This window comes from Neoarius graeffei, chromosome 18 (assembly GCF_027579695.1).
Source record: "Neoarius graeffei isolate fNeoGra1 chromosome 18, fNeoGra1.pri, whole genome shotgun sequence".
NCBI classification, from domain to species: domain Eukaryota; kingdom Metazoa; phylum Chordata; class Actinopteri; order Siluriformes; family Ariidae; genus Neoarius; species Neoarius graeffei.
Window position 1 is genome coordinate 13774144 of NC_083586.1, and position 144179 is coordinate 13918322.

Consider the following 144179-nt stretch of genomic DNA (forward strand, 5'->3'; position numbering starts at 1 on the left):
CCTGTAGCAGTATGGAGTCGAAGATCCGCCGGGCTACTCCAATCATCCGCTCCCAGGAGCCTCCCATGTGCGATGAATAGGGGGGATTGAACTCCCAAGAGCAGCCTTGGTTACTGAGGTATCTCTGGATACTACGCCCTTGTTGCTGTTTCAGCAGTCCAAGTTCCTTGCTTGCAGCAATGAAATTCGTCCCGCAGTCGGACCTAAGTTGCTTTGCAGGTCCACGGATTGCAAAGAATCGCCTCAGGGCGTTGATGCAACTAGAGGTGTCCATGGACTCCACTACCTCAATATGCACTGCTCTAGTGCTCATGCAAGTAAACAGTATCGCCCATCGTTTACTTTCAGCAAGTCCTCCTCTGGTGCGCCTTGCGGTGACTTTCCATGGGCCAAACACATCCAGCCCAACATAACTGAAGGGTGGAGATGTGCTGAGGTGCTCAGGTGGCAGATCTGCCATGGTTTGCTCTCCCAACTTGCCTCGAAGCTTCCGACAGGTGATACACCCATGTATGATGGAGCTGACAAGCCTTTTGCATCCGATGATCCATAGGCCTGAAGATCTCACGGCACCTTCAGTGAAATGGCGCCCTTGATGTTTCATCTGCTTGTGGTGGTAGGACACTAACAGGGTGAAAACGTGGTTGCGCTTAGGTAGAACTAGGGGGTTCTTCTCAGAATATTCCAATGGGGCATGTTTGAGCCTGCCTCCAATTCTCACGAGGCCTTCTACCACTATTGGACTGAGCCTGAAGAGTGGGCTTTCTTTGGGCAGAGCCTTGTTGTCAGACAGAGCAGAGAACTCCACTGGGAAAGCTTCTCTTTGAACTGCTTGTATGATGACATTCATGGCTTGTGAGCGCTCATCGGGTGTACGAGGTTGTTCACACCAATGCCAGCCTTTACATCCCTTTGCATAGTCCTTAAACTTGTAGCATCGGACTATGTGGATTAGCAAGGCGACGGCTCTCACTAGCGAGTCCCAAGAAGAAAAGCGCTCGAACCGATGTGTCGTGAGGGATTGCACTTGGACCTGTGTGTTGAAGCTTGATACCTCAGGTCGCACCTCAACATCGAATTCAGGACTGATGAGTTCGTAGGACTCCAGTTCTTCTTGCAGGCCATCGTATGGTCTTTGAAGGAAAGCTGGTCCGCTGAACCAGGTAGTATTCGCTAGGTTTGATGCAGAGACAGCCCTGGATGCATGATCGGCCGGATTGTGCTCTGTTGGTATATAGAGCCACTGCTCTGGCTTGGTCGACTGACGTATCCTCTGCACTCTGTTATGTACATATACGTAGAAGCGCTTCACCTCATTGTATATGTACCCTAAGACCACTTTGCTATCGCAGTAAAACTTGACTGCATCCATCTTGAGATCCATCTCATCGAGAATGAGCTCTGCCATTTCCACTGCTAGCACAGCGCCGCAAAGTTCAAGCCGAGGGATGGTAGGCTTATCCTGAGGAGCTAGCTTGGATTTCCCTAGGACAAAGCCAACATTGCTGTTTCCATCTTCATCAATGGCTCTAAGGTAAGCAACTGCGCCGATAGCCTTGGTGGATGCATCGGAAAACACACAGAGTTCCAATCGTCGTGCCTTAGTAAGGGACTCTGGAGTGTAGGTACGTGGGATGTGCAGCTCTTTCAACTCTAGGAGTGAGTTTCTCCAGGCTACCCATTCACTTTGTTTCTCCTCTGGGAGTGGAGCGTCCCAATCAGAAGTGTCACAGGTAAGTTCCCGTAGTAGAGCTCTTCCTTGCACAGTGACCGGAGAAGCTAGGCCAAGAGGATCAAAGACACTGTTGATAGTGGATAGGACGCCGCGCCGGGTGAATGGCTTGTCATCGACGGACACTTGGAAGGTAAAGGTATCGCTAGCTATCTCCCAGCACAACCCTAGACTCCGCTGCAAGACCGTGCTGTCCTCAGTAAGATCCAGATCCTGTATGCCTACAGCATGATCTTCTGGTGGGAAAGCCTTCATCACAACTGGGCTGTTGGAAACGATCTTGTGCAGTCGAAGGTTTGATTCGGCTAGAGATGCTTGCGTCCTTTTTAGAAGGCTAATGGCCTCTGTGTCACTAGGCAAAGAGACGAGCCCGTCGTCCACATAGAAGTGTCTCTCTATGAACCTTCTTGTATCTGTGCCGTGTTCTCGTTCGCCCTCTTTGGCGGCAAGCCTCAGGCCGTAGATGGCAATGGAAGGAGAAGGGCTATTGCCAAAAACATGTACCTTCATCCGGTACTCAATGATGTCCTTCGTTGGGTCGTTATCCCTGTACCACAGGAATCTCAAGAAATTCCGGTGGTCCTCTCTGACCAGAAAGCAGTGGAACATTTTCTGGATGTCCGCCATAACTGCCACTTGCTCCTTGCGGAAGCGGATCAGGACCCCCAGCAGGCTATTATTGAGGTCTGGACCTGTCAACAGCACGTTGTTGAGGGAGACGCCACCTTCCTGTGCGCTGGAGTCGAAAACCACTCGAATTTGATCAGGCTTCCGGGGATGATAGACTCCAAATATCGGGAGGTACCAGCGCTCCTCTTCTTGCATCAGGGGAAGAGCTGGTTCGGCATGGTCGTTCTCGAAAACCTTTCCCATGAAGTCAAAGAACTGCTGTTTCATCACAGGTTTCCTGTTCAGGGTTTGACAAAGTGAGGAAAGACGATTGAGTGCCTGTTTTCGATTGTTTGGGAGTCGCCTTCGTGGGACCTTGAAGGGTAGTGGGGCGACCCAGTTGTTCTTGTCATCTCTGTACACTTCTGCGTCCATGATCTTTAGAAAGGCTACGTCTTCGATGGATTGAGCAACCTTATTGTCGTTTTCTGTTGTTTGGAACAGGTTCTGACCCAAGAGGTGCTCTGTAACTCTTTCTGAGCTGGATTTGCAGGTGTTGGTGAGACCACTTGGCTGCTCCCCGCCATGGCACACTTTCTCTTTCAGGTCGATGAAGTTGTCACAGGGTGACAAGAAAGAAGGGCGTCCTTTCTCCAAAACGTGGGTCTTGAAGGTACTCACCCTAGGCTTGTGGGCCTGTCCAAGGCACACTTCCCCTACCACTGTCCAGCCCAAGTCCAATCTCTGAGCGAAGAGGGAATCATGAGGGCCGTTAACTTGCTGGCGCACCTTATGTGCTCGAATGATATCCCTCCCTAGCAAGAGGAGGATTTGTGCGTTTGGATCAAGGTCAGGGATGTGCTTTGCCACGGACTTCAGGTGAGGGTGGCACAGAGCGACCTTAGGTGTCGGAATTTCTGACCTATTGGTGGGTACTTGATCGCACTCTATCAGAGGCGGCAAAGCAAGGGTAACTCCTCCATTCACTGACTCTACCTCGAAGCCTTCTGCCTTCCGGCCAGACATTTCAACAATGCCAGCGCAAGTTTTCAATGAATAGCGAAGGGAGCTGCTTTTGACATCAAATAGGTCAAAAAATTCAGGCCTTACCAAGGAGCGGTTGCTCTGGTCGTCATGTATGGCATACATATTGATTGCCCTATCCCGTTGCCCTTTGGGGAATACACGGACCAAGCATATTTTTGAACAGGACATTGCTGGCTGGCCTTCACCGCAAATCTCGGTACAATGTGATGTGACTGTAGGCACAGACGCAAGTGCTTCTCCCTCCTCCTTTTCCTCTGAAGTAGAAGTAGGAGCTGGAACTTTGGGTGTCTGCGGTGCCGGACCAGGGTGCATAGCTGTAATATGGCGGTCACTTTCACACTCACTGCATTTTGGGGTGACTTTACAGTCTTTGGCCAAATGGGAAGTTGATGCACAACATCTATAACATATCCCGTTTTCACGGAGGAACAACTTCCTTTCCTCGAGTGTTCTAGCTCTGAATCCATGGCATTTTTTCAATGGGTGTGGCTTATGATGGATCGGACAGTTTTTTCCTGGATCCTCTGCTTGCTTTGAGGAGATGTTAGACTCAGTCTCTGCTGCAACATCCGTTTTGTGGACTGATACTGGTACCTTTCCACTCCGATAGCCTGTCTTCTCTTTAATGGGAGGGTTGCTACTGTTGGGGATAAGGAAGCTTGGGTCGTTCCTGGCTTCTGCTTCACAGTAGATGAAATCCGCGAAGAAGGAGAATGGGGGAAAGAACCCGTCGTGTTCGTCTTTGAACTTAGAGCCTCGTGATATCCATTTTTCCTGTAGAGCATGGGGAAGTTTCTCTACTATAGGGCTGATGCCCCGAGAGGTATCTATAAAAGCCAACCCAGGTAGGTATCCATCCTCTTTTGCAGATAGAAACTCCATGAGGAGGTCTCCGAGCTCCCTCAGTTTGATATGATCCTTACTGGCGATCTTGGGAAACGTATCCAGTTTCTTGAAAAGAGCTTTTTCAAGTACCTCAGGCGCTGCATATAACTTAATCAGCCTCCTCCATGCATTGCTCAGTGCTGCATTGGGATCGTTGACGTGCACCTGACGAATTGTACGGACATGGCAGGATGATTCCTTGCCCAGCCACTTAGTCAAGAGGTCTAATTCTTCGCTGGCTGAAAGGCTAAGACCTCTGATGGCGTTGTCGAAGGAGGACTGCCATGCCCTAAAATTCTCTGGGCGGTCGTCGAACTGAATGAGACCTGTAGTTACTAGCTCCCGGCGTGCTAAATACTTAACAAAGTCTGTCATGGCAGGTGCCTTAGGCTGATCAGCAGGGTCAGTATGCTGATGGGGTATGTAGGGTTTAGCTGAAGGGTTCATCTTTTGATGGGCATGGTGATGAGAAGTGTACTGTTGTGCTGAAGTAGTTATATTGTGGCCAGTAAGGCGTTGCGAGGAGTAGAGTTGAGCTGCAGGGGTTATGTTGAGGTTGGTATGGCGAAGAGGGGTGTAGGCTTGAGGTGAATGGGCCACATTAAGGGCACGTGACTCATCTTCATTCTGATGATCAGTTCCTCTGACAGGATAAGGTGACACAAAAGGTCGGGGAGGTGCTTTATGTAAGATGGCAGCATTTCGGGCAGAGCGGTCAATATCAGGTTGACCAGTTGGAGTACCCCATGTCAAGAAACTTTCATCAAGTCCGCTGGATTGAGATCCATGGTCATCATGGCGTGTGGGTACATGTAACTCACTCTGCTCTCTTACATAAGCTCTCGCGCGATCCTCAGCCTCCTTCTTTAAAAACCTCACACTGCAGTGCTCAATGTCTGGAGCTCTAACCTGTTCTTCAGCTGCCTCCAAGACCTCTGCCTGCCTGCTGGCTGCTTCTGCTTCTCTCTGCCGTGCTAAAGTCTCTAGTTCAGCATCAGCTTTTGCTTTTTCGAGAACTGCCTTAGCCTCTCTCTCAGCCTGCTCCACTTTTAATTTAGCTTCTCTCTCTGCGAATGAAGCGCGCACACGTGCTGCTTCCGCCTTAGCTCGGGCCTTGGCTGCTGCACTGGCTGAAGACGCGGATGTGCGTACGCTGGATCTGCTGCTGACATGAGAAGTGTTGTCATTCTCCCTACTTGTTGCCATGATGTGTGTTTTTCCTGTCTTGATCTGTCACTGTTGCTGTTGAGCAGACTCTTCGCTGTCTTTTTACTGTACTGCCCTCGTAATGGTGTTCATAACCAAAATTAGACAGCCAGCCAAACTCCCTGAATGATCAACGCGAGAGTCAGGATGTAGCGTCTCAAGCTCCAAGTTTAATGAAGACTCTTGTTGTCAGACAAGGTGTAAAACTGAAATAATAACAGAAATATGTCCTATGAATTTCTTATACAATTATTAAACATGAATGTTAAACCAAAATTACAATAACAATACTAGAAGATAAAGTATAGGTGTATTAAATGTCCTAGTTGCATGGTACAATTAGTGTATGCTATGCTAGGTGATGCTAATTTACACATGTCTAGATAATAATCTAGCAACATAAAAAATGTCCATCAATATTCATCAAAATTAAATTATATCCTTGTACATAACATTTTTTGACTTACAGACAATGCTTCTTATGGCTCAAATTAAACAGATGGCAATGGATGAGAGAACAGCTCTATCTTCAGCTGACCTCTTCATTAACTGACAGCAGCATGTGTTACAACTACTTCCTGCTCACCTTTTTAACTAATTTCTAACTTCCTGCTGCAATACCACATTTGACCACATTACAGGGGGCGCTAAAATGCCAAAACTTCAAAACTGCCTGGGAGGCAGAACATGAAGGATTGACAGAACCCCCCCCCCCCCCCCCCCCCCCCCCAAAGAGCTCACTTTGGGAGCAAAAATCCATCCTACTTGGCTCTGGTGGGGGCTCAAGTTCAGGCTCAAGACAAAACTTGGACTCCTGACTTGCACTGTTTTCAGGCTCTGGAGATGGCTCAGGCTTGATCTCTGGAGATGACTTGGGTTCTGGACTGGACTGGGGCTCGAACTCTGTACTGGACTTAGGCTTGAGCTGTGAAGATGACTCAAACTCTGGCTTGGAGACACGCTCTGGAAATGACTTGGGCTCTGCAGGAAGCACACTCTGGACTTGGCTCAGATCCAGGACTTACAGTGGACTCGAGCTCTGGGCTGGATTCGAGCTCTGGAGATGACTTGAGCTTTGGGCTGGACTCTGGTTCCAGCTCAGGTGATGACTCAGGCTTGAGCTCTGGATTGGACTCAGGGCTGGTAGTGTGCTCAAGCTCAGGGCTGGACTTGAGCTCTCGGCTGGACTCTGGCTCAAGCTCAGGAGATGACTCAGGCTGGAGTTCTGGAACCTGCTCGGACACAGGGCTGGAAGTGTGCTCGAGCTCTGGACTTGACTTGGGCTTTGGAATGGACTCGAGCTCTGGGGATGACTTGGGCTCAAGGCAGGAAGCGAGCTTTGACTCGGGCTCCAGGCTGTACTCGGGCTCAGTAGAGGACTTGAGCCCTGGAGATGACTTGACTTGGACTCTGGACGTGACTTGGACTCGGAACAGGACTCAGGCATGGGCTTGAGCTCTGTCAGGGCATTGCTTCAGTCCTGGTTAAGACCTGGCAGCAGGATAACATCTTCATGGCTGTGCGGCGGCGGGATGATGATATCTTCATAGCCAGCTGAGGCAGAGGTCGCGCCGTCATCCTCCAGCACAGGTTCTGGAACAGGATCAGGTTCTGGCACTGGCCTTGACTCTGGCATAGGCACTGGAGCTGGCGCAGGTGCTGGTTCTGACTCTGGTGTTGGCTCTGATGCAATAGCTGACACAGGCACATCCAGTAGACAGGATGCTGGCTCTGGAGTTGACTGGGATGCTGGCTCTGGAGTTGACTGCGACACTGGCGCTGGCACGGGTTCTGGAGTAGACACTGGCGCAGGCTCTGACACTGGTGCTGGCATGGGTTCTGGAGTAGACAGTGGCACTGACTCTGACTCTGGCACTGGTTCTGGAGCAAACACTGGTGTTGACTCTGACTCTGGCTTGGACACTGGAACTGATGCTGACATTGGCTTGGACACTGGCACTGGAGCTGGCTCTGGCACTGACTCAGACTCTGATGCTGGAGCTGGCACCGGCTCTGACTCTGGAGCTGGCTCTGGTTCAGGCATGAGTGCCTATTTATTTATTTGTAATTGGCATTCATGGTGGAGAGCAAACTAAGAATGTCATTGTGCAAGTGGACATGTCCGAACTGTGCATATGATAATAAACACTTTGAACTTGAATTGATGTAAACTCTGGTTCAGGCATTGATTCAGGTGCTGGCTCTGGCTGAAAAAACAGCTCTAGAAAGACAGCCCCTAGGAGAGACTCTGGAACAACAGCCTCCTCTACTGTCTCTGCATCAGCCATGGAAGGGAGCTCTGGAGCAATGGCCTCCTCTGCTGCATTGGCCATCGGCATGATCCCCCCCCCCCCCCCCCAAAAAAAAAAAAAATTCATGGGATTCCTCCTTTTCCAAAGAGTCAAAAATAAACTGGAGCATGGCTAAGAAAGTCTGTGAACTCCGAAGGCATGGGTGCTCGACTTGGATCTGGATGCATCGGCAAGCTTGTCGACCTAGAAAAGTTAGCTTGAAGCTTACCCAGAGAGGTTCTGATGGCTTGGGCTCCATGAGGTCCTCAAAGAAGAGATTGCACTGTAAACTGAATCCCCAAGGATGATGTATTCCATAGTAGGGTGCCGGAGGACTCCAGTCAGAACTAAACCGGAAATACGAGGCGAGGGGCTGAGATAAGGGGAATGGCAAACCGAAATACTTCTGCTACATCCATTTTTTAGGTGAAGTATTCTGTCAGGTACAAGGTAGGCAGATGTATGTGCAGAAGTACAGTGGTGCTTGAAAGTTTGTGAACCCTTTAGAATTTTCTATATTTCTGCATAAACTTGACCTAAAACATCAGATTTTCACACAAGTCCTAAAAGTAGATAAAGAGAACCAAGTTAAACAAATGAGACAAAAATATCATATTTGGTCATTTTTTTTTTATTGAGGAAAATGACCAATATTGCATAACTGTGAGTGGCAAAAGTATGTGAACCTCAAGGATGAGCAGTTCATTTGAAGGTGAAATTGGAGGCAGGGGTTTTCAATCAATGGGATGACAATCAGGTGTGAGTGGGCACCCTGTTTTATTTAAAGAACGGATCGATCAAAGTCTGATCACAACATGTTTGTGGAAGTGTATCATGGCATGAGCAAAGGAGACTTCTGAGGACCTCAGAAAAAGCATTGTTGATGCTCATCAGGCTGGAAAAGGTAACAAAACCATCTCTAAAGAGTTTGGACTCGACCAATCAGACAGATTGTATACAAATGGAGGAAATTTAAGATCATTGTTACCCTCCCCAGGAGTGGTCGACCAACAAAGATCGCTCCAAGTGCAAGGCGTGTAACAGTCGGTGAGGTCCCAGAGGACCCCAGGGTAACTTTTAAGCAACTGAAGGCCTCTCTGACATCAGGAGAACACTGAACAACAATGGTGTGCATGGCAGGGTTGCAAGGAGAAAGCCACTGCTCTCCAAAAAGAACATTGCTGCTCATCTTCAGTTTGCTAAAGATCACATGGACAAGCCAGAAGGCTATTGGAAAAATGTTTTGTGGATGGATGAGACCAAAATATAACTTTTTGGTTTAAATGAGAAGCGTTATGTTTGGAGAAAGGAAAAACACTGCATTCCAGCATAAGAACCTTATCCCATCTGTGAAACATGGTGGTGGTAGTATCATGGTTTGGGCTTGTTTTGCTGCATCTGGGCCAGAACAGCTTGCCATCATTGATGGAACAGTGAGTTCTAAAGGAAAATGTCAGGACATCTGTCCATGAACTGCATCTCGAGAGAAGGTGGGTGCAGTGGCGGCTCCAGAAATTTTTCCTTAGGGTGGCAAAGGAGGGGCATAGGTTCCAGGAGGGGGGGCATAGGTTGTCGATGCAGCAGTTTATGCAAATTGTAGAAATCATTTTTACTTACACTCAAGAAAGATTCACAATCAAGTCATCTTGTCAAATACAACCCCAATTCCAAAAGAATTGGGACAAAGTACAAATTGTAAATAAAAATGGAATGCAATGATGTGGAAGTTTCAAAATTCCATATTTTATTCAGAATAGAACATAGATGACATATCAAATGTTTAAACTGAGAAAATCTATCATTTAAAGAGAAAAATTAGGTGATTTTTAAATTTCATGACAACACATCTCAAAAAAGTTGGGACAAGGCCATGTTTACCACTGTGAGACATCCCCTTTTCTCTTTATAACAGTCTGTAAATGTCTGGGGACTGAGGAGACAAGTTGCTCAAGTTTAGGGATAGGAATGTTAAACCAGTCTTGTCTAATATAGGATTCTAGTTGCTCAACTGTCTTGGGTCTTTTTTGTCGTATCTTTCATTTTATGATGTGCCAAATGTTTTCTATAGGTGAAAGATCTGGACTGCAGGCTGGCCAGTTCAGTACCCGGACCCTTCTTCTATGCAGCCATGATGCTGTAATTGATGCAGTATGTGGTTTGGCATTGCCATGTTGGAAAATGCAAGGTCTTTCCTGAAAGAGACGTCGTCTGGATGGGAGCATATGTTGCTCTAGAACCTGGATATACCTTTCAGCGTTGGTGTCTTTCCAGATGTGTAAGCTGCCCATGCCACACGCACTAATGCAACCCCATACCATCAGAGATGCAGGCTTCTGAACTGAGCGCTGAAAACAACTTGGGTCGTCCTTCTCCTCTTTAGTCCGAATGACACGGCGTCCCTGATTTCCATAAAGAACTTCACATTTTGATTCGTCTGACCACAGAACAGTTTTCCACTTTGCCACAGTCCATTTTAAATGAGCCTTGGCCCAGAGAAGATGTCTGCGCTTCTGGATAATGTTTAGATACAACTTCTTCTTTGAACTATAGAGTTTTAGCTGGCAACGGCGGATGGCACGGTGAATTGTGTTCACAGATAATGTTCTCTGGAAATATTCCTGAGCCCATTTTGTGATTTCCAATACAGAAGCATGCCTGTACGGTATGTGATGCAGTGCCGTCTAAGGGCCCGAAGATCATGGGCACCCAGTATGGTTTTCCGGCCTTGACACTTACGCACAGAGATTCTTCCAGATTCTCTGAATCTTTTGATGATGATATGCACTGTAGATGATATGTTCAAACTCTTTGCAATTTTACACTGTCGAACTCCTTTCTGATATTGCTCCACTATTTGTTGGTGCAGAATTAGGGGGATTGGTGATCCTTTTCCCATTTTTACTTCTGAGAGCCACTGCCACTCCAAGATGCTCTTTTTATACCCAGTCATGTTAATGACCTATTGCCAATTGACCTAATGAGTTGCAATTTGGTCCTCCAGCTGTTCCTTTTTTGTACCTTTAACTTTTCCAGCCTCTTATTGCCCCTGTCCCAACTTTTTTGAGATGTTGCTGTCATGAAATTTCAAATGAGCCAATATTTGGCATGAAATTTCAAAATGTCTCACTTTCAACATATGTTGTCTATGTTCTATTGTGAATACAATATCAGTTTTTGAGATTTGCAAATTATTGCATTCTGTTTTAATTTACAATTTGTACTTTGTCCCAACTTTTTTGGAATCGGGGTTGTATGTTTTGAGCTATTGTACCATCAAGGAAAACGGATTCGACCATCTAAACCATCTTTTCTGAAAGTATATTCCCAAGCAATGAATGGAACTATTCTGCCCTAGCGATGTATCAAAAAATAGACAGATAGCGAACGGTTTAGATTGTGGATCTTTCCTAAAGACTTCAAACTTATACAGATGCGTTCATTCTCGATTTCAGTAAAACTAAAAGAAACAAATGAAGTACAGTGCTGCTTGAAAGTTTGTGAACCCTTTAGAATTTTCTATATTTCTGCATAAATATGACCTAAAACATCATCAGATTTTCACACAAGTCCTAAAAGTAGATAAAGAGAACCCAGTTAAACAAATCAGACAAAAATATTATATTGGTCATTTATTTATTGAGGAAAATGATCCAATATTACATATCTGTGAGTGGCAAAAGTATGTGAACCTCTAGGATTAGCAGTTCATTTGAAGGTGAAATTAGAGTCAGGTCTTTTCAATCAATGGGATGACAATCAGGTGTGATTGGGCACCCTGTTATATTTAAAGAACAGGGATCTATCAAAGTCCAATCTTCACAACACATGTTTTTGGAAGTGTGTCATGGCATGAACAAAGGAGGTTTCTAAGGACCTCAGAAAAAGCATTGTTGATGCTCATCAGGCTGGAAAAGGTTACAAAACCATCTCTAAAGGGTTTGGACTCCACCAATCCACAGTCAGACAGACTGTGTACAAATGGAGGAAATTCAAGACCATTGTTACCCTCCCCAGGAGTGGTCAACCAACAAAGATCATTCCAAGAGCAAGGCGTGTAATAGCTGGTGAGGTCGCAAAGGACCCCAGGGGAACTTCTAAGCAACTGAAGGCTTCTCTCACATTGGCTAATGTTCATGTTCATGAGTCCACCATCAGGAGAACACCGAACAACAATGGTGTGCATAGCAGGGTTGCAAGGAGAAAGCCACTGCTTTCCAAAATAAGCATTGCTGCTCATCTGCAGTTTGCTAAAGATCACATGGACAAGCCAGGAGGCTATTGGAAAAATGTTTTGTGGATGGATGAGACCAAAATAGAACTTTTTGGTTTGAATGAGAAGCGTTATGTTTGGAGAAAGGAAAACACTGCATTCCAGCATAAGAACCTTATCCCATCTGTGAAACATGGTGGTGGTAGTATCATGGTTTGGGCCTGTTTTGCTGCATCTGGGCCAGGACGGCTTGCCATCATTGATGGAACAATGAATTCTGAATTATACCAGTGAATTCTTAAGGAAAATGTCAGGACATCTGTCCATGAACTGAATCTCAAGAGAAGGTGGGTCATGCAGCAAGACAATGACCCTAAGCAAACAAGTCGTTCTACCAAAGAATGATTAAAGGAGAATAAAGTTAATGTTTTGGAACGGCCAAGTCAAAGTCCTGACCTTAATCCAATGGAAATGTTGTGGAAGGACCTGAAGCGAGCAGTTCATGTGAGGAAACCCACCAACATCCCAGAGTTGAAGCTGTTCTGTATGGAGGAATGGGCTAAAATTCCTCCAAGCCGGTGTGCAGGACTGATCAACAGTTACCGGAAACGTTTAGTTGCAGTTATTGCTGCACAAGGGGGTCACACTCGATACTGAAAGCAAAGGTTCACATACTTTTGCCACTCACAGATATGTAATATTGGATCATTTTCCTCAATAAATAAATAAATGACCAAGTATAATATTTTTGCCTCATTTGTTGTACTGGGTTCTCTTTATCTACTTTTAGGACTTGTGTGAAAATCTGATGATGTTTTAGGTCATATTTATGCAGAAATCTAGAAAATTCTAAAGCACCACTGTATATCACTAAACTGAATAGCACACAGGCGAAAATGCGAGCTAGGCTGACCTGCTAGTAATGCTAACAACACACAAGTTGTTTACTTTCTAAAGCCTATCACTTGACAAAACTATTTGCTTTCATTTCATTGCCTAGCATACACAGAAAGTAAACCATAACTTACAGGTATGGAGCACTTGCATGTGACGTCACAGCCGATCCAGATTGTGACAGACGCCATCTTGTCGGTCAAATGCCATATTTTCGCCTTCTACTTCTACTTCTGCTTCTACCTTTTCTTCTGGAAAACCCTACTATATACAATTCTACTACAACGGCTGCGGCTACAAGCTCTCCCTACCTGTGCACGTTTTTTATGTTTTTTGTGTGTATTTTTGTGTGTTGTTCGTCTGTACCGGACTTCAATATCCACTACAACCGTATGGACTTACTGGACATTGGTTTCCAGCAGAAAATGACAGTTTGTAGCGATTTCCACCGCATGCACAACATTCTGGACGAGAGAAAAAAAAATATTCCAGACGAGATAGCGAGACCAGCGGGGTCTCCGTGGATTGTTATCGGAAGCAAAGCGAAGGAGGCAGCGTCGGGAGTGGAAGCAAAAGCGAGGCTGCAGAGCCGGCCTGTTGACTAAGCTCAGAAAACAGCTACTCAAACCTCCACTGCTAAGCCTTTACCTCTCCAACGTCAGATCCATGGTGAACAAAACGGACGATTTGGAATTACAGCTGGAATTACCTTATTCTCTTCTATTCTATTCTATTCGGCTGGTCAGTGCAGTACTAGTAATACTTAAGTGACTTACCCATCCAATGAGGATTGTTATTTTCTTCTTTACAAGATGCCACATCTTAGGGGGGCTGACAAATCCTGAATTTCTGTAAAGATAACTGTCCAGAGATTTATAAGCACGCAGTGCTTCACCACTGAACAGCAAGGGAAAGTTGATGAGGTAATTATACACGTCTGGGTATTCCACTGGCAGTTCAACATCCACTGACACGGTCGTGAAAACTCCATCCGGTAAGCCATAAGGGTCACTAATCTGTAGATCGTTTATTTTAGACATATATCTAGTTATCTGTTCATTAGAAAATTGATCCATTCTGTACACAAGTGCAGCAGTATTCAGCGGTGTTCTTTACCGACAAGATGGCGTCTGTGTACTTTCCGGTCACGTGACTGCAAGATTTCTATAGCTACTACCGGAACCTAGCGAGACAGCACTCCATACATCCAACTGTATAGCTGTATAGCTGGGCTAAAAGAATAATTGAGTACCAAAATGCATTTAACATAGAACACAGTCTTGTCCTTTCTATCAGGTGAAAACAATTTGACCAACCTCTTTGCTCCAGCACCTTGCCTCATCAGCAGTGTTGCCAGATACTGCTGACGTTTTCCAGCCCAAAATATGTTCAAAACCCGGCAAAATGCACTTAAAACCACCGAAAATGTAAAATGTACTTGATGCCTATCTTGTAAAGTAAAAATATGCAGCTAAAGACCAGTATACTATTTGTAAATCGAACAACAATGCAAACAACTTCTAAATGGCAACATGAGACCGTCAGTGCTAGAGGTTAAAAATCTGCTGTCTGGTACTAGGCTACATATGGTTGAACCTGATTATAACTTGGCAGTCATCTGCTGTGTTCTGAATCCTACATGCACCAGTAGGTGACGCACACGCATAATATTATGTAGGCTATGCTAGGCTACGATGCATATCTTAACATCTGCATTGCTGAGGTTATTATTTATTTATTTATCTTTTTATTTATCCTGTTTTATTAATTTTATAGGCCTAGTTATTCTGCTTGCTTTATTTTTGTCTACATCCATGTATTTTCATCTGTTGGCTCTCCTCACCGTGAAAGTTCTGACCGTTGGCTGGCACCTCATCTTGTGCTTTTAAGTTGCAGCGTGGTCTTTCAAGTCCTTGAGGTGAGCTCTTATGTCGGTGTTGCAAACTTTGCAGTGTGCCTTCTCTCCGTCATTCGATGAAACTATCCAAAACTTTAAATCTGGGTCGTTTTCCCACTCCTTTCTGTACATTTTTTTTTTTTTTTGTATTTTGCCCACTTTGGCATCTTGACTAGCCATTGTTCACTAACTGCACTCTGTGTCGTGTGATGGCCACGATCTCTGATTGGGTCACAGAAGTGTTTAATATGGATTGGATTAGATGTAGATTGGATGTAGACTAGTGGACGTAGATAGTACATAGAATGTGCTGCATCAAAGTCCTTCTAAGGCTTTACAGTAAGGTCCATAAATATTTGGACAGACATTTTTCTAATTTTGGTTCTGTACATTACCACAATGAATTTTGAACAAAACAATTCAGATGCAGTTGAAGTTCAGACTTTCAGCTTTAATTCAGTGGGTTGAACAAAATGATTGCATAAAAATGTGAGGAACTAAAGCATTTTTTAAACACAATCCCTTCATTTCAGGGGTTCAAAAGTAATTGGATAAATTAAATAATTGTAAATAAAATGTTCATTTCTAATACTTGGTTGAAAACTCTTTGTTGGCAATGACTGCCTGAAGTCTTGAACTCATGGACATCACCAGACGCTGTGTTTCCTCCTTTTTAATGCTCTGCCAGGCCTTTACTGCAGTGGTTTTCAGTTGCTGTTTGTTTGTGGGCCTTTCTGTCTGAAGTTTAGTCTTTAACAAGTGAAATGCATGCTCAATTGGGTTGAGATCAGGTGACTGACTTGGCCATTCAAGAATATTCCACTTCTTTGCTTTAATAAACTCCTGGGTTGCTTTGGCTTTATGTTTTGGGTCATTGTCCATCTGTATTATGAAACGCCGACCAATCAGTTTGGCTGGATTTGAGCACACAGTATGTCTTTGAATACCTCAGAATTCATCCGGCTGCTTCTGTCCTGTGTCACATCAATAAACACTAGTGACCCAGTGCCACTGGCAGCCATGCATGCCCAAGCCATCAAACTGCTTCCGCCGTGTTTTACAGATGATGTGGTCTGCTTTGGATCATGAGCTGTACCACGCCTTCGCCATACTTTTTTCTTGCCATCATTCTGGTAGAGGTTGATCTTGGTTTCGTCTGTCCAAAGAATGTTCTTCCAGAACTGTGCTTGCTTGTTTAAATGTTTTTTAGCAAAGTCCAATCTAGCCTTTTTATTCTTGAGGCTTATGAGTGGCTTGCACCGTGCAGTGAACCCTCTGTATTTACTTTCATGCAGTCTTCTCTTTATGGTAGATTTGGATATTGATATGCCTACCTCCTGGAGAGTGTTGTTCACTTGGTTGGCTGTTGTGAAGGGGTTTCTCTTCACCATGGAAATTATTCTGCGATCATCCACCACTGTTGTCTTCTGTGGGCGTCCAGGTCTTTTTGCATTGATGAGTTCACCAGTGCTTTCTTTCTTTCTCAGGATGTACCAAACTGTAGATTTTGCCACTCCTAATGTTGTAGCAATTTCTCGGATGTTTTTTTTTTTCTGTTTTCACAGCTTAAGGATGGCTTGTTTCACCTGCATGGAGAGCTCCTTTGACCGCATGTTTTCTTCACAGCAAAATCTTCCAAATGCAAGCACCACACCTCAAATCAACTCCAGGCCTTTTATCTGCTTAACTGAGAATGACATAACGAAGGAATTGCCCACACCTGCCCATGAAATAGCCTTTGAGTCAATTGTCCAATTACTTTTGGTCCCTTTAAAAACAGGGTGGCACATGTTAAGGAGCTGAAACTCCTAAGCCCTTCATCCAATTTTAATGTGGATACCCTCAAATGAAAGCTGAGTCTGGACTTTATGTCCATGTCCATTATATCACTATAACTTGAAATATGTTTCAGTAAACAGGTAAAAAAACAAAATTTGTGTCAGTGTCCAAATATATATGGACCTAACTGTATAAGTGTCTCTGGCTGCATTCTCACACAGAACGTTGGTGCGAAATATTTATAAACATCTGATAAAAACCCGCCGAACTAACGTCAAACCCGCCCAATTTTTGTCAACCAGCCCAAGCCATTTTTTGCCCACAAAGTAGAATTCAAAACTGCCCAATCTGGCCACACTGCAAGAAGTCGAGCATTCAGAAGAATCATAACAGAAGAATGTCTGTCTCTCTCTGGATGAAACCATTTCAAAATTCCGGGGGTGGGGTGTGAAATAACATAAATAACGGTAGGTAGAGATGAGATGAGGGCTTAGTATCTCTGTAGATAGATAATTGAATTTCAAAAATGTGTTTTAATAATTCTTTTTAAAATAGGGGGGCAACTGGGGTGGCAAGACATATTTTTACAGTGGCAACTGCCAGCTTTTGCCACCCCTTAAAACCACACCTGGGTGGGTGATGCAGCAAGACAACAACAACAACCCTAAGCACACAAGTCATTGTACCAAAGAATGATTTAAAGAAGAATAAAGTTAATGTTTTGGAATGGCCAAGTCAAAGTCCTGACCTTAATCCAATCGAAATGTTGTGGAAGGACCTGAAGCCAGCAGTTCATGTGAGGAAACCCATCAACATCCCAGAGCTGAAGCTGTTCTGTATGGAGGAATAGTCTAAAATTCCTCCAAGCTGGTTTGCAGGACTGATCAACAGTTACCGGAAACGTTTAGTTGCAGTTATTGCTGCACAAGGGGGTCACACCAGATACTGAAAGCAAAGTTTCACATACTTTGCCACTCACAGATATGTAATATTGGATAATTTTCCTGAATAAATTAATGACCAAGGATATTTTTGTCTCATTTGTTTAACTGGGTTCTCTTTATCTACTTTTAGGACTTGTGTGAAAATCTGATGATGTTTTAGGTCATATTTATGCAGAAATGTAGAAAATTCTAAAGGGTTCACAAACTTTCAAGCACCACTGTAAAACACAGAGCAAACAGAATTGGTAGGAGGCAGTGTATAAAATTAAACGGGGTAAAATTTTAATGTATATTTCAGGAAGAATTTCCTTGGTGGAGACTTTAAATGATCACTATTTTTGCTACTTGTAGGACATGAAGGAACATCTGCAACGGTTATTTATAATCTTTTGGTGGAGACGGTGGGGACCTCGACTGGCTATCGTAGCCTGCAGGGAATCGGCCGTCAGACATTCTGTCGCATGTCCCAGACCCGGTGAAATGTAACTGAATTGTCTTGGCCAGGCCTAAGGGTCCCATCTGCATCTCATCATTGCTGAGGAGTGTGCTCCCATCACCCAATCAAGCATCCAGCCAGAGCAGGTCATGATATATTTTTTACCATATTAACATGCCATTGTGCGTCATGCCTGATGTAAAGACTCTGGTCTCTGCGAGCCTACCACACAGATTTAATACTTGTCATTTTTAGGGCATACCTAACAACGTGTTTTCTTTCTCTCCCCCCCCCCCCATCTGTCCCTCTGAGTTACATGTTGATCCTGGGATTGAGATGCTGGCCTCTTCTGCCCCTCGGACCTGCTTGATCCATCCTGGTGCCCTGTGTCTGGTCGGAGTTTTATCGCCCCACTCCTGTGAAGGACGGCCCCATGAGGACAGTTGAGGGTTATACCTGTTAAAACTGTTAATATTATAGTCAGGCTGTCTGTTGTTGCCCAAATGAGGATGGGTTCCCTTTAGAGTCTGGTTCCTCTCGAGGTTTCTTCCTCATGTCGTCTGAGGGAGTTTTTCCTTGCCACCGTCGCCACAGGCTTGCTCATTGGGGATAGATTAGGGATAAAATTAGCTCATGTTTTAAGTCGTTCAAATTCTGTAAAGCTGCTTTGCGACAATGTTTATTGTTAAAAGCGCTGTACAAATAAACTTGATTTGATTTATTTTCAGCTTGTCTTGAAGGTACACAAACTTTTTGCACCTGACTGAAGCAAACAATTTTATCCTGTATGTATTGTGAGGAAGGGAAATCTGGGGTTTAACATACAACTGTGGCTTGTGGTTTGTCTTGTTCTTTTTGTCTGAGATGCAGAGAGACTTACTGCAGTATTAATCATGGACATTTTATCATCAGTAAACTGTGCAGGGCCTGTTGTTTCCTTCCTGCACTAATACCCCTGAGACAACTCATCAACCCATTAAAAGCTCACAAAAAGTTAAAACTGTCCACAGAAACATGGAACAGATGATGGCTTGGATGCCATGTGAGATATTCAGCTTCTAAATCTCTGCATTTCAGCTGATGTCTGAGGCTGTTTTGGGGGAGGCCCGACTCAGTATCAGTGTAGAGTTCCTAATAAAGTGCCCCTGAGTGTCCTGAATGTAAATGCATTAGTGTTGATGGGGACTTGACCATTCAACAAGATCGTTAGATGGTGTCTTACCTTGGAGGAATAGGAAACCTGTCTGAGGCATGTGTAATCTAATAAATCCTGCCATTAAAATAGCTGCAGTTGTGAGGTTAAATCTCAAGACGGAGTTAATGTTGGGCTTTTGACTGATTTTGTATTATAGAAATTAAAGTAAATTTTATGATGGTTGAGTTAGATTTTGAAATGGGGGAACAGAACCACAATTTGTTGCATTTGTCTTTATTAACATCACAGCCATTATATCTATAAAGTGCCCTCCACTATTATTGGCACCCCTGGAAATGACAGTGAACACAATGTAACTGAAGCATGTTTCCCATTTAAATTGTACATTTCAGAGTTGGAGTATGAAGGTTTACAATGATTCAGGATACAGTGGCTTTTTAAATAATTATTAGTAAGTAATGCTGATAGAGAAATTATAATTTAATTTTTGTACAATATTGAACTTTATCAAAATAGCTGCAGTTGTGAGGTTAAATCTCAGGCCCGAGTTAATGTTGGGCTTTTGACTGCTCCCGAGAAATGCACAGGCTTATTCTTCACCATTTACACACAGAGTAAAAAGTTAACAAGACAAAATGAAGAGAAATTCAACACGAATCAAAATATGACCAAAGCTACCATCTCTAAACCTGACCCTAACTTTAGTCCTTCATATGTGTGCATGTGTGTGAAGTGTGACACAGAGCACACACAGGGATGCACAGAAATGCACACTTGAAATTAATTTTATTTGATAGAAAACTTGGGCGGCATGGTGGTGTAGTGGTTAGCGCTGTCGCCTCACAGCAAGAAGGTCCGGGTTCGAGCCCCATGGCCGGTGAGGGCCTTTCTGTGTGGAGTTTGCATGTTCTCCCCGTGTCCGCGTGGGTTTCCTCCAGGTGCTCCGGTTTCCCCCACAGTCCAAAGACATGCAGGTTAGGTTAACTGGTGACTCTAAATTGAGCGTAGGTGTGAATGTGAGTGTGAATGGTTGTCTGTGTCTATGTGTCAGCCCTGTGATGACCTGGCGACTTGTCCAGGGTGTACCCCGCCTTTCGCCCGTAGTCAGCTGGGATAGGCTCCAGCTTGCCTGCGACCCTGTAGAAGGATAAAGCGGCTAGAGATAATGAGATGAGATGATAGAAAACTTAGGAACAGTCATTAACCTCCATGTTCTTACACATTAAGAAGCAAGTGCTCAGAAATTAGAGGGAGAGAAACCATCAACATGTGATGATGGAGACATCTTAAGAATAAACTCATTTGTTGAGATACAAAAAAAACAAAAACAAATGTATCACATGACACCTGTATACCCATCACCAAGAATGAACATTTTAAAATCACTGTTTGCAGGACCAGGTGTTCTAAACTTCCTGCATGGGTGTAAATGATCTGAATGTGGGATGTTTTCCAGATGAAAAACAAATAAAATGTACAGAACAAACACACTGAAGAATACAAATCCAAATAGATTTCACCTTACTTGCCCATAAACCCTCTATTCATAAGAAAAGCAAGAATATTATAGGTAATGTTCTCTGATAATATGAAAAGATCATGCAGTATGGAGACAGTGGAACTGACTGAATACGATATTAAAAAGAAATTGGTGAAACATCTGGATAAAGAGGATACATTTACATTAGTAATGTATAGAAGAGTATAAATGAGACAGTACTGTCGATCTGCTGATGTTGGATACAGATGGTGGACCACAGCTTCAGTCTTTATGTTCACTCAAAACATTTCTTCATCAATCATACAAAGAAAAGACAAAGATTTTAATTGTAATATAGAAAAAGCTTATGAGATCATATTCTCACAAAAACACTGACTAACCATCATAGGTAGAGCAGATGAAGTTGAGTTTGTAGCTCTGAGGCAGGTCGATCCACTGCTGATGTCCTCCAGACTGAACTGCTCCGCTTCTCTTCTCATGGCTGCAGTCTTCATTCCATGTCCCGGTCCCCGGGGCCCAGTCCTGATAGCAGACCATGGTTCCAAAAACCCAGAACCAGATCCGCTGGGCACAGTCGTGACACAGGCCAAGCCACACGTGTTCAGTGGAGGCATCTTGAACCACCTCCTTCACCCAGAGCTGCATCTCCTCAGTGCGCACTGAGACCAGGTCATAATGATGATTCCTGCAGTAATTCAGAGCTTCCCGCCAGGTCAGATTCTGTTTGATCAAGATCAGTCTGTCTGGAAAAAGCAAACATTCAATAAAAGATAAAGTGAATCTTTACAGCACAAGATAAAGTTTTGCTGTTTTTTTTTTTCCTCTGTGTTTAGCAGAAAAACATTAAACCATCAAAGATATCTGGATATAAGAGCTGAAACTAAGGTTAATGGTTTTTTTTTTCATATGTCTGTTTTTATACAAACATTTTCATTGTTTTGTTTCTTGCAAGTTTTATCCACAGATTTATTTGCTATTGTATTTATAAAACAGAGTATTGAACACAGTTAATAACAATCCAATACAGCATCAGCAATCATTAAAAAAAAAAAAACTCTTTGTTGAAACACCATTGTGTAACTCACTCTCATGGCAGATGAATGGGAGCTTTTCTGTGCAGTTCACATCACTCCAGTAGTGTGGCTCAGACACAGACACTGCAGCACAGTCCAAACCTCCACTGGGTTTGTTAGAGCTCCAGTATCTGAATGATGATTTACTCTGATCTGACCATTTCCAGGAGTTATGAAACAGACCAATCCAAACACGGTCATCTCCTGAACTTTGAATCTTTCCCCTGATCTCCTCATTCTCAGTTTGGTTCCTCACACTAACCAGGTCGGTGTGATTCTCTCGGCAGTAGATCTGAGCATCACTCCAGGTCTTTTTCTCATTAATCAATATGTATCTATCAGTGCTTGTGTTCCTTTCTGAAAGACATGTAATTGACATCATGAATAATTTGTTCATGACTCAATCAGATTTCTGTCTTTTCTGTCATCAGATGAAAAATATCAAGGACAGGAAATAATACACACAGATCATCCAGGTGATTTTTATTACTGTAAAGCCATAGACTGGAAACAAACAAAATAAAAGTATTCACATCTATTTGCAAGTTCTTACCTTCATAACACACAAAAGGGGATAACCGGTTACAGGGGGCGTCATTCCATCCACCACTAGATCTGTACATGACAACACAGAACTCAATTCCCCTCCTGTTGTCTGGTTGTCCACTTGCCCAGTTTCTGTAAGTGTCTCTGTCTCTGTAGAAAGTTTGGTCTGCCAGAGACCACTGCCATTTCCCAGTGCCCTTTCTCTGTAGACCGATCCAAGCTTGCTTTGCAGTTTCCTTCTTCAGTGTGTGATCCAGCTTCATCATCTCTTCCATGTTGTTGATGGAGGCCAAATCAGTGTATTTCTCTCTGCAGTAAGTCTGAGCTTCACTCCAGGTTTTATTCTCATTCACAAAGTGATAGCGGTGAGGAACATCTGCCCCGATACCACATACTACTGTGAGACACATGAGAGAGAGAGACATATGTGGCGCTGTGCTTTTGAGGAAATTAAATATTTACGTCTGAACAATGTAATATATAATGCAAAATAAATGAGTAAATAAATAAAAATGGTATTTGCTTTTTGATAAAATTTTACGGTATCTCTTTACTCATGATGAAAATATTTACAAATAAAACATTTTTATTTCTTTCAAAATGTGTGAAATTGTCAGTTTCAATTTGCAACATGATTTTCACTTTCTCAAATTTTATTTATTTATTTTTTTCTCCTAGAAGAAGGGCCCAACCTTCACTTTCTCTCTCGGCTCATGCTTTTGACGTTGGTAAATTTGCTCGGTAAAAATTCCACCACGAAACACTGTAAACTTGGCTATTGACATTTTTTTCCCCTTTGCTATTGAAACAAACTAGTTTTTAAAACCAAGATAATTTATTTGCACCTGCTCATTTTTATATTTTGAGGAACCAGAAACAGCATGTAATACAACATGACCTAACCAGTGAGCAACCTTTAAACGTCTTGAAGAACGACTGTTGTTCAACTCCATGCCACCATGCTAATTTAACCCATAAAACTGAATAAACACTTATGTGATTCTTTATGTTGTTGTGTAATTGAATAATTAAATGACCCTTTCCACCTGGTGCATTGTGCTGCCATATTAAAGAACACAACATAGCACTTGACCTGCTTATATTTCATGCAGCTTGGAATAAATCCTAAATGAGTTCATGAGAAATATTACAGTGTGTGTCATGTAAAGGTGGACGGCAGACGGATGTAATCGTTGGAAATGTGTTCATTATAAAAACAACAAGCAGGCATGTAAGTCGAAAATGTAAAGCAGAATCAAAAACCAGAAGGCAGGCAAAGGTCATGCGAGGCACAAACAGACTAGACGAGGCAGAGACAAAAGGCAGAATCCAAAATACAAATGCGAGCCGGAAACCAGAATAACAATGGAAAAGAAAGGCTTGGTAAGGTCAGACAAAAGAGTACTGAGTGCATTACTTCACAAAGTCTGTGAGAGTTTAGTGTCATTAGGCCTATTTATAAAAAGAGTTTCCTGCATTGCAAATGATGGAAAACTTTTACCACTGCTAAGAAATGATCGCGGCTACGTGGCAGCCATATTTTATGTACCACGTGACTACAGCGATAACATGCAGGACTTCAACATGATTCTCGCAGAAATCCAACTTGGTAAAATGGCAGCAAACGTAACAAAAACACATGCAATATTTAACCTCTACTACTTCACCTGCATGAAAAGTTGTCAGTCAAAGCCAATATAAAAATCCCTCAAAAAAAAAAAAATCAGAATTGTCCCACACTCATCTCTCCATACAAAACCCCTCTCAAAAATCACACATCAGCAGACATCCCAATCTGTAAAACGTCATTTCAGGGAGGGAGCCCCAAGCCCTCCATACAAAAGGATGAACAGGACACGTCACAATAGAAAATTATTTAAATTAGATACTGAAATAAACATGAATAGAACAAAATGCTTTTTTTTCAAGAGACTATTTGTATGAACAATAACACATCAAAAAGCTTTTCTGAAACTAGTATTACAAACACAATTACTAGCTTTTCTATTTCTTTTGCAAACATTCCTTGTATTGTGATGTGGCTTGCTTTACAGATTTGAGCAATCTGCCAGAAACCTGAACCCTGTGACAGTCTGTCTCAATGAACTCGTTCATGTTGCAAGACATCAGATTTACAAGGTGTTTGGTGAGACAGCAGACTCCTAAATTCATGTGATGCACCATGCTGAATGCCCTTTCTACATCACAGTTAGAAATGGGCAGCACCAAGTTAGACAGGCCTATGTGTAGAAAATGTGACAAAATATGTAGACTACCTCTATTATTTATGTAAACTACTTATTATTGTTATTATTAATATATTTTTTTAATATTCTATTGAAACTTTAAGCAAATCTTCAAGGAGTTTGTGTTTATCATGTAGCCTGGGCACCTTGCCAGCTAGTATAATCAATCTACACATTCGCCCCTTTACCATATCCCACAATCCACTGTGCAGTTGGGAACGTCTGGGGGCCAGGCCCAGGCTGCTGATAACGGTACAAAAACCAATATTGAGCTATATAATCAGTTTCAATGTTCAAATATTATGATGTTAAAATATGTTCAAATATCAGATGCTCAAATATTATTACAGGTCTCACAGATTTTTTTTTTTAAGATTAATACTGCTCAAAATGATTGTCCATTTGCAATTTGTCATCAGTGTACACTGTTAATGTTGTTGGCCAGAGTTATATTCCTGAGTAGTTGGAACATGTATTTCGTGTAAACAATGCATAGAGGGAAAGTGAAAGGGCTGTATGGGCGATAATATAAGGATGATCACTTAAAAGCTTCTATGCTGACAAAAAAATACCATGGAACCAGTAACCAGACATGTAAAAGCAATCTAATAACATCACAGTTCAGCTTACATCCAATATTTGAACATCCAAACTGATGACAAATTTACATTGATGACAAATTGTAAATATGCACTCATTTTGAGCAGTATTAATCTTGAAAGACCACATAAATCTGTAATAATGCTCCTGGATACACTGAACCGATGGACTGTCGGTCCGGGAGAGAGAGACGTAAAGTCCCGTCCACACAGAACACCGATTGGTCTCGTGAACAAGACAGAACAATCAGAATGCAATCGGGAGAGTTGGGATGTCTACATCAGCACCACTGATCTCTACATAAAATATTTGGAGAGCTCATTGTCCAATCCACACTGTAGAGACGAGTGAAGCCATCTGGCCACCATATTACTACACCCATCGTGTGTATTTGGTTTGTGTTAAACCGTCATATCAGATCAAATTTGCCCCAAGAAAAGTATCTCCTGACTTTTTTCCTTCCATTAGACTTAGACAACCTTTGTCATTCAGTATACAACAAGTGTGCACAGAACGAAATTTTGTTGCAATTTGGCTCAGCACAGAATTAAATATGAAGTGTATTAAATTTAATTATGCAGCAACAAAAATATTATAAAAGTGCAATAGTATAAAGTGACCTGTGGAATTAGGAAATGTTCAAGTTATAAATAGAAGTTTAGAGTTTGGATTTGAGCAGTCTGGTGACCTGGGGGAAAAAGCTGTTACAGAACCTGGTGGTCCTGCACCGAATGCTGCAAAACCTCTTTCCAGAGGCCAGAGGGGAGAACAGTCCATCGTGAGGGTGTGAGGGGTCACTGACGATGTTTCTGGCTCGAGACATGCAGCGCCTTGGTGCAATGTCCTGAATGTGGGGGGGGGGGGGGGGGGGGGGGGGGGGAGTCCCAATGATTTTCTCTGCTGTCCTCACCATTCTTCCAGTCAGAGGCACTGCAGCCTCCACACCACACAGAGATGCAGCTGGTTAGAACGCTCTCTATGGTGCTTCTGTAGAATGTAGTGAGGATGGGCAGGAGAAGGTGGGCTCTCCTCATCCTATGCAGGAAGTGCAGACGCTGCTGTGCCTTCTTGACCAGTGATGCGGTGTTCACAGACCAGGTGAAGTTGTCTGTGATGTGTACCCCCAGGAATTTGGTGCTATTGACCACCTCCACAGCCATGTTGTTGATGAGAAGTGGAACATGGCTGGGCTGGTTTTTCCTGAAGTTAACAATGATCTCTTTAGTTTTGTCCACATTCAGGATCAGATTGTTTTCCCTGCACCAGCCCACTAGCTGCTCCACCTCCTCTCTATAGGCCAGGTCATTGTCATCCCTGATGAGGCCCACCACTGTTGTGTCATGCACAAACTTCACAATGTGGTTGCTGGCAGCCCTGGGGACGCAGTCGTGTGTCAGAGTGAACAGCAGCGGGCTCAGGACACAGCCCTGAGGGGAGCCTGTGCTAAGGGTGATGACACTGGAGGTGTTCTATCCGACCCGCACTGACTGTGATCTTTCAGTGAGGAAGTCTAGCAGCCAGTTGCACGGAGGGGTGCTGAAGCCCAGGGGACCCAGTTTGTTCACCAGATGCTGTGGAATGATAGTATTAAATGCTGAACTGAAGTCCAGAAACAGCATCCGCACATGAGTGTTCTTCTCCTCCAGGTGTGTAAGGCTCAGGTGAAGAGCGGAGGAGATGGCGTCTTCAGTGGAGCGGTCTGGCCGGTAGGCAAACTGGAAGGGGTCGAATGTGGGAGGGAGCCTGGAGGTGAGGCACTCCTTTACCAGCCTCTCAAAGCACTTCATCATAATAGGAGTGAGTGCAATGGGCCGGTAGTCATTGAGTGATGTGATTTGAGGTTTTTTTGGCACTGGGATGATGGTGGCAGTCTTGAAACATGATGGGACTTTGGCTTGATCCAGTGAGGTGTTGAAAATGTCCATTAGAACATGAGCCAGTTGGTCTGCACATTCCTTGAGCACCTGACCAGGAATATTATCGGGGCCTGGGGCCTTCTGTGTGTTGACTCTCCTCAGAGTCTTCCGCACCTTAGCTGTATCAAGACAGAGTGCCTTTTCATCCTGATGGGGAACAGCTTTCACTGCAGGAGTGTTATTTAGTGCCTCAAACCTCCCAAAGAAGTTATGGAGTTCATTGAGGAAGTCCGTGTCATCATCACACTCGGGAGGGGCTATCCTGTAGTTTGTGATAGCCCATATGCCTTTCCACATATCCCTGGTGTTGGTGGTGTCGTGGAAAAAGTCCTGGATTTTTTGACTGTGAGCACGCTTTGCTAATCTGATGGCACGGTTCTTATTTTCTCAACTTTACCCCACATTCCTTATATATTTTTAAAGTGCTCCCATTCATTACCTTGCCCAGGATGGAGTTCATCAAGGGGCAAGGTATTGTTTGTGGGTTTTTTTTTTGTAAACCATGTTACGGGAAAATGGCTGGATAAATCTTCATGAAACTTTCAGGATAGATGGGCATTGGTCTCAAATAGAACCTCCAACATTTTGGGGATCATCTGGTTAAGGTCAAGGTTTTTGTAGCTACCGCTTCATATAGAGGTGGCAGCCACTATGTCATCATGCTGTAAGAATGTAAGAGTGTAACAATCCCGCAGTATGGTGTGAGAGCAGTATGGTGTGTTCTGATTGGCTGAGAGCAGCAGAGAATCAGAACCATGTTTATTGGCCAAGTATGTTCACACACAAGGTCAAAGTCACCAAAAAGGTCAAAATTGTTTTTTCGCAATATCTTCTTTCATATTCATCATAAGTGCTATGAGGTGCATTTTGCCTGGCAACACTTGTTATTGTTTTTCCCTTTTCCAGTTCAGTCTCTGATAATTTTTAATGGCTCTTTTACTACTATAATTATTTTTATGGAGATTATTTGAGTTTCTCTCTTATACAGTGTATATCTTTCTCTTTCGTATATTTCTTCTTCCTTTCTACTTAGGACAGTTGTTGAAACAGGATTATTTTCTCATGTTATTTGCTATTTTCACTTCATTAATCAGTCATGTCTGAACAGTATTTATTGGTCACATAATTTACATCACACATGAATCAATCCTGATAGAGTTCAATAACTTACAGATTATTCCTCAGTGCTCACACTAATCTCTCACATCTCATTTTCTTTAACACACATTGGCTTTTTGATACAACTGAATCGATATATTGATTTTATTTTTGTTTGATATAGTTATAAATAGATATTACCTGATGGTATTTTGGTTTTCTTGAAGTTTATGTTAAAACTTTTTAATGTTTGGGAAATATTAATTTGTATGGAAGCATTTTCCAATAAATGGAGGATTAGAATAATTTATTATTGTCTTATAATTATGCAGTAAATTGTAATTTAGGACTTGGTTAATTTTATTATTCTTAGATGGTTGATTAAACATAATTTGTAACTATAGCTATGGATGGTTTATTCAGCTTTAGATATTAATTTGTAATACTGTATCTACATGTAACTCTCTGTTCCGGCCATTATTCATATGATTAGTTTCATTTTGTTTTTCATTCTGTGCAATGTAAGGTTATTTATTTATTTTTAAACTGCTGATCTGGAACAGCATATGAGGGTTCACATGCCTCCGGGCAACAGGAAATGATGTTACTTTTGTGGATGCTGACACACGTCTCCATCTCTGTGGAAACCAGAATTGTTCTGGCATGCTGTAATGTACACTTTGTTTTCTTCCTGTAATGCATGTATTGTCTACATGTTTTCTATTTGGTCAAATTAATAATACTAATAATAAAATATGCAGTAATGTTCCTGAATGTATCCATGATGGTAAAATGTATTGAATACAGTAAATTATGATTAAAACACAAACACCCCCACAAAAATCAACCATTCACACACTGACACACACATGCACGCGTGTACAAATAATCTGTCCAATTTGTGTTTTTTTCCTCAACAATTAGATGAATAACATCTCCAGTTTTGTGTAGTTTCCTAGGCAGAGATATAACCATACCGATCCAATGTGCATGGTAATATGGTGGCCAGATCGCTTCACTCTGACTGGCCAATGATCTCTCCAGATAATTTATTTAGAGATCAGTGAGATGTCTGCATCAGCACTTGTGTCTGCCTGCAGTTACAAACCCAGTTACTGTTTGTCACAATAAAACAATAATTTGCATCTTTAAAGTGGTAGGCATGTTGTAGAAATCAAATGGTGCCAACCCTCCAAAAATCGATTTTAATTTCATCTTGTGATGCGACAAAATAGGACAAACATCAAGGGGGAGGAATACTTTTGCAAGACACTGTATACTGCAACTAAAAAAGGCACTCAAGTCAGTGTAGACACCTGACCTGAAGATCTGCTGGAAAGGTTTGTACATTGATTCAATTAAACTGTCATGTAAGTGGCAGTAGATGGATGTAATCGTTGGAAGAGTGTGTTTATTATAAAAACAATAAGCAGGCATAAAAGTCCAAAACATGAGGCAGACTCAAACTTGGAAGACAAGCAAGGGTCATGTGATGTACAGAGAGGTGAGCAGAGGGAGAGACAAAAGCCAGAATCCAACTGTTAGTCAAAACCCAGAGGAATAACACAAACAAAGGCTCGGTAAGGTCAGATGCGAGTGAACAGAGCGGTTACTTCACAAAGTCTCGTTGTGTTCAGCATCCTTATAAGCGTGCGCTGATTGCACTCTAATCCGGGACAGGTGCATGGAATTAGTCCTTGAGACACGTGCGTGGGCAGGGGAGATATTTCGAGGTGCATCAAGGGTGGAACGCGCACACGTGACAGTCTGATGTTTGTAGATTTATCTGAATTATTTATGAGGCCAGGGGAATATTAATTATATTATGGATGTAATGGAATATGAACAGGTACATTATTTGAAATGAACAGATTATATATTCTAAACAGATACAGACACCAACAGGAGGTGCACACACACACTTCTGGAAGTCAAGTAAAAATTATAGAGCAAGATGGGTTTGAAAACACTGCTGTATCAGTGGATTCTGAATTTTACACCCGATTTAAAGCGGATCAGTAGTTTTACAAAAATAGCAACAGATCACAAAGAGAAAAAAAAGATATTGTCCAAACTAGTTACATGTTAAAATGAAACAGTAAATTCATGCATTGCCATATAAAATAGAACACACACACACACACTGACCTGAGAAGAGCAGGGTCACTGATATAAGATGAAACATATCTGTAGGAGAAAAACAAATACTGAAAAATATTTCCAATATTATTTTTTATGAATTAACAATATGACTCTCTCTCTCTCTCTCTCTCTCTCAAAAAATACAACTTCACAATTTTACCAAGAAACTGGAAAGAGTAAACTCCTCTGCCTAAAGCACCATTAATAACACGTATTAATATGAACCTAGGCTATTGTCCAGGTTACAGCCAGAGCTACTGCCTGAGCTGTGCTGTTATACAGAAAAACATACACCTTTTGACCAAGAATATTCAAGAATTCAACCGTGCGGTGCTATAAATATGTCCATATACACATACATACAGAATAAGTAGACATCCCTACCTGATGTATGTCCTGTACTCCACACAGGGTGTGTGTTGCGAGTTTGTGGTAATGCGTTCACCTGTTCACCTTTGCACCTTATGCACCTGAACATAACAAACCTCTTATTATACAGTATCACTGTCCTCTTTTAACCCCTGCCATCCCTTTACTGTCAGCGTCAGAGCTGCTGGTTCTGATAAACAGGTAAATTTCAGTGGTTTGATTCTGAATGAGTTTCCAGGCACCAGTCACTGACAACATAAACAAAATACAACTTCACCCCCTTTTACTTTTTCACATGTTGCACTGTCACAACCTTGGATTTGAAGTGATTTGTGATTTTAGCATCTGATTTACTCAATGAATGTGACAAATGAAGACCACCGATGAACAGCAATTTTCAATTCTTGCCGCAAACCTGACGACTTTCCAACCCCTGCTGATGACAAGGATCCCCACAACCACAACATGACACTTGGCCTCTTGCTTGCTTCTCTGACTGACATCATCCTTATCCATCTTTTGGTATACAGCCTCCTCTCTCTATTCTTTCTTTGCATATTGCCCTAGAAACAGATGTTATCTCAGTATCTGCTGTTTATCAGTGTTTTGGTTTGGCAGTGATGTCATTATTCGGCGTGGCGATGTAGCTTACAGCAGGTTATGGTCGCTGAACTGCTGGCTGTCCAGGTGGTGCTCTGAAAACAGTGTGGGCTTTATAGATAATTGGGCTAATTTTGAGGGCACTGCTGGCCTGTTAGGGCGGGACGGTATCCATCCCACTCGGGAAGGTGCTGCTCTCATTTCCTGCAGCATAGGTCATAGTCTCAGAACAGGCCTAGTTAATTTCTGACAATCCAGAGCCAAGGCCAGGGAGCAAACAAACAGGCTAAACCGACTGTCTGCTAGCTGCACAGAGTCGTCACTCAGGGCCCACTACATCGAGACTGTGTCTGTTCCCCGAGCTCAACAAAAAGGTAGAAATTTTCAGAGAGTTTGTTCCAGTAACCTAATCAATATAAAATTAGATCAGACTGACTGTACAGCTGCTGCCAGCACCTTTGATCTAAAGGTGGGGCTATTAAATATTAGATCTCTTACATCTAAAGCGCTAATGGTTAATGAACTCATTACTGATCAGGAGTTTAATGTACTGTGTTTAACAGAAACATGGATTAAGCCAAATGAATATATAGCATTAAATGAAGCGAGTCCTCCTGGATACAGTTATATACACCAGCCTCGTCTAACTGGCAGAGGAGGAGGCGTCGCGGTTATTTATAACGATTATCTAGGTGTAACACACAAACCTGGTTATAAATTTAATACATTTGAAGTTCTTCATACTCATATAATGTATGTAGCCTCGAAAAATAAGTCTACCCAGTTAATTCCATTGCTTATTATTTACAGGCCCCCGGGGCCATATTCTGAGTTTCTTTCTGAATTTGCAGATTTTATCTCAGATTAGGTTATTTCCTTAGACAAAGCTTTAGTTGTCGGAGATTTTAATATTCACTTCGATAACCCAGAAGACCCTTTAAAAACAGCGTTTGTGTCCATCTTAGATTCAGTCGGGATTAAGCAGAATGTCATAGGACCAACCCATAATGGTGGTCACACCCTTGATCTAATACTAACATTCAGATTAAACGTAGACAATATAGTCATACTTCCACAGTCTGAAGTTATCTCAGATCATTGTCTCATCTCATTCAAAATATGTCTGAGTAATAATATATGCACCTCACCACGCTACTGTATTAAACGTACTTTCACGTCAACTACTGCACAGAGCTTTATAAATGATCTCCCAGAGCTGTCAACTTTGATTGGGTCACTGTCAGCCCCTGCAGAACTTGATCAGGCAACTGAATGCTTAGAGTCAACATTCCGCCATACTTTAGATAATGTAGCTCCTCTAAAAAGGAAAATGATCAGAGACAAAAAATTAGCACCCTGGTATAATGATGACACTCGCACATTAAAACAGACCACTCGAAAATTGGAACGTAAATGGCGTCAAACAAAATTGGTAGTGTTCAGATTAGCTTGGAAGGAGAGCTTCCTGAAGTATAGAAAAGCTCTTAGTGCTGCGAGATCAACATATTTCTCCTCCCTAATAGAAGATAACAAAAATAATCCTAGATTCCTATTTAATACTGTAGCAAAATTAACCAGGAATAAGTTCACTATCAACACATGCACACCTGCAGTATGTAGTAGCAACGACTTCATGAATTTTTTTAATGACAAAATTGAGAATATCCGACAAAAAATTCAAACTACTAATTTAAGGTTAGACAATGAAAGTGACCTTGTAGTTAACAATATAACTATCAGATCATCAGTTAGAATGTTTTACTCCCCTAAAAGAAACTGAATTACTTTCATTAATCTCTACATCAAAAGCCTCAACTTGCGTACTAGATCCCTTACCGACACATCTATTCAAACAGATAATGCCTGGAGTAATTGAACCGCTTCTAAAAATAATAAATTCTTCTCTTATGATTGGCTATGTACCCAAATCCTTTAAACTAGCAGTTATCAAACCCCTGATTAAAAAAACCTGACCTTGATCCCTGTCAGCTGTCCAATTATCGGCCAATATCAAACCTCCCCTTTATCTCCAAGATCCTTGAAAAAGCTGTGGCACAGCAGTTATGCTCCTATTTACATAGGAATAACATCCATGAAATGTATCAGTCAGGATTTAGACCTAATCATAGCACAGAGACAGCTCTGGTTAAAGTAGTAAACGACCTACTGTTGGCGTCTGATCAGGGCTGTGTCTCGCTACTTGTGTTGCTTGACCTTAGTGCAGCATTTGATACCATTGATCATTCCATTCTTCTGGATAGACTAGAAAATGTTGTGGGAGTTAAGGGAATGGCCCTCTCCTGGCTCAGGTCTTATCTAACTGATCGTTATCAGTATGTTGATATAAATGGTGATATTTCTAGACGTACCGAGGTAAAGTTTGGTGTTCCACAAGGTTCTGTCTTGGGTCCACTGCTTTTTTCTCTATATATGTTACCTCTGGGCGATATTATTCGTAAACATTGTATTAGTTTCCACTGTTATGCTGATGACACACAGTTGTATGTTTCTGCAAAACCTGATGAGACATCAGCTTAATAGAATTGAGGAATGTGTAAAGGACAGACACTGGATGCTTATTAACTTCCTTCTGCTTAACTCCGACAAGACTGAAGTACTTGTACTAGGACCACATGCAGCTAGAAGTAAGTTCTCTGATTACACAGTAACTCTGGATGGCCTTTCTGTTTCTTCACGTGCAGCAGTAAAAGACCTCGGAGTGATTATTGACCCCAGTCTTTCATTCGAAACTCACATTGATAACATCACCCGGATAGCTTTCTTTCATCTCAGAAATATTGCAAAGATAAGAAATTTAATGTCATTGCATGATGCAGAAAAACTAGTCCATGCTTTCGTTACCTCCAGGTTGGATTATTGTAATGCCTTACTGTCTGGATGTTCCAATAAGTGCATAAACAAGCTCCAGTTAGTTCAAAATGCCGCAGCAAGAGTCCTTACTAGAACTAGAAAATATGACCACATCACGCCTGTCTTATCCACGCTGCATTGGCTCCCAATCAAATTTCGTATTGATTATAAAATACTACTATTGACCTTTAAAGCACTAAATGGTCTCGCACCACAGTACCTGAGTGAACTTCTGCTCCTCTATGACCCGCCACGCCTACTTAAATCAAAAGGTGCAGGCTATCTGCTGGTACCTCGTATAGTGAAGGCTACATCAGGGGGCAGAGCCTTTTCTTACAAAGCCCCACTGTTATGGAACAGCCTTCTAAGTAATGTTCGGGAATCAGACACAGTCTCAGCATTTAAGTCTAGGCTGAAAACATATCTGTTTAGTCAAGCCTTTTGTTAATGGTGTTTATGAGGTAAAGGAGTAGATCTGGAGGGTCCTCAGACATAGAGTGTTTTGGTAAACTGGGATGTATGGATGCTGTCAGTCCCCACTCGCTTGCTCACTCGAGTTTGTTGACGGTGTAGTGGCTGGCTGCTTTATGTCCCGGGGCTCCCTCATGCCTGTGTTACCTTCTGGCTCTCTCCTTTTAGTTATGCTGTCATAGTTAGTTGCCGGAGTCCCTGCTTGTACTCGGTGCAATATGTATACTGTTCCTACTTATTCAGGTGACATTGGGCATACCTAACCACCTGTGTTTTCTTTCTCTCCCCCCCACCCCAAATCTGTCCCTCTGAGTTACATGGAGTCAACAGGAAATCTTTTGGTGGAGACGGTGGGGACCTCGACTGGCTATCGTAGCCTGCAGGGAATCGGCCGTCAGACATTCTGTCGCATGTCCCAGACCCGGTGAAATGTAACTGAATTGTCTTGGCCAGGCCTAAGGGTCCCATCTGCATCTCATCATTGCTGAGGAGTGTGCTCCCATCACCCAATCAAGCATCCAGCCAGAGCAGGTCATGATATATTTTTTACCATATTAACATGCCATTGTGTGTTATGCCTGATGTAAAGACTCTCGTCTCTGCGAGCCTACCACACAGATTTAATACTTGTCATTTTTAGGGCATACCTAACAACGTGTTTTCTTTCTCTCTCCCCCCCCCCCCCCCCCATCTCTCCCTCTGAGTTACATGTTGATCCTGGGATTGAGATGCTGGCCTCTTCTGCCCCTCGGACCTGCTTGATCCATCCTGGTGCCCTGTGTCTGGTCGGAGTTTTATCGCCCCACTCCTGTGAAGGACGGCCCCATGAGGACAGTTGAGGGTTATATCTGTTAAAACTGTTAATATTATAGTCAGGCTGTCTGTTGTTGCCCAAATGAGGATGGGTTCCCTTTTGAGTCTGGTTCCTCTCGAGGTTTCTTCCTCATGTCGTCTGAGGGAGTTTTTCCTTGCCACCGTCGCCACAGGCTTGCTCATTGGGGATAGATTAGGGATAAAATTAGCTCATGTTTTAAGTCATTCAAATTCTGTAAAGCTGCTTTGCGACAATGTTTATTGTTAAAAGCGCTGTACAAATAAACTTGATTTGATTTGATTATTCTTTCCAGGAAATAAAAGGTGACCGATTAAAAGGGGTGTTTTAAATATATGTTAACCTTGAACTTATTTGAATAAAGGACACGTGTGTGTGTGTGTGTGTGTGTGTGTGTGTGTGTGTGAGAGAGAGCTGTTTGTGTTTACAGACTAGAGACTGCATTTTTTCATGAATTTGCATAAACTAGAAACAGTTGAAGAGAAACAGTTATTGATGGCCTAGTTCAAGTTTTTGAGTATTTCCAGTGAAGCTTACATTCATCAGGAAAGCAATAGGAGACTATTCAAGGTAAATGCAGTTTTTCCCCCTTAAAGGTTACAGGTACAGCATTTAAACATGATCAATATCAATAGTACAAGCCCTGATTGTAATAATGCACACAAGTACAGCCACCTGATTAGTTATCATGAACTTAAAAGTCCAAAAGCACATCAAGTTTCATTGCACATGGGCAACTAATATGGTGTACAGGATGTGACGGCAAGCTGTTGATAGCCAGGGACTGGAAGTTAAGTGTAGCTGAAGTAAACATGCTTGTTAGCCTGGATTTAGTCAGATGAAAAAGAGTTATCTTCAAGTCAGTATGGACAGTAGAGAAACCAGATATCTGTATGAACCTCAGGAAAAGGACAATCTGCATCTGGGAAATGATTTGAGCAGCAAATCATCAGATGATTCTAATGATGAAATCAGTGGAGCTTTGCAAGTGCAAAGTCGGGAAGGTAGTTCAAAGGATTCAGCAGCTATCTGGTGTGCCATACTAGCTATAAAGCACATTTATTTATTTATACATGCAGTGTGCCACTATAGTGTATATGGTCTAAATATAAGCTAGCAACAGCTCAAACCAGAGTGTAAATTTATAGCAGAGCGGAGTGAAGCACAGAGCACTGGACAACGAAATTTGTATCTTTATTTGCATCAGATAGATGGGTTTTTATCCAACACTTATTTTTAATTTGCTTCTTAAAGAATGTGTGATTATTTAATAAAACACTTTAGACTCATCCGGAGCTCCGCTTTTAGGCAGTGCCTTGTATTGGTTTGCATGGCCTGAATCCTTTTTCCATGTAAGGTGTTGGAATGTTGTTGACACAACAAGTTTGAGTCTAATGTGACCTGCGTAGCCCAAGAGCTCAGCCTGTAGATTCCTTTCAAAGCAATCAAACTCAAAATGGTCCTCGCAAAGAACAGAATTTCTCCCAAAGGAGTGTGTTTCTAAAGTATGACCTGTTCCCAAGTTGTGTAGCCACTGTTTAGCAAGTCGTTTACATTGCTCGGTTGTCTGCAATGGAACACAGAAAAAATGCTGTCCCTTACCTCATCTCATTATCTCTAGCCGCTTTATCCTGTTCTACAGGGTCGCAGGCAAGCTGGAGTCTATCCCAGCTGACTACGGGTGAAAGGCGGGGTACACCCTGGACAAGTCACCAGGTCATCACAGGGCTGACACATAGACACAGACAACCATTCACACTCACATTCACACCTACGGTCAATTTAGAGTCACCAGTTAACCTAACCTGCATGTCTTTGGACTGTGGGGGAAACCGGAGCACCCGGAGGAAACCCACGCAGACAGAACATGCAAACTCCACACAGAAAGGCCCTTGCCGGCCACGGGGCTCGAACTCAGGACCTTCTTGCTGTGAGGCGACAGTGCTAACCACTACATCACTGTGCCGCCTGCTGTCCCTTATTATGAGGTTAATTATTTTTGCAATCACAGGCTTTGATCTCTGCTATTTTTCAATAATGTTTTGTACATCCAGCTACATCACAGTGTCAGGAGCAGCAAGCCAATCAAGATACAGGGAACCTGCCAATGATTCCACATCATGCTAACCTTTGGCACCAGCCACAAAATGGCAATATGGCTACACCCTTCAGTGAGCAAGAATACAAAAGAATTTTAAAGCACTAGGGTGGTTCTCCACTATAGTTGCAAATTGGGATATGGACCTTGAGCAAACTGATAAGTTCATAAGGCAGAATTCTGGTAGCCAATTTTGGAGTTTTATCAAAGTATCTTCTTATTGCTCGATATGGCAAAATTCAAGGTCAAAGGTCATTTCAAGGTCAAGGTTGCCCTTGTCTCTGTCAGTACACAAACAGGTCTCTGAAATGCCTAATAAATCCATAATCTCTGACCAAAATCAAAATGTAATTGACCCCAATTACAAATCTGGGCCTTATTATAAATAATTCTATTTGAAAATGTATATTTATCACAATAGAACAATAAATATATGTATTAAAAGGGTGCAGCGTTTGTGTACTGACAGCATGTTTGTGTACTGACATGTTCAAAAATAAGACAACGAAGTTGATTATTTGAGCAGAACAGTAAAGATCAATCATTCAACCAGGTAGTAAGTAGGGGAAGCTGGAAGTAAAATTAACAGTTTGTAAAAGGTGAGTACGGGGGGGAGGGGCAAATTCAAATTTTTAAGTCAGTACACAGACACTCTCAGAAATTGACTAGGCCTAATCAGAAAACCTTTAAAGATATCCTGGTAGGATACATGTACTAGGTATAGGCCTATATACTAGTAGGTTGACAAAAGGGATCGAGAGACATCAAACTGTCATCCTATCAAATTGGTCAATACACTAACACAATAGTCAGTACACAAACAGACCCCGGTGTTAGTGTATGGACTGTTAGTGTATGGACAAATAGTTCATCATCTGGTCACCAGGGTGCAGATGTGTATATGATGCCTGTGCATTGTAGTCTAGTTGAAAGGTCTTCTAACTCACATTCATGGCACAAACATGTTTTCATGACAAAGCTGGGCCTACATCATTCTAGAAGTGTTAGTGTATTGACTGCTATTAAAAATTCTGTTAAAAATTGCCATACAAACCTGAACAATGCTGGAAAACTACCACAATATGAAATTCAATGTTTCCCACCCTTGAACTTGTGGGATTCCCACAATGCACTGCAGTCATCTCATTAGAATAGTTCTGTCCATTTTCCCCAGGTGTCTCTAGTTAGTACTGTTAGTGTACTGACTTAATTACTTGGGACACCAAAAATCAATTTCTTGGCGGGAACATTTCTGACTAGTATTTGAAATGTTTTCAAAATGTGCTTTTCTTCATGCTGCATGGACAATATTGATCATATTTAAATGGGTGACACAAAATAATAACACCAATAAATATTTTTCAGCAAGGGTTTATTTTCCTTCTGGGATGTATGAGACACGCATTTTGGACCCCCTTGGGTACTTCCAATGAAAAATTCTACCAACACTATTATATTTGAGTGGATAAAATTTAATATCAATTAATTTTTATAATCAATAGGAAGGCATATGAACACAGACACCCTGATTTTATTTAAAGGCCTGGTCTCAGAATACTTGTTAAGTGAGGTGACACCAATTTGCAACTATAGTGGAGAACCAGCCACTAACACTTTCTTTAGGGGTGGTGGGACACTGAAGGTTGGGGACAGGTGGGTTAATTGCTTGGGGGCAATGTTTATTTCAGCTTTTCAAGTCAAGTCATTTTATTTGTATAGTGCTTTTAACAACAAACATTGTTGCAAAGCAGCTTCACAAAAAAAAAAGGCTTGAAACATATGAGCTAATTTTATCCCTAATAAATTTATTTATTTACTACTTCTCAGCTCACTTCACACACGATTCCGCAGAGAGCTCTCTCCCTCTGTGCTTCCTCCCTCATTATTAGCCCTCCACGGTCACTGCAAGACACACACACACACACACAGCATTAATTAGGCACAAATGTGATCATTTTGCCACTCACCTTCCCTGGCCTCACCCTCCATTCACAAATTAACACTCAATCATGCCCCCACTGCCACATACCCCCACCGCCCAACTCAGGCCAGGGAGCCGTCTAGCCTGCAGCTGACTCCCCCCAGTGGTAGAGGTAATCCTCCACCACCATCTACACCCCCGGCCTGTGGACCACCTCAAACTTAAAGGGTTGCAGAGACAGGTACCAACAGATGAGCCACACACTGGCATCCTTCGTGTGATGGAGCCACCAGAGCGGGACATGGTCCAAACAGAGGGTGAAAGAGCACCCCAGCAGGTAGTACCAGAGAGTGAGGACCACCCACTTGATGGCCAGACACTCTTTCTCAAATGGTACTGTGGTTAGTCTTGTCAATTTGGGGACACACCTGCCCATGACCCAAGTGGAAGCCCAGATACCATACTTCCACACACCCAATTGCACACTTCTTTGGGTTAGCCATGAGCCTCGCACACCAACAACCCCAGAACCATTCAAAGGTGTTTTACGTGCCACGGCCAATTGTTGCTATATATAATAATGTCATCAAGATACAGTGTCTTGCAAAAGTATTCATTCCCCTTCATGCTTGTTCTGTTTTGTCACATTACAAGATGGAATTAAAATGGATTTTTTGGGGGTTAGCACCATCTGATTTACACAATATGCCTACCACTTTAAAGGTGAAAATTGTTTTATTGGGACACAAACAATAAGATGAAAAAAAAGAAATCTGGAGTGTGCATAGGTATTCACCCCCCAAGTCAATACTTGGTAGAGCCACCTTTTGCTGCATGTCTCTATTAGCTTAGCACATCTAGCCACTGGGATTTTTGCCCATTCCTCAAGGCAAAACTGCTCTAAATCCTTCAAGTTAGATGGGTTGCATTGGTGTATGGCAATCTTCAAGTTATGCCACAGATTTTCAATTGGATTGAGGTCTGGGCTTTGATCAGGCCATTCCAAGACATTTAAATGTTTCCCTTTAAACCACTCCAGTTTAAACTGTTTAAACTCAAGTTTAAATGTTTCCCTTTAAACGGCTGCTGGAACGTGAACCTTCGTCCCAGTCTCAAACCTCTGGCTGACTCAAACAGGTTTTCCTCCAGAATTGCCCTGGATTTAGTGCCATTCATCTTTCCTTCAGTCTTGACCAACTTTTCTGTCCCTGCAGTTGAAAATATCCCCACAGCATGATGCTGCCACCACGATGGTTCACTGTAGGAATGATATTCTCAGGGTGTTGGGTTTGCGCCACACATGGCGTTTCCCATGATGGCCAAAAAGATCAATTTTGGTCTCATTTGACCAGAGAATCTTCTTCCATGTGTTTGGGGAGTCTGCCACATGCTGGTAGGCAAACTCCAAATGTATTTTCTTAAGCAATGACGTTTTTCCTGGTCATGCTTCCATAAAGTCCCACTCTGTGGAGTGTATGGCTTAAAATGGTCCTATGGACAGATACTCCCATCTCCACTGTGGATCCTTGAAGTTTCAGGTGGATCTTAAATCAACTAATTATGTGACTTATGATGTGAACTGGTTGTACCAGCTCTTATTTAGGGGTTTCATATGAAAGGGGGTGAATACCTTTGCACACTCCAGATTTCTCTTTTTTCATCTTAATTGTTTGTGTTGCAATAATCAACAAGTTTTATGTTTAAAGTGGTAGGCATGTTATGTAAATCAAATGGTGCTCACCCTCCAAAAATTAATTTTAATTCCAGCTTGTAATGCCCCAAACCAGAACAAACACCAAGGGGGATGAATACTTTTGCAACACCCTTTAGACACGCATACAAATAACATATCCAGTTTGTGGGTTTTTTTCAACAATTAGATGAATAACATGTCCAGTTTTGTGTAGCTTCCTAGGCAAAGGTATGACCATATCAATCTGATATGCGTGGTAATATGACGGCTAGACCCTTTCACTCTGACTGGCTAATGAGCTACCCATATATTTTATGGAGATATCAGTGCATCTGAGACACCACAAGGCTTGCACCCATACAATAATTAAAATGGGGAAAACTCCGTGGAGCCTCGTGGAACCTCTCATACTGTGAATAACGGGGGCTAGAGCCACTTATCCCAGTTACGTGTGTCTTCACACACAAACTGACGAATTAAGTTTTTAAGGGTTTAGTTAAATTGTTTGACCAAGCAGTCTGTCTGTGGGTGGTAAATACTTGCATGGATTGATTTAACCCCCAGTAACTCGTAAAGTTTGGGAAGGTTGCGTGACATAAATGTCATGCTCAGCTCAATCAGGATTTCTTTTGGAATCCCAACGTGAGACAATTTTAAATTGTGCCTCTGTGACGTTACGTGCAGAAATGTTACGCACATGGCCATAGCCAGCTATGAGGCCACCGGAGGTCCGGACCTCGGTCATTTTTAAGAGCTGAAAATACATTTGTACGCTAAATATTCAACTGGATAAAAAAATAAAGAATAACATTAAAACGTCTCTGTAAAAAGTGCATTGTTAATTATGTTAAACATTGATTCTGTTTTCTGTGTCTGTTTCGTGCGTGCAGCTCTGAGACCAAGAACACAAAAACAAATGAGTGCGTGACTTGGGGGAGTGAACGCAGTGCAGTAGACACGTTTTTTTCATGGTAACCATCAGCGCACTTTCATGAAGCTGTTAAATTTACATTTTCGAAGCAGCGCAGTTGTAGTCTACCTTGTTTCTGATTTTAAAAATAAATCATTCGATAAGCCAAAGCAATAGAGGGAAAAGTTTCAACTTATGTTTGCCTTGGATAACTTTGTCTAAAACATGGTGGTGTATACTGATTTTTTTTCCCAGATTTTTTTTTTTTTTTTGTGTAGGTGTAATGGATGCCAGATTGTTAATGTATCTTAGTTACATAGGCTACATGGTTAGGGTATCTTTTGTCCTCATTGCTTGGGCCAGATCAAACCATTAAACAAGCTTAAATTATTCTTACTCTTGCCACATACATGATTTTTTTTTCAAAACTGATGATATTCAGTTCAAACACCATTAAAAGTAATTTCAGGAATAGATCTCGTGTGACATGCAATTCACCCCTCTCATTTAAATATGTTGAAAATTTTTCAGCGCGCACTTTGCGCGCGCATCACGGACCTCAATGATTTTAAAATTAGAATTATCTGCCTAAGTGATGACTGGGTAAATTGCTCGCCTACTTGAGGAGGGAAAGTACGGGTGCGTGTTTCGACGGATTCACATTCAGCGATTTGTAGGAATTTAATCTTGCTCCCTTTGTTCTGTGTGAACAACTGGCCCATCGGGGAAACGGGATAGAGAGGTTCGATCGCGAAAATGCAAAGACACACCGGTGTGCACGCAAAATATTGATGAATTAACAGAATACTGTCCTCTTCCAAATTCTGAAACAGAGAAACAGATTTTGTACATGTGAGTTGTCTTTGAGGCTGTTGTGCTAAATGATACCTACTTTAGTTTAAGGCAAATGTCAGATAAATTGTTTACTAATAAGAACATACCTAAAGGATTATTGTGTCACATTTTTGGACATAGTCCAACTTGTTCTTCTTGTGATCCTAATAAAAAAAAAAAAAAAACTCAGCCACTGTTGTCATAACCTATTGATATAGAGAGCATGCACGTGACGTCACGAGGTCACGTGATATTTGTTTATCTGCCATTTTGGACGGCAAGGTCGTGCATAGAATTTAGACGAACCCGTTCTAATTATCAAGTGTGTGGGAGTAGATCTTTCGAGAATGGTTATATCTTGTTCAGCATTTGGTTGTACCAATAGACAGGGCCAAAAGGAGGGCCTGTCATTTTATAGATTCCCTGCAGACGAGGAGAGACGCGCAAAATGGGTGTCCACTGTGCGAAGAGAAAACTGGTACCCCAGTTCTACCAGCCGAATTTGTAGTGAACACTTCATATCAGGTAGGTGTAATCTTCTAATTCAATACTCCTAGTACGTCTGTAAAATTGATTTTCGGATTGAATGATAACTGCATACTTAGAAACTAGACAGTCTCTAATGTTTAAAATGGCTATGCCTAGCCCTACTACCCTGGCCTAGTCTATGACAATGTTTTATCTTTTTGGCTCATATATGCCTTTGAAAGGCCAATCCATAGTAGGGATGGCGAAAACTAAAAAAAATCTTGACCGACCACCGAGCCTCATTAGCCGGTTAAAGTCGGTTAACCTATGAGTTTAAACAGGGATGCAAAAGGTGGATGCGCCTTTTTCATGGCTGAATCGTGCAGATCCGATTTTTTTCTTTAGGGGGGGTGTTGGAGTGTCTGAATAATTTCATCAGAGAGTAAATTCTGTATTAAAATTACTAAATAAGCGATAAAACGTCCTGCATAGTCTCTTTATGATAAACGTCTTAATGCCACTTACCCGTGAGGTTATCAAGTAGACATTCTTCTTCGGGGCCTTCAAGAGGTATAGTTGAGACATCCATCCTGCAACAAAATATTTATAAGCTTCCAGGCTCTTGTAAGCTTTGAGGGCTTTGCCAGTGTAACACGATTCACGATTAACGAGAAAATTGTAAATGTCGTGGTAGGCCAGATCAGGCAAATCGCCGGCACCGCAGCTCCGAATTTCCCTGAACAAGGATTACAGCAAGTTGTACGGATCTGCAATCCCCAACCTGGAACACTTTTCCGCGCAACGCTGCCTCACGTCACCTTCAAGATGCTGAACAAACTTAGACAAGTAATCACGCGATGTAGATGGGGTATTTTCCAAATTTTCTTGGGGATTACTCCCTGGATCCATTACACTCGCGCAAGGTAAACAATCCTGAAGCCGTCCAATATGGCGGAGTAGGCGGAGTAAACACGGACGGGTCACGTGACTGCACATCCTCTATAACAGTGTGTAATGAGGAACAGAAACAGTAAGTTAGGGAAAGAAAAGAAAAAGCAAGTAAGTGTGAGGCTACATGTGCTATAATAAGAATTGGATGTTCCTATGACAGCCCAAACATCCAGTTTATGAAACCCTCGTATGGCGAGGATTGTTTGGCACAGTTTGACATATGGGTAAAGGACTTAGGATTCCCTGAGAAGGGCAGTTTTAGTCCCAGGCAGATAGGACAGTTAGAAGAAAAGTTGAAACAGAAGGAAAAAGAAGAGTCTGCAGATAACGTTAAGTTCTTAGGGGACTGGAGGGCGTTTTCTGCATGGAAAGAAGAAACACTTAAGAGAGAGTACAAAAGAGAGAAACAACAGGCAGGGCTCTCACCCTCTTCTCAGTGTTTGAAATTTCAGATGGCCCTGACCTGGAGTCTGCCCCACCACCCCGACACACACTGCCTCCTCAGCAAGGCGGAGCATCATTCCCACAAGCGCTTCACCCACAGAAAGGGGGAGAAGTTGAGACAAAGAAGAAAAAAAAAACTGAGCCTCTGGAATCTCTCCCAGCCTACCAGCCGCCTCCAGCATCAACGTTTCTCCTCGCTTCTCCATCACACATGAGATCCGGTCTTGCATATGGCGATGGAAAAGACACCCTCCTGGACCTGACCACATGCTCACCAGTGGGTCCACAAGGCCATAACCAAAAGTCTGAAGTCCTTCATCTTCCAGTGGTGGAAGTGGCTGGAGCTGACAGTGTGCTTCTAGTCCACAGACCCTGGACGACAGCCGATATCAAGGAAAGCATGACTTCCCTTCCCAACGTGAGAGAGGTAGGAGGAAAGAGATTTGGTAATGAAGTGTTGATATTTTGCAGAGAATTCTGGCCAACCACCCATGAACTTCGCCACCTAATCATGACCAAGATGGGTATAGATTGGAACAAGGTTTCCAAAGAGTGGCCAGAAGCTGATCAGCGAATGACTACAACAGAGTGGAGCACGGCTGGCAATGGTGAGTATAGACATACCATCACTGCTCTCTGTGCTCATCTGGACAGTGCTTTTCCCTTAAACATAGACATGACTAAGATCAGTATGTGTAAGCAAGAAGATGGAGAAGGTGTGTCAGCATTTCTTGCCCATCTCACCACCGCGCATGAGAAAGAAAGAAAGAAAGAAAGAAAGAAAGAAAGAAAGAAAGAAAGAAAGAAAGAGGGAAAAAAAAACCCACACAGTGGCCTGACCAGGCCCATGAACCTGGCTGCAGTGGAGGGCACTCCTGAGCCTCACCAAGATCGAACAGTACGCTATGCATGCAGAAAGTCTGATGAAAGAAAAGGAGAAGACAAACACAGAGACCAAGACCTACACACCGCCACTCTCACTCTTCTCCAGACTGCTCAGCCTGGACCTAGAGGAAGAGGTCGAGGTAGGGGCTGAGACAGGACGACCTGGGGTGACTCGTCCTGTATAAAAGGCACAACCTGCTACAACTGCAATCAGAAGGGACACATTGCTCAAGATTATCTCCACAGTAGCAGGCAGAAGCCCCGTGAGGATTACAGCAAAGCAGACTGACGGGCGGACTCCGGGAACGGGCCCCACACAGAGAACAGGGGAGGTAACACACACCTGATAATACACACACAGACAGGAACATTCACATAACGTTAAACACATTAGTAGCAGCACCTGCATGCAACAGCAAGACTACACAGAAACGCCCGATACACCAGTCCAGATAGATACACCTGAAGTTGCATTAAGTTTGTTAAAATACACAACTACTCCCTTCTCTAAACTCCCTTGTATGCCCCTCACTGTATGTGGGCATGTGTTAACCTTTTTAGTAGACTCTGGAGCAGGACACTCAGTGATACTACATGGGGTACTTCCAGTAGGCCCACCGCTCAGCTCAAATTCTATTCAGATGATGGGCATCTCAGAACGACCTGTAACTGAAACTCTGTCAACCTCCGATCTAAAAGCGAGGGAGGAATAGTTACGTCCCACTCATTCCTCATCTCTCATACATGTCCAGTAAATTTGTTAGCACGCGATTTAATGTGCAAATTAGGAGTAAATCTCACGTCCACTCCAGATGGACTAACTATTGAAGTAACTGAAATGTGCGGTGTGCAGTATGGGTTTGGAAGCCCCCTGTATGTGTATGTCTGGCGGCTCTGCTCAGATCAACTCGCACAAACTCCAAAACACCTTGTACAGCTCGCACATTTGAACACCTCATCAGTTGACACAGATTATATGAAAGAGGAAGATTTGCATTGTACAGCACATGTTCACCAAGGGCAAGATGTAGAGTTTGAAAAGACTTGGTTTGCAGACCCCCACACACGTGAAAGATTGACCCTCAAAACTACATATTGGTCTAAACATTATTGCGCTGTGCAGGTCCATTTTATTCGTTGTCCGAACAATTGCATCAGTGTTCATCGCAGTGTTCTCAAACATGTTATACGCGGCCTCGTGTCAGAGGACTCTGAGGTCGACTGCTGCCAGCATGATTTCTTTGACATCATTAATTCTATACCCCATGTCTCATTAGCAGGGCCACGATCTGCCCATTGGAAAGACGTGGGGAAGTGGGTCAAGAAGTGTGCAGTTGATGGCAATGAATGGTCCCAAACAGAGGACCCTAGTGTGTTGTTTTGCTAAAGGCTTAGGGTCTACAAACAAAGTCATGCTGTGTGTGTGGGCGCATGTTAAGTGCAGCATAATATTAGCCACTGATGACTGGGATCCTGGGGACCCCGGCCATAGTGGCCTGTTTGTCTCTGTTTCCACAGGCATAACTCTAGCAGAGGTGCACCCCAAATTGGCGGGAGTTCCAAATTCCATTTGGGCGAAGGGTAAACATGATGTGGGCCTAATAAAGAATGCTGAACCAGTGGTGATCACCCCCAAATCAAATTTCAGGCCTAAACAGACCCAGTACCCACTCAAACCAGAAGCAATCGCAGGTGTAAGACTGGTCTTTGATTCATTGCTGAAGGCAGATGTAATTGTCCCTTGCCAGGACTCTCCAGTGCACACTCCTATTTTTTCCAGTTAAGAAGGCAAGAAAACCGTCCCAGTCCGATGATTGGAGGTTTGTCCAAGATCTGCAAGCAGTCAATGACGCGGCTGTCCCGTGCGCACCTGACAACCCTAAAGAGCGCTCTGCAGACCACACCCACTCTGGGATTGCCTGACCCCAATAAGCCATTTTGTTCAAAGTGTAGATGAAAAGAAGGTTTTTTTATGACCTCTGTTCTTTTGCAGAAACACGGGGATAGATTGAGACCTGTAGCCTAGTTCTCCAGCAGGCTGGATCCAGTGGCGACTGGACTTCCTGTTTGCCTGCGTGCAGTTGCTGCAGCTGGAAAGGCGGTAACTGCCTCCAGAAATATTGTGGGGTATTCTAACCTCACCCTTTTGGTCCCACATGCTGTCTCCCTGCTTCTGTTGGAGAAAAAGACGTCACATTTGTCAGCACAGAGATGGTTGAAGTATAACACTATCATACTTGATATGCCTAACATCATTGTGAAACGTTGTACTGTTGTGAATCCTGCCTCTCTTCTCCCTACAGAGGATGATGGAAAGCCACATGACTGTATTGCTTTCACTAATGATTTTTGTTCCCCCAGGGCAGACTTAAAGAGTGACCCTTTGGAAAATCCAGACATGGTCCTCTATGTGGATGGTTCAGCCTCCAGAGACCCAGAGATGGGAAAGAACAAAGTAGGTTTTGCCGTAGTCTCAGATCATGAGGTCCTCAAGGCGTCGTGTCTGCCCTCAAACCTGTCGGCGCAGGCCGCAGAGCTCTGGGCCCTCATTGAGGCATGCAAATTGGCTGCAGGGCAATCTGTCAATATTTTTACGGACAGTAGGTATGCATTTGGCGTTGTGCACGATTTTGACACCATTTGGAAACACAGAAATTCTCACTAGCACAGGATCTCCCATTGCACATCATAAACTGGTCTCTGAGTTGTTGGATGCTATTCTACTCCCTAGAGCCATTGCTGTGTGCAAGTGTGCTGCCCATACTAACAATACTGAATCTTGTGTCTCAAGGAAATGCCAAGGCGGACGCGGCAGCTAAGTGTGCAGCCTCAGCTTCCAGTTCACCCTCTAACCTTGCTTTTCCTCAGGTTTCTACCCTGTTTACAGCTAGCGGACCTTCAGAGCATTGCCACCCAGGACAAGAGACAAGTCTGGAAACAGGCAGGCTGTATCTTTGCAAACTTGGTCTGGGTTTGTCCCTCGGGCCATCCCTGTCTACCAAAATACATGTTCCCTTTCTATGCAAAATTGGCACATGGGCTCGCCCATGTGTCAAAAGGGGGGATGGTAGCAGAAGTAACAAAGAGGTGGTTCACAGAGGGGTTTTCAAATTATGCTGCGAAATTTTGCAAGCAATGCTTGATATGTGCACAAAATAATGCAGGTCAAGGTATCAGACTAACTCAAGCAGCACACCCAATACCAGACAAACCATTTGATCATCTCCAAATGGACTTCATTGAACTGACACCTAGTGAAGGGAAAAGGTATAGCCTGGTAATAGTTGACATGTTTTCAAAATGGGTTGAAGTATTCCCCACAGCTAAACAAGACTCAGAGGCGGTAGTCAAAGCACTCCTGAGAGATAATTCCTAGGTGGGGTATACCTAGCAAAATCTCAAGTGACAATGGAACACCCTTTGTTAATGCAGCCCTAAAGAAAATAGGAGCATTCCTAGGGATAGACCTGAAACAACATTGTGCCCATCATCCTGCCAGTGCGGGAGCAGTAGAGAGGGAGAATGGGTCCCTTAAAAATAAACTAAGCAAAGCTTGTGCAGAAACAGGGCTAGGATGGACAAAGGTCCTCCCTGTAGTACTCACACAAATGAGGATGCAAACTAGGCCTAAACATGGGTTAAGCCCATTCAAAATTCTGTTTGGACGAGTACCCAACATGGGGATAGGGCCAGCCCAAGGAACACTGCCAAACAGCAGACTGTGTGATGATGCAATGTTGAATTACTGTGCAACGTTGTCCTCTGCTTTGAAATCTATCCACAAACAGGTAAAAGAAGCACTTCCCAAGCCCGCTGAGGGACCTCTGTACGAGGGGATTGGATAGTGGTGAAGGACTTCCGATGAACCAAGTGGAACAAGCCACGGTGGAATGGCCCATTCCAGGTCCTGCTCACGACCCCAATGACAGTGAAGGTCACAGGCAGAGTGACGTGGATACACGCGAGCCACTGCAGGAGGGTTCCTGAACCGGCTGAGCAGGAGGAAAAAGAAGGCCTAAGTGACCCAGACGCTGACTAAAGCTCGTGAGGAAGAAAGGCATCACTGCATGGAACAGTGCGAATATCACATCAATCATGCATGCACCCTCAATAGGGAAGAGTATTTCAGTGTCTAGCCAATAGATAAGTCTTAGGGTTTTGAGTTTCCTACAAGTCCCGGTGAGGTGGGATGAGGGCTGATAGGGTGTGCCCGCCCTCTGAGCACCAATACATATCAAGAATGGCAAGGGTTAACTCGGTAACATCATTGAGGCACTGAACAAGATGCACAAGGTTGAACAATTACGAGCAGATGAACATGGAGGAGTTGAAGACAGCTGATCGTGTTAGTTCAGTGGATGGAAGACTCTGATTCTATCCACCATACTGGTCCTGGGCTTAGTGATCGTGATGCTATGTTTGCTCCCTGTTTTCTGTCAATGTTGTATGTCTGTGTTTCAGAGGCAGCTGACAAATATCACTTACCAGATGGTGAAAATAGACCCAGACGACTTGCCTGACTGGCCTCCAAAACCCACACGAAGACCACAACCCACCGTTCAATGACATCAGCACAGTTGACATGAAACTAGTCCTGAGTTAAAACACTTTCATTATGATTGTTTCCTGTTCTGTTATTCCTGATCTATGTATATGGCTTGCTAGCATTTACTTAAAGGCGTCTATGTCTTATAAAAAAAAAAAAAAAAAAAAAAAACAGCCTTAGCATTATCCCTGTACACTCAATGACATGTTAAGTTGAATCTCTCTGGGAACTCTTATCACTGAAACTGTGTACAGTTCTTTTCTTTTAGCAATTATTATCCTATAGGATAAAAAGGGCGGAAATGTGAGGGAAATTTAATGGATGAACATTATTATTCTCTGTGTTTCTGTATGTTGAGCTCAAGTGACTTAGTGAACTGAGAAAGATGTTTTTCCACATGCTGTAATCACCTTTCTGTGGCCTTGGCTGGTGACAAGCAGGGTACCTGAGTTCTCCATAACTACGCATCCGCCTGCACATACCAGAGCACGCCAGGTGCATGCTTTAACAAAGCTTCATAGAAAATCTTGAGCCAATCACATGAAAATGCAAGCGGTAAGCAAATGCCTTTAGAGTATAATAGATAACAGCCACTAAAACACAACTCAGAGTGAGCGTACTCTCTGCATCATCAGAAGTGGTGTCTTCTATTCTTCTCTTTCCTTTCCTATTTTATATAACTGTCAGAGGTGGAAAGTAACGAATTACATTACTCGCGTTACTGTACTTGAGTAGATTTTTTGTGTACTTATGCTTTTTCAAGTAATTTTTAAAGAGTGTACTTTTACTTTTACTTAAGTATGTTTTCTTTTAAGTAGTGTACTTCGGTACATTTTACATCACAACCGTTACTGAGTAAAAAATAAAAAAGGCTAAAACAGAGAAGGGGAAATGCATGGGCGTCGCCACCATTGAATGTGAAGGGGACATGTCCCCCTCACATTTCATAATTCTTCGTTTGGACCCCCCACATTTAACATAAAATATGAGTTCACCCAGCGCCGTTTCTATTGCTTCGTGAAAGAATCCATTCCACTTGATCGATAAGAGAAAACACAGAGCACTGAAAATCCACTCCGGGTTTTCCGGGCACTCCCTACAACAGCTCACCGCGCGCGAGTGAAGGGAATCTCAGCGCGAGCACAGAAATGTTGGTGCAGCTGCTGGAAAGTGGAGGAGGTGACGTCATCCCCATTGCAACCTCACAATGTCTAGCTTTTGCTAAAACCTTATTCTTTTGTTATATGCCCTCAAAATTAACCCTAGGACACGTTAAATTAATGTCCAACTAAACAGTGAAATAAGCTTAGCCTAATGGGGTATTCTTGGTTGATGATGAATTGTTTGCAGTATTTGCTCCCAGACACAATGGACATAAGGACATTCTTTACAAAGAAGCGGAAAGTCAGTCAGAATTTCCCCACAGGACCGGGCTTTTTTGTCCAAATGGAAATGTTAGTGCAGTTAGCTGGCTGGTCAATGTTAGGAGATGTATCAGCTAGCTTAACGTTAGCTATCATTTAATTCAAACCCAGTAGGCCTGCCTTATGCCAAGAATGCGGTCAAGTCTGCTCTGATGATATTTATTGATTCCTTGTTTTGTCTGGTCTTTGGCAGTTTTCTGGAAAGTAAGATGGGAAATCAGTGTATGGGGAAGGAATAGTAGAGAGGAAAGTGATGGAGAGAGATGGATGTTATTCCAGGTGGATTGTGAAGGAAAGGGGGATAAAAGTTATGAAGTGGTAGAAATTGTGGTGGCACCAATATAAGAAGGAGTTATATCTATAAATCTATTTGTTATACTAATCTGTAAATGCTACTGTAGTACCACCATTGCATGTAGGTTGACAAAACTGCACTTGCTCATTGTGTGAAGTTCTCTTTTATGTGTCATTGCTTGACCCAGTGTAATTTTGTGTTATGAAGACTGCATGATGCCATGCCATTTTTGTTATGAGTATCGCTAAATCGGAAAAAAGTAAAATGCACCCACTAAAGTCACTGTTGGTGGTGAACAAAATTGCACCTGTTCATTGTGTGAAGTTATTTTTTATGTGTCACCGTTGCTTGACACAGTGTGATTTTGTGTTATGAAGTTTGCATGATGCCATGTCATGCCTGGTCATTGTGTGAGATTATGAATATTCTTATTTTTAAACATACAGTTGAGTGTCACTATTGCTTGGCCCAGTGGCATGTTGTGTTACATCTAAAACTAAATAGAAAACACAAAATAAAAAGTAAAATGCACCCATAAAGTCATTGTTGGTGATAAATTGTGTCACATTCATCTCATTATCTTAGGCGTAGCGGTGGGTTTAAAAACAGGCTGATGAATATATGGACTAGTTGAATGAGGACTTATTGTTGAAAATTAATTAAAATTTTTCTGGCGGAGGACCCCCCGCCAGTGTGTCCCCCCCACATTAAAAATGCTTCTGATGCCCCTGGGGAAATGCGTTCTGGAAATGAATCACGGGAAGGACAGTTGTCGCGCGCGCGAGTCTCACACAGACGATGGCAGACATGCACCAGCGCTTGGGGGGGGGGGGCTTTGGGGGGCTCAAACCCCTGGGCCACAGCCAATCAGGGGCCTTGTAATGTTAATAAAATAATAAACTGTCGGAATCGTGGGCCTATATTAATGTACGGATAGAAATAAGGTTAGAAATAAATGAGCGCACAGTAGCCTGCTGTAAGAGACATGGTGGATGTGGTTCGCGAAACGAACACCTACAACTGTACCAGAATAAAATGTAACAAAATGTAACGTCATGCACGAAAGCGCGCCAAAGACTGCAGACTACAGAGACACAAATTTAGAGACTTTGAAAGATGAAGCGTTCACATGTTAGCGGGGCGCATAAAAGGAAAAAAAGAGAGAGATGCAGGTAATGATAGAATTGTTGCCTAAAGTCACAGACTTTTTTAAGGTAAGGATCACCAATCTGTTCAGAATATCAGCTACTTATCAGTTATCAGCCTACCAGCAGCTAGGCTATGTGCAGCTAGGCTAGATATGCTATGATCTGTCCAACAGTAAAATAAATCAGTTGTGATTTGAATACATGTCGTGTGATTTGAGTTATAATCCTGTTAGTATAATAGCATATTTCGATGGGGATAATAAAATGTCTAAAACGGCATCTACTGAAGAAATTGATGAAAAGATTGTAGGCTATAATTGTCACAGTTCGGGCAGCAGACAGTGTAAGCATACTGAGGGGAATAGCAATACAAAGCTAGCGCATATCCACATTTCTCGCTAGCTGTGTTGGGTGTGTTGTTAACCCGTGTGGATTTAAGTGAAATACTTGAGAAGTTCTGTGGTCAAGACAACGTTTTAAGGTAAGGACGCTTAATTATTAATGTTTGCCCGCCGTGGCTTGTTGTTGACGAAAGGCCCACATGATTTTGCCTTATGCAGCTACTGCTAGCGTCATGCTTTGAACTAGGCTAAGCTCATTTGCGCTAAAGGATGGGTTTATTGAAGGACTTTGATGTAGCTAGTTTCTTTTTAAAAAATCGTATGCTCAAAACAGTATGCCCGTGTTCATCATGTTTAACTTTTTTCTTGATGGAGTGCGTGAAATATTGTTGCAAGTGGTATTTCGATGCGGTCATGTCAAAAAGGCAGTTGAATGCACGGTCTTATTCAAGGAGAAGGAAGACTTGCATGATGCTTGAACATAGATTGGTAAAATAGACCCTAGTAGGACTTGGTTTCGTGTATTTCGGTCTGTAGAGTTATGAGTTTGGCCGCTGTCCATGGTGTTTACGTTTCATGTGGCCGCCGAGCCAAGTACCTTCATCATCATCATCATGTTCCCCTGTCAGAAGTTAAACTCTCTAGGGGTGCTTCTGCTGTAGCAGTTGCAGCAGTTGCTCAAAGTTTGATTTGTCCATCATCATACGTCTTATCTGTTGGGTGTCTATGCCCAGCAGATTTTCCCATTTCGTCCATTTGTAACCATTTTTGTCAAACAGGAGCTGCTTTTGCATTTCGTTATTGCCCATCCGGCAAATGTGAGCAATATATTTTAGTTGTTGTACGTAGTAGGATAGTTTTATATCCTGGGTTCCTGTCAGTTTCCGAAGGTCAGCATTGGACATCTTGTAGCTCCAGTCTATATCTTCATTTGTAGTGTTCTTTTGGTCAGGGGCATTCTTTCGTTTATATCCACCTTTAATAATTTTCCTTAGGAAGCCGTGCCACACTACCTCAATTTTGTGAATTTCACTGGATGATAGTTGCCATGCCTGTGTGCTGTACAGGAGACGAGATCGAACGCATGCCACTAGGAACTTTATACGGGTTTTTAGTAGTATTCGGTGGTCGGTTAGAACGTGTTTCAGTTAATTCCATTTCATGAATGCAGCACTTATCCTAGCATGCAGGAAGTGTGAGGATTCATCACAGTTGCTGACATTATAACCAAGATATTTAAAGGTGCGGACGTTTTTAATATTAGTGCCGCCAGGGGAAATGATACTTGGTTTACATTTGATATCCTCGTTGACGTTAAAAGCCATTGTTTCTGTTTTGACATATGATATTTGTAAACCAAAGCGGGTGTAGGTCTTATCATACAACTGAAGAATATTCTGAAGCTCCTCGATGGATCCAGCGAGTATGGCCTGATCATCTGCGTATAGAATCTCTGTTATGCAACCCTCTCCTGATGCTCGTGCTTTCGTACGCATTTCTCTTGTGGATACCTCATTTGGAATGCAATATCTTAACTTGAAGCCTGTATCTGGGTACAGTTTTGATATCTCATGCTGTGCAATCCTGACAACAAAGTCCATATACATATTTAAAAACTGATGGCAATTCTAGGGCACCTTGTCTTGCAGTGAATGTTTGTTTTCATGCCGCCGAGCTATTTTTATGTATTTTATTTTTTAAAAGGACTTATCTGTAGGTGTGTGTGTGTTTTATGTTTACAACACATAGGTCTACATTACCGCACGCACGCTTGTGTGGTTATCTCTGGCCATGCCCCTGCGTGAAAGTTACGCAGTATCACTGTCCTGTCCGTGGTAATAATCAGAACTGGCTCTGTAATGATAATGCACGCGTTCTTCTCTCCCTCTGTGGTCGGATGTGTTGAGCGATGTGAGCATGGGCCTTGCGCAGCTACGCTGAGCCAAACGTAACCTATCGTAGGCTTCTAGGCTAATTACGCGCTTACACTGTAAATGCTTGACACGTATTGCAAATAAAATAAGAGTGTTTTCCTGGCCAACGGTAAGGGTAGGGTTGACAGGTAGCCTATGAGGGGCCTAGCCCCTGGGCCACGGGTGTTGATAAAGCGCCCCTGCGGACATGGAGGAGACCGAGGAACCTGTGGTGGACGACCCTGCAGAAAACGCAATTTCTTCCAGTAATGAAGTGCACCCCTGGCCCTACATACGTGATCACTTCAGCTTCGTAGAGAAAAGGGGTGACAGTTTCATTATGCAATGCAGATTGTGTGCCCAAGAAGACAACCATTGCGGCATACAAAAATTCGACGTCTAATCTGCGCAAGCATGTTGAGGTAAGTATTGTCATTGGCATCATAATCACGGGCGCAGATAGAGGGTGGGATTCGTCCCACCCAGATTTAAATTCACCTCGTTCGGTCCCCCCCACTTATAGGGAGGAAAAAACGTCTATGCTGTCTTTCTTTGCATAAGGCAAACCTCACGGAAAAATCAAAAGACTAATTACCATTCAGTTTATTGAGGTGCACAGCAGTGTATACATAGTTGCAACAACTCACATAAAACAAAACAAAGACTGATATTCGGTTGGTTGAGCTGCGCAGACTGCACAGGTTTCGAGCTCGAGCTTGGTTGCTATGGTTACCCACAACAAGTTTGACAGGCATATCGGGGTTGGGGTTGGTTTGCTGGCAGCTTTGTCCCCCCCAGTTTTTTTGTCCCCCCCAGTTCAAAAAACGTATCTGCGCCCCTGATCATAATGTTTCCTTTCCATAGTAAAACCGACAATAGGCTGGTTATATTCCAAAAATAGTGGATGGCATTGCTAATGTTGAAGTAACAACCTGTTGGTACTGTAACATAACGGTAATTAGTCTGTTATTCGGTTGGCTAATCATGCAAGCAAGTTAGCTTGCCAACCTGACGTGATCAGTCCTCCTACCATTCTACATCCAACAGGCCAGAAAGGAATACTAAGCAAAACAAATAATGTTTGAATTGAATTGTTCAGTAACACACAGTGCACACAGGCAAGCTACGAGATTTCGGTGCAACATTTCACTTTCATATTTCGTGTACAATGCTTTGTGTGTGGTCAGGGCGATGTAAACGACATGACTGTGTGTATTGACCTTTTTTGTTTGTCTCAGTTTTAATGCAGCATTATTCTAAGCATTCAATTTGATACACTTCCTTTAAATAAAACATCTGGATTGAGATGTACATATATCCTTGTTTCCTCTTCTTTTTCATTTTTGCACAACACAATGGAGGCAGAAAACACCCATTGTTAAAAGTAACGTTTTACTTTTACTCAAAGTACATTTTAAATGATCTACTTTTTACTTTTACTTGAGTAGATTTTTTGTCTGGTAACTTTACTTGAACTTAAGTAAAATTTCATCAGAGTAACCGTACTTGTACTTGAGTATAATATTTTAGTACTCTTTCCACCTCTGATAACTGTTATATGATCTATCATAAATAACTGAAAAGATGACTGCTAAGCATTTTGAAGTGTTTATTAGAAGTTTCCATTACATGGTGAAAACGTATAGATCAGGGTTGGGTTATAAATAAATAAATATCCCAAACTTTGACTATCCCAGGGAGCACCATTAAATCTATTATAGTAAAATGAAAACAATATGGCACCACTACAAATCTGACAAAAGAAGGCCATCCACCAAAACTCACAGACCAGGCAAGGAGGGCATTAATCAGAGATGCAACAAAGACATCAAAGATAACACTGAAGGAGCTGCAAGAATCCACAGCAGAGATGGGATTATCTGTCTATAGGACCACTTTAAGTCATACACTCCACAGAGTGGGGCTTTCTGGAAGGGTAGGCAGAAAAAAAGCCATTGCTGAAAGAACAAAATAAGAAAACAGATTTAGACGTTTGCCCAACAGTATGTGGCAGACTCCCCAAACACATGGAAGAAGATTCCCTGGTCAAATGAGACTAAAATTGATCTTTTTGGCCATCATGAGAAATGCCATGTGTGGCACAAACCCAACCCCCTGAGAACACCACTCCTACAGTGAAGCATGGTGGTGGTGGCAGCATCATGCTGTGGGGATGTTTTTCATCTGCAGGGACAGGAAAGCTAGTCAGGACTGAAAGAAATATGGATGGCACTAAATACAGAGTAATTCTGGAGGAAAACCTGTTTGAGTCAGCCAGAGGTTTGAGACTGGGACGAAGGTTCACGTTCCAGCAGGACAATGACCCTAAACATAGTGCTAAAGCTCCACTAGAGTGGTTTAAAGGGAAACACTTACAATAAATGTCTTGGAATGGCCTAGTCAAAACCCAGACCTCAATCCAATTGAGAATCTGTGGCATAAGATTGCTGTACACCAATGCAACCTATCTAACGTGAAGGAGTTGGAGCAGTTTTGCCTTGAGGAATGGGCAAAAATCCCAGTGGTTAAATGTGCTAAGCTAATAGAGACCTACCCCAAAAGACTTGCAGCTGTAACTGCAGCAAAAGTTAGGTCTACAAAGTATTGCCGGGGGGGTGAATACATATGCACGCTCCTGATTTCTGTTTTTTCATCTTAATTATCATCACAACTAAAAAAAAAAAACTGCACCTTTAAAGTGGTAGGTATGTTGTGTAAATCAAATGGCACCAACCCCCCCAAAATCCATTTTAATTCCAGCTTGCAATGCGACAAAACAGGACAAACACCAAGGGGGATCAATACTTTTGCAAGACACTGTACAGTGCCCTCCACTATTATTGGCACTCCTTGTGAAGGTTAAAAAAGATTAGAAAAATAATCCCCCTTTTGTTGAAGTTGCTTCATCTCACACTGAAAAAATGAGAAAAATCCAACCTTTAATTTAAATACATTTATTCAGAGAAAAACAAATCCCTAATCCCTATCAAGAAATAATTATTTTCAACAAAAACAAATGTGCCACTATTATTGGCACCCATGGAACTGATAGTTCACTATGATCACTAAAACAAGTTATAACTTTTAAGCCTTTTTCTTTCATGTACATTAATGATTAACATGTCAAAAATATCAAATATAATTCCCCTAGTTAATGAGTAATTTTCAGGAGTGCATTTAGAAAATGCGGTGATTTTCCTGGCTAAACAGTTCATTACTTTGAAAAAATCAGACAGTTGAAGGTAAACTCAGCAAAATCCCAAACAGTACCGTTAAACAATAAAAGGTCTGTTAGAGGCGGCACGGTGGTGTAGTGGTTAGCGCTGTCGCCTCACAGCAAGAAGGTCCGGGTTCGAGCCCCATGGCCGGCGAGGGCCTTTCTGTGTGGAGTTTGCACGTTGTCCGCGTGGGTTTCCTCCGGGTGCTCCGGTTTCCCCCACAGTCCAAAGACATACAGGTTAGGTTAACTGGTGACTCTAAATTGACCATAGGTGTGAATGTGAGTGTGAATGGTTGTCTGTGTCTATGTGTCAGTCCTGTGATGACCTGGCGACTTGTCCAGGGTGTACCCCGCCTTTCGCCCATAGTCAGCTGGGATAGGCTCCAGCTTGCCTGTGACCCTGTAGAAGGATAAAGCGGCTAGAGATAGAGAGATGAGATGAGGTCTGTTAGAGTTTCTAAAGCTTTCAGGTTTCAATTTTGGGGACGTTGAGCCTCGTTTATCAATCTTTTAGTAGAGTTGTGCATTTGCATAAGCTAAAGTGAACTAAAAATTTCCAATTCATATTTATGCGAGTTGAAGCTAATTGTTTACATTAGTTTGTATTGTCTGTAAATTTAAACACACCAATGAATACCAAATTCCTCATGTAAATCAGGGGCATGGCTAGGATTTTTCAAGGGGGGGAGGGGTGTCACACACTGACTGGCAGCCTGAGTACATTATGTAACAAAAATACATAAATGTCATTGCTAGTTTTAGGTAGCTTAGAAACCGGCTCTTCCATTATTGCTGTTTCTTCCATGTTTTCTTGATGTGTTCTAGAAACGGCACTAAAACTTGGCTTCGAAACCACAAAATGCAACTTTGATGGAAAAAATATATATAATAAATTGCTTACCTCTCATCACGTCGAAAGAAGGAGGAAAGTTTGCTTGTTTTGACATGGCGAATTATTGGCACAAGGAAATACTTGTAATTCGCAACTAAAAAGACTGCAGCTACACTGGCAGCTTGAACATGCTTTCTAATGAGATTGTGTTGCGCTTGTGCAGAACGGTGTCAGTCCTGCGCGCCTTAGCACGTGCACCTGAAGGCACGCCTTGGGCGCGCGCGCCTAACGAGCTCCAGCACGCGCGCCATTAACAAAGAACACTTGTCTTTAAAATCAATGAACCATGTTTTGGCTATTTAAGGACTGCACCCATGCAAGGACGATGCGAAGTATTATGTAAATTTCCCCATTCAGAAAACCGGAGATTTTCAAGAGTTTTGTCAAATATCCGGATTTCCGGGTAAATCTTGAAGACTTTCATCCCTGCTATTTCCATTGTACAACCCTAATTCCAAGAAAGTTGGGACGCTGTGCAAACGGTCAGTAAAAACAGAATGCAATGATTTGCAAATCATGGAAACCCTATATTTGATTGAAAATGGTACAAAAATACCACATATCAAAATGCTGAAACTGAGAAATTTTATTGTTTTTTGAAAAGAACATGCTCATTTTGAATTTGATGTCGGCAGCATGTTTGTTATAAATAAGTCTGTTGTGATGTGGTGGTCTAATCTCGTCTTCCTCCATTTTGCTGTATTTTACACGCAGTGTAGGAGTTCTATCGAAATGTCACAAAATGGCGGTGGTGGAATCAAAATGGCAGCCGGCTCACAGTTCTGCTTTAAAGAATACGGTGAGAGGTTTTGCTCTTTCCTAATCATGTTTGCTTTACCAGTGTTTTATCAAGTTTTTTTTTAACATTTTCATTATTTTATATAACTTTAGCTATAAATTTAGCCTGTTCAAGTTATTTAGCCTAGAAGCTGTAAAATCCCTTCCTAATTAGCAGCAGTTCATTGAGAAACACAACGCGCTCCATACCAACACCCAGTGGCACTTCGTGAAACATCAACTGACCGTTTGGCTTTTTTTTTTTTTAATTTATTTTTAACATCGCCAAAGAGGTAAGTTAGTTGGCGAACTATTAAGAATATGAATAATTACTCTGTCAAGACAGAAGACATAATATTTAACTGTACTCACAGCAAGTAGGAAATACCCATGCATCCCAAAAAATTAAAATATTGTGAAAAAGTTCAATATTTTCCTCAGTTATTTAAGAAAGTCAAAATATGATATGTTCTAGATTCATTACATGTTAACTAAAATGTTTCAAGCATTTTCCTACTTTACTTTTGATAATTATGGTCTAAAGTATAAAAAAAAAACCCTCAAAATATGAGAATATTTAATTTTGAGTAAAACAGTATAAATACCATGTACCTCTTGGTCTAGTTCAGTACACACAACCATAAGCATGCGGAACACTGCTGACTTGACAGTTGGTCAAAAGCCAATCATCGACACCCTCCACAAGGAGGGTAAGCCACAGAAGGTCATTGCTGAAAAGCCTGGCTGGAAAAGGTGCACAAGTAAGAGGGATGACCGTATCCTTGATAGGATTGTCAAGAAAAGTCAATTCAAGAAGTTGGGAGAGCTTCACAAGGAGTGGACTGAGGCTGGTGTCAGTGCATCAAGAGCCACCACACACAGACATCTTCAGGAAAGGGGCTACAACTGTCGCATTCCTAAGATCAACCCACTCCTGAACCAGAGACAATGTCAGAAGCGTCTTATTTGGGTTAAGGAAAGAAAGAACTGGACTGTTGCTCAATGGTCCAAAGTCCTCTTTTCAGATGAAAGTAAATTTTGCATTTCATTTGGAAATCAAGGTCCTAGAGTCTGGAGGAAGAGTGGAGAGACACAGAATCCAAGGTGTTTGAAGTGCAGTATGAAGTTTACGCAGTCCATGATGATTTGGGGTGCCATGTCATCTGCTGGTGTTGGTCCACTGTGTTTTATCAAGATCAATGTAGCCATCTACCAGGAGATTTTAGAGCACTTCATGCTTCCATCTGTGGACAAGCTTTATGGAGATGCCGATTTCCTTTTCCAGTAGGACTTAGCACCTGCCCACATTGCCAAAACTACTACCAAATGGTTTGCTAACCATGATATTATTGTGCTTGATTGGCCAGCCAACTTGCCTGACCTGATCATTGATTCTGTATGGAGTACTGTCAAGAGGAGGATGAGAAACACCTGACCCAAAAATACAGATGAGCTGAAGGCCGCTATCAAAGCAACCTGGGCTTCAATAACACCTTAGCAGTCCCACAGGCTGATCGCCTCCATGCCACACCCAATTAATGCAATAATTCATGATAAAGAAGCCCCAACCAGGTACTAAGTGTAGAAATGAACATACTTTTCAGAAGTTGGACATTTCTGTATTGTAAACCATTTTTGATTGATCTTAGGAAATAATAATAATAATAATAATAATAATAATAATAATAATAATAATAATAATAATAATAACAACTTTATTTGTCCACAAAAGTGGAAATTTGTCTTTGGCTCCACAGGTGAGTTTTTAAAAATACAATAAATAAACAACAAGAAACACAATACATACACAATAAATAAACAGCAAAATACAACATATAATCACATTCATCTTGATACATACAACACATTACCAGCAGCAGCAATAGTCTAAATGTTAGATAGACCCAAATATCTAGAGTAAGTGCACAGATATTTCACATGGACTATTGGGAATTAAGCAGTGATATTGCACTTGGTATGAATGACTTTTTATATATATTCTTGGTTACTATAGCAGCTGTGTACCTCCTTCCTGATGGCAGTTTCCTGAATTCTCTAAACAGAGGATGCACTGAATCAGACACAATATGCTGGGCCTTACGTCTTACATATGTGGCATATATATCTGCTAATGGTTTCTGCCCTTTGCCAACAATGTTACTGCCCATGTTCACGATCCTGGATAGTTTGTTTCTGTTCTTAGCCCCCAGGTTTCCAAACCAAGTATACACATCAAATGTCAACACGCTCTCAACCAAACTCCTGTACACAGTCTCCAAAACATTCTTGCTGACCCCATAGGAATTCAGCTTTCTAAGTAGATATAGGCGCTGCATTGCCTTTTTAAAAATGTACTCAGTATTTTTAGTAAAACTCAAGGTGGAATCAAAATATGTTCCTAAATATTTGAAGTCCTCGACCTCCTCTACATGTTGGCCGTTGATTACAACAGGTACGAGTTCATGGCAGGCATTTTTCTGTTTCATTATCACCATCTCTTTAGTTTTTCCCTCATTAATAAAAAGAGCACTATCATTGCACCAAGTAGTAAGCTCCTCAATGCAGTTAAAATATGCAGATTGGTTGGCTGTATTCCCTGCCTGCATTAAACCCACCACAACCATATCATCAGCATACTTATACAAGTGACAAGTAGAGTTCATAATTTGCATTTCATTAGTATACAAGGAAAACAAAACAGGTGAAAGTACACAGCCTTGAGGCGCCCCCGTATTTAAGATTACAGTTTCAGAAGTGATGCCACTAAACACCACTCTTTGTGGTCGATCTGTAAGGAATTCCTTTATCCATTGCACAAGAATACTATTTGCATTAATATTGCACAATCTTTCAACTAAAATATGTTTCTGCATACAGTTAAAAGCTGAGCTGAAGTCAATAAACAATAATCTTGCAAAGTTTTTAGGTTGCTGTACATGTTTGCTGACTGTATTCATTAGTGTTAAAGTTGCATCGCCAGTGCCCCGCCCCCTCTTATATGCAAATTGAAGTGGGTCAAAATGTTCATTAAGCGAAGATAAAAGATGGTTAACTATGACCCTCTCCATACACTTGCACAGAGTACTGGTCAGTGCAACAGGTCTAAAATCATTAAGCTCTGTGGCTTTTGGTTTCTTGGGAACGGGAACTATATTTGATATTTTCCATGACTTTGGGACATACTGATTGTTCAATAAAAGCTGAAACAGTTTTGTAAGCACTGAGGTAAGCTCAAACCTGCATGTCTTGAGCACTCTAGTCCGGAGCCCGTCGGGGCCAGGTGCTTTACCCAATTTAGTTCTAGCTAAACTGCTTGCTACCTCTGTCTCTGTCAGTATTATTGAAGAGTGTGTAGTTGTGTTGTTAAATATATCAAAACTCAAATCAGTACTATCAGAATTTGTATGTAGAGGAGTTTCAAATCTAGAATAAAATTGGTTTAAGTCATTTGCAAATGACTCCCCTTTATTCTCAAATGCAACATGTTTCTTCCCCTCCCTTCCCATCATGGCATTCAGTCCATCCCAGGCTTTCCTAGCATTCCCTGAACAGAATTGGCTCTCTACCTTTTCCTTGTATTTCAATTTATTCTTCTTTATTATTGACCTCAATTCCCTACGTTTCAATTTGACAAGATCCTGATCCCCCTTAATAAAAACTGCCCTCCTCTCTCTTATACACTTGTTCATCTCTGCAGAGGCCTCAAATTTGTTATTAGGATATAATGTAATAGTTTTCTTAGTAGTGACATTAGCTTCACAAAATTTCATATATTCAGTCACAGTCTCTGTTAATTCATCCATATCATCACAACAGTCAAAAAACAATTGCCAGTCTGTGTCTCCAAAACAGTCACGTAGCATCTCCTGACTCTTAGTATCCCATACTTGAATATCCTTAACAACCGGTCGCTCTCTTTTACTTTTCGCTCTGTATTTGGGAAGCAAGTGAACAACGTTATGATCCGATTTTCCCAATGGCGCACGACAGAGTGCTCTATATGCGTCGGGTATATTACCAAAACATCGGTCGAGAGTTCTCGTGCCTCTAGTTGGACAGTCAATGTATTGATAGAGCGTAGGGAGATGGTTTGCTAAGTCACAATGATTAAAATCTCCGAGTATGAACACTGGCTGGTCTGGCGAGCGCAGGAGTGCAGCATTATAGCTATCTGCTATCGTACCTGCAGCCTCCTGGTGTTTCGGTCCAGGTACATACGTCAAGATGATTGTGATCTGTCCAAATTCCCTTGGAAGATAAAAAGGGCGAAATGATACCGTCAAAATTTCATAATCCGGGGTGCAGACTTGTTCGTAAATGTGCATCTGCGTGGCCCATTTATTGTCCAAAAACATGCATACTCCCCCACCGATTGATTTCCTCGACAGGTGTTCGTCTCTATCTGCCCGTATTGTTGTGTAACCGGCAATGGAGACCACTGATTCAGGCTTTAACCATGTCTCTGTTAGGCAGATTAAATTGCATAGTTTGAAGTCTGTTTCCAGATGTACTCGTGCAGCTAATTCCTCAACTTTATTGTTGAGGGAGCGCACATTGGAAAGTGTGATTGTAGGTAGAGGAAATCTGGAGCCGCGTCTCCTCAGTCTCGCCCTTACTCCTCCTCTCGAACCTCTCTTCTTTATCTTTGTATTTCTTCCTGATGCGGGCCATCGCACTTTGTGTTGTTTTAATACTTCTTTACAGTCCGTAGGAATTAGGTGTTCAAAATTCCCGGCGTGGGCCTGCAGCGTCAGCAGCTGATCTCTGGTGTAAGAGAAAACAGCATGGACATCCTGTCCTCTGCTTGAGACGCTCACCGACAACAGCAGCAACACGATGTAAATCACCATCCAGAACTTTAGAAATTCCATATTGAAGCTGCTCGTTCTAATGTTGTTTAGACAGACAGGCTTATCATAGACGTTTAGACGAAATTAATAGACAAACGAACAAAAACAAACAGACAAACCACCAACGTGAAGCACTGGGTCAGCGGCCGTACCGCGCCCCGGAAGTCAAATGTTCTAATAATTTGCGATACTGGATTTCTGATTTTCGTCAGCTATAAGCTGTAATCATCAAAGTGAAAAAAATGCTTGAAATGTTTTACTTTGTGTAATAAATATAAAATATATGAAAGTTTACCTTTATGAATTAAATTCTGAAAAAATGAACTTTTTCATGATGTTCTAGTTTTTCGAGATGCGCTAGTATAACATGACTTCAGCATGACATGACATAGTTCTGCATAAAGCAAAACTGGATCTTTGTAAAGGGATTGTATTAGAAAATGACTGCCACTAGAGGACAGTAAAATTGTGCATATGCAGGATGCCAACTCCTTTCCCTGTATCACATCATGCACTCCTAAACTGTCCTAAATTGAGTCCTAAATTGTTTCAGACTGCACATATAAATCACTAGATTTGAATCACTTAGGTTGTTATACCTATGTATGGCGTGTGGACACAAATTGTTGTCTATTAGAAATAGAGAACCATTCGTTCTTACACGAGATAGATATACAGTGCACTATACAGGGTGAAAAAACTATTAATTTGTACTCTATGCATACCCAGTGCACTTCATTAAGCAAAACACTATATGGAATACATACAGAAGTGCACTATAGAGGGGACGGTACACTCTCATGCACTACTAAGGTACACAGTATAATAGAGGCTCTTATTATATGTACTGAACTTAGATATATATTTATATCAAGAAAAAAAAAATCAATGAAATGTTTCTTTTATATTTCCATTAGTAATAGAAGTAGTGCAAAAATATTGAGATCATATCCAAACTAATTAATTAATTAGGAACTAACAACAAAATTTGATGTATTTGTTGCTGTTATTATTCATTGTCTTCATTTCTATGAAGATAAAAATAGGAATATATAAATAAATAAATATTGGGGAAATAAATAAATAAAGATTGGGGAGATATATATATATATATATTTGTTTTGTAGTTGTTGCTGGCTCCTCCTCCTTTCCTGTGTGTGTGTGTGTGTGTGTGTGTGAGAGAGAGAGAGAGAGAGAGAGAGAGAGTAAAAGGCAGGACGTGTGTCTCCAGCAGATGTTCATGTCTCACTCCATTACCGGTACACACAGAGAACACAAGAGCAAAATGGTGAGTACAAACTTTACATCAAAACATTTATTCAATATTCCTGAATATAAATAATAATGACTCAGTGTTAATCTGATGAAAATGTAAATTTAGCACTCCTGCACCAATTTGAACTAACAACCTGACTTATTCAATCGACTATAGACTAAGCTACAGCGCTCTACACAATTATTGGCACCCCTGGTTAAGATGTGTTAAAAGCCTTAAAATAAATTCAGTTTTTATTGCAAAAGCATAATCTCACACTGAAAATTGTAGAAAAATGTAACCTTTGACTCAAGTGAATTAAAAAATAAATAAATAAATCCCTGACTAAGAAATAATTATTTTTCATAAAATCACCTGTTCCACAATTATTGACACCCATAACAATTCCTAGAAAATAAATGTAATTGAAGCATTTCTATCATTTCTACTGTAGTTTATAAAGTTGATCAGAGTATCTAGGAACCTTTAATTAGTAATTCATCACATCCTGTTTCTCTGGGGTACAAATATGAGGTGACACAGAGGCCTATTTCTCTTATCCACTCTTCAACATGAGAAAGACAAGAGAACACACCATTCAAGTAAGGCAGATGTGTGTCAACCTTCTTAAGTCAGGCAATGGCTACAAGAAAATAGCCACTACAAGAAAATAAACCTGCCCATATCTACAGTCAGAGGAATCATCAAGAAGTTTAAAACAACTGGAACAGTGGCAAACAAGCCTGGACGAGGATGCAAGTTTATCTTGCCACCACGCACAGTGAGGAGGATGGTAAGAGAAGTAAAAAGTTCTCCAAAGCTCACTGTTAGAGAATTGCATCAAAGAGTAGCATCTTGGGGTCACAAAGTCTCCATAACAATCATCAGGCGCTATCTACATGCCAACAAGCTGTTTGGGAGGCATGCACGGAAAAAGCCTTTTCTCACTTACAAGCATAAATGTAAACGTCTGGAGTTTGCTAAGCAGTACTAGGACTTCAACTGGGACCATGTGCTTTGGTCAGATGAGACCAAGATAGAGTGTTTGTTGCCAAAAAGCTCTAAGTGGGTCTGGCATAACACAAAAGATGAGTATGCGGAAGAGCACGTCATACCCACTGTGAAGTATGGGGGAGGATCAGTGATGCTGTGGGCCTGTTTCTTTCCAAAGGCCCCAGGAACCTTGTTAGGGTGCATGGCATCATGAACTCTTTGAAATACCAGGACATTTTAAATCAAAATCTGACCCTAAACATGTGGCCAAATCTACACAAAAATGGTTCACCAGACACAAAATCAAGCTCCTCCCATGGCCATCTCAGTCCCCAGACCTCAACCCAATTGAAAACCTGTGGGGTGAGCTGAAGAGGAGAGTGCATAGGAGAGGACCCAGGACTCTGGACGATTTAGAGAGATTGTGCAAAGAGGAATATTGAAGATCCCTCTCTCTGTATTCTCCCATCTTGTGAAATGTTATAGGCGAAGATTAAGTGCTGTCTTGTTGGCAAAAGGGGGTTGTACAAAGTATTAACATCAGGGGTGCCAATAATTGTGGCACACATGATTTCATGGAAAATAATTATTTCTGATTGTGGGATTTTTTTTCCCACTGAATAAATGCATTTGAATTAAAAGTTGGATTTTTCTCTTTTTTGCATTGTTGTCCTATATTATTTTTTAAAAAAAAAGAATTTATTAGAAGCCTAAGAACACATCTTCACTAGGGGTGCCAATAATTGTGGAGGGCACTGTCCATGTGGAAACGATAAATTTATTTATTTATCCATCTATCTTTATTTCAAATGATAATTTCGCCACAATTACTTACTACGCAAAATGTTTTTGCATTTGTTGCTGTCAGTCCTGCGCACCGTGGCACATATACCAAAAGGCGCGCAGGCCTAGACATTAAGCATTTACCACTGGTGGCCCATTGGGCCAGTGGAATTGAAAAGTTACTGGCCCAAATGGAAAATGTGGTGGCCCGAATGTGCGCGGTACCCGAACCACGGCTGCCACAGGCAGCCGCTGCAAGCACCACAGGTGCTTGCACAAAGAGGGTGGTCCGGGGACCCTCCCCTGGAAATTTTTGATTTTTCAATTCATATTCGTGCATTCTGGTGCATTTTAAGGTGAAATTAATGAAAATAAGATTATTCATATTTTGCTAACATTATTATATCTTTATTGTTTGTTCACATTGATATTTTACTGTTTGCATTTCTTGTTCTATCAATTTCTTAGTTACATTTAAAAATTTCCTTTGTTCTCTGTTCGTTTAACACATGCCATTGATTACTGTTTTACATTAACAAGTGTTTGTATAAGTTTTAGAATAAGCTAAGGCTACATCCACACGACAACGGCAACGAGATATTATTTAAAAAAATATCGCGTCCACATGGGCAACGATCAGTAAAATATCAGGTCCATATGGCAACGCAACGCTTGCTGAAAACGATGCAATACACATGCCACACCTCTAGGGGCGCTGTAAGACGGTCCCTTCGGAGACACCAGAACAATAGAAGAAGTAAGGATGCATGCGCATAAACTATTATGCGTGAGACTTCATATTAGCCACAAAGTCAGAAAAATCTGTTCGTAAAATTACATTATAATGACTAAATACAATGAAAAGTATTTTTCCAGTCTCACCTGTGAAAGGTAATCCCATGTGATCTCGTTTGGATGGTAAACCTGTTGGTACAGTTAAACGCAGCACATGAATGAGGCATCTTTATTCTCCGCTTTGACCCATCCAATATTGCGGCGAGGATGACGTATGATTCTACGCGGAAGGCGGCGTCTTTAATGGTCCGGAATAAATTGAATGCTACACGTTGATGGATTAATTTGTTCTTCTACGCCAGGGGTGTCAAACCTGATCCATAAAGGGCCGTGTGGCTGCAGGTTTTCATTCCAGCCATGCAGCAGCACACCTGACTTGGCTCATTCAATCAACTGAACTGTCTTCACACAGTCAAATACTTGCAGCCACACCCACCCTTGATTAAAGGGTGGGTGTGTCAGTTGATTGAATAAGCCAAATCAGGGTGCTGCTGCATGGCTGGAATGAAAACCTGCAGCCACACGGCCCTTTATGGATCAGGTTTGACACCCCTGTTCTACGCCCTTTTTGAGGAATGTATTGTAGGACTTAAACCAACATCTGAAGAGGTGAGATCGCTCCTTTGTTTCCCTATTTTTGCTGGCGGGATTGACTCTGCCCTAAGGGCTATTCTCTCTCTCTCTCTCTCTCTCTCTCACTTTGCACCATTACACAATAAATATTCACAGTGAAAATATTTTGTAAGCGCGTTTCATGAACCAAGTTATAGGATTTGTTGACAACGCGCATCAAGTTCGTTACACTTCTACCCGGCGTGAAGCACTCACAGTCATGTGGTTGTGACATCATCGTAAACAAATCCGTTCTACTCATCCAGACGACTTTGCAACGGCAACGTTGCCAGATCTTTCCACTCTGGAACCCGTTCTCAAAAGACTGCATTTTGGGGCACCCAAAACGCCGGTGCAGTGTGGACGCCAGGCCGAAACGATAAACAATTGTATCGGATTCACCTGAATCCGTTGCCGTGTGGACAGGGCCTAAGTTTTGCCTCACCATGCAACTAACTCGTTTATAGAATAAGCTTTGCCTGTAACCCACCCTGTGTGATGTAGACATATTTTCCTTTTTTGTCATGGTTTCAACTTTGGCTCATATATTCTCAACATTGTAGATATTGAATTCTCACCACTGTAGATATTCTAATAGAAATAGAGGTACAATTAACTTTTTATATACACCTTTATATAATAGCCACAAGACACACATAGGCCAGTCCCAAGTCTGGATGAAAGGTGAGGGTGGCATACTAACCCTTATCATGCTGGATTTAAATGGGCATTTTTATTGCCCATGAAGAAGTTTTATTTCATAATTAATAAAATATCATGAGAATCACTGACAAACCATACATTTCCTGAAAGGGTGGACTTCGGGGAATAATCTAGTGAGATTTTTGCAAAGCCTTACCTGCTCGGGGGTGATTTATAACCCTAATTACCTGTTAATTAGCTAATTAACAGGTATGCTCAGGTGAGCCAAAAAGGGGTGAAATGTTGTATTTTTTTTTAATAAGACAAGATATAAACACCAAATTTTCAGGATATGCCCTTGGGGGAACTAGTAGCAAATTTTTGCAAATTCAGCTCATTTGCATAAACCGTTGCCATGGCAACAGCAGATACCCTAGCAACTGGGGTATACTGGGTTTAGCATGGTCTGATTGTACCAGAGAGGGTCAGAATAGTTATTTTTGTTGTAATGAACTAATGTAGACCTAGTTTGGCTATTTTGATAGATTATCATCATCTTTGGATATTTGAATAATATAATATATGTGACCCCTCACCGAATCCAGGGACGCATGTCGGCCGAAACGAATCCGAGATAATCGCAAAAGAAGCATTTTTTTTCTAAATTTGTGATTTTCATTTTTTTCCATCATGTGCAAGTTGAGATCTTGAAGAATGCAATCAGTATTTCAGATAATAGATTGTTTTGTTGGAAAAGCATACATTTTTTGTTGGAAACTGTCTCGTTTTTGTCAGGACTGTAGCCTGCTGGGGGGTGTGGGTAAATTACCATATGGGCCATTCACATGATGATTTAAGTCTTTTGGTTTTTTTTTTCCGTGAAGCAGCTGTATGATACAAGCTGAGCTCGTGGCTACTTAAGCTGCATACAGGCATGTAATTTCACTATGGAATGAGCAAGCTAAACAGAGCGCAGAGGAGCTGAAACACCGCGAAGCAAACAGACGCACGGTATTTACATCGGAGATAACCATTTCTAGCAAAAAAACCCGCAACCTTGTTTTCCAGATTGAATGGAATACTTGAATGATCGGATGATACACGGACCTTTCTAGGACTACATTCCATCGGAGGCATTGATGTGTGCAAGGCAACGTTTCTCTTTCTGATAATAATAATAATAATAATAATAAGTTCAATTTATATAGCACCTTTCACAAACCCAAGGATGCTTTACAAAAGAATTACCACCAAAAAAAACCAAACAAAAAAAAACTAGAAAGAATAGTGTGAGGTAAAGAGAAAAGTTTTCAAGTTGGCTTTGAAGGAAGAGAGAGTGGTACAGTCACGAAGTGATTGTGGTAACGAGTTCCAAAGTTTAGGAGCAGCAACACTAAATGATCTGCCACCCATAGATGTCAGTTTAAAACGTGGAACAGTCAGAAGTCCACAGACAGAAGATCTGAGGGAGCGGGAGGGACAGTACAAATGAATTAGCTCACAGAGATAGGAAGGAGCGAAACCATGAAGAGCTTTATAGGTTAAAAGCAGGATTTTGTATTTGATCCGAGAGATAACTGGCAACCAGTGCAGTTGCTGTAAAACAGGAGTGATGTGAGCAGTGCGCTTGGTGAGTGTGAGGACTCTTGCTGCTGAGTTTTGGATGTACTGCAGGTGATTGAGCAATGTGGCAGGGAGACCATAAAAGAGAGAATTGCAATAATCAAGACGAGAAAAAATAAGGTCTGATGGGGTAAGTTTATTAATCTAAGGCTGTGTGGTTATTTTTGCATGTAACGGAGAGTGTTGTGGTTTGGTTAAGCCTTGGTCACAACCAGACGTACGAGTTTTTGGCCGTGCGATTTTTGGCGTTTCCCAAATCACTGCGGTTTTTTTTGTTCATGGAGAAAGACGTGCGTTGGCCGTAAGTTTGTCTTGCAACCTGAAAAAAACGTAAGCGCCCATAGAGTTTGTTTGACATGACAAAGAACCTCTGCGGCCAGTCTACAGCCAGTCTACGGCTCGAAAATCAGCACGTCACACGCGCGCCCTCCGTACGTTTCTTGCGTTTTTTGCATGTAGACCGGCCATAGGAGCACGTACGGCCGGTTGTGACCAAGGCTTTACATGAAACTAGCGTTGTGTTAATTGTGTCATCATCGTGCTATCTTTCTTTCTTACGGTGTGAATAATTTTTCAACCACAAAACGTTAAAGTATACTTTAGGACTTATTTTTGCACTTCATAATTGTTTTGGGCATACTTTACATGGAAGGAAAATTGACATGGTGATCTTTGTTTACATGAAAGTAGCATCGTGCTAGCTCGTAGGGGGTAGGGCTTTCATTAACGTCATACAAATGAGCACCATTATGTGCCCGCCCTGCACCCAGAGTGGCTGAGATGGAAAACTTTGAGGGCGATTTTCTCCCTTTTCTGTTTTAAGAGGTATACACTTTCAAAAGGCCACACATTCTTCAAATATTGTCAGATCTCCACATGGAAGGCATCATTGGAAAGCTTATAAACTGTACTTTCTGAATCTGTCAATAACTCAAAATGCCCCCAGGCGGACATGTGTCCCTGGATTCCGTTATCTGACACATATGGGATCAGATCTAATTTACCACATTATTTTATCTGTTCTTCTATTTCAGTCATAGCAACCAACATTTATACTTCATTCTTTAATCACTAAAAGTTGCTACACGTGTAGCCATATTTCTTGGCAGTGTATCCTGAAATTTTGATATTAATATACAAAGTCTGAATGATTTTACACCATCTGAAGCTAAAGCGTGTGTGTTGAAATGCTGTTTTACGATTTGGCAAGTTGTAAACCGAGCGTGATGTCGCGCGCTCTGATTGGCTGTCGAGTTCAAAATGAAGCCGTTCGTTAACACCGATAATTAATTTATGCACGATCATATTTAAACTGTTGACCTGGCCTTTGGCCAGGTTGGGGAGTGTGGAGTTTGAACATATTTCTATTTGAATTTCACTGTTCTGATGGTCTCCTTGCCGCAACCGTCTTTGTCTACAAGATGCTATTTTCCAGCCAAAATGACGCTTCCGAACAGTGCCGAACATCTCCAAAGATGCACGAAGACAACACACTCCTGCCACGGAGTGGAGCGGAGCACGACGAAAACAAAGACGGTGGACCTCATATCGAAAAGGTGCATTTTACGAACAATTTTTTCACAATTCTGGGTAAAATATGAGTAATAAAATTTGTTAATTTGTATCGAAAACATACTGGCCTGTCCAGGCCACTGTTTGGCCAAATTTAGTGGCCCAAACTGGACCGAAAGACGTAAAAAACACCACCGGGCCATCGAGCAAGTGCTAATGTCGAGCCCTGGAGTCTAAGGCCCTGTCCACACGGCAACAGTTTCAGGTGAATCTGATAAAATTGTTTATCGTTTCAGCCTGGCGTCCACACGGCACTGGCGTTTTGGGTGCCCCAAAACGAAATCTTTTGAGAACGGGTTCCAGAGTGAAAAAATCTGGCAATGGCCCCGTTGCGAAGTCGTCTGGATGAGTAGAACGGATTTGTTTACGATGACGTCACAACCACATGACTGTCAGTGCTTCACACCGGGTAGAAGTGTAACGAACTCGATGCGAGTTGTCAACAAATCCTATAACTTGGTTCATGAAATGCTCTTACAAAATATTTTCACTGTGAATATTTATTGTGTAATGGTGCAAAGTGAGAGAGAGTGAGAGAATAGCCCTTAGGGCAGAGTCTTTAGTCCAAACACTGCGGAAGCAGTACCAAACCGCGCACCGCCCGTGCGCTTTCCAAAAACAAAAACAATCCCACCAGCAAACATAGGAAAAAAAAGAAGGAGCTATCTCACCTCTTCAGATGTTGGTTTAAGTCCGACAATACATTCCTCAAAAAGGGCGTAGAAGAACAAAGTAATCCATCAACGTGTAGCATTCAATTTATTCCGGACCATTAAAGAATTATAGAGGATCTCAGAATGTTGGCGTACCGGCTTCCATCTACCCCCATTCATTCCTCTTTCCACGTCTTTCGTTTTACGCTACTGATTAATAATCAAAACTTTATGTGGCTAATGCTAAATGCTACAGAAGAAGGGGTTTATGTGCAAGCGTCTACTTCTATTGTTCTGGTGTCTCCGATGGGACCGTCTTACAGCGCACATAGTGGTGTGGCATGTGTATTGCATCGTTTTCAGCAAGCGTTGTGTTGCCATATGAACCTGATATTTTACTGATCCGTTGCCCATGTGGACGCGATATTTAAAAAAAAAATCTCGTTGCCATTGTCGTGTGGATGTAGCCAGTCCTCGCAGACGGCGCCGCAGATGGCGTCTGCGTAGCCCCCCCACCTTCGCAGACGCTCTGCGCGCACCTCCCAAAAATTGTGACCACCGCAGAAGCCTCGCAGACAGCGTCGCAGACAAGAGGGCTCTGATTGGTCCACTGTACATCCGCTGTACACGCACTTCCGCTTCCCTACTTTCCCGGTTTGGTTTGTTTTCACGACCACCATTTTTAAAAACACGAGCGAAGATGGAGCAGCACGAAGAGCGGTTGATCGAGGAAGTACGTACATCTATACGACTCCAGTTCTAGTCATTATAAGTAACTGGAGGATAAACACTCCACTAACCACACCCACCAACTACTCCTAGCGATTTCGCGACTTCGCGCCCCCTTGCGTTGTGGCGGTGAATAACATCGCGCACGCCTATTACTCCCCGCTCAATGATAAATTACAACTGTCTGCGAAAAGCCATCTGCGAAAGCCTTGTCGCAAGAGCATGCAGAGGCCTTAAGACATCATTTATCAGCCACCTACAATGCAGTCCTTGGCACACTTCCCAGACAACTGAATGCACACCAAAACCCAGCTGTTTTCAGTGACTCACAGGAGGACAGAGAGAATCAGCATTCCATTGATCACCTTAACGGGCAATCCATTGATCACCCTAACGACTCTCGAGGCTGTTCACACCCAGCCCCCAATGACCCACACTAAGGCTACATCCACACGACAACGGCAACGAGATGTTATTTAAAAATATATCGCGTCCAAATGGGCAACAATCAGTAAAATATCAGGTCCATATGGCAACGCAACGCTTGCTGAAAACGATGCAATACACATGCCACACCTCTAGGGGCGCTGTAAGACGGTCCCTTCGGAGACACCAGAACAATAGAAGAAGTAAGGATGCATATTAGCCACAAAGTCAGGAAAATCTGTTTGTAAAATTACATTATAATGACCAAATACAATGAAAAGTATTTTTCCAGTCTCACCTGTGAAAGGTAATCCCATGTGATCTCGTTTGGATGGCAAACCTGTTGGTACAGTTAAACGCAGCTAATCTTTATTCTCCGCTTTGACCTCTCCAAAATGGCGGCGAGGATGACCTATGATTCTACGCGGAAGGCGGTGTCTTTAATGGTCCGGAATAAATTGAATGCTAATTAAATAATGATTAATTTGCTCCTCTACGCCCTTTTTGAGGAATGTATTGTAGGACTTAAACCCACATCTGAAGAGGTGAGATCGCTCTTTTTTTCTCTATTTTTGCTGGCGGGATTGACTCTCTCTCTCTCTCACTTTGCACCATTACACAATAAATATTCACAGTGAAAATATTTTGTAAGTGCGTTTCATGAACCAAGTTATAGGATTTGTTGACAACTCGCATCGCAATGAGAAGATCATTGGCACTACTGGTGTTAAGAATCAGACCATTTCATAAATGAATATTTTGCTGTAGAGCTGCAGTGTTTGTACAATTGCATGTTTTTGCTTCACTATTACTGTCACTATTCTGCTTCTTGCATTACTACTGTGAACTAACACTGAACATAATAATAATAATAATAATAATATCTAAGCTCGTGTTTCACTCTCACTAGTGCTCTGTAAGGCTTTTTCCTGGTGATATTCGTTACACTTCTACCCGGCGTGAAGCACTCACAGTCATGTGGTTGTGACGTCATCGTAAACAAATCCGTTTTACTCATCCAGACGACTTCACAACGGCAACGTTGCCAGATCTTTCCACTCTGGAACCCGTTCTCAAAAAGATTGCGTTTTGGGCACCCAAAACGCCGGTGCCGTGTGGACGCCAGGCCTAAACGATAAGCAATTGTATCGGAGTCACCTGAATCCGTTGCCGTGTGGACAGGGCCTAACAGGATGACTCAGGTGGGGTTTACATTAGACCATATCAGCAGATCATCAGATTAACGTTTTTAAAACGATTAGCGTGCACACAGCAACGCCAATACACGATTCGCGTGCACACAGCAACGCCAATACACGGATACGCTCGGCTCCGCAGGCATCCTGCGCTCCAAATCACTCCGGCCTGAACAGCGAGTGCCCTCTGGAGGGTGCGCACTCCGGCCTTGCGCAGCTCACAGAGCGCGTGAGTGAAGTGCACGAGCAGTGATTCGGGACTGAGCCGCTGTGTGTGTGATCCTAGTGCGTATCGGACATGCGCGTCACTTACCACTTGCAAGTGGAAGGATGGCAAGCCTAAAGACAATCATAACTACACAATGGGCAGTATTTGCATCAGTATTTGCACTATTTTCATACTTTTATACTCTTTAATGAAAGGTGATACAAGGCGGAAGTCCGCGCCGTTTTTCAGCAGTCGCGTCACATGACCAACGCCAGCGAATCAGGAAGGTGGATGTCACAGTGACGTTGTCCAATGACGACGCCAGCTAGAGCTCAGCACAGCGTATCCATGTATTCTCAATGTTTACACAGCACCGGACCAGACACGATCTGGATTGAATACGTGGACCCTGGCGGATTCCCATTTCCCGGCGTTTCCAGGCGGTTTAATGTAAACACAGTGCATCCGCGAAGAAAACGAGACAGATACGGTCTAATGTAAACTTGGCCTCAATGACACCTTAGATGAGCTTTTCATCCATGAGAGGATAAATACCTGATACTCCCTACTAGCCAGACAGAACTGAAGAAGCCTTTCAGATGAGAGGTGAAACGTCTTCAAGAATCTTCAAGCAAGTCCACTTGCTCTCTTTTCACCACCCACAGTTACTATGAGCTGGATGACTGAGAATCTTCACAGACATACCCTATATACAGCACTTTGGTCAGTGAAAACTATTTTAAATATGCTTTATACATTACATTTACTTACTTACTTTCAATTCCCACTTTTAATTGTTTAAGCAGCAAGTTATTGTGTTTTAACTATTTATCTTGTTTATCAACTCAACATACAGATTATCAATTCAACATAGGCCTATTTTAGAATCATGGAATCAAGTATTACTTTCCTAATAGCAGGCTCTTCAACCTAAATCACTAAAATGCATTGAGCATCTCCACCAGTTGGAAAATAACACATTCAAATGCAATATCAAATAACATTCACAGTTCAAAATCTGTATCATGAATCAATGAATGTGCAGTTATCAAGAATACTAAAGTGTTTATACTGTTTATTTATTCTGTTTATATTGTTTGAGCGTTTAGTCTGTCTAGTTCCTATCTAGAGTGGTTTATACTGTTTATATTGTTTGTTTTTTTCAATTATTCTGTTTTTATTTATTGCATTCCCTAGTAACACAGAACGTTAATGTACCGTTAGCCTATGGTTCTCTAAAGGTTTGTTAGAACGTAACCAACAACTAACATTTAGAGAACGTTTCCTCATGGTTATGCATAAACCTAACGAAGCCAAACGTCCCCGAAACGTTGAGGTAACTAACCAACTGAAACGTTATCATTTGGTTACACTATAACCTCCACACAACGTTATGTTTGGTTGTTTTTTTGTTGTTCTGAGAACTATACTATCTGCTTTTCCTGATGCTGGCTAAATTATCTTTTAATCTTTTATTTCAACCTCTTTTGTACTTGTAGCCTATTTTTTTTGCCGTAGTAAACTGTCACATATAACTTTCCTTTTGTCATGCATTGTTATGTCGTGCCATTTTGGTTTGGAATCCAACCCTCACACATTGAAAACACCATATGGTCAACAGAAATGTGTGCATACTAGGCCAGATAAATAGGCTAGTCTATGTTGAGTTGTGAGATATATTGCAAGGAAATTTTCACAAAAATAGGCGACAAACCCATGTACATTCCTGAGTAATGTGTTTTGACTGTCTAAAGCAGTGGTTGCCAACCTTTTTTGGCCTGGGACCCCATTTTTACATCACCAATTTCTCACGACCCCATACACATTTTTTAGATTTTATAGAGATTGCACAGTGTCACATATTCTATATTTTGATCAGCAGCCTAGCCTTCAGTTATGTGGATGTTTTCTTTTCAAAGCTGATATATAGCATTTTATTTGTAATATATAACATAATTAGTTGAACATTTTTATTTTCAGTATTTTCCTTCTATTGGTTATTTCAGGCGACTCCAATTCAATTCCAGGAGACCCCGTTAAGAACGAAGGAAAGGAAGCATTTTGAGTGTTAAATGTAAAAGATATTTTACTGGGCAAGAAGGGAATGGTGAAAGCAAAAATGGACAGATTAAATGTTTTTCTAGTTAGTGCAATGTGGGTAGAGTGTGGCTGATTTGCAGAAATAAACTTATAGGCTAAATTTGTTTGGATTGTAAGTGGTGATGTTTTTTGTGGAATTCAAGTGATCTGTAATGAGCAGGCTGCAGCATATATCATATGAAGAGGGTGAACATGGTTTGGCAATGGGTCGTTGTGACTTGGTGCACAGTCTTTTGTGGTGCAAATTGGCTCCTGATAATATGGCAGAGCAGCAACAAAAGTTTGACCTTTAAGTTGTGGTCACACATTTCGCCCTCAAAACATGCTGCATTACAATAATGCCTACATTTTCTCATGCACATACTTCTGGTACATTATCCCTATTGTTGCCCCAACTCACTCACACCCAGCTCCATTGATCAACTTATTTGTACTTTGTCCCAACAACAACCAAATCCACCCTGTACCACTAACAAAATCTGCTGCAATACAAAAATCCACTTCTCTTCTCCTCTTATTTTCTAAAAATAAAAGTCCAGCTAGGTAGCTTCGATGCATCATCATCCTGCACATTACCCAGAATTCTCTGTGCTTTCAAACAGCTCTAAGGCAAATAACAAAATGGCGGACTTAATGGATGCTACGATAGCCCTTTTATTTAGCTATTTGAAAATTTCACCGAGTCTCCTTGTTGGATTTAGAACTACCAGCGCCAGTGTACGTTATCTGGATTTACAGTACGTGCGATCAGGTAATGTGTTATTTTATTCTGTATAAATGTGAATAGTATTCACCTAGCAGTTAGCTGCTATGCATGCAACCATCTCCATCTCCGGTCACATTATACGAAGTGAATCGTTGTTGGTATCTCTAAAACACGTCTTTTCCAGTCTCCCATCTGACAAAGAACTTGTACATAATTCTTTCACCTTTGTTGTGATTTAGCATGCTGATATAATGCTATGTAGCATACCTTAGCATGGCTAACGCCATAGCGCCGAGGTTACGCATGATTACCCCATATCGATATACATGTCGTGTAGGTGACGGTGTTCTCTGTTAAAATGTCTGTGTATTTGTGCCTCAGAACGGCGGCATAACAGCAGTACGGATTTCCCCATGTATTATTTGACGAAATATAGTATGTTGGTGGATAAAACCTCAAGTGAGGGCCTACTTTTGTAGGCTGCAAAGATCAGCAACACGTTTACTGCAGTACTCTGTTGGCCTAGCTCACTCAAACCACATTGCTTGGAGTTTAGAATATAGCATGAGACAAGCATTGTAGTTCAGAGGTTGCACAGAAAACGTAACGTAACTTTTACTGTCTGTTGAAAAACAACACTTTGTTGGTGTGAAGGGTTGTCATAAAAGTTAATCATCATGTATTAAATCCAATGGATAAGGGAATCTGAACTATAAAATAAGTAACTTATTTTATAGTTCAGATTCCCTTATCCATTGGATTTGTTCCCATGGGGTCTACAGGAAAAAACGAGACCTAGCCACTGTAAGTTGTTGATTGGTCAGGTTGCCTGACGCAACGGCATGTGACGCAAAACGAACACTCCTCATTGGCTGGACAGATGGATAAGAGGACATAGGTGCGTGTAGTAAAGTCACTACCCGGAACTTGGATTTGGAAGCAAACGTCTCTGTTGGAAGTACTGAAGCCTGCTTCTGTTCAAGTACTCTACTTTCGAAAAGGTAATTTGTGATTTCTTTCTGGTTGTGGTTATACTTTAAAGGAGAATTCCGTCTGTTTTGCAAATATGTCTCAAACGTTTGTGGTCAAGGAAAGTTGCTAATGATGCCTTTGTTTTCACAGATGAGTTCACAGACAATGCTATTGAGGTTGTGCCATCTTCATGGCTTGGACACACTTCTGAGGTACGAGTCTTTTTTTTTTTTTGTCGATACATAGCAAATATGTATGCTTACATATATGCCTATATATTTTTGATAGCAAATAATATATATGCTTGTTATATATATATATATATATATATATATATATATATATATATATATATATATATAAAATTATTTTTAAATTATATATATTTTTAGCATGGCATGGTCTGCTACTGGACAACACACAATGTGCGATTGCATGTTGTGAAGTGCCGAGCACCAAATACAACTTGGGCCAAACATCCCGTTAAGAAAACCTGGTATGAAACAGGTGAGCTATCGCTGCTGCTATGCACTACATAGAATATACTGAATTGTTCTCTCTATGGCAGTACTTTTTTTTGTGCTACTGACTAAGTCATTTTCCATAGATTCATACGCCAAAGCTGAACAGAAGTGTTTGCAATTGATGGAGTCCTCAAGTGTTGAGACAGAGGATGATGTGAACACTTTTGCAATAAGGCAGCGTAAGCGCCCAAGGAGGTTTGTCTCCGAATCCTCTGATGGTAAGCTCTCTTCACTAATGACAACATTAGTTACTCAATTCAGTGTTCATTTTCAAGTCATTTACAAGAAATTTACATTGCACATTGTATGGTCTTTCCTTCCAGATGATTCTGCTCCAGTGGTAGCAGCAACCAAGAAGCAACCCAAGACTCTGACTGTGCCTGGAAGCCCTGTGTGTAAGTTAACAGTTCCCAAATCATCATTCATAGCTTGGAGCTAACATTCATGATGAATAACCGGTGCATATTACGTGACTGATCTGATGTTTGTGTGCTCTTTTCAGGTCAGCAGGACCCAATGCCCCTACCACCACAATGTAAGTGTTTTTCAATTTATTTGTAAATGTCTAATGTATTATCATAGGTTCTTCTTTTGTGAATACCATGTATAAGAACCCCCCCCAATAAATGACTTAACATCCATATGCACCATCTTTTCAGGGTCAACACCAGCCGGGACTGGAGCCAGTCCTCACCACCCTAGCCCAAGTCCTGTTGACCCTGTTCAAGGTACAGTTGCTTTCAAGTTCCCATTTACAGATGTTGGAATACAAAGTCACGAACAGGAAAACTAACATTTTCTTTTTGAAAACTTCAGCCAGCAGCCGGGCGCTACACCCAATTCAGTCAGCCAGGCACCTCCAAGAATCACTGGAAACCTCTTTTGACTCTGTTCAAGGTACCGTTGCTTTCAAGTTCCCATTTACAGATGTTGGAATACAAAATCATGAGCAGGAAAACTAATATTTTCTTTTTGAAAACTTCAGCCAGCAGCCGGGCGCTTCATGACGCACAGGGTGTCTCGGCTATCGCAGCCATGTTTGAGAGAAGTAAGTACTTTTATACACACTAACTAGTTCACTCACTCAGGAAAGTACATTATAAATTACAACTTCCATCACATTTGTCCCCATAGTCACAGAGGCCCACATGAGTCGCTTGATGCGGAGGCTCCAGGCTAGGTTTGACAGGACCGAGGCTAGGTTTGACAAGATCAAGTCATTGGTGGAGACCAACGCCCCGACACACACACCTCAACTCCAGCAAGAAGATGTGATGTTGGCTAAACCATGCAGCATGGTGATGGAGCTGCTGGAGTTGGATAGGAGTCTGGAACAACCAGACAAGAGGAACAAGATGGTAATTTTATCTATCTATCTATCTATCTATCTATCTATCTATCTATCGTAATTTTCATTGTATAATAATTTTTATTTTTTTACAGCAACATTTTCTTGAAACTGTCGGAGGGGCAGGTTTAGGGGCAGCCATTCACCGTATGCTACGCCGAGTGGCAAATAATGAGGTACTCGCCCAGTACAGCTTGCGGGGCAGACGGGCCAAAATGTCCTTTGATGACCTCATTCTGTGCAAGATTATAAAGGGTAAGTGTTTATATATTGATCACATCACTTTTATGCCATGCTTGACTGACTAGGTTTTGATGTGTAACTTTCCTTTATTTTGCCTTCTAGCTGCATGTGTCAAAAAATTTCCCGGCCATATGGAAGCTGAAGTGGAGGAATGTCTTGGGCAGACTCTAAAATTTGCACCACACAGACGGTATACTTCTGCTCTCTAATTTGGTGCAATCACAGAAATTTCGTGGTTGGTAGTAGGGTGGTTTATCATGCTTTTGTGGACATGTACTCATTGTTCTTGTTTTTAAACATTTTGTTCCTTTTTCTTTTCAGATCAGCTGGTCAGCAGCAACGGGTGAACAGTGAATTTTTATTCTTTTTTGTGAACAGTGATTTTTATTCTATTTTTTTGTGAAGTGATTTTTTTTATTCTATTTTGTTTGTTATTGAATGCACAGTTACACTTTAAAAAACTGTTATTTCTATTTTATTCTGTTTTGAATGTGTTTTATTGAATGCACCGTTTCAGAAACTTTTCTATTTTATTCTGTTTTGTATATATGATTGTTTTATTGAATGCACTGTTACACTTTCAGAAACTTTTCTATTTTATTTTTTATTTTCAAACTTTTTTATTCAAATTTGTTATTGGTATTTTATCTCATTAAACTTTCAAGACCTGCCAAATTTGCCTGTTCATTCATCACTGAGTTTTCTCATGTAGATATGCTAGCAGTTATGTGTTGATGTTGCTAATTAGTTGAAAGCAAAATCTAACCAAAACATAACATTCTACAACGTCAGGGGGACGTTAGGCTAACATTCAGGGAACCAAACATGCAACCAGCAAGGTTAGGGGAAGGGCAGGGGAAGGTTGTTGTTGTAACCAACAGGAAACGTTTGGGCAACGTCAGAAAAACTTTCCATGGCAACCACGTGGCAACCAAGTGGCAACCAAACCTAACGTATATGCACCGTATAGGCAACCAAAGGTGTACGTGCCCAGAACGTTCTGGGAACATAAAATTGTTACTAGGGTTGCCTGTTTGCACCATGGGTCAGAGAGGACTGATATTTCATCTGTGCTGTATGTCGAACATGTACTATAGCATATTTGGCAATAAAGTTGACTTGACTTGAAAGTGCTAATCAATCAGTCCATTAGCAACGAGTGCAAGGTAGTCTTTGCTAGCAACCGCGTGAGGCGGTCCATGCGGTGTCCACGTGATCCGAGGAAAAGTTGCAGTTTAGAACACTCTTACCGTGACGTAGAGATTAATTTTCATCAAAAATGGTCAGTCGGCTTTGCTGTAGAAAGTCCACGTTCCAAAAAACACAGGAAAACTCTTCCAGTGTAACTCACAGTCCAGGCTCTTGAAGTGGGTGGCTCGCCATCAACAACCCATGTCCTTGCTGTCGGTGCGTGGCCTTCAGCAGCTCGCGGTTTCCCTAGCAACTTGGTCAACTTAGCAAAAGATTGTTCAAAGTAACCACAGTCTATCGGCATAGACAGAACTACAAATAAAACACTTCAGAACATAAAATAAAGGTCAGCAATACTCAATATCTGATCATTTCAATTAGCTCACTGGTTTAACTCATCAGTATGACCCTCCATCTCTCATTCAGTCCTGTCATCTTTTCAGCAGATAACAGCTACAAGCATTCTGATTGGCTGATAGATGTGCAATTTCTTAAAGCTACAGTACTATTAAACTAAACTGACAAAATAGTTCACAAACAAGATGAAATACTACTTTTAATCTTATTTATCTGATTTTAACATTGTTTTTATCACAAATATGAATTTGTAAAATGATGGAATTCTGCTCAATATTTATTCTAATTTATTCAACTAATTATTAACTTATAAGCTATTTTCACCTGGGTTACACCCTCCCCTCTTAAATCTATGCAAGTCCCTTTGCATAAGTTAGAGGGTTACACTATTTGGGGTTCAGGTAGTGGGGTTAAGCAAGGTCCTACTAGGGAATTAGTGATGGCTGAACTCAAACTTTGGAATAAGGTTTGGACAATCGTCACTAAGGCATTCCATAGCTCAGGATATGTCAGTTTTTTGGGTGGTTCTCTTTGTCTTGTCTTTGTCTTTGAAGATCTTCGCACTTCACTATGGTCTTCATTTTCATCTTGATCATTTGTTACTCCATCAATCTCTGTCTCATTCTGATGTAAGGTTCCGTCACTTTCCACAGTTTCAGGATCATTAAGTCCCTGTGTACTTTCTCCATTTTGATCTACAGGTAAGTTTCCAGCATCAGCTGTAACTGTTTCAGATTCTATTTCTTCCACAGGTCTGTCTGCTATCTGTTCAGATAAGTTTTCTCTTTCAGGTTGGTCACTTATAGTCATGGGTTCCACTTCAGGTGAGTGTTGTGTCTCCAGTGATGGTGGGCTTCCAGATAAGACTTGACCGGGATCCTCTGGAGCACTGTTGGAAACTACTGGATCCAAACAGGTTGGCTAAACAGGAGAATGGGTTGTCTGTTCTCTGGGAGGCACAGGCACAACATATTCCTGTGTGGACCTTGTAGTTCTAAAGACTGGATCTTGAAAGGTATAGACCTGAGATAGATCTGATGAACATCTTCTTTATCAGAGTTAAACTCTGGCTCTTGCTTGTCAGGGTGTGGACGTTGACTGGTACTGGGCCTTCGAGGTTTAGACACAGCAGGATGTTCTTCATTAGGGACTGGCAAGAACCCACAGGGTAGCAAGAGGTCTCTGCGCAGCATTCTGAGAGGACCGTCTTTGTTCTCAGGCTTGACGGTGTAAACCGGAAGGTCTCCTTTTCGGCTCACAATGACATGCACAGTTTCTTCCCACTTGTCAGCTAACTTGTGTTTTCCTCTTAGCCATATGTTTCTGACTAGTACCCGATCACCCACATCCAATGTGGATTCAGTGACTCTTCTGTCGAACCTAATTTTGTTCCTTTCAGCTGCTTTAGCAGCATTCTTCCTAGCAAGTTGGTAACTTTCCTGAAGATGGTCTTTCAGGGCTCGTACATACTGGGAGTGAGACTTCTGTTCACTGTTGTTCATTGGAACATTGAAGGCAAGGTCAATAGGCAACTGAGGCTGCCGCCAAAACATTAGCTCGTAGGGCGTGAACCCAGTTGTCTCGCATTTAGTGCAATTATAAGCATGCACTAATGGCTTCACAAAGTCTCACCAGTGGGTCTTATCTTGAGCTTTGAGTGTACCAAGCATGCTTAAAAGTGTCCTGTTAAATCTTTCTACAGGGTTTCCCTTGGGATGATATGGTGTCGTTCTAACTTTGTGTATACCCGCAAGATCACAGAGTTCTTGGATTGTTTTAGACTCAAAGTCTGGGCCTTGATTGCTGTGCAATCTTTCAGGGAAGCCATAGTGTACTATGAAATTTTCCCACAGGCACTTGGCTACTGTTCGAGCCTTCTGATTCGGAGTTGGGATTGCTACTGCATATTTGCTAAAGAAATCAGTTATCACAAGTACATCCTTCATATTACTTCGGTCTGGTTCAATTGAGAGGAAGTCCATACAGACTAGCTCTAGGAGTCTAGTGACCTGAATGTTCACTCGAGGTGCTGCCTTCTCTGGCAGTGCTTTCTGATGTACACAGCGGCTGCAACTCTTTATCCTTTTCTTGATGTCATTAGCCATTCTTGGCCAGAAAAATCTGGATCGAGTGAGGTCAAGGGTCTGGTCGAAACCTAGATGACCCATGTCATCATGAAGGCTTATCATAACCATGTCTCTAAACTTCTCAGATAAGACTATTTGGGAGTGAGTTTCTTCGCCAATTTGCTTTTTCCTGTACAGGATGTCATCATTCAACTCAAGCTTGTTCACCTCTCACAGGTAGATGGGAAGATCAGGCAGCTCTTTCTTAACAGCTGGAGTAGGGGTCTCCCCAGTCTCCATCAGATGGATGATTTCACAGATGGCAGGATCTGCTCTCTGTTGTTGTCTTAAATCTTCCTCTGATACACTGGGGATGACAGGAAACCCATCGCAGCTCTCCAAGTTGTCTGGAACAGCTGTAGTCGACATGGCAAGAGATGCAACAAGAGGGAGGATGAGACCACTCTCGCTGGTGTTCCCAGGGGGGCAAACTAGATGTTTCTCACAAACTGCACTAACAGTCTTGGCGGAGAGATGAGTGAACTCATCAGACTCAGGTAAGTGATGGTGTATAAACTGATGAATCCGCTCCTCTTCTTCTTTCTGAGACAGTAAGTCATTAACAGGTTCAGCATGTGGATGTCGTGAGAGGCCATCAGCATCAAGATTGCGTTTCTCTGCTCGGTACTGAAGCTGGAATCTGCAGGTGGAGAGGGTAGACAGCCAACGGTAACTAGTCGCATCTAACTTAGCTGTGGTGAGCAGGTAAGTTAATGGGTTGCTGTCTGTAACCACTGTAAAAGAGACGCCATACAGGTAATCCGCAAACTTCTCTGATACAGCCCACTTAAGCGTGAGGAATTCAAGTTTGTGAGCTGGGTAACGGGATTCGCTCTTCAACAGTCCACAGCTGGCGTAAGCTATAACACGCATAACTCCTTCCTGCTCCTGGTAGAGCACTGCTCCTAGCCCAGTTGTACTCGCATCTGTATGCAACACATATGTTAGCTTGGGGTTAGTGAATCCTAACACAGGGGCAGTAGTGAGCTTGTCAATGATGGTCTCAAAAGCTTTCTGGCAGCTATCAGTCCACCTTTTTCCGAAGGGCTCTCTTGGCTTGAAGTACTCACCACTGTTTTCTTTTGGCTTATCACTCTTTCTAAGTGGTGGGTACCCAGCGGTGAGGTCATTTAACGGCTTTACTATTTTCGAATAATTATGGATAAATTGCTGGTAATATCCAGCGAATCCTAAAAATGAGCGTAGCTCTTTCGGGTTCTTTGGGCTAGGCCAGGTCTTCAGGGCCTTAATCTTCTTGGGGTCTGTTTCAATGCCGTACTGTAACACTACGCGTCCTAAGTACCTCACTGATGTTTGGAAAAATTTACATTTCTCCAAGGACAGCTTTAAGCCATACTCCTTCAAACGGTTAAGGACATGGAGAAGACGGGTCTCATGTTCTTCAACAGTGTCTGAGAAGACTATCAGATCGTCCAAAAATACGAGGACTTCTTTGAGGTTGATATTCCCCATGCACCTTTTCATCAGCCTCTGGAATGTACTGGGAGCATTAGTCACACCCTGAGGCATTCTATTAAACTCCCAGAACCCCAATGAACATACAAAGGCTGTTTTCGGTTTATCGGCTTCCTCAACTTCGATCTGATAATAACCAGACTTGAGGTCAGAACGGAGAACCATTTTGAGCCTGTGAGTGCAAACAAAGCTTCCTCCAGGTTAGGTAGCGCATATGCATCCTTGATGGTTTGGAGGTTTAGCTTCCAGTAGTCAATGCAGAGTCTCACATCTCCATTCTTCTTTCTAACTACCACTATGGGCGAGGAGAAAGGCGACTCTGACTCACGGATTACTCCTGCTTCACTTAGCTCTTGCAGGTGTCTCCGCACCATGTCAAGATCTTGTGGACGTATCGGTTGAGGTCGGTGCTTGAAGGGGATCTCATTACTCAATTTGATCTGATGCTTGACTTTATCCGTTCGACCAAAGTCTGAATCATGTAGAGCAAACACCTCGGGCATAGCACGCAGCTTCTTCTTTATTCTCTATCTCCATTCAGCTGAAAGTGGAGAGCCATCGAAGTTTAAGTTCAGCTTTACATTTTCAGAAGACTTTGGGAGTTTATCAGAGTGTGCTGGCTTAGCAGGGCTTCGCTTACGTGAAACTACTTCCTGCAGGGCATGTATTTCAGCTATGACACTCTTTGCTGGAATAATGATGTCATGCTTACTCTCATTGCGCAGCACAACTGGTAGTTTTCTAGGTGGGTCATCAGGAAGAGTCAGTAAACAGCTTGTGGCTAGCATGCCTCCAGGCAAGGAAGACAATGAAGGGGGTTTGATAACAATCCACCAGTCTAAACCTTGGCTGTTGACATGAGCTAGTCCTTCTACGACACAGCTTCGTCCATCAGGGACAACCCTTGGTTCCTTTCCTGAAAGCCTCACTAGCCCTAAGCTACTGTCTTCTTTCTGCTTGTTTCTCTGCTGCATTACTTTCAGGACAACTCTGTAACCATATGGAAGAGCTTGAAGATCTGTGTTCACTTTGCAGCAGTTCTCATACACCAAATCCAAGGTATTAGTTCCTATCAAGAGTTTGGATTGTGCATTTGATCTTGTGTTTGGGACTACTAATGCAAGGGTGGACACAGAGATTTCAGAGCCAAAACAGGACTTCGGAAAGGTGATGTTAACTTCTATGAAGCCTGTATAGGGTAGAGCTTGACCATTCGCAGCCTCTACCTCTAACAGTTCATTCAAGGAGTGGATCTTCAAGTGAGAGAGGCTGTTTTCATAGAACGATTGCGACACTGTAGTCACTTGAGATCCTATGTCAAGTAGACAGTTACAGGACTGTCCATCAATAAGTACATGAGCAGTGTATTTAGCTCCTATCAATCCTTTTGGAATTCTTACATCATTGGATCTTGTGGGTAAAAGCTTTCCACTCTTTCTAGAGTCAATGTCAGAGGTGGGACTGTCATCACTGCCTTCAGCTCTCATTTGTCCCACAATGAGGGCTGAATTGAGTTTAAACACTGAGAAGAGGCTGAATCATTCTGACTGTCCCAGAGAGACTGTTTCTCTTTCAGCTGTGTCCTCTTTGCAGTTACTAATGGCAGGTTTGGCTCATCAGGACACACAGAGGCAATATGGCCATCTTCACCACACTGAAAACAGTACCATGGCCTTGGTCTGTTAGTAGGCCTTTGGTTTACAGCTGAGAGACTGTCAGGCTCTTTGCTCTTCGGTTGACGCTTTGCACCAGGCTTTGATGCATTGGTCTTTGTCTTTTGTGGTTCCCGGACTTTTCTGCCTGTGAGCAGGCTCTGAAGCTCAGTGACTTGTTTCTTTAATTCAGCCACAACAGTGTCAGGGGAAGAATCAGATGCAGCTTTCTGTGTCTTTAGTCGAGCGAGCTGACTCTGCAGCTCAGTGACTTGCTTTCTCATGTCAGTGATGTCATTCCCTACTGATGGGTCACTTTCAAGAGAGCCTGCAGCTAACAGATGTGCATTGGCTTTCTGCTTTGGTGCACCAAGATGTTTCTTCTTGCGAGATTCTTTTGCACTTTGCCTATCTTCTTCAACACAAAGCTGCAACAGTAACTCAGAAAATGGAGAGGGGTTATGCACCCACGACAGAACTGACGCAATAGATGCCAATCAACTTCATTGGCAGATACACCACCTCTTTTCAGTGCTTTGGCAAGAACTGTCTGAAGTCTGTGTAGATACTGGGAGGGCTTCTCTCCAGAATCTTGACGTGTGCTGAGGAACACAGGAAAAAGCTCGTCCCCATCTTCCACAGTTCCGAATGCTGAGTCTAAGAGCTCGAGGTAGGCGGCTGTCAAGGCATTTGGGCCTAAGGGCTTTACCACATTAGCCGCCAGTGGCACTAAACTGTCTAATATCTTCCGTGAGCGTTGCAAGTCAGACAAAGCTGGATCCTTGAGAAGGAGTTCAACACTGTTTCGCCATGTGTCAAAGTCTGTTTCATGATTCGGGCAAGGGGTTTTGCCAGAAAACTGTCTAAGTCTAAATGATGTTTTCATCAATGAAACTGGTGGCTCACTTCTCACCACGTGCTCTACAACCATTCGTTGCACTTCTGGCGGATTAGCATAGCTCATGGCAGTAACAGGAACTTCATTCTCTCTAGTACTGCTGAACACGATAAACTCTACAGTACTCTGAGGGGATTCAGCTTGCTCTACTGTCTTAACAGGAGAGGCCTGCTCAGCTACTTGCAGCTGGGTCACTACTGGTTGTGCTACTTCACTTTGAGTCTTTGTGTTGGAAGACTCGATTTCAGGCTCATTCACAGGCTCTGCCTCAGCAACTGCTGTTCTACTGCATTTTGACAGGTGTTCTTGCAAAATTTCTTCGAAGGATTTTCCACTTAGCTTTGCAATCTTTTGCAGTTCTCCCAAAAAGCTCTGGGTGGCACTCTGAGTCACAGTGGAGATATTCACTTGACAGGGCTTTGATTTGGTAGGTGACTTCGTGAGGGCTCTCATAGCTATGTGGAAGTATTGGCTCTAGGGTCTCAGTCTGACATGTTAGAATTGTTGAGAACGTACTTTAACATCTCAGATAAAATCAGTGATACGGTCACCTGTGGTTAATGAACAAAGCAACAAAGTTGCTGACGACTGACAAGCGCACTTTATGGCAGCATATAGCTGGAGTTTCAAACCCTGCTGCTCAGGAAAAAAGGGGCAGAGATGATCAGGGCCGGAGCAGCATTTTAAAATCACAGAGGTCCATGATGCGCAAAGCACACACCGAAAAATGTTCGCCATATTTAAATGACTGAGGTGAATTACACGCCACACAAGAGATCTATTCCTGAAATTACTTTTAATGGTGTTTGAACTGAATATCATCAGTTTTGGAAAAAAAAACATGCATGTGGCAAGAGTAAGAATAATTTAAGCTTGTTTAATGGTTTGATCTGGCCCAAGCAATGAGGACAAAAGATACCCTAACCATGTAGCCTATGGAACTAAGATACATTAACAATCTGGCATCTGTTACACCAACACACAAAAAGAAATTCTGGGAAAAAAATCAGTATACACCATCATGTTTTAGGCAAAGTTATCCAAGACAAACATAAGTTGAAACTTTCCCCTCTATTGCTTTGGCTTATCGAATGATTTATTTTTAAAATCACAAACAAGGCAGGCTACAACTGCGCTGCTTCGAAAATGTAAATTTAACAGCTTGATGAAAGTGCGCTGACGGTTACCATTGAAACCCCGTGTCTCCTGCACTGCGTTCCTCCCCCGAGTCGCACGCTCATTCGCTTTTGTGTTCTCGGTCTCAGAGCCGTGCGCACCAAACAGACAAAGAAGACAGAATCAACGTTTAACATAATTAACAATGCACTTTTTACAGAGACGTTTTAATGTTATTCTTTACTTTTTTTATCCAGTTGAATATTTAGCGTACAAATGTATTTTCAGCTCTTAAAAATGACCGAGGTCTGGACCGCGGGGGCCTCAGAGCTGGCTACGGCCATGGAGATGAACAAGACGCTAATAGGAAGATAAGACAGTTGAATGACAAATGGAAGTTTGGGTGAGATTGGCTAGTTCATAGAAAAACTGAAAATACCCTGTACTGTGAGGACTGTAGAAAGTCTGGCAAAGACATGCAACAGTATTTTTAAACTCGAAACTATAAAGGACCACGAAAAGTCAAATGCACACATCGGTACTATAACATCAAAACCGGCGAAGACGGCTGGTTCACTACAGGACAGCATTGCTTTCAGTCCCTGTCTGTCATGAAGTCGGCTGAGCTGGAGAGGATGGAGCTGTTGTTTAGAAACGTTCACGTGATTGGAAAGAAGTTGATCCACCCCAGCTATCAACTTATGGCCTGCTGGAAGCCTCAGGTCATGAAGATCATTATTCATGGACCATTCAGACTCATCTGATGATGAATGTAATGAGGACATTTAACATCTCTCTCTACACATGTTCTCACACACACACACACACACACACTATTAATAGATAATACATAATATACATAATAATACTTGATAATGGGGTGGCACGGTGGTGTAGTGGTTAGCGCTGTCACCTCACAGCAAGAAGGTCCGGGTTCGAGCCCCGTGGCCGGCGAGGGCCTTTCTGTGCGGAGTTTGCATGTTCTCCGCATGGGTTTCCCCCACAGCCCAAAGACATGCAAGTTAGGTTAACTGGTGACTCTAAATTGACCGTAGGTGTGAGTGTGAATGGTTGTCTGTGTCTATGTGTCAGCCCTGTGATGACCTGGCGATTTGTCCAGGGTGTACCCCGCCTTTTGCCCATAGTCAGCTGAGATAGGCTCCAGCTTGCCTGCGACCCTGTAGAACAGGATAAAGCGGCTAGAGATAATGAGATGAATGAGATGAGATACTTGATAATACACATAATACTTGCATATCAAAACATCAAATGTTTTTCAATGATAAATGTTTTGAATTGTACTTTTAATATTAGAATCAGTTCAGTTGTACTGAATGTTATTTTTCATATTATACGATATTTCATATTGTAAAGGGCTTGAATTTGAGTTCAATAAACAGAATACTCTGTTTATATTTTTGTCTGAATTGGTTGCATGTTTTCATATAGGGATCTATCTTAACAGCACTGAATACTTGAGTGCTACTGTAGAGATACATTATATGCTGCCATTCATAATTAAATCTAGATCTTCCGAACTTTAACATATCATGGTGAAGAAAAAACTGCAATTTCCTTGCAACAAAATTGTGGCTAGTGAAAAGGCTGAATGGCTATTGTCTTGGGAAAACCACTAGCCAAAGTGGCCGGTGAGCAAAAAAGTTAATGTAAAGCCCTGACCTGTTCCCATGCCAGCATCTGCCACAGAGGTGGAGACAGCATCTGCTCCCGAGCGAGAGTCAGTAGCAGCATCTGCTCCAGAGCCAGATGCAGAGCCATCACCTGCTCCAGAGGCAGAGTCAGTGCCAGCTCCCATGTCAGAAGCGAAGCCAGCATCTGCTCCCGAGCCAGAGGCGGAGCCAGTATCTGCTCCCATGCCAGAGGCAGAGCCAGACTCATTGCCAGCACCAGCGTCTGCTCCCGTGCCAGAGGCGGAGCCAGCATCTACTCCTGTGCCCACCCCAGTGCCAGAGCCAGTGTCAGTGTCTACTCCAGTGCTGGAGCCAGCATCTGAGTCTACCCCAGAGCCAGTGCCAGAGCCAGCATCCGAGTCTACTCCAGAGCCAGTGCCGGCGTAAGAGCCAGCATCAGAGTCTACTCCAGAGCCAGTACCAGGGTTAAGGCCAGGACCTGAGCCTGTTCCTGGACCGGTGTCAAAGGACGTCAGAACGACCTCTGCCTCAGCTGGCCACAGGGATGTCTGCATCGTCCTGTCATCAGGTCTTAAACCGGACCAAAACAGTGCACCTACAGAGCCTTAGCCTGAGTCCAGTCCTGAGCCAGAGTCATCCCCAGAGCTCGAGCGCAGTCCAGAGTCTACGCTGTCTCCAGAGCTGGAGCCCAGTCCACAGCCCATGCCATCTCTAGAGCTGGAGCCCAGTCCAGAGCCTGAGCCCAGTCCAGAGCCCCCTACAGAGCCTGAGCCCAGTCCAGAGCCCCCTACAGAGCCTGAGCCCAGTCCAGAGCCCCCTAAAGAGCCTGGGCCCTGTCCAGAACCCTCTCCAGAGCCATCTACAGAGCTTGAGCCCAGCCCAGAGTCATTTACAGAGCTCAAGCTCAGCCCAGAGTCTTCTCCAGAGCCCGAGCTGTCTCCAGAGCCCAAGCCCAAATCCAGTCCTGAGTCACCTTCAGAGCTTGAGCCCAGTCCAGAGTCCACATCAAGTCATGCGATCAAGCCTGGTCCTAGCCAAGAACCCAAGTCGTGTCCAGAGCCTGAGCCCCCACCGGGGTCCTGTATGATGGAATTTCACTCCCGGAGGGAGATCTTTGAGAGGGAGTTCTGTCAGTCCTGCGTGCTGTGGCACATGCACCAAAAGGCATGCCTCAGGCTGCGCGTACACCAAGTGAGCTCCAGCACACGCGTCGTGAACAAGGCGCACCTATTCTCAATTAATGAACTAAGTGTTGGGCTATTTAAGGACTGAGCTGATACAGGGACGATGCAAAGTATTACGCCACGTTCAGTGCACATTACCGAGCCTTGTTTCCCCTGTTTGTGGTTTTCCTGGTTTCTTGACTCCTGTTCTTGATTCTAGTTCTCGTTTTACCTCTGACATCCTGTTTGCACCTCGATTGACCCTTTGCCTGTTTTCTTGTTTATGACCTTGCCTGCTGATTTGAACTGTTTGCTTTGTGTGTGTTTCATGCATCTTTTGTACATATTGCACTGCAGACTATAATAAACACTTCTGCACATACATCCACCTCTCTTGCGCACTTGACAGTTGCTGTTTTGATAACAAAGGACACTCGTTTCAATGTACACTTTTTAGCCAGAGAAGACCAGTGGTTTGAAAGAGTAAAAGAAACAATCTTTGTCAACCTGGAACGACCATCCCTGAACAGAGGAGGTGGTCTGAGACACCACTTATCAACCACCTACAATGCAGTCCTTGTCACACTTCCCAGAAAACTGAATACACATCCACACCAAAACTCAGCTGACTTCAATGACTCACGTGATGGTAGAGAGCCAACGACCCACAGATCACCCTAATGACTCTTGAGGCTGCTAACACCGTTCACACCCAGCCTCCAATGACCCTAACACCTACAGGGTGACTCAATGACCCAGGTGACCTCAACGACTCTCCTTAGGGTTGCTTTTGATCCACTAGAAGATAAATACCTGGAACTCCCCACTAGTCAGACAGAATTGAAGAAGCTTTTCGGATGAGAGGTGAAAAGTCTTCAAGAATTTCAAGCAAGTCCAGTTGCCTTCTTTAGCACCAACGGTTTACTATGGCCTGGATGACTGAGAACCTTCAGAGAAAACAAAAAATTTGGAGTAAACAATGACAGCCAAGATGTGTATATATACAGTAGAATAATCATGTAGTAACACTAGTATACACTTGGTAATGACAAATTTATAGTAAATATTGACATACTAATTCTAATTTCCAAAAACCAGTACTGGAATATAAAAAAATGTTCATTTGCAATAAATAACTTAATTACATGCTTCTTTATTAAAATAATGAAATACACAGTCGATGTTAAATTACAGTAGGCAGTAACTAATGTAAATAATGCATCTTTACTGGAGATAAGGACATAAAAACGAAAATTCTAGTAAATAATGACATGAAATGGATAATTAATGACATACAATGATAACCTGCAGTGGATAATCAAGTACAAATGCTAATTTACAGTAAAATTATGATAAAATAGTTATTTAACAGTAAATATGGACATAATGCTTGTGTGAAGTAAATAATAAACTAAGAATAAAAATTCTACTAAATAATGACATAAAATTCTATCTTGCCCCCCAAAAATCCATGACAGTGATATAAAAATGCAAATCTACAGGAAAGAATGGTCAAATTCTACTATTTTACTGATAAATGATATAAAAATGAACACTCTCACAATCTCATAAAATTCTAATATACAATAACTTGCAGGGTATAATTGAATATCAATGCTAATTTAAAGTAAACAACAGCTCAATAATCATACTTACAATAAATAATTAAATAAAATGCTGGTTTTCTGTAAATATGGAATGAAAAATGTCACTGAAATGTCACTGAAAATGCTAAAGCTGACTGTGCTGCAGTAGGACGTTGTTCTGTATGGATCCCAAGTGTGAGTAGAGACTGATGTACAGGTTCTGGAGGGAATGAGACAGCGATTCAAAAGCACAATTTTAAACTGAAGAGAGGATTTGAGGATGTGGATAAGCATGAGTGCACAAAAATACTGAGAAGTGCTCTGAAGTGTGAGGTCTGAAGCTTTCTTAGTTCATGCATTTTTCCTTCTAGTTTATTGTTTGCACTGTAAATTCCTGACATAGCTTGTTTTTTTTCCACATTCTTTTTTTCTGTAAAAGAATTTATTAATTTTGCAGAGATTATTCATGACATTGTTTTTTATGCTCTGCTTATTTTTTTTTCTAGTGCATTTTTGATTTTATGTTTTGTTAATTAATCTGTAATTATATCTGCCCTTTTTTAGCATGTTTTAAAGCTTTTTTTTGCTTTGAGTTATATTTTGCATTGTTTGTGATTTCTTTTCTTCCATTGTTATGGATTTCATATATATATGCACTCATTTTTCATTGTTTATTCCCAAATTTAAATTTTTGCAATTGTCTGTTTTGGTTTCGTTATATTTTGCATTGTTTCCCCCCTCTTTTTATTTTATTTTTTGCTTTGATTTTTTTAACATCTTTTATTCCTGCATGTTTTATTATTTGCTTTAGTGATTTCTTTCACAACTGTCAGTAAGGCGATAGAGAACGCCACTTCCAGTCAGACTACAAACATAGCCGATCTGAACTACAAAACCCAAGAACCACAGCACCCTCTATTGCCTGCCTATTAATTACACTTGTTGCTCATTTCCTGTTTAATCAGCCAACACTATAAAAACACCTCTCCCACACTCACCTGATGCAAAGTATCGTTCAATGCCTTACCGGTCATACCAAGCCTTATTTTTCTGCCTGCTTTATCATGTTCTTGACCCTCGTGATTGTCTCATTCTTGTTACTCTTTAGTTTAACCCTTATTACTCTGTCTATCAATCAATCGACCCATGCTTGTCCTTCGACTTCAATTTCGTCTAGTGTTTTGGATTTGTTTGCCAGTCTGCATTCCCCACTCTCCACTGCACATACATCCGTAAGTACCTGCATCCGGACAGGATACTTCACCACATATGGATGCAGCAGAGGAGGTATGCAGGCCTTTCAATTACATGAAACCTGCGACAGATAATGTCGTAGGCGCCCGAATTAAAAAGGTGCCCAAATTAGGTCAAGCGCCCAAAATATGCTACCAAAAGTAAAAAAAAAAATTGTTGGTTAAATACACTTGGCTGCATAAAACAAAATGTCTTGACTTTCTTTTTTAAAAACACTGAAATTAGTGAGAATTAGCATGTATTTCTCGTAATTGACGCAAAATCCGCACCATTCCCATGTTCCGGGTTTGTCGAACTAGCTGTAAGCTTCACGCAGAGCACAAATTCTCCATCAACAGCTATCAGCATGCCATGATTTTGTGGAGGAGCAAGACTCGTGTACCAGTGACCAGAGCAGGATTTCCACATTAGGTAAATCTTCTTTCTCCTTCTTTTATATTGTTTTATGGCAGTTGGCAAACAGCTTTTAGGTGGATTACCACCACCTTCTGGACTGGAGTGTGAATCAGAATGTTTACTACCCTACTGTGCTAAATTCTCCTAATAATTCCTGTATCATTTAAAAACCTAAAAATAGCCCTACCGTATATTCCACATTTTCTGACCTCAACTGCAATATCTCTCTGATACCTAGTGTCATATGATTTAAATCAGGTCAAAGACTGAATAAAAGAGAGCTATTCAGGACACAACTGTGTGTATTTAAGATACAGCTTACATCTTAAATACACACAGTTGTGTAAGTGTGGGTGGAATCAGTGACTTGGAGCTTGGTCCTCTTGTTGATGATAGTCTTAGACACTGGCCTTTCATTTAAACTAAGATCTTTTACCTGACTACATGCTGTGAATTGCACTACCAATTCTTATGAAGTGACTGAAAAACCTTTTGTGTCACAGGTCTTGCTACAGGTATGTCTCTTTGATGGCAACAGTGCATAACTTGCTTTTTCATTCACAGGCTCCTTTCCTCCAGGCTCTCCTCAGGCCCCAAAACATCTTTTAAATACGAACTAACTGTATTATAATTATTTTTGTCATGTGTATGAATATCAAGAGGGATTAATACTGTAGACATTTTGCAATCAAGGTAAAAATAACATTCATAGATTTCATTATTTATTCATAACTTTGTAGCTAAAAAAGCAACAGAAGGTTTAAACACAGAGCACTGGGAAAACACCACTTTGCATGTGCAGAAAAGCCCAAATTACCCTGTATCACAAAGGAAAAAGCCCAAATTCAGAAATACAGGGTGTAGCCCAAATTATGGAATTGAAAGGCCTGGCGTGGCAGACTGCTTTGATCGCTCAGGGGCACTCTCTTAGGAGAACATCAGCAGATGCTTGCCAATCAACACCAAGATGGCTCAGCTCACTGCTATGATGCCACAGGCCCTCCCAACACGCTGCGAAGCTCCTCAGAGTCTGGTGCTCCCACTTCCATGCCCCGAGAAGTATGCTGGGGATGCACTCAGCTGCAAGGGATTTCTGCTTCAGTGCTTCAAGTACAGTACTTCTCCTCACTCCCACACATCTTGGATGAACACAAGCTTGCCGGATTTATTTTGCTTTTAACCGACAAAGTGCTACAATGGGCCAGCGCAGTGTGGAGGAGTGGAGGCAAACACACCACCTCCTACGACAGCTTTCTGGAGTTATTCAAGCGTGTGTTTGATCACGAACTGGAGGGAACTGAAGTCGGCGAGAGCCTACTCACCATCACCCAAGGTTCAAGGAGAGTCGCCGATTATGCCCTAGATTTCTGGACTCTTGCAGCCGCCAGCAGATGGAAGGAGCCAGCAGTAAATGTGGTGTTTCGCCAAGGACTTCACCCCTCAGTATTGAGTGAACTAGCATGCCGTGATGAACATCTCACTCTGGACGCTCTCGTTGCTCTCGCCATTCAGGTAGACCATCTGCCCATCCCTCCGGGAGGAAGCCAAGCCTGCCATGGCCTCTGATTCTCCCTCTCCCATAGAAGTTTCTCATACTCGCCTGAAACGCTCCAAACGAGATTGGAGAAAGAAGGAGGGCTTGTGCTTCTATTGCAGGAGTTCCAGTCACCTTATCATCCAGTGTCCAGTCCACCCACCATGCACCAGCTCCGAGGAGACCAAGGCTGATTCGGTGAGTCCCATGAAATTACTAGGAGCTCGATCTTTCAAGCTTCCAGTATTAGTGAAACTGTCTTCCTCTACCCACGTGCTGTCTGTGTTTATCGACTCAGGGGCAGAGGGAAAGTTTGTTGGCAACTCAGTTGTCCAGAGGTTCAATCCGCCCACAAACTTGCTGCAGAGCCCACTCAGAATCCGGTCCATCAATGGAGGCCCCATAGGGGAGGGCCTCGTCACCTCCCGGACCACTCCTGTTCATATTCAGATGGGAATTCTTCACTCTGAACAAATCTCACTCCTTGTCACAGCTACCAAGCATCACGACATCATCCTGGGCTATCCATGGCTACAACTTCATGACCCACTCATCTCCTGGCAGAACAAGGAGATTCTTCAGTGGTCCCTGACATTTTTCCAGAGCTGCCTCTGAGATCCTCAGTTAAATCTTTCCTCCACCTCCATAGAGAGTCCTCACCCTGACTCCCTGGAAGGGATCCCCATGTGCTACCTGGACCCAGGGGAGGTCTTCAGCAAGGGCAAAGCATGTGGCCTACCCCCACATCATCCATCTGATTGTGCCATCGACCTCCTGCTTGGTACTTCTCCCCCACACAGCCACATTTACCCTCTATGCCAGAATGAACAAGCTGCTATGGAAGAATACATCCAGGAGGCCCTCAAGCAGAAGTACATATGCCAATGCACTTCACCAGTGTCAGCGAGATTCTTTATTTTTTTGTGGAGAAGAAAGGGGGTGTACTTCATCCCTGTATAGCCTTTTGAGGACTCAATCAGATATCAGTGAAATACTCGTATCCACTTCCACTTGTGCCCTCTGCATTGGAATACCTCCACAGCACCACAACTTTCTCCAAACTTGACTTACATAGTGCCAACAACCTGGTTCACATCCACGTGGGTGACGAATGGAAGACTACCTTCAATACCAGCGCCGGCCATTTTGAGTACCGGAGCATGCCTTATGGCCTCTCTTCAGTGCCAGGTGTGTTTCAGTGCCTCATTAACAATATGCTATGAGACATGTTGGGGAGGTATGTCATAGCTTACATCAATGACATCCTAATCTACTCCCATGATGAAGAGAGTCATCACCTGTCAAAGAACCATCTCTATGTTAAGGCTGAGAAAAAGTGTGAATTTCACTTGCATAAGATCTCCTTCCTGGGGTACATCATCAGTGCTGAGGGGGTCAGCATGGACCCCTCCAAGGTAACTGCAGTCACATCCTGGCCCATACCCACCTCGGTGAAGGAGCTCCAAAGTTTCCTAGGCTTTGCAAACTTTTATTTTATTTCACTCAAGGGTTCAGCACCCTCACAGTGCCCCTGACCTCCCTCCTGAAGAAGAGACCCAAATGCCTCCACTGGAACCCTACAGCCAAAGAGACCTTCAACAGGCTCAACATGGCTTTCACCACAGCCCCATCCTTCAGCATCCGAACCCAAACCAACCTTTCATGTCAAAGTGGACACCTCTGAGATTGGTGTAGGAGGGGTTCTCTCCCAGCACTTCAGCAAAAGGCTCAAGCTTCACCAGGTAGCGTTCTTCTCCAAAAAGCTCACTCCAGCAGAGAGAGACTATGATGTTGGGAACCAAGGGCAAGCTCGCCTTAGAGGAATGGAGGCACTGGTTGGAGGGGACCACACACCCCTTTGCCATTTTTACTGATCATAAAAACCTTGAGTATCTCAAGAAAGCAAAGAGACTGAACTCACACCAAGCCCGATGAGCACGAGTCTTCACCCATTTCAACTTCACAATATCCTGGCACTAAAAACATCAAGGCTGACGCCCTGTCACACATCTTCAGCCCATCTCTTCATGACCAGGAACCTCATCCCATCCTGACACCTGAATGTTTCATCCAGGCAATCACCTGGGACCTCGACAAGGAGATAAGGGACTCACAACCACAGACTCCTCCAGTCAACTGCCCACTGAGCCACCTGTATGTCCCTAATCATTCTCAGGAGCAGACTCATCACATGGGCACACACTTCTCCTGTCACTGGCCATCCCAGCAGCCAACGCACCCACCAACTGCTGAGAAACAAGTACTGGTGGTAGAACATGCTGACTGAGATCATTCGTTTCATCTCTTCATGCACTGAGTGCGCTCAAGCCAAGGTCCCTCAAATTCCTCCGGCTGGCAAACTATGCCCTCTTCCTGTGCCCCAGAGACCATGGTCCCAACTGGCAATTGACTTCATCACTGACCTGCCACCATCCCAAGGCAACTCCACAATTTTGGTCATCATTGACCGCTTCTCCAAGGTGCTAAGAATCATCCCGTTATCCAGCCTACCCACAGCATTTCAGACCGCCGAATCATTGTTCCAGCATGTGTTCCGATACTTCACCATCCCAGAAAACATACTCGGTGACCATGGCCCTCAATTCATCTCTTGTCTGTGGGCCAGCTTCATGGAGTGGCTAGGGGTCTCAGTGAGCCTCACTTCGGAATATCATCCCCAGTCAAATGGCCAGGTAGAGAGAGCCAACCAAGAAATAGGATGTTTCCTCAGAATCTTCAGCATGTGAAACCAAGGGGACTGGGCCTGATTCATCCCATGGGCCCAATACATGCAAAACTCTCTCAAGCACTCAGCCACACAACTTACACCCTTCCAGTGTATGCTCGGCTACAAACCTTCCCTGTTTCCTTGGGATGACTCTCCAGCATGGATACAGGCTATGGAAGAGTGGTTCACCCACAGCCAGTCAATTTGGGAGGAAGTTCACCAATGCATCACGTCAGTTAATGCCAAGTACAAGGAATACGCCAATAAGCACTGGAGCAACAACCCTGGGTACTCTCCTGGCAGTCAGGTATGGTTGTCCACCAGAGACCTTAGGGAACCCAATACATGCCAAAAATTACAGGCATGCTACAGCAGACTGTACAAGGTGCTCCGGCACATCAACAAGGTTTCCTATAGACTTGAGCTCCCACCTCACCATCTTCTGTCACCCACCTTCCACGTCTCCTACCTCAAACCCTCCATCCAGGGTCCTCTGTCTGAGAACATGCCCACCCCCGACCACCCGTCTCCTGGCCCAGAAGGAGAACCCATCTACCAGGTAAATCAGATCCTAGACTTTAGATGTAGAAGAGGTCAGCTAGAGTACCTGGTAGATTGGGAGGGCTATGGACCAGAGGAACGAGGCTGGGTGGGAGCTAAGGACATCCTAGACCCTCTCATTACTCAAGAATTTCACAACTAACACCCTTACAAGCCCAGACCCAAAAAAAGGGGGCATCCTAGGAAGAATGTAGATTGGGGGGGGGCTCTGTCAGTAACGCGATAGAGAGCGCCACTTCCAGTCAGACTACAAACATGGCCGATCTGAACTACAACACCCAAGAACCACAGCATCCTCTATTGCCTGCCTATTAATTACACCTGTCACTAATTTCCTGGTTAATCAGCTCACACTATACAGTATAAACACCTCTCCCACACTGACCCGATGCAAAGTATCGTTCAGTGTCTTATCTGTCATACCAAGCCTTGTTATTCTGCCTGCCTTATCGTGTTCTCAACCCTCATTATTGTCTCATTCTCGTTACTCTAGCCCTTATTATTCTGTCTGCCAATCGATCGACCCCTGCCTATCCCTTGATTTCATCTAGCGTTTTGAATTTGTTTGCGAGTCTACATTCCCCGCTCTTCCCTGCACATACATCTATAAGTGCCTGTATCCTGACACTAACTCATGACGAGCTTGCTGATTTCCTCCCTTATTGTATGTGCAGGTCATTATTTTTGCACTGCTTATTTCGGCAGTCCCCACCGTTTTTTGCACCATGGACTGGTTTCATGCAAGATAATTTTTCCACGGATGGGTGGGATCATGCACATAACAAAAAAGTGCATAATATATAATTTCATTATTACATATACAGTGGTGCTTGAAAGTTTGTGGACCCTTTAGAATTTTCTATATTTCTGCATAAATATGACCTAAAACATCATCAGATTTTCACACAAGTCCTAAAAGTAGATAAAGAGAACCCAGTTAAACAAATGAGACAAAAATATTATACTTGGTCATTTATTTATTGAGGAAAATTATCCAATATTACATATCTGTGAGTGGCAAAAGTATGTGAACCTCTAGGATTAGTAGTTAATTTGAAGGTGAAATTAGAGTCAGCTGTTTTCAAATCAATGGGATGAGAATCAGGTGTGAGTGGGCACCCTGTTTTAAAGAACAGAGATCTATCAAAATCTGATCTTCACAACACATATTTGTGGAAGTGTATCATGGCATGAACAAAGGAGATTTCTGAGGACCTCAGAAAAAGCACTGTTGATGCTCATCAGGCTGGAAAAGGTTAGAAAACCATCTCTAAAGAGTTTGGACTCCACCAGTCCACTGTCAGACAGATTGTGTACGAATGGAGGAAATTCAAGACCATTGTTACCCTCCCCAGAAGTGGTTGACCAACAAAGATCACTCCAAGAGCAAGGCGTGTAATAGTCGGTGAGGTCACAAAGGACCCCAGGGTAACTTCTAAGCAACTGAAGGCCTCTCTCACATTGGCTAATGTTCATGAGTCCACCATCAGGAGAACACTGAACAACAATGGTGTGCATGGCAGGGTTGCAAGGACAAAGCCACTGCTCTCAAAAAAGAACATTGCTGCTCGTCTGCAGTTTGCTAAAGATCACATGGACAAGCCAGAAGGCTATTGGAAAAATGTTTTGGGATGGATGAGACCAAAATAGAACTTTTTGGTTGAAATGAGAAGCAATGTTTGGAGAAAGGAAAACATTCCAACATAAAAACCTTATCCCACCTGTGGTGATGGTAGTATAATAGTTTGAGCCTGTTTTGCTGCATCTGGGCCAGGACAGCTTGCCATCACTGATGGAACAATGAATTCTGAATTATACCAGCAAATTCTAAAGGAGAATGTCAGGACATCTGTCCATGAACTGAATCTCAAGAGAAGGTGGGTCATGCAGCAAGACAACGACCCTAAGCACACAAGTTGTTTTACCAAAGAATGGTTAAAGAAGAATAAAGTTAATGTTTTGGAATGGCCAAGTCAAAGTCCTGACCTTAACCCAATCAAAATGTTGTGGAAGGACCTGAAGCGAGCAGTTCATTTGAGAAAACCCACGAACATCCCAGAATTGAATCTGTTCTGTCCGCAGGAATGGGCTAAAATTCCTCCAAGCCGGTGTGCAGGACTGATCAACAGTTACCGGAAATGTTAAGTTGCAGTTATTTCTGCACAAGGGGGTCACACCAGATACTAAAAGCAAAGGTTCACATACTTTTGCCACTCACAGATATATAATATTGGATAATTTTCCTCAATAAATAAATGGCCAAGTATCATATTTTTGTCTCATTTGTTTAACTGGGTTCTCTTTATCTACTTTTAGGACTTGTGTGAAAATCTGATGATGTTTTAGGTCATATTTATGCAAAAATATAGAAAATTCTAAAGGGTTCACAAACTTTCAAGCACCACTGTATAATGTAAATGTAATCATTATATTTTATATTCTGCACTTTATTTCTATTATTACGACATTGTGTTATATACACACATACAACTCACCATAAAGCAGATTCAGTGGGATCCCTGAGCTTGTTTTCCTGCAACTAGGCAGTCCCCATCTGGTGATGAGAGACAGTGACACCCAAAGTGTGTTCCTTCTGTCCAGTCTACTCCATAATCTCATTTTAGTTGCTGTCACAGCAGAAAACCCCACTTCACAAAGGGGTCAATCCATGTGAAATCACCAGAGGCCTCGCCACTGACCATCTCAGATTTGCTTCATACTTTCTGGAAATATTGTCAGTGTGCCCAAAAATAGTGTACAAAAGTTTAGGCTTGTACCTTCATTAGTTTCTGAGATATAGGGGCTTAAAAAGGGGCGTGGCCCCAATTTCACTGTTGAAACGCATGCTACAGAAAACGGACCTAAATTCCATAAGTCATTACTTTTAAACTATTCATGGAAGATACATGAAATTTTCACGGATTGTTCTTCAATGCCAGATGCCTTTAAATACTAAAATAGAAAGTTCACAGTTCAATATTTGCCAAGTTATGGCTTGCTGAAAATCATAAAAAAACGTGCTTTGGAGCAACTTTGACACCCCATATCTCCACATTAAAGCACACCAGATCTTTCAAATTTTCTTATTTATTACTCATGTTATAGTACTCTTTAGGCAACTAGGTATGTCTTCAAAAGAAATCAAACTTTCTGATTTATTAGGTATTAAAAAAAAACAAAAAAACATTTTGCGCCTATAATTCAAATGCATATTACAAATGTATGACAAGGTCTACCATAAAAACAATTATACCACTGGAAAAAGCTTGTTTTGATTAGCAAATGCACAAAATATGAAGTTGGTACCCTAAACCAAACTATAAATATTAAGGTATCAGGTACGACATGTTTTACGATAGACGGAAATGCTGTTTCCAGAAAGTATGAAGCAAATCTGAGATGGTCAGTGGCGAACATTTTTCTAAATCTGGTGATTTGGGGTGGAATTTCCCAAAGATATGATGTTGGAAATGGAAGCAGAGTTTTCAGTGCTTTTGTGGAGCTCTCAGGATAATACATCTTGACTTGAATCCAGAACGTAGGGAGATTTGAAGTTGTCTCAAACATACTTTCAAGGCCAACATCATTTGCGATCTCAAGCAGTTGACCTTCTTCTAGCATGGACAAAGTCGATTCACCTGGCTTCTTCATAAATAGGTCGCGGTTCCATTCCTTCCCAGTTCGGGGGTCTTTTGTGGTTGGGAAATAATGCTCAAACTCATTTGAAAACCGAGACAGGTGATCATGCACCAGCTGGGAGAATGAAGGCCCAGGCATGTCAAAAATCGCTATGTTCACTCGCCATCCCCATAATTCCAGTTTGGCTTTGAATGCAGTCACTTTATCTGCTGACTTGAAGACAGTTGTTGTTCTCCCCTAAAGTGACAGATTGAGTTCATTGAGCAGGTTGAATATGTCACACAAGTAAGCAAGTTTTGCGACCCATATTGTGCTTCTGAAATGTGCTGCCAGTGGTGATGGTTTTTCTAAAAGAAACCTCTGGAGAGGCTCTTGTAACTCAAGAACTCTGGCTAGCGATCTATCTTTAGAAAGCCATCTCACTTCTGTGTATAACAGAAGACGTTTGTGTGCTGTGTCCATCTCCTCACAGAGCTGCTCGAACAGATGCAAGTTAAGGGCATGTACTTTGATGTGGTTAATAACTTTAATCACATTATGCAAAACGGTGTTAAGTTCTGGTGACATATTTCGCCAAGTCAGCATTTCTCTATGGATGACACAATGCGTAGACTCACATTCAGAAGCCACCTCCTTGACCCAAGTATTGAAACCAGAAAGCCATGCAGTCACGGCAGCCGCTCCGTCCGTGCGTACAGAGACATAAAATGACCAATTTGTGACCGCTCACCGAATCCAGGGACACATGTCGGCCGAAACGAATCCGAGATAATCGCAAAAGAAGTTTTTTTTTTTCGAAATTTGTGATTTTTGTTTTTTTCCATCATGTGCAAGTTGAGGTCTTGAAGAATGCAATCAGTATTTCAGATAATAGATTGTTTTGTTGGAAAAGCATACATTTTTTGTTGCAAATTGTCTCGTTTTTGTCAGGACTGTAGCCTGCTAGGGGGTATGGGTAAATTACCATATGGGCCATTCACATGATGATTTAAAGTCATTTGTTTTTTTTTCCGTGAATCAGCTGTATGATCCGAGTTGAGCGCATGGCTACTTAACCTGCATACAGGCGTGTGATTTCACTATGGAATGAGTTACTAAACAGAGCGCAGAGGAGCAAACACCGCGAAGCAAACAGACACACGGTATTTACATTGGAGATCACCATTTCTAGCAAAAAAACCCCGCAACCTCGTTTTCCAGATTGAATGGAATACTTGAATGATTGGATGATACACGGACCGTTCTAGGATTACATTCCATCGGAGGCATTGGTGTGTGCAAGGCGCCGTTTCTCTTTCTGATGGGGTAAGTTTATTAATCTAAGGCTGTGTGGTTATTTTTGCATGTAACGGAGAGTGTTGTGGTTTGGTTAAGCCTAGGTCACAACCGGACGTACGATTTTTTGGCCGTGTGATTTTTGCCGTTTCCCAAATCGCTGCGGTTTTTTTTTTGTTCACGGAGAAAGACGCGCGTTGGCCGTAAGTTTGTCTTGCAACCTGAAAAAAACGTAAGCGCCCGTAGAGTTTGTTTGACATGACAAAGAACCTCTGCGGCCGGTCTGCGGCTCGAAAATCAGCACATCACACGCACGCTCTCGTGCTTTTCACACGCGCGCTCTCGTGCGTTTCATGTGCGCTCTCCGTGTGTTTCTTGTGTTTTTTGCGTGTAGACCGGCTGTAGGAGCGCGTACTGTACGGCCGGTTGTGACCGAGGCTTTACATGAAACTAGTGTTGTGTTAGTTGTGTCATCATCGTGCTATCTTTCTTTCTTACGGTGTGAGTAATTTTTCAACCACAAAACGTTAAAGTATACTTTAGGACTTATTTTTGTACTTCATAATTGTTTTGGGCATACTTTGCATGGAAGAAAAATTGACATGGTGATCTTTGTTTACATGAAAGTAGTATCGTGCTAGCTTGTAGGGGGTAGGGCTTTCCTTAATGTCATGCAACTGAGCACCATTATGTGCCCGCCCTACACCCAGAGTAGCTGAGATGGAAAACTTTGAGGGCGATTTTCTCCCTTTTCTGTTTTAAGAAGTATACACTTTCAAAAGGCCACACATTCTTCAAATATTGTCAGATCTCCACATGGAAGGCATCATTGGAAAGCTTAGAAACTGTACTTTCTGAGTCTGTCAATAACTCAAAATGCCCCCGGGCAGACATGTGTCCCTGGATTCTGTGATCTGCCACATTTGGTTTTCCTGATATGTACTCATTCAAAGACTTGAATAGGTCTGTGTAGCGGTTCAGTATTGGTGGGTGGAGCACAGAGGATGGCAGGACAGAGATCAGGTTCAAAATAGCGTTTATTGCTAGACTTTTCAGTTTAACAACTTCACTCTCTCAAACAGACACACACACACAACTGGCGTCTTGTTCAGGGCTGAGCTCCTTCCGCTCTCGCTCTCCCTCCTGATATAGGGCGCGGTCACTGGGAAGACACACAAACACAGGTTAATTGCTCTCAGGTGTAGTGATTCTGCCACTTACCTTCCCTGACTCCGCCCTCCTGTCACAGACCGGCGCTTGACCACGCCCCCGCTGCCACATACCCCCACCGCCCGACTCAGGCCGGGTGGGCGTCCGGCCTGCAGCCGACTCCCCCCCCCTTGACGGGAGAGGAAGTCCGCCATGACCATCTGCGCCCCGGCCTGTGGACCACCTTGAAATTAAAGGGTTGGAGTGCCAGATACCAACGGGTGATCCGCGCGTTGGCATCTTTCATGCGGTGGAGCCACTGGAGGGGCGCGTGGTCCAAACAGAGGGTGAAAGGGCGCCCCAGCAGGTAGTACTGGAGGGTGAGAACCGCCCACTTGATGGCCAAACACTCTTTCTCTATGGTGCTGTAGCGCCCCTCACGCACCGACAGCTTCCTGCTGATGTACAGGATAGGGCGGTCCTCCCCCTCCACCTCCTGGGACAAAACCGCCCCCAGCCCTCTGTCCGACGCATCGGTCTGCAACATAAAGGGGAGAGAAAAGTCAGGGGAGTGTAGAAGTGGCCCCCCACACAGTGCAGCCTTTACCTCTGAGAAAGCCCGCTGGCACTGCTCCGTCCACTGGACCGGATCTGGTGCCCCCTTTTTAGTGAGATCAATCAGCGGGCTGGTGACGTCCGAATAATTAGGTATAAACCTACGATAATAGCCAGCCAGCCCCAGGAACTGTCTCACCCCCTTTTTGGTCTTGGGCCTCGGGCAGGCCGCAATTGCTGCCGTCTTATTAATTTGGGGATGCACCTGCCCATTGCCCAAGTGGAAGCCCAGATACCGTACTTCCACCCGCCCAATCGCACACTTCTTTGGGTTGGCTGTGAGCCCCGCTCGCCTCAGCGACCTAAGGACGGCCCTCAGATGTTCGAGGTGCCGCTGCCAGTCATTACTATAGATGATGATGTCATCTAAATATGCGGCCGCATAAGTGGCATGAGGGCGGAGGACCCTGTCCATCAGCCGCTGAAACATAACGGGCGCCCCAAACAGCCCAAACGGAAGGGTGACGAATTGGTGTAAACCAAACGGTGTGGAAAAGGCCGTTTTTTCTCGGGATAGTGGAGTCAAGGGGATCTGCCAATATCCCTTCGTCAAATCCAGCGTCGAATAAAAGCGAGCAGTGCCGAGTCGATCGAGCAACTCATCAATACGAGGCATTGGGTACGCATCGAATTTAGACACCGCGTTGACTTTTCTATAGTCCACACAGAACCGGACCGACCCGTCGACCTTGGGTACCAAGACCACCAGGCTGCTCCAGTCACTGTGGGACTCCTTGACGATGCCCATTTCAAGCATAGCTTTGAGTTCTTCCCAAACCACTTTTTTCTTGTGTTCTGGTAACTTGTAAGGGTGGCTGCGCACTATCACCCCTGGGGGTGTCTCAATGTAGTGCTCTATGAGGTTGGTGCGGCCGGGCAGGGGCAAGAACACGTCTGAAAACTCGGTCTGCAACTGGGCAACCTCCACGAGTTGGGTCGGGGAGAGGTGGTCTCCACAGGGGACCGGAGAGGTATGTGATACCAATGCTCCCTTTTGAACCTCCGGCCCCAGCTCTGGCTTCTCCGGAACCACCAACACCAATGCCACAGGGACCTCCTCGTTCCAGAGTTTGAGCAGATTGAGGTGGTAAATCTATAGCGCCCCACCCCTGTCCGTTCGCCTCACCTCATAGTCGATGTCTCCGACTCACCGTGTGACCTCAAAGGGTCCTTGCCACTTGGCGATCAATTTGGAGCTTGATGTGGGCAACAGTACGAGTACTTTATCTCCCAGTGCGAACTCCCTAAGGTGCGTACCCCTGTCGTACAGGCGGGTTTGCCGTTCTTGGGCCAGCCGCAAATTCTCCTGGGTTAGGCATGTGAGTGTGTGGAGTTTTGCGCGCATGTCAATAACGTATTGAATTTCATTTTTACTTGGTGAAGGTCCCGCCTCCCAATTTTCTCGCAGCACATCTAGAATGCTGCATGGCTTACGCCCATACAACAATTCGAACAGGGAGAACCCCGTGGAGGCTTGGGGGACGTCTTGCACTGCAAATAACAATGGTTTGAGCCATTTATCCCAATTACGTGCGTCCTCGCTAGCAAATTTTTTAATTATATTTTTGAGGGTGCGATTGAACCGTTCAACTAAACTGTCCGTTTGTGGGTGATACATGCTGGTGTGGATCGGCTTAATTCCCAATAACCCATACAGTTTGCTCAGTGTGTGTGACATAAACGAGGTGTCTTGGTCAGTCAGAATCTTTCGGGATTCCGACTCGGGAGATGACGCAGAAGAACACTTCTGCAATACTGCGTGCTGAGATATTATGAAGAGGCACTGCTTCCGGGTATCGCATTGCATAGTCCACCAGAACTCAAATAAAGTGGTACCCTCGTGTTGACCGATCTAATGGCCCAACGAGATCCATCCCAATTCTTTCGAACGGGGTCTCGATTAATGGGAGAGGGCACAAAGGCACTTTTGGAATGGCCGCTGGATTTACTAACTGACATTCGCGGCATGCCGTACACCACCTATTGACATCACTGCAAATCCCTGGCCAATAGAACCGGGCCATTATTTGGGCTAGTGTTTTATCCTGCCCTAAGTGTCCAGCCATGGGATTAAAGTGAGCCGCCTGGAATACCAATTCCCGGTGGCTATTTGGAATCAAAAGCTGCATGACTTGCTCTTTAGTCTGAGTGTCCTGCGTCACTCGGTATAATCTATCCTTCATAATAGAAAAATAGGGGAAGGATGGGGTGGCATTTGGCTGGAGCATTTGACCATCGATTACTCTCACTTGGTCAAACGCATGCCGCAGAGTCTCGTCTCACGACTGCTCTAACGGAAAATCCGGGAGGGATTCCCCGAGAGAGGGAGGAGGAGCCTGCTGCTCCTCACTCTGACGCGGAGATGACTTAGACAGCTCTGTGACAGCTGCTCCCGCCAATGCGACACCGGGACCTCCCCCTGCTGAACTACGGCAGGACTCCCTCTTCACTAAATGGCTCATTAACTCCCTGAATCCCGGCCAATCAGTCCCCAAAATTATCGAGTGGGTGAGGCGAGGATTAACCGCAGCCTTTACTCTAAATTTTTCCCCTCGGAAAAGAATGTGGACCGACACTAAAGGGTAGCTGTGAACATCCACGTGCACACACAACACCTTCACCCCCTGTGCTTCCCCCAATGCCTTGTCTTGCACCAGGCTTTGGTGAATTGAGGTCTGATTACAGTCAGAGTCCACCAACGCCTAATATGTATCCCCTTGGATACTCACCAGTATGCGATACGCTCCTGCCCGATCGAGGGCGGCTCCTGGTGCGTCGGGGATCCGAACCACAGCACCCACTTCCATTGCCGAGCACTGCTGTTGGAGGTTGCCCGGCTCCCCGCAGCGCCAGCAAACTGGCCCGGGCTTCTTCTCTGCACCGGCGCTCTGGGGCTCACTCACCAGAGGGGGGGGAAGAGACAGACACAGAAGGGAAAAACAGGAGGGCACTGTGGGTGCGGCGGGCCGGCTGGGGTGGAGCTGGCCCCCATCTCCGCGGTGAAGGAATGGGGAGAGGACAAGACACAGGAGGGGGGGAGAGAGAGAGAGGGAAGAAGAGGATGTCCACTGTCCTGCTGTCAGAGCAGCCACCAAATGGTCCTCCACCGACTGTATGGCCTGATCCAGCGATGTCGGGCGGTGGCACTGGACCCACTCTGCGGTCCCCTCTGGTAGGTGGGCGATGAACTGCTCCAGTACCACCTGATCAATGATTCCCTCGGCGTCGCGGTTGTCAGCCCTCAACCACCGCCAGCAGGCGTCCCGGAGCTGCTGGCCAAACGCGAACGGCCGGCCGACTTCCTCCAGGCGCAGAGCACAGAAGCACTGTCACTGCTGTTCGGGGGTGCGCCCCACCCGCTGGAGGACGGCCCGGCAAAGGTCCACGTAGACCAGCCAGTGGGGAGCTGTAGCACGGTCAGCTGCGCTTCGCCCGTTAACAGGGGGAGGAGGCGCGCCACACGCTGTTCCACCGGCCAGCCAGAGGCCTCTGCTGCCTGCTTGAAGAGCGTGAGGAAGGCCTCGGGGTCGTCATGCGGGCCCATCTTAGTTAGGGTGAGGGGAGAAGGGCCCACGGCGGTGGAGGTGGTGGACCCCGCCGACGCGAGGAGGTGCCGGAACGCCTGTCGATCTTCCTGCTGCGCCAACACCAGGGCCTCGAACCGGTGCTCTTGCTCTTTCCGGAGAGTGACTAGTGCCTGGTGCTGGCTCTGCTGGGCCGTGGCGAGGGCGTGGACCAGGTCTGTGAAGGGGGAGGACTCCATGGGGCTTTTCTTTTCCTGTGCTCCGTCCCGGGTTTCAGCACCACTGTGGCAGTTCGTATGAGTGGGAGGAGCACAGAAAGACGGCAGGCCAGAATTAAGTTCCAAAATCTTTTTATTTTCAGCTTTTCAGCTGCAACACTCTCCCAGCCATACACGCACACACACATGCGCACGCACACACACACACACACACACACACGAGTCTTCTGGTTGGGGAGAGAGCTCCCCTCTGCTCTCACTCTCTCCTTAAATAGGGCGCAGTCACTGGGGAAGACACACAAACACATGTTAATAGACCTCAGGTGCAATGATTCTGCCACTTACCTTCCCTGACTCCACCCTCCGGTCACAGACCGACGCTTGACCACGCCCCCACTGCCACAGCCCCTTTTTAATTATTTTATTTATTATTTTTTGTTTGTTGTTTTATGTGTATCTAATTTGTAGTTGTCAGTCCTGTATGGTGGCTCGGTGGTGTAGTGGTTAGCGCTGTCACCTCACAGCAAGAAGTTCCAGGTTTGAGCCCCGTGGCTGGCAAGGGCCTTTCTGTGTGGAGTTTGCATGTTCTCCCCGTGTCCGCGTGGGTTTCCTCCGGGTGCTCCGGTTTCCCCCACAGTCCAAAGACATGCAGGTTAGGTTAACTGGTGACTCTAAATTGACCGTAGGTGTGAATGTGAGTGTGAATGGTTGTCTGTGTCTATGTGTCAGCCCTGTGATGATCTGACGACTTGTCCAGGGTGTACCCTGCCTTTCACCCGTAGTCAGCTGGGATAGGCTCCAGCTTGCCTGTGACCCTGTAGAACAGGATAAAGTGGCTAGAGTTAATGAGATGAGATGAGTCCTGTGCGCTGTGATGTGTGCACCTAAAGGCACGCCTTGGGCTGCATGCGCTGAATGGACTCCAGCACATGCACCGTGAACAAGGCGCACCTGAGCTCAATTAATGAACTTTGTGTTTGCCTATTTAAGGACAGTGCTGATGCATTTGCATTGCAAAGTATTACGCAACATTAAGTACACATTACTGAGCCTTTCTACCCATGTTCTTGTTTTCCTGGTTTCTTGATTCTTGTGCCTATTTCTCGTTATTGTTCTCGCATAGCCTTTGATGTTACTGTTTGCACCTTGACCGACCCTTTTCCCTGTTTTCACGTTTCTGATCTAGCTTGCTGTTTTGGATTTTTTGCCCATGTATACAACCCCGATTCCAAAATAGTTGGGACAAAGTACAAATTGTAAATAAAAATGGACTGCAATAATTTACAAATCACAAAAACTGATATTGTATTCACAATAGAACATAGACAACATATCAAATGTCGAAAGTGAGACATTTTGAAATTTCATGCCAAATATTGGCTCATTTGAAGTTTCATGACAGCAACACATCTCAAAAAAGTTGGGACAGGGGCAATAAGAGGCTGGAAAAGTTAAAGGTACAAAAAAGGTACAGCTGGAGGACCAAATTGCAACTCATTAGGTCAATTGGCAATAGGTCATTAACATGACTGGGTATAAAAAGAGCATCTTGGAATGACAGCGGCTCTCAGAAGTAAAGATGGGAAGAGGATCACCAATCCCCCTAATTCTGCGCCAACAAATAGTGCAGAATCCACACAGGTGATTCTCTCCATCGTAGGGTGAAGGAGGATAAGCATCGGTACACCGGTGGAAATATGAGGCTCGCGGCAGGGACGGGGGAAACGCAGAAACGGCATGGAATCGCGTACTGAAACACGTCCACTACATCCATTGTAAGACGAAGTATTCTGTCAGGTACATGAGGGAGGCAGATGTAAATGCAGAAGTTTTCAGTTTAATAAAGTGCAGAATATATTTTCAGTGAAACAATATACAACCCCGATTCCAAAAAAGTTGGGACAAAGTCCAAATTGTAAATAAAAATGGAATGCAATGATGTGGAAGTTTCAAAATTCCATATTTTATTCAGAATAGAACATAGAAGACATAACAAATGTTTAAACTGAAAAAATGTATCATTTAAAGAGAAAAATTAGGTGATTTTAAATTTCATGACAACAACACATCTCAAAAAAGTTGGGACAAGGCCATGTTTACCAGTGTGAGACATCCTCTTTTCTCTTTACAACAGTCTGTAAACATCTGGGGCCTGAGGAGACAAGTTGCTCAAGTTTAGGGATAGGAATGTTAACCCATTCTTGTCTAATGTAGGATTCTAGTTGCTCAACTGTCTTAGGTCTTTTTTTGTCGTATCTTCCGTTTTATGATGCGCCAAATGTTTTCTGTGGGTGAAAGATCTGGACTGCAGGCTGGCCAGTTCAGTACCCGGACCCTTCTTCTACGCAGCCATGATGCTGTAATTGATGCAGTATGTGGTTTGGCATTGTCATGTTGGAAAATGCAAGGTCTTCCCTGAAAGAGACGTCATCTGGATGGGAGCATATGTTGCTCTAGAACCTGGATATACCTTTCAGCATTGATGGTGTCTTTCCAGATGTGTAAGCTGCCCATGCCACACGCACTAATGCAACCCCATACCATCAGAGATGCAGGCTTCTGAACTGAGTGCTGATAACAACTTGGGTCATCCTTCTCCTCTTTAGTCCGAATGACATGGCGTCCCTGATTTCCATAAAGAACTTCAAATTTTGATTCGTCTGACCACAGAACAGTTTTCCACTTTGCCACAGTCCATTTTAAACGAGCCTTGGCCCATAGAAGACGTCTGCGCTTCTGGATCATGTTTAGATACGGCTTCTTCTTTGAACTATAGAGTTTTAGCTGGCAACGGCGGATGGCACGGTGAATTGTGTTCACAGATAATGTTTTCTGGAAATATTCCTGAGCCCATTTTGTGATTTCCAATACAGAAGCATGCCTGTATGTGATGCAGTGCCGTCTAAGGGCACTGAATCTTTTGATGATATTATGCACTGTAGATGATGATATGTGGCAGATCACAGAATCCAGGGACACATGTCGGCCCGGGGGCATTTTGGGTTATTGACAGATTCAGAAAGTACAGTTTCTAAGCTTTCCAATGATGCCTTCCATGTGGAGATCTGACAATATTTGAAGAATGTGTGGCCTTTTGAAAGTGTATACTTCTTAAAACAGAAAAGGGAGAAAATCGCCCTCAAAGTTTTCCATCTCAGCTACTCTGGGTGTAGGGCGGGCACATAATGGTGCTCATTTGCATGACATTAAGGAAAGCCCTACCCCCTACGAGCTAGCACGATACTATTTTCATGTAAACAAAGATCACCACGTCAATTTTCCTTCCATGCAAAGTATGCCCAACACAATTATGAAGTACAAAAATAAGTCCTAAAGTATACTTTAACGTTTGGTGGTTGAAAAATTACTCACACCGTAAGAAAGAAAGATAGCACGATGATGACACAACTAACACAAGAAACTAAGTCAAAATCTCATCTCATCTCATTATCTCTAGCCACTTTATCCTTCTACAGGGTCGCAGGCAAGCTGGAGCCTATCCCAGCTGACTACGGACGAAAGGCGGGGTACACCCTGGACAAGTCGCCAGGTTAAGTCAAAAACATTTTTAAATTTTTTTTTAATGTAAAAAATTTAATTTTTTTTTTTTCAAAAATCCAAAATAGCAAAAGGCACCACTTCAAATGTTGCTTGATATGTATACAAATTTTCTTGAAGTTATCTTCAGTAGTTTTAAAGATTTGGCCCGGAAACAAAAACTTGACCAGACGGACAGAACCCATTTCTAGATTCCCTGCCAAACATTGTTTGGGTGGGGGATAATGAGCTAAATGTGAGGAAAGTGAGCTAAATATATAAAATTTCAGCTATAAAATTGTAAGTGATTTTTTTTTTTCACATTCGGCACTCCATAGCCAAAGAGTGTATAAAAATGAAGTTATGAAGTAATGAAAGTCACTGAACTGATATAACTTTCATTATTTCACTATAACTTCATTTTTATACTCAATTTGACCATTTTTCTTACTTTTGATAATGAAGGAACATTTGATTGTGCATCAGGTATTGTGGTGAAGAAAGTAAATTTCTTTGTTTTACTAATTTTCAATGATGTCAACATAAGGGGATGCAAACCTTTACACCCAACTGGACATTTGCTTGTGTTTTATCTATTTTCTGTTTTGTAAAGTTGCAGTGCTACTTGTGAACTCTTACATGTTGTTTAAGTGTTCTTTAAGACCTAAAAGAAAATACACTGCGTTTTGTGCAAAGCTATTGCACTTTAAAATGAGACTCTTGAAAATGTCACTGGACAATTTAGCTGAGATGTACTCAGGTTGAAATGTTTTCTTGTTAAAATGTTCTTAAAAAGGGTTCTGAGATAAAAGGGATCAGCCAGAGGTCAAGTGCCTTATTTGAAAAAATGTTAACACCTTTACTCAGGCTACGTTTACATTAGACCGTATCTGTCTCGTTTTCTTCGCAGATGCACTGTCCGTTTACATTAAAACGCCTGGAAATGCCGGGAAACGGGAATCCGCCAGGGTCCACGTATTCAATCCAGATCGTGTCAGCTCCGGTGCTGTGTAAACATTGAGAATACGCGGATACGCTGTGCGGAGCTCTAGCTGGCATCTCATTGGACAACGTCACTGTGACATCCACCTTCCTGATTCGCTGGCGTTGGTCATGTGACGCGACTGCTGAAAAACGGCGCGGACTTCCACCTTGTATCACCTTTCATTAAAGAGTATAAAAGTATGAAAATACTGCAAATACTGATGCAAATACTGCCCATTGTGTAGTTATGATTGTCTTTAGGCTTGCCATCCTTCCACTTGCAAGTGGTAAGTGATATGCGCTGGGATCACACACACAGCGGCTCAGTCCCGAATCACAGCTTGTTCACTTCACTCGCGCGCTCTGTGAGCTGCGCAAGGCCGGAGTGCGCACCCTCCAGAGGGCACTCGCTGTTCAGGGCGGAGTGATTTGGAGCGCAGGATGCCTGCGGAGCTGAGCGTATCCGTGTATTGGTATTGCTATGTGCACACAAATGGTGTATTGGTGTTGCTGTGTGCACACTAATCGTTTTAAAAACGTTAATCTGATGATCTGCTGATACGGTCTAATGTAAACATGGGCTCAGACTAAGGCTCTTAATAAGAATGTTAAGAAAGTATTTTTGTCAGCACCGATGTAGGTGCAGAGTTTTCTTTCAAAGCACCAGACTGTACTGTATTATGGAAAACATAATAATGGTGCTGTTGTTTAAGAGGATGTTTTGTTTTGTAGTAACCTTATTTGAAGACAATTTTATTGCATTAAAAAAACTACATAAAACAAATGCATATTAGAACAGTAGTGTTAAAAAATTGGATGAAGAATTATGTGAATATTACTGAATATTTCTCAAATAAAAGTACAGAAAATTAAAAATAAATAAATAAATGAAAACCCATGCATGTTTAGCAGAGATTTGTAATTTGATGAAAAGGTAGTTCAAGTAAAAATTATTATTGATTATTGAGTAAAATTTAGTGACAAAGACAGATAATTCCAGGTAAAGGTTACTTGAGTATTTTGATAGCAGCAATTCCTACCTGCGAGTCGACTTTACTTGAGAATATCCAGAGTAAAAATGTACTAAGAATTTCTGTGTGGAAAATGTTACTCAAGTTTTTCGAAGTAAATGTCACTCCATATGTTTTTCAGTGTAGTGTTTCTGTTTGGGCTTTTCCAAAATAATACAAATAATGAGCAGCCACAAAACTGTGTTGGAAAAGGAGGACAGGAGCTTTAAGGCTGCTTCAGAAAAATACAGTTTATCCCTGTGTTTGTGCTCAGAGGGAATTTCCGGAAGTCAAGCAAAAAATCACAGAGCAAAATGGGTTTGAAAAGCCTGCTGCATCAGTGGATTCTGAATTTTACACCTGATTTAAAGCGGCTCACTAGTTCAACATGAACAGTTTCATTTAACTTTACAAAAATAGCAACAGATCACAAATAGAAAAAAAAATATTTACATGCTGAAATTAAACAGTAAATTCCTGCATTGGCATATAAATCGAAGTCGAGCAAAAATTACAGAGCAAAATGTGTTTCAAAAGCCTGCTGCATCAGTGGATTCTGAATTTTACACCTGATTTAAAACGTCTCACTAGTTGAGCATGAACAGTTTCATTTATCTTTACTTTCTGAGGAGGCTGAGGAAGTTTGGTATGTCACCCAAGATCCTCAGCAACTTATACAGCTGCTTGATTGAGAGCATCCTGACCAACTGCATCACTGTGTGGTACGGCAGCACTACAGCAATGGACCACAAACGCCTGCAGAGGGTGGTGAAGACTGTTGAGAGGATCACCAAAACTCCACTCCCCTCTCTGCAGAGCATCTACGACTGCAGAGTCCACAGGAGAGCTGCCTCCATCCTCAAAGACCCCACCCACCCCCAGCAAGGACTGTTCACACTCCTACCCTCAGGCCAGAGGTGCAGAAGTCTGAAATGTAAAACTGTCAGACTAAAGAACTCTTTCTTTCCCACCGCCATCAGACTCCTGAACAGCTGACAGGAGTCTATAGACTACCTCCCTGTAAACTGTCCTCTACCATGGACTACCTCCCTGTAAACTCTCCTTGACTGTTTACATCTGATGACATTGTTTTGCACATATTTGCACATTACTGCCATTTTCCTGCTGTTTCCTTGACTGTTTACGTCTGGTTACATTGTTTGCACATTCGCACATTACTGCCCTTCTGCTGCTACATCTGATCATTGCCTTATTTTGTATTACACTAGCTATTTTGCACTACATTTAACCTTTATTTTGTACTACACTGGGTGTTTTTGTTGCTTTCCTTTGCTTTTATTTTTGCACAATATTGCCTTACTTTGTATTACTTCTTCTGCCTATTTATTTATTTGTAATTGGCATTCATGGTGGACAGCAAATTAAGAATTTCATTGTGCAAGTGGACATGTCCTGACTGTGCATATGACAACAAACACTTTGAAACACTTGAAAATAGAATGAAAACACACACACACATGATCCTTGTGCACTGACCTGAGAAGAGCAGGGTCACTGACATAAGATGAACCATATCTGGAGGGGAAAAAAAATCCAATATTATTTTTTATGAATTAACAATATGACTCTCTCTGTCTCTCTATGTCCTGTTATCACTTACATCTCTCTCTCTCGCTCTCAAAAAAACACAACTTCACAATTTTGCCAGGAAACTGGAAAGAGTGAACTCCTCTGTCTAAAGCACCATTAATAACATGCATTAATATAAACCTTTTGTCCAGGTTACAGCCGGAGCTACTGTCCGAGATGTGCTGTTATACAGAAATAATATACACCTTCTGACCAATAATATTCAAGAATTCAACCATGCAGTGCTATAAATATATCCATATATACATCCATCCATACATACAGAATAAGTAGATATCCCTGCCTGATGTATGTCCTGTACTCCACACAGGGTGTGTGTTGAGAGTTTGTGGTAATGTGTTCACCTGTTTGTCTTCGCACATTATGCACCTGAACATAACGAACCTCATATTATACAGTATCACAGTCCTCTTTTAACCCCTCCCATCCCATTACTTTCAGCGTCAGAGCTGCTGGTTCTGATAAACAGGAAATTTCAGTGGTATGACTTTGCATGAGTTTCAATACACCAGTCATTGTGACAACATAAAATACAACTTCACCCCCTTTTACTTTTTCACATATTTCATTGTTACTACCTTGGATTTGAAGTTATTTGTGATTTTAGCATGTGATTTACACAATGAAGGTGATAAATGAAGACCACTAATAAACAGCGATTTTCAGTTCTTGCCACAAACCTGACGACCTTCCAGTTCCTGCTGATGACGAGGATCCCCACAATATGATCCTACCACCACTGTGCTTCACTGTGGGGATGGTCTTCTCAGAGTGATGAGCAGTGTTGTGATTGTCAAATGTGATGCTTTAAGCCAAGCCTAGAGTTAATAATGGATTTCTTCCTACAACTCTTGCATAAATCCCAGCTTTCTGGAGTTTCTCTGGTTATCCTGTGAACACCTTCCCACATCTGAGCTGTGGATCTCTCCAGCTAGACCAGTTATTTGGCCTCTTGCTTGTTTCTCTGATTAAGCTGCATATGAAGTGATTTTTTTTATGTACAGTGCCTTGAAAAAGTATTCATACCCCTTGAACTTTTTCACATTTTTCCACCTTACAACCACGAACTTAAAGGTCCCATGGCATCGTTTTTTCATTAATTGTGCGGTGGTCTCTAGTATGAATGAATGCCCTGTGAGCCGGTTTTGGTGAAAAAAATGCTGTGGTTCTCCTGTTTCAGGCTGTTCTAGTTTGGTGGAGGAGCGGGTGGCGGGAGAGCGACAGGATTTCAGCTCTTATCATTAATATTCATGACATGTAAACGTGTTACCTCTGATTGGCTAACAGCACTGTGACGCTACCTCCAGTGGGTCAGAACAAGCGGATGTGGGTGTCTTACTATGGTGAGCGAGAAGGAACAAACTGCGAAGGGAAAAATACCGCGCGCTGACGTCATTAAGGTGCGACGCGAGGAAATAATCAACAAATGTTTTGGTTTTTACTGAACAAACAAACAAATAAAATGAATGAGTGACTTAAAAAAAAGAATGTGGGTGTCTTTGTAAAAACTGTTTTGATTGGCTATTATAACAGAGCGTGCTGCATGCTTTTTGGTTTTGTAGCGCAGAGTACCTGGCTAACTGCAGGAAGCGGTTAGCTGCACAGCTAATGTAGCCATTGCAAGGCTAATGCACCGATTTTAAAACACGGCAAAACATAAGCTCATAAGTTGCAGTCAATTTCCAGACTAAACTCAGTTTAACAGAGCATGCTGCATGCTTTTTGGTTTTGTAGCGCAGAGTACCTGGCTAACTGCAGGAAGCGGTTAGCTGCACAGCTAATGTAGCCATTGCAAGGCTAACGCACCGATTTTAAAACACGGCAAAACGACTTAACAGTTATACACTTACTTGTTCGCTGTTTGTGGCTGATGCGGCAGGGATGCTTGGTACAGACCCAGGCTTCAGTGACAGTTGATGTGCAAAACCTGCCCTGTACTGTCCCAAGTTGTGGAAACATTCATCAGGAAAATGCTTCCGACAAAAATACACCGTCTTAGGTAGACTCAACGGCGTATTATTGGAGTAAATAAAATTAAGCCACTGCGTCTTCAGGGGCTCTCCCGTCGGCAGTAAAAACAGACTCCTTTCTGTGTTGTCACATCCATGTACAGCGCAACTTCCATGTTTGGTGGCAACTTTTGAGCTGGGCGGGCAATCCATACAGTGGGTGGGAATCCAGAGGGGGGGCGTGGGGATCATCTCCCTTGCTGACGTAGTAAAGGGAAGAGCCTATCAACGCGCCATTTTGACGCGCCATTCTCAAATGTTGACAAAGGGTGGGCATAGTTTGGTTTACACATTATGAAATTTCTAGCCACTGGGGTGACTTAAGAAGGTCAGAGGAACTCATTTTAACGTTAAAAAACCTCAGAAAGTGAAAATTTCATGCCATGGGACCTTTAAAAGTTTTTTTATTGAGATTTTATGTGATAGACCAGGGGTGGGCAATTATTTTTTCCATGGGGCCACATGAGAAACAGAAAATTTTGTGGAGGGCCGGACCAAAAGGCTGAACTAAAAATTCTGCGTAATATTAATTGTATTTCTTTATATAAAGCAGTAAATAACATTGTTTTTACAAGCTGCTAAGACTGGTAAGAGTATGGAAAAAACGAGGTTGCCTTACAAAAAAAAAGGTAATTTATTCAATCAAATTTCCCAAAACAATGGTTAACAAAACGTGAACGTTTGTACCATTTTTTTTCAGTCACATTCACCCCAAAACACAATAAAGACATCACAATATTGTCTTTCTACTCCAAATATCAAGCAAGATACGTCATATTATAATAAGGATGCCGTGTCGATTCGGTGTAGGGATCAGATCTACAGATTGGCTCTGGCGCTTGCTGGTGATGTCACACTATGTGATTGGCTGGACCGTTTGAAGGATGACGTACAAGTTTGTGGTTGGTCTGGACAAATTACGGAAGTAGTTATCGCGGGATTAGGTTTCGTGGGATTTCATGTCATGTTCATGTCGCGCGCATTGCGTTTTTGTTGAACACAACTTCAAAATAAAAGCAATGCACATTCAGTCCATGCATGAGGTAAAATTAGAAAATACGTTTATTTCGTAATTTCTAATTAACCTTACGAGGGCCGGACAGAATGAACCAAAGGGCTGGATGCGGCCCGCGGGCCGTAAAATGCCCAGGTCTGCCTTAACAGATGAGCTCTATCTCTCTCATCATCAAATCATTTCGTCTTTAAAATTATACCTTCTTTAGCGCGAATGAAAAAAAAACGACTTATGGGAAATGTTATATCACTCGCGGGCACGCGAGGGCCACTATCTAAATAAGGGAGACTCCCAGAGCGTCCGGGAGACTAGGGATGTCTGAATTGTTTAATTTTGTTATTTAGTCTCGTCTTAGTGCCCCACAGCACCCTCATAACTTTGGCCGACCAAAGCAGCATTGGATTGGGAGTGGAGCGCGCGAGCCAATGGAAAAGTCCAGGCTGCTAGTTCTCACTATCACGAGGGAGGTTTGCTAGCGTTCCCTGCACAAAGACAGGTTAGCGGGCATCCATTAAATTAGCTAACTCAATTTTCTGATATTTACCTAAAAGCTAAAAACACAAAAAACAGCTATAACTTAGTAAATGAAGATAAAATATGACAGAACTACAGACAAAAAGATCTGAACTTCAGCAAATGGAGGCATGAATTTTTCGACAAGCATCCTGTCAGTCAGTGTTAGCTAACGCTACTGCTGCCATCTGCTGCACGAGTATATTTTGCCTGAGAAAGTTTCTCAACTAAAGACAAAATAAACAAAAGAACCATGACTTACCTCTGTCTAATTTGCTAAGGCATCGTGTTTAGCAGATAGTTACAACTTCGTACGACATAAATCCTCATAAAATATAAAGTATGACGGACTGATAGAAAACAGTGGCGCCAATTTCTCGAGCTTAAGTCCACTAATGCAGGGGTTCCCAAACTTTTCCATGCCAAGGACCCCCAAACAGCATTAGCTTCTGGCCGGGGACCCCCTTTGCAAACCCACAGACAATGCTACAAAATATGTAAAGAAACATCAACTTTTAGAATGTTTTCTCTTACTTTTATTCAATATTCAATAATTGTTACATTTGTTTAGCATAAGAATATTATTAACTAACATGTTTTCAACACAAATATTTTCGCACTGAACAATAAACTTTTCAACAAACTGTTGATAAGAACAGCACAAAAGAAATCAAACCACTCTCAATTGTGTGTGTGTGTGTCTGGGAGTGACAGATGGTTTACACTAGTGGGAGGGATGGGCTTGGTGGCTCCGACATAGTTTGTCAACCCTGGGCTTAATCTCCGTCAGTGCCATACGCATGTCATTGTCAACATGTAGACGTGCTCTATGTTTGGTTTTGAGTACCTTTAAATTTGAAAAGCCAGACTCACACAAGTAGGTTGTTGCAAAAGGGAGAAGGCATTTCAATGCCCTGTCAGCCAAGCTGGGATAGTCCTTTCTTACATGTAGCCAGTAGTTAGACAGGGGAAGAGCCTCAAAGTCTATTTTTAAATCCCCTGAGTTTGCCATCTTAATCAGCTCCTCCTGTGACTTTAAGTCCAGACTAGAACCGACACTGGGTGCAAAGGGGTTCCTAACCCAGTTTAAATGTGTGTTTTCGAGGTCAGGGAAATAGTCTTTGAAATATCCTTGGAGGTGCTCCAGGTGCGACTGGATCAGTGCTCTCCATTGGAACCCAAATCATCACATGACAGCAGCTCCTGGTGAAGTAGTGGGAACATTTCTGTAACTCCCTCCTGGAGCTTGTTTGACCACAGCATGATCTTTTTGGAAAAAGCACGCACTTTGTCTTGCACCTGGAGTATGTATGTGTCACGTCCTTGCATGCTTTGATTCAGTACATTTAGATGCTGGAAAATGTCTGACATGTATGCAAATTTGCGGATCCAGGTTGCATCGGTGAACATTTAGATGCTGGAAAATGTCTGACATGTATGCAAATTTGCGGATCCAGGTTGCATCTGCCAGCTGATGCTTTTCAGATGAAAGGAACTCTGTAACCTCCCTCCGCAGCTCATAGACACGGTTCAAAACTGCGCCCCGTGACAGCCAGCGCACGTTCGAGTGAAGCAGCAGCCCCTCAAAACGAGCACCCATCTCATTACAAAGCAGGGTAAACAGTCTGTGTTTCATGGGCCGGGCTTTAATAAAATTCACTACTTGTATAACCTCCTGTAGTACCTGATTCAACTCGTTATCCATTCTTTTTGTGACCAGTGCCTCGCGATGGAGCATGCAGTGTGTGGCCACTACATGCGGGGCCTTCTGCTTAATGAGAGCGGTCACTCCACTGATCTTCCTGGTCATTGCCGCGGCTCCATCCGAACACCCCCCCCACACAACTGGTCCAGTCCAATCCGTTAGACTCTATGTAATCGTCCAAAACTTGAAAAATGTCTTTCCCAGTAGTTCTTCTTTCAAGTGCTTTACAAAATAGTATTTCCTCCACAATACGCTAGCTTGAGGAGCAAAGCAGCTTGATAAATGGCGCAAACCGCAACGTCACAGGCAATCGGAGAGATGAGCATGGCAAACAACGTTTCGATATGAAGTACTATTATTAATAATTATATTTTGTAATAGGACGGCATGGTGGTGTAGTGGTTAGCGCTGTCACCTCACAGCAAGAAGGTCCGGGTTCGAGCCCCATGGCCGATGAGGGCCTTTCTGTGTGGAGTTTGCATGTTCTCCCCGTGTCCGTGTGGGTTTCCTCCGGGTGCTCCGGTTTCCCCCACAGTCCAAAGACATGCAGGTTAGGTTAACTGGTGACTCTAAATTGACCGTAGGTGTGAATGTGAGTGTGAATGGTTGTCTGTGTCTATGTGTCAGCCCTGTGATGACCTGGCGACTTGTCCAGGGTGTACCCCGCCTTTCGCCCACAGTCAGCTGGGATAGGCTCCAGCTTGCCTGTGACCCTGTAGAACAGGATAAAGTGGCTAGAGATGATGAGATGAGATATTTTATAATAATGATTAAAAAACTAATTACAATATATTTAATAATAATTATTTAAAAAATATTTTTTTTCGCAATTTTTTTGTTATCGTCCCTCCAACTTTCTGAGGCCCCCCTAGCGCCCCCTGGCAGACCCCACTTTGAAAACCACTGCACTTACGTTAACATCAAATGTATGATGATGCTGTGTGATGTCACGCATTCTCGCAGCGCATGCGCATTCAATGATAATTCCAATGAAAATGTTTTTGTAATTAACTTTAGCTTATTTTTTTGTTGTCTAAATCATTGACGAACTCTCATATTGATGTTGGTTTTAGAATAGATGAAAATGAATAAAAGTATTATATTATTATAAACACTGAAGCAGAGGGAGCTCAGCTCCTGCTGGCTGTACTGCTAAGGCGAGGAGGCGAAGCTGAGCTCCGGAGGGCTCCGGCCCAATTTAATCTCTGGTGAGAAGTATATGTCTGGCATGTGGCAGTGACTGAGGCAGAATTTCCCAGATATCCCTGAGGCACAATCTCCTCAGTGGCAGAGCTCTACATTCCCATATCATACTTTTATTTCCATCTCACATACATACATACACATAAGGAGGTCAATTCAACCTCCTTTGGTACACACAGATCAAAACGTCTCTCGGCACGCGCGCACACACACAATGTTAGAGGTGCAGAAATTTGCCTCATTTAGATTCAAAGTTTTTTTTTTTTATTGTCAATTCAGAATATATCCAGGACATATACTGTAGGAGAATTGAAATGCCATTTCTCTCTCACCTTACTTGTAAAATCAGATAAAAAATATTTATCTAAAGAAAAAATATATAGATAGATAGACAGACAGACAGATATCGGTAAAATACACTCTAAAATCAATGTACAAAATAGCACTACTGCAAATACAGCACAATATCTGTAACGGAGAAGGTGCTTAGAAGAGTAGCTTATGAGGTGGATATGAACAGTAGTGCAAATGAGCAAGAGCAGCAGATACAACAGTAATGCAAATGATTGTAGTGTGATGTGCAAACAGATGAGATAGAGTTTTTTGTGTGAATGAATGTGTTACACTGGTGCTTGAAAGTTTGTGAACCCTTTAGAATTCTGCATAAATATGATCTAAAACATCATCAGATTTTCACACAAGTTCTAGTTCTAAAAGTAGATAAAGAGAACCCAGTTAAACAAATGAGACAAAAATATATACTTAGTCAGTTATTTATTGAGGAAAATGATCCAATATTACATATCTGTGAGTGGCAAAAGTATGTGAACCTTTGTTTTCAGTGTCTGGTGTGACCGCCTTGTGCAGCAATAACTGCAACTGAACATTTCCGGTAACTGTTGATCAGTCCTGCACACCAGCTTGGAGGAATTTTAGCCCATTCCTGCGGACAGAACAGCTTCAAATCTGGGATGTTCGTGGGTTTCCTCAAATGAACTGTTTGCTTCAGGTCTTTCCACAACATTTTGATTGGGTTAAGGTCAGGACTTTGACTTGGCCATTCCAAAACATTAACTTTATTCTTCTTTAACCATTCTTTGGTAAAACAACTTGTGTGCTTAGGGTCGTTGTCTTGCTGCATGACCCACCTTTTCTTGAGATTCAGTTCATGGACAGATGTCCTGACATTTTCCTTTAGAATTTGCTGGTATAATTCAGAATTCATTGTTCCATCAGTGATGGCAAGCTGTCCTGGCCCAGATGCAGCAAAACAGGCTCAAACCATTATACTACCATCACCACAGGTGGGATAAGGTTTTTATGTTGGAATGTTTTCCTTTCTTCAAACATTGCTTCTCATTTCAACCAAAAAGTTCTATTTTGGTCTCATCCGTCCCAAAACATTTTTCCAATAGCCTTCTGGCTTGTCCATGTGATCTTTAGCAAACTGCAGACGAGCAGCAATGTTCTTTTTTGCGAGCAGTGGCTTTGTCTTTGCAACCCTGCCATGCACACCATTGTTGTTCAGTGTTCTCCTGATGGTGGACTCATGAACATTAGCCAATGTGAGAGAGGCCTTCAGTTGCTGATAAGTTACCCTGGGGTCCTTTGTGACCTCACCGACTATTACACACCTTGCTCTTGGAGTGATCTTTGTTGGTCAACCACTTCTGGGGAGGGTAACAATGGTCTTGAATTTCCTCCATTCATACACAATCTGTCTGACAGTGGACTGGTGGAGTCCAAACTCTTTAGAGATGGTTTTGTAACCTTTTCCAGCCTGATGAGCATCAACAGTGCTTTTTCAGAGGTCCTCAGAAATCTCCTTTGTTCGTCCCATGGTACACTTCCACAAACGTGCTGTGAAGATCAGACATTGATAGATCCCCGTTCTTTAAATAAAACAGGGTGCCCACTCACACCTGATTGTCATCCCATTAACTGAAAACACCTGACTCTAATTTCACCTTCAAATTAACTGCTAATCCTAGAGGTTCACGTACTTTTGCCACTCACAGATATGTAATATTGGATCATTTTCCTCAATAAATAAATGACCATGTATAATATTTTGTCTCATTTGTTTAACTGGGTTCTCTTTATCTACTTTTAGGACTTGTGTGAAAATCTGATGATGTTTTAGGTCATATTTATGCAGAAAAATAGAAAATTCTAAAGGTTTCACAAACTTTCAAGCACCACTGGATGAGTTTAACTTCACTACATTTGAAAGCCAAATATTGTACTTTTCACTCCACTACATGTCTATCAAGGTCCTTTTACTCATTACTGTGAAGTGGCTCTGAAAGTGGATGCGCTTTTCTCTTCTTTTCTAAAACATGTTTGGTTTATCATTAATCTCTGCCAGTGTGGGCTCGACGTAGTCTTGATCAAAACAAAGTTCTCCAAAGTATTCGTTCAAACCACATTTAAATTCCTGATCTAGATTGGAGTTTTTCTTGTCTTTCCTTAGCATCAGTAGACCGGCTCTTCTGCACCAGGCCCACGAGCCAAGCTTCCCACATGCCAAAGCTCAGCGATTCTCAGCAATAATTCATCCAGTCTTCTCTGACAAATCATTCATGTTCCTTCATTTGTGATCTAGCTTTTTTCTTTAAAACAATTTCACCAAAGGACTCATCCATAGGGGATCTCTCAAAGACATCTGCACAGTTTTACTGGGAAAACATTACTCCATTAAACATTCGATGGCCGAATGCAGAAAGTTCACTCAAGTTTCCAAATCAGTACTACGAACGGCATGATGCCAGTTTTGTTCAAGAAGCTTCCGATGGAATGCAATTTTACAGTGTTCCCTTTAATCACACATTGTATATTTCAGTCTCAAGGGTTTTAATTTTAAACCAGCAGGTAAAATGAAGCCTTTATTATCTGTTTTCATTTGTGCATTAAAAGGGTAGCACTTACAGAAAAGGCCTTCATTGTTTTTGGTAAACAGTTATTTAAAACTGAATTGCCTCAAGTTGGAAAATCAGCCAGGACCTTTAAACCTGACAAAGTTGATCATTTTTGTAGATTAAGTCAATTCCGGTCTCTGCCACATACCACTAATCCATCAGGATGGTGTTCAAGGAACACATCCATCCAATCAGTCACATATTCTATTAAATCACTGTAGCAGTTCTATATGAGTGGGTGGAGCACAGAGGATGGCAGAACAGAGATCAGGTTTATAAATAGGCTTTATTGCCACACTTTTCAGTCTAACAATATCTTGCACCAATAGACACACACACAACCGGCGTCTGGTTCCGGGATGAGCTCCTCTGCTCTCCCTCTTTAAATAGGGCGCGGTCACTGGGAAGACACACACAAACACAGGTTAATTGACGTCAGGTGTAGTGATTCTGCCACTTACCTTCCCTGACTCCGCCCTCCTGTCACAGACCGGCGCTTGACCACGCCCCCACTGCCACATACCCCCACCGCCCGACTCAGGCCGGGCGGCCGTCCGGCCTGCAGCCGACTCCCCCCCCCCGCTTGACAGGAGAGGAAGTCCGCCACGACCATCTGCGCCCCCGGCCTGAGGACCACCTTGAAATTAAAGGGTTGGAGTGCCAGATACCAATGGGTGATCCGTGCATTGGCATCCTTCATGCGGTGGAGCCACTGGAGGGGCGCGTGGTCCGAACAGAGGGTGAAAGGGCACCCCAGCAGGTAGTACTGGAGGGCGAGGACCGCCCACTTGATGGCCAGACACTCTTTCTCTATGGTGCTGTAGCGCCCCTCACGCACCGACAGCTTCCTGCTGATGTACCGGATAGGGCGGTCCTCCCCCTCCACCTCCTGGGACAAAACCGCCCCCAGCCCTCTGTCCGACGTGTCGGTCTGCAAAATAAAGGGGAGAGAAAAGTCAGGGGAGTGTAAAAGTGGCCCCCCACACAGTGCAGCCTTTACCTCAGAAAAAGCCTGCTGGCATTGCTCCGTCGACTGGACCGGATCTGGTGCTCCCTTTTTAGTGAGATCAGTCAGCGGGCTGGTGACGTCCGAATAATTAGGTATAAACCTACGATAATAGCCAACCAGCCCCAGGAACTGTCTCACCTCCTTTTTGGTCTTGGGCCTCGGGCAGGCCGCAATTGCTGCGATCTTGTTAATTTGGGGACGCACCTGCCCGTTGCCCAAGTGGAAGCCCAGATACCATACTTCCACCCGCCCAATTGCACACTTCTTTGGGTTGGCCGTGAGACCCGCTCGCCTCAGCGACTTAAGGATGGCCCTTAGATGTTCGAGGTGCCTCGGCCAGTCATTACTATATACGATGATGTCGTCAAGATAGGCGGCCGCATAGGTGGCGTGGGGGCGGAGGACCCTGTCCATCAGCCGCTGAAACGTAGCGGGCGCCCCAAACAGCCCAAACGGAAGTGTGACGAATTGGTATAAACCAAACGGTGTGGAAAAGGCCGTTTTTTCTCGGGATAGTGGAGTCAAGGGGATCTGCCAATATCCCTTCGTCAAATCCAGTGTCGAATAAAAGCGAGCCGTGCAGAGTCGATCGAGCAACTCATCAATACGAGGCATTGGGTACGCGTCGAATTTAGACACCACGTTGACTTTTCTATAGTCTACACAGAACCGGACCGACCCGTCGGCCTTGGGTACCAAGACCACCGGACTGCTCCAGTCACTGTGGGACTCCTCGACGATGCCCATTTCGAGCATGGTCTCAAGTTCTTCCCGAACTACCTTTTTTTTGTGTTCGGGTAGCCTGTAAGGGCGGCTACGCACTACCACCCCCGGGGGCGTCTCTATGTGGTGCTCTATGAGGTTAGTGCGACCGGGCAGGGGCGAGAACACATCCGAAAACTCGGTCTGCAACTGGGCGACCTCTGTGAGTTGGGTCGGGCAGAGGTGGTCTCCACAGGGGACCGGAGAGGTATGTGATGCCAATGCCCCTTTTTGAACCTCCGGCCCCAGCTCCGCCTTCTCCAGAACCACCGACACCAACGCCACGGGGACCTCCTCATTCCAGAGTTTAAGCAGACTGAGGTGGTAAATCTGTAGCACCCCCTCCCTGTCCATCTGCCTCACCTCATAGTCGACGTCCCCGACTTGCCGTGTGACCTCAAAGGGTCCTTGCCACTTGGCGATCAATTTGGAGCTCGATGTGGGCAACAGTATGAGTACCTTATCTCCCGGTGTGAACTCCCTCAGGCGCGTACCCTTGTTGTACAGGCGGGCTTGCCGTTCTTAGGCCTGCTGCAAATTCTCCTGGGTTAGGTGGGTGAGCGTGTGGAGTTTTGCGTGCAGGTCCATAACGTATTGAATTTCGTTCTTACTTTGTGAAGGTCCCTCCTCCCAATTTTCCCGCAGCACGTCTAGAATGCCGCGCGGCTTACGCCCATATAATAATTCGAACGGGGAGAACCCCGTGGAGGCTTGGGGGACCTCTCGCACTGAAAACAACAAGGGCTCGAGCCACTTATCCCAATTACGTGTGTCCTCACTTACGAATTTTTTAATGATATTCTTGAGGGTGCGATTGAACCGTTCCACTAAACCATCCGTTTGTGGGTGATACACGCTGGTGTGGATTGGCTTAATCCCCAATAACCCATACAGTTCGCGCAGTGTCCGTGACATAAATGTGGTGCCTTGATCAGTCAGAATCTCTTTCGGGATTCCAACTCGGGAGATAACGCGGAAGAGTGCCTCCGCAATACTGTGTGCTGAGATATTGCGCAGAGGCACTGCTTCCGGGTATCGCGTTGCATAGTCCACCAGAACTAATATAAAGCGGTACCCTCGTGCTGACCGATCTAATGGCCCAACCAGATCCATCCCGATTCTTTCAAACGGGGTCTCGATTAATGGAAGAGGGCGCAAAGGCGCTTTTGGAATGGCCGCTGGATTTACTAACTGGCATTCGCGGCATGCCGTACAGCACCTACGAACATCGCCGCGAATCCCCGGCCAATAGAATCGGGCCATTATTTGGGCTAGTGTTTTATCCTGCCCTAAGTGTCCAGCCATGGGATTAAAGTGAGCTGCCTGGAATTCCAATTCCCGGCGGCTCTTCGGAATTAAAAGTTGCGTGACTCGCTCTTTAGTTTGAGTGTCCTGCGTCACTTGGTATAACCTATCCTTCATAATCACGAAGTAGGGGAAGGACGGGGTGGCGTTCGGCTGGAGCGTTTGACCATCGATTACTCTCACTTGGTCAAACGCATGTCACAGAGTCTCGTCTCGTGACTGCTCAAATGGGAAATCTGCAAGGGATTCCCCAAGAGAGAGAGGAGGGGCCGGCGGTTCCTCACTCTGACGCGGAGATGACGTAGACGGCTCTGTGACAGCTGCTCCCTCCAAAGCGACACCAGGACCTCCCCCCGTTAAGTGGCAGGACCCACTCTTGACCAAGTGTGTCATTAAATCCCGAAATCCCGGCCAATCAGTCCCCAAAATTAAAGAGTGGGTAAGGCGAGGATTAACCGCCGCCTTCACTATAAATTTTTCCCCTCTGAAAAAAATGTGGACCGACACCAAAGGGTAGCTGTGAACGTCCCCGTGCACACACAACACCTTCACCCCCTGTGCTCCCCCCAATGCCTCGTCTTGAACCAGGCTTTGGTGGATGGAGGTCTGATTACAACCAGAATCCACCAACGCCTGATATGTATCCCCTTGAATACTCACCGGTATGCGATACGCTCCGGCCCGATCGAGGGCGGCCTCTGGCGCGTCGGGGATCCGAACCACCGTGCCCACTTCCATCGCCGTGCACTGCTGTTGAAGGTGGCCCGGCTCCCCGCAGCACCAGCAAACCGGCCTGGGCTTTCCCTCTGCACTGGTGTTCTGGGGCTCACTCACCTGAGGGGGGGGAGAGACAGACACAGAAGGGAGAAACGGGAGAGAGAGAGAGAAGAGGAGAGAAGAGAAGACGCCATCTGCTATCCTGCCACTGGAACAGCCGCCAAATGGTCCTCCACCAGCTTGACTGCCTGATCCAGCGACGCCGGGAGGTGGCACTGGACCCACTCCGCAGTTCCTACTGGCAAGCGAGCGATGAATTGCTCCAGCACCACCTGGTCGATGATCCCTTCGGCGTCATGGTTGTTGGCCCTCAACCACCGCCCGCAGGCGTCCTGGAGCTGCTGGCCAAACGCGAACGGCCAGCCGACTTCCTCCAAGCGCAAAGCGCGGAAGCGCTGGCGCTGCTGCGCGCCCCACGCACTGGAGGATGGCCTGGCAGAGGTCCACGTAGGCCAGCCGGCGGTCGGCTTGGAGCTGTAGCGCGGCCAGCTGTGCCTCTCCCGTTAGCAGGGGGAGGAGGCGTGCCGCTCCATCGGCCACCCTGAGGCTTCTGCGACTTGCTCAAAGAGCGTGATAAAAGCCTCGGGTCATCCTGCGGACCCATCTTGGTTACGGTGAGGGGAGACGGGCCCGCGGTGGGAGCGCTGGTGGACCCCGCCGACGCGAGGAGGTGCCGGAACGCCTCTTGGTCTTCTTGCTGGGCCAGCACCAGGGCCTCGAAGCGCCGTTCTTGTTCCTTTCGGAGGGTGACGAGCGCCTGGTGCTGGCTTTGCTGGGCCATGGCGAGGGCGTGGACCAGGTCGGCGAACGGGGAGGACTCCATGGGGCTGATCGGCTGGTGCTCAACTATGTCCCGGGTTTCGGCACCACTGTAGCAGTTCTATATGAGTGGGTGGAGCACAGAGGATGGCAGGACAGAGATCAGGTTTATAAATAGGCTTTATTGCCACACTTTTCAGTCTAACAATATCTTGCACCAATAGACACACACGCAACCGGCGTCTGGTTCCGGGATGAGCTCCTCTGCTCTCTGCTCTCCCTCTTTAAATAGGGCACGGTCACTGGGAAGACACACACAAACACAGGTTAATTGACATCAGGTGTAGTGATTCTGCCACTTACCTTCCCTGACTCCGCCCTCCTGTCACAGACCTGGCCTTGACCACGCCCCCGCTGCCACAATCATCTTCTGAATATCTTGGTTTAGGAGGATGATAAATTCCACACATCAACATATGATGACCTGATGGTAATCCTGTTTCCGAACTGATAGACTCACAGAGCTCAGATCATAACACACGCTTAACATTGATGTCGTTTCTAGCATACATTGCTATCCCTTCCTTTTCTCATTTGTCTTTGTCAAACTGGTTCGGGTCTCTCCTGTAAAGGGTATAGTTTTATATACTAACAACGGAATCTGGTACAACTTTTTCAGATGAGTTTCAGAAACAGCACAAATGTCAGTTTCAGCTGTGAATAAATCAGCTTCGAGGGCCACTCGAAACAGCAAAAGCATGCAAAAAGGTAAACATTGTGTAAACATTGTGTTTTGTGCTAAGCCCCCTCCTCTTCACTCTGCTGACCCACGACTGCACACCAACATCCAGCTCAAAGCTCTTCAATAAGTTTGCGGATGACATGACTGTGGTGGGTCTCATCAACAATGGCGATGAGACAATCTACAGGAATGAGGTGAGCCGCTTGGCCATGTGGTACAAGGACAACAATCTCCATCTGAACGTGGAGAAGATGAAGGAGATTGTTGTGGATTTCAGGAGAGAGCACACCCAGCATGCTCCACTATCTATCGACGGTGCTGCAATGGAGAGGGTGAGCAGCACCAAGTTTCTGGGTGTGCACATCTCTGAAGACCTGTCCTGGAGCAACAACACCGCATCAAAGGCCAAAAAAGCCCAACAGCGTCTGTACTTCCTCCGCAAACTGAGGAGAGCAAGAGCCCCGGCCCCCATCATGCACACTTTCTACAGAGGCACCATCGAGAACATTCTGACCAGCTGCATCACCGTGTGGTACGGCGCCTGCACCGTGTCCTGCTGCAAGTCTCTGCAGCGCATCGTGAGAGCAGCTGAGAGGATCATTGGTGTCTCTCTCCCTTCTCTAATGGATATTTATAACTCCCGCCTCACCCGCAAAGCCATCAGGATTGCAGGTGACCCCACCCACCCATCTCACAGCCTCTTCAGCCTGCTGCCATCGGGGAGGAGACTGCAGAGTCTCCGGGCCAAAACCAGCAGGCTCAAGAACAGTTTCTTTCACCAGGCAGTCAGGAGGCTCAACTCCCTCCCTGTTCTGCCCCTCCTCCCCCCTCTGCCCCCTGCCACAGATTCTGCTCGCACACCCCCCGTCCACATCTGACATGTCATCCTCACAGTCCCCCCCCCCAACACACAAACACACACACACACTACATACATACATCTCATTGTTCATTAACACACTGAACTCAGGGACTGCACATCTCACTTTATCTCGCTCATTTGCACTATTCCGCACCACCTCATCTTAACAGCTGCTAGTTTGTTTATACTGCTTATTTCATGTTTACCTGCTATACCTCAAGTGCCCTTGACTGTTTGGTTATTTGAACCAATTTGTGTGTGTGTGTGTGTGTGTGTGTGTTTGTGTATGAGTGTTTAGTCTATGTCTAGTTCATATCTAGAGTGTTTATTCTGTTTATATTGTCTGTTTAAGTGTTTAGTCTGTGTGTAGTTCTTATCTAGTGTTTACACTGTTTATATTGTCTGAGTGTTTAGTCTATGTCTTGTTTTATCTAGTGTTTATACTGTTTCTTTATACTGTTTATATTGTTTGTCTGAGTGTTTAGTCTATGTCTAGTTCCTATCTAGAGTGTTTATACTGTTTATATTGTTGTTTGTTTTTTTCAATTATTCTATTTTTATTTATTGCATTGCCTGTTTGCACCGTGGATCAGAGAGGACTGAAATTTCATCTGTGCTGTATGTCGAGCATGTATAGCATATTTGACAAGAAAGTTGACTTGACTTGAAAACAGTACGGATACATCACCTGACATTTCTGTATTTCCATGTTATGCCTCACAGTGTGAAACTACAAACTGACTGAGCAAACCTATCTAATAATCAAACAGAAAATGTTTTTTTCATACTTCCATCCATCCATTATATGTAGCCACTTATCCTGTGCAGGGTCGTGGGCAAGCTGGAGCCTATCCCAGCTGACTATGGGCGAGAGGCAGGGTACAACCTGGACAAGTTGCCAGATCATCACAGGGCTGACACAAAGAGACAAACAACCATTCACATTCACACATACGATTAATTTAGAGCCACCAATTAGCCTAAGCTGCATGTCCTTGGACTATGGGGGAAACCGGAGCACCCAGAGGGAACCCATACAGACACAGAGAGAACATGCAAACTCCACACAGAAAGGCCCCTGTCGGCCACTGGGCTCAAACCCAGAACCTTCTTGCTGTGAGGTGACAGTGCTATTAAAAAAGTGTGCACACCCTGTTAAAATGATTTACTGTATTTTTACAGCAGAAAAACCTGAGACCATGATAAATAATTTCAAAACTTTTCCCACCTTTAACATGACCTATAACCTGTACAATTTAATGGAAGTTATTACGAACAGCTTAGAAGATACTGCTGCTAGGCTGTCAAGTGGTGTAGTGGTTAGCACGGTCACCTCACAGCAAGAAGGTTCTGGGTTCGAACCCAGCGGCCAGCGAGGGCCTTTCTGTGTGGAGTTTGTATGTTCTCCCCATGTCTGTGTGGGTTTCCTCCAGGTGCTGGGGTTTCCCCCACAGTCCAAAGACATGCAGTTAGATTAATGTGGGGTGCCCTTGAGCAAGGTACTTAAGCCCTAACTGCTCCCTGGGCACTCTAGTGTGGCTGCCCACTGCTCTGGGTGTGTGTGTATTCACTGCTTCAGATGGGTTAAATGCAGAGGATGAATTTCACTGTGCTTGAAGTGTGCATGTGACAAATAAAGGTTTCTTCTTCATCATCAGCAGAGTCCATCCGTCTGCAGACGTTTCATCCCTTAACTTGGAACATCCTCAGGATGGTGGGACAGCAGAAGTTGATCAGTCTTCTACTCTTGATGATCAGGCTTCCAGCTACTATCATTCCTTTGCAGCCAAAGCCAACTGGACGCTCGCTCTGCTGCCTGAGCAATGGCATTCATGGCTCTTTTCCTATTTCCTCCTTGCACTCCTAACATCTTCCAGCATGACACCGCTAGAAAACCACATGCTCCTACCTCGATAGGGAAGTTCCATGATTGCCAGCCTTGATGTCTGCAGTCTTCTACTAATTTGTTATACTTCACCAGCTTCCTCTCCTGGGCCTCTTGGCATTGGGTCTCCCATGGTACTGTTAAATCTATAATGAGCAACTTCTTTGTGTTCTCTGACAAAAGCAAAACATCTGGTCGGAGTGTTGTTCCTACTCTTGGTGGGAACACCAGCTTCTTTCCAAGGTCAACCTTCATCTCCCAGTCTTTTGCCATGCCCATGTCTGGGCTTGTGGGTACTTTTGGCTGTGGCATGTTCCACACTTCTGACGAATGAGACCATGATAAATAATTTCAAAACTTTTCCCACCTTTAATGTGACCTATCACCTGTACAATTCAATTGAAAAAGAAACAAATCTGTTAGGGGGGAAAACATAAAAAAATGAAAAATGTACAATAAGCTGGTTGCACAAGTGTGCACACCCTTAAACTAATAATTTGTTGAAGCACCTTTTGATTTAATTACAGCATTCAGTCTTTTTGGGTACACACCTGCCATCAATTAAAAGGACTCTGATTAACCCCAGATAAAGTTCAGACATTTACTCAGTTGCATCCTCCAGCAAAAGCCGTGGCTTGCAGAGAGCTTACAAAGCATCAAAGGGATCTCACTGTTGAAAGGTATCAGTCAGGAGAAGGGTACAAAATAAAATTCCACGGCATTACAGTGGCATGCAAAAGTTTGGACACCCTTACTGAAAATGTCTGTTACTGTGAATAGTTAAATGAGTAGAAGATGAACTGATCACCAAAAGGTATAAATATAAAGACGACGCATTTCTTTTCAGTGTTTTCTGCAAGATTTGTGTATTATTTTGTTTTGTACAATTGGAGAGTGAAAAAAGAAAAGGAACACCATGCAAAAGTTTGGGCACCCCAATACATTTGAGTTCTCAGATAACTTTTTACCAAGGTTCCAGACCTTAATTAGCTTACTGAGCTGTGGCTTGTTCAAATTCTTCATTAGGAAAGGTCAGATGATGCAGATTTCAAAGCTGTATGAATTCTCTGACTCCTCAAACTTGTCCTTAAAATCAACAGTCATGGGCTCCTCTAAATAACTCCCTTGAATTCTGAATTATAAAATAATTGATGCTCACAAAGCAGGAGAATGCTACAAGAATGTAGCAGTGTTTTCAGGTAGCTGTTTCCTCAGATTGTAATGTTATTAAGAAATGGCAGTTAACAGAAACAGTGGAGATCAAGGTGAGGTCTGGAAGATGAAGAAAACTTTCTGAAAGAATGGCTCATTGGATTGCTAGAAAGGCAAATAAAAACCTGTTTGATTGCAAAAGACCTTCAGAAAGATTTAGCAGACCCTGGAGTGGTGGCAGACCAGGGGTACCAAAACTTTTGCATACCACTGTAGATATACCATGGAGCGCAGTGAAGACAGTCATTAAGAAGTGGAGAAAATATGGGATAATGGTGACATTACTGAGAACTGGACGTCCCTCCAAAATTTATTTAAAGACAAGACAAAAACTGGTCAGGGAGGCCGCCAAGAGGCCTAGAGCAACACTGAAGGAGCTGCAGGAATTTCTGGCAAGTACTGATTGTGTACTACATGTGACAACAATCTCCTGTATTCTCCATATGTCTGGAGTATGAGGCAGGGTCAAAGAAAAACATCCAGGCCCAGCTAAATTTTGCAAAAAAAAAAAAAAATAATAATAATAATAATTAAAAAAAAATCCATAAATTCTCCCCAAAGCATGTGGGAAAATGTGTTATGGTCTGATGAAACCAAGGTGGAACTTTTTGGCCACAATTCCAAAAGGTATGTGTGGTGCAAAAACAACCCTGCACATCAAAAAAAGAACACCATACTCACAGTGAAGCATGGTGGTGGTGGCAGCACCATGTTTTGGGGTTGTTTTTCTTCAGCTGGAACACCGGCTTTTAGTCAAGGTGGAGGGAATTATGAACAGTTCTAAATACTAGTCAATTTTGGCCCAAAACCTTCAGGTGTCTGCTAGAAAGCTGAAGAGGAATTTCATCTTTCAGCACGACAGTGACCCCAAGCATACATCAAAATCAACAAAAGAATGGCTTCACCAGAAGAAAATGAGAAGCAGTCAGTCATCGACGGCTTGTACCTGGCTGGGTTTATTGTCCCAGGGAAACAAGGGTGGTTGGTAGCCAAGTACAGTACGCATTGAAACGGTGTTAACTGGGTAGCTGAGTGTTTAAGCGAATTCTGTGCATACTCAGCCCAAGGAAGGAAGCATGCCCAGTAGTAGCGCCCAGTTACGCATGCAGTAGGTCCTCAGGAAACAACCGATCTCCTGATTTGCTCTCTCTACTTGGCCATTTGACTGGGGGCGATAGCTACTGTAGATGTGAGACTTATGGATACTCTGAAGCTGGTCCAAAAACGTGAAATGAATTGGTATCCCTGGTCACTGACTATATCCTCGGGGATGCCATAGTGCCTGAAGACTTGTTGAAACAAAAGCTCTGTGGTCTGAGAGGCTATGGGGATGCCTGGCAATGGGATGAGTTTCAATGTCTTTGAAAATCTGTCGATAGTTACCATTATAGTGGTGTTGCCTTGAGATGGAGGGAAAGCCGTGATAAAGTCAATTGCTAGGTGTAACCAGGGTCTTTGAGGAATCAGTAAAGGGCATAATTTGCTGGCAGGAGTTGTTCTCGGAACCTTCGCTTGAGCACATTCGGAACATGAATCGATGAACTGGTTGATTTCTGTAAGCATGTTCTCCCACCAGTACTTGTTCCTTAACATTTGGTGCATGTGTTGACTGCCCAGATGTCCAGCGGGAGATGCATGCACCCAGGTGATGAGTCTGCTGTGAAGATGCTTGGGAAAAGATGGCCCCTACTCCAGTGTCAGACACATCTACTTCTACAATGAATGGCTTAGTAGGGCTGGGATGCTGGAGTATGGGGGCTGAAGTGAAGGCAAGCTTGAGCTGACTAAAAGCTTCTTCTGCTGCTGGGTTCCACTGTAGGTGCTTGGGACCCTCCTTCAGCAATGCTGTTAAGGGAGCTGCCAGAGTGCTGAAACCTCAAATGAACCAGTCGTAGAAGTTTGCAAAGTCCAAGAACCGTTGAAGGTTCTTAATGGATTTGGGTGTCAGCCAGGAAGTGACAGCTGATACCTTAGGTGAGTCCATGCTTATTCCTTCTGTGCTGATGATATAGCCAAGGCAGGAGATTTTACTTTGATGAAACACATTTTTCAGCCTTTATGTAGAGATTGTTCTCCAGTAGACACTTGAGAACTGCTCTGACGTGTTCCTGGTGACTTTGGACATCTGAGGAGTATATCAGGATATCATCAATGTAAGCGATGGCATATTTACCCAGCATGTCCCATAGCACATCATTGATAAGGCATTGGAACAGGCTGGGCCTCGAAGAAAGGCCATAAGGCATTACCTGCTACTCAAAGTGTCCAGCGGTAGTGCTAAAGGCTGTTTTCCACTCATCGCCCTTCTTTATCCTGATCAGCTTATATGCGCTGTGCAGGTCAAGCTTAGAAAAGATCCTCGTGGATCTGAGTTGCTCCAGAGCCACTGGAACCAGGGGAAGAGGATAAGGGTATTTTATGGTGACCTGGTTGAAACCTCTGTAATCAGTGCAAGGCCTTCGTCCACCTCCTCGTTTCCACAAAAAAGAAACCAGCAGATGTGGGAGACTTGGAAGGGCAGATATATCCCTGGTTGAGGGCCCCCTGAATATACATCTCCATGGCAACGTGTTCCTTCTGGGATAGAGGATAAATACGACCACATGGCGGTGACATACCTGGCAGTAGGTTAATTGTGCAGTCATATGGCCAGTGTGGTGGTAGCCCTCAGGCCTTCCCCTTACTGAAGACCTCCGAAAGGTCCCGATAACGGTCAGGGACGTTGTCCATGGAGTCTAGTTGAGGACTTTAAACTGAGGTGGAAGATACTTTGACCTGAGAAAGAGAAAGGCAGCTCTGGAAGCACGTGGGTGACCACTTAAGAATTTCCTTACTTTGCCATGAGATCAGAGGGTTGTGCAGCTGTAGCCAGGGGTATCCAAGAATAATGTCATGGTCAACGGTCGTGGTCATGTACAGTGAAATGAAGTCTTTGTGCAATGCCCCTACTTGAATCGGAGCTGGATGGATGCGTGTGGTGACAAGCCCGTCACCTATTGGTCCTCCATCGATGGTCCTAATGCTGACTGCGCTGTGCAGAGGGGTGGTCGGCAGGTTGAGCTTCTGTATAATGGTACTGCTGATAAAGTTCCCCTCTGCCCCTGAATCAAGAAAAGCAGAAAGGATATATATGGAGGATGCCACCTTTAGTAAGAATGAAATCTTAAAGGATTTTGAGTTGAATTCTCTCACCAGACTTGTAGATCTTGATGGTGTTTCTGCTGGGGCCGCACGGGCTGGTCAGACCGGACAGTGCCAGATGTTATGTTTGGAGCTCCCGCAGTAGAATCATAAGCCCTCTTAGTGTCATCTAGCATGCTCAGCACGGGTTAACCTCGTGCGTGAAACCTCCATGGGTGAGCTGTCCTCAGATGGCTGAACAGACCTGGTACTTTCGTGGATAGAGGGTTGGTGCTTTAACAGTTGGTTGAGATGAATAGCTACAGTAAGTCAATGAGGGAGTCCAGAGTGAGGTTCTTATCTCTACAGGCCAGTTCACTGATGATCTCAGGGCGCAGACCTTGGCGAAAAACTACTTTCATGGCTGGATCATTCCATCCACTGGCAGCTGCTAGTGTCCTGAAATCCAGGGCATATTCAGCAACACTTCGAGAACCTTGAGAGCTGGCAAGTAGACTCTCCCCAACCTCAATCCCCTCTGGTTCATGGTCAAAAATTCTCTTGAATAGGGAGAGGAACTGCTCATATGACTTAGTTTGCTCACCGCTCTTGTTCCCAATGGCAGTTGCCTAGCGGAGTGCTTTGCCAGTGAGAAAAGATAGAAACTTAGTGATTTTGAGCTTATCAGACAGATTTGGCATGATGGCGAAATACATAGAAGTAAAAAAACCTTTACGTGCAATGGCGTCTCCGGCGAACTTCTCCAGCATGGGGAGTTGTAGCGCAGGGCTAGGAGGAGACTCGGGGCATGCTAGGAGGGCCTGCAACATCACAGTTGCGAGTTGTGTCATCTGATTGTTGAGGTTGGTGAGCATCTGTCGATGTTCTCCAAGCAAGCACCCCTGCGTGTTCAGAGCAGTCCGATTAGTATCCTCCGCTACATCCACATATCCACACACGCATATATATATATATTTATATATATATACACACTTAAGACTACGTCAGCATCAAACTCCTCTTGTGCCTCATCAACTTTAATCTGTGCAATATATCTCAACAATACTTGAGATGGAATTTAGTTCCCTATCACCCAGTAGCATACCATCTGGCTATGTGTTTCAATCAAAATGGTATCCTGTCAACTTAGTATGTAGAATACAAGACAGTTTTATTCGACTACGTCAGCACCAGACCTCCTCTTGTGCCTCACCAACTTTTAACTTTGCAATCTATCTACAAGTCAACAACATTTGGGCTTGAATTTGGTTCCTGAGCACCCAGGAGTATACCATCTGGTTATATGTTTCAATCAAAATGGAATCCTGTCTGCTTAGAATAAACAATACCAGACTACATCAGCACCAAGAGGGGGAGAGTATTGTCCCCAAAATGTATGCAATGCATTCTCTCTCTACGATCATGTCTGCAAGAACCATAGTGTTAGCTAGACAGGTCAGGCTGTCCTTTGGACTCAGTTTCCTATTTTTAAAATATAAAATACTCATTTTGGATGGCCAGGTAAAGCCTCATGTGGACACCCTATTTTTAATTTCTGGCTAATACTAAGTCAAGAACTACCCAATACAGTCTAAATGTGCAATGTATACAAAACACAACTTGCAAATGAGTCCATCCAAGCATCATTAAGCCCTGTCATCATTTAGCATCAGAGTACACATCCCTAATAAACTTGCATTAATATCAATTTCTCATGTCAACAATGTTTGTCAATAAACTGATATTCAAATAGTCACCAGCATCACAGATAAATATTCTCACATCCTAAGAGATTGCATGTACATCATACCCTAATCTCATGACTTCATACTGTATAAAATATACAGAGATGAGCGATAATATAATGTACATCATGTCCTAGTCTCATGACTTTATATTGTATAAAGTCATGAGATTATGGCATTATGTGCATGCAGTCTCTTAGGATGTGAGAATATTTCTCCATCAGTGGCGTCATAGTAGGATGCATTCAAACTTGAACTCATATCAAACTATGAATAACTAAATAATTTGCAAGGACAGTACTTGCACATAGCACACCTTCGTTAAGGGGACGAGTTCGTGAAAAACTCCTATTATCGTTCATCTCTATAATCCAAGAAAACCAACTCCTGCTATGAAAACTTTTTATTTCATCTACATTCCAAAATGTTAACCATTGATTTCAGACGTACCATCATCGAGTTTCACCTGCATGCTAGGTTTTGATCACATCAGAAATCTGAAACAGAAAGAAACTGTAGGGTTCTCAATCCTCGTTTGCACTGGTTGGTTTTGTTATTATTTTCACTCAAAATATCCATCACATCCAAAATCTAACTCAGTGAATGTTAACCCCTAGTTTCACATGCAGAATCAATGAAACTGGCCCCTATATCAAGGTTTTTTTGCACTTAGAAATCCGTCTTGGCAAGAAAACCTGAAGTCGCCCACCCTCATTTATGCCAGGTCCAATTTGTCATGAATTTTTGCTCAAAATATACATCACATCTGAAAAATAACTTGGCGACAGAAACAATAAGATCGTACGCTTTTCATTTAAAAGCAGCATTGAAGATAACATTTTTTTGTGTAGCAAAAAATGCTACACAACAACTATTTTGTGTAGCAATTCCAAAATTTTGTGTAGCATTTTTTGTTTCAATATATATTAAGTAATAAATGTGCGAGTGACAGAAAATAAAGACCTGAGTCTTATGACAAGTTTACAGCAATGTTTTATTGCAGTGAGCCTTGATATCATTATCCTAATATGCAAATATAATGGTA

The 144179-nt window shown here is 43.2% G+C and overlaps 2 protein-coding genes across 9 annotated transcripts; one reads left to right on the forward strand and one right to left on the reverse strand.

Annotated features, from left to right (window-relative positions):
- Window positions 1-20178: 20178 nt before the first annotated feature.
- On the reverse strand, window positions 20179-119942 carry LOC132865944 (macrophage mannose receptor 1-like). Of its 6 annotated transcripts, XM_060898441.1 has the most exons (10): window positions 119856-119942; window positions 119480-119518; window positions 94786-94919; window positions 43801-43865; window positions 30593-30678; window positions 30215-30253; window positions 22214-22603; window positions 21673-22017; window positions 20968-21330; window positions 20179-20876 (listed from the first exon to the last, which is right to left on the reverse strand). In XM_060898441.1, the coding sequence occupies exons 6-10, from the start codon at window positions 30249-30251 to the stop codon at window positions 20866-20868; spliced, it is 1146 nt and encodes a 381-aa protein (XP_060754424.1). In that variant the 5' UTR covers window positions 30252-30253; window positions 30593-30678; window positions 43801-43865; window positions 94786-94919; window positions 119480-119518; window positions 119856-119942; the 3' UTR covers window positions 20179-20865. The 6 variants fall into 6 exon arrangements, with proteins under 6 accessions (XP_060754424.1, XP_060754425.1, XP_060754423.1 ...); XM_060898442.1 differs by lacking the exon at window positions 94786-94919; XM_060898440.1 differs by lacking the exon at window positions 43801-43865.
- Window positions 78809-82905, forward strand: LOC132865948 (uncharacterized). Of its 3 annotated transcripts, none has more exons than XM_060898448.1 (14): window positions 78809-79299; window positions 80037-80255; window positions 80377-80438; window positions 80619-80733; window positions 80834-80968; window positions 81074-81145; window positions 81253-81291; window positions 81410-81478; window positions 81567-81647; window positions 81736-81798; window positions 81885-82108; window positions 82194-82353; window positions 82444-82531; window positions 82663-82905. In XM_060898448.1, the coding sequence occupies exons 4-14, from the start codon at window positions 80625-80627 to the stop codon at window positions 82742-82744; spliced, it is 1122 nt and encodes a 373-aa protein (XP_060754431.1). In that variant the 5' UTR covers window positions 78809-79299; window positions 80037-80255; window positions 80377-80438; window positions 80619-80624; the 3' UTR covers window positions 82745-82905. The 3 variants fall into 3 exon arrangements, with proteins under 3 accessions (XP_060754431.1, XP_060754432.1, XP_060754433.1); XM_060898449.1 differs by having other exon boundaries at window positions 81253-81285; XM_060898450.1 differs by lacking the exon at window positions 80619-80733.
- Window positions 119943-144179: the final 24237 nt, after the last annotated feature.

What these genes read in the sequence shown, in the direction of transcription:
- LOC132865944 (XM_060898443.1), bottom strand. Translation starts at nt 30,251, where the DNA reads ATGTTTCATCTTATATCAGTGACCCTGCTCTTCTCAG. An exon ending in AGTGACCCTGCTCTTCTCAG is followed by an intron (nt 22,604 to 30,214) that starts GTCAGTGTGTGT and finishes TGTGTCTCACAG; the next exon opens with TAGTATGTGGTATCGGGGCA. An exon ending in CCCATTCATCTGCCATGAGA is followed by an intron (nt 21,331 to 21,672) that starts GTGAGTTACACA and finishes TGCTTTTTCCAG; the next exon opens with ACAGACTGATCTTGATCAAA.
- LOC132865948 (XM_060898448.1), top strand. Translation starts at nt 80,625, where the DNA reads ATGGTCTGCTACTGGACAACACACAATGTGCGATTGCATGTTGTGAAG. An exon ending in CTCTTTTGACTCTGTTCAAG is followed by an intron (nt 81,648 to 81,735) that starts GTACCGTTGCTT and finishes TGAAAACTTCAG; the next exon opens with CCAGCAGCCGGGCGCTTCAT. An exon ending in CAGACAAGAGGAACAAGATG is followed by an intron (nt 82,109 to 82,193) that starts GTAATTTTATCT and finishes ATTTTTTTACAG; the next exon opens with CAACATTTTCTTGAAACTGT.